Raw genomic sequence first — 143,318 nt, forward strand, 5'->3', positions numbered from 1 at the left:
TGGATTAGGGCGGATTTGTGTTAGATGTTTCTACCATGAGATCAGCATCTAAAGCCCGAGCGAATTCCCCTTTGTGAGTTCCGGTTTCTCCTGTGTACTGTGCAGCCCCCACAGGGGTCCGGCCCCGGTTCCCACCACCACGCTTTCTATTCAGATGACATCTGGTTACAGTTCCCATCAAGGGCGACCGCGATCCCGGGCCCTGTGGCGGTGGGGGTGGAGGGAAACACTGGCGAGAGTCGAGTTCCTGCCCCAGCTGCGGTCGCTGTGGCCTGTCTCCCTCAAGACCGCCGAGGCCGGGAGGAGTGGGGCCTTGAAGCCCCCTTCAGGGGGCTGTACCCCAGAGCGGGATGTGCCTTGCGCAGGGGAGGGGCAGCCCTGGACAGAGCCAGTGTGGTGAGAAGCCAGCGGGTGCAGGAACTGGATGGGGGCAGAGAGTCCCAGCGTACTCTGTCCCAGGAACAGAACAGCTGGCCCTCAGGAGCGTGGGAGAAGGGGACGCCCCACACGAGGCTCCAGCTGGTCTGGCCGCTCCGAGTCCTGGCTCCCCCACTGCCCGGTCAGCAAACAAGGACTGCGGCCCGGGTGCAGGTACCCGCGGCTGTGGGCGAGCAGGCTCCCAGCTGACCCTCAGGCCCCAGCTGACCCTCAGGCTCAGGCTGGCACTTCATGGCCAAGGGGTTGAGGCCTGGCTTATCTCCCCAGCTGCCCTGTTCCCTGCCACTTTATCAGGGAGGGCGAGAAGGTATCAGAGATCGGGGCCCTCATCCTCCCTCCCCGTGGGACAGGGCCCAGGTGTAAGGCGGGGCGGGGCGGGGGGGGGGGGGGGGGAGGGGACCAGCTCTCGGGCACGGTCGGAAGGACCTGGGAGACCTGGGAGAGTTTAAAAGGCCCCGGGACCTTCTCTCGGCCTCAGTTGATGTTCCCAGCTGGCCGCAGCATGAGGGGGCTGCTGATTTGGAGTGTGCTGCTAGGGGCTGTCCTCGGCAAAGAGGACTTTGTGGGGTAAGGGTATGGAGGGAAGGGGGTGCTCAGACAGGAGACGGGAGGACTCCGCCCCCAGCCAGCGTCTGGAGGAGAGAGACTGACTTATGGGATGACTCCAGAGAGGAGCAGACTAGCGCGCCCTAGGAGGCAGACTGACCGGGCACCAGGGCTGAGAAGGAAGGGGTCTGGTCCCTCTGGGCAGCTTCCCGAGCCCCCGAGAAATCTGAGCTTGAAGGAGGAGTTTTCAGGAGAGGAGGTGGGAGGAGGCCTGATGGGCTTTGGAGAGAGAGAGAAATAGTCTAAACTGGGACGGGGTAGCAGCTGTGTCCAGAAGGCTCCAAGGAGCCTGGGCCTCCCCTTGCGAAGACCCCTCGTGCTTCCCCCTGCTCAGCCCCGGGGGCTCGAGCCCAGCCTGGGGCTTCCAGGCCACTGGATGCCACGGTCCTCCCACCTGGGGAGTGTGGAGGGCCAATCAGAGCTGCTCAGGCCCCCAGTGTCCCCTCCCTCTCTGCCCAGGCACCAGGTGCTCCGAATCTCTGCTGCCGATGAAGCCCAGGTCCAGAAGGTGAAGGAGCTGGAGGACCTCGAACACCTGCAGGTCGGAAGAAGTGGGGAGTCCTCCAGGAGGCCCCAGGGCTCCTCCCAGGCCAGCTGGGCCCACCCCAGGACCCCATCATCCCCTGGGGCCACCTGGGGCCTGGCCCTGCTCTCCTCAGCCACCCAGAAAGGACCCGTGGGACTGCTTCCTGTCGGGAAATGATTTAACCTCCTAGTTCCAGACTCTTCCTGCCCTTGAGCATCCGAGCAAAGGGAGGGCCTTCTCTCTAGCGCTTCTCTTTGCTTGCCGTCTTGAAGCTCCTCCGCGATGCTTCCCGGGCCATTTCCCTGACCGCGGTGGACGCCGTCCAGGGCCCACGGTTTCCCCTCGGTCCCCGGCCCCTAACGCCCACGCCGCAGCCCCAGGTGTACGTGACCCCCTGGCGCCGGCACCCCCTCCCGGCTGGCCCTTGCCCAGCTCACCGTGACGGTGCCCGCTCTCGTCCTCTCCAGCTGGACTTCTGGCGGGGCCCTGGCCAGCCCGGCTCTCCCATCGACGTCCGAGTGCCCTTCCCCAGCATCCAGGCTGTCAAGGCCTTCCTGGAGGCCCACGGCCTCGGGTACACGATCATGATTGAGGACGTGCAGTCGTTGCTGGACGAGGAGCAGGAGCAGATGTTCGCCTTCCAGGCCCGGTCCCGCTCCACGGACACCTTCAACTACGCCACCTACCACACCCTGGAGGAGGTGAGGGGCCCCCGGGACCACTCCGCACCGGCACGGAGCTCCGCATCAGGCTGGCAGAGTGCGGCCAGAGTCAGGGCTGACCTGGGCGTGCGCGGCACCCGCCCCGTCTCCGGGGGGCCCGGGGCGGGGGTGGGGTGGGGGGGGAGGAGGTCTGGGCTGCGGCTCCGCTACGTTGCAGGGCCTGTGGCAGGCTGGCTGACGCTGCTGCAGGGGGGAGGCGTCCGGGTGACAGCCGGCGTCCCCTTCTCTCCCTTCTCAGATCTACGGCTTCATGGATATGCTGGTGGCGGAGCACCCACAGCTTGTGAGCAAGCTCCAGATCGGCAACACCTACGAGGGGCGTCCCATCTATGTGCTGAAGGTAACGGGCACCTAGGCAAAAATGGGCACCCACATCTGTGCGTGGGGGCCCGTGGGTGAGCCCAGGGTCACCGAGAACGCTCTGCTAAATGAACTCCCCGTGCTGACATTTGGGAAGGTCGCAATTTCTATGCTGGTCTAGCCGTAGGCATACCCGGGCACACACGGTTCTTAAACTTTTCAGCGACCGAGTGTTTTCAAGCAAGCGTCCCGTTGCGGAAAGTATCCGAGAGTCCGGGTAGGCCAGATAAAATGGTTTATTTGTGACACCCCACAGAGAACTGTGTCTGGGCAGAGGAAAAGAGTAGGGCCCGGAGTTCTGGCTGAGTCATATTTGCCCCAAGGCCAGGGTGAAGGCTGGAGGCCAAGTTCTGCGGGATTCCTGCGCGGGCCCCACCCCCACCCCTCACCTGAGTGATGGCCCCACAAGGAAAGCCTTAACCTGAGATACCCAGGGAGCCGATGGCCTCTGGCCTGGCGTGTGCTCCCCTTCAAGGAGGCAAGATAAGACCCGAGCTGGATCTCTTTGCTTTTCTTGTTCAGTTCAGCACCGGGGGAAACAACCGTCCCGCCATCTGGATCGACACGGGGATCCATTCCCGGGAGTGGGTTACCCAGGCCAGCGGGGTCTGGTTTGCCAAGAAGGTAAGCCGGGGGAGGTGAGGAGGGTTCTCACCTGGTGGGCTGGTGGTCAAGGCCCACGGGAGCCCGGGCCTCCCCTTTGCATCCAGAAGCAGGGATGCAGAGGCGCAGATGTCCGTTGCTCTAGGGTGGCCGATGCCTGGCCTGACCCGCTCTGCCTGCGTGTCCCCCCCACCAGATCACACAAGACTATGGCCAGGACTTCACTCTCACTGCCATTCTTGATTCCATGGACATCTTCCTGGAGATTGTCACTAACCCTGATGGTTTTGCCTTCACCCACAGCAAGGTACAGACTTCCTCTCGTTCTTGGGGAAAACACGGCGGGCCCCTGGCCTCTGAGCCCCGCAGGCTACTCACCCCGAATCTCAACCCCCAGAAGTTGAGGGAGGGGCAAACAGACCTGTTCTGCTGGACCAGGGTTCTCATCCTAGGCCTTCTTGATGAGGCCCCTCAACTCTCAACCCCTCCGTTGAGAGAGCCAAACATGTCTTCAGACATTGCCGTATATCTGGGGATGGGGAGGGGGGACAAAATCCCCCAGACCCGCTGCCCTGGACCTTATTTCCTAACTTTATTTTACTTTTATGGCAGGTACAGCCTGCTACCAATCCCGCGTGTACGGGCAGGGGGCGGGGGGGGGGGAGGGCCACCTTCGTTTCCGCCGGTAGAAACCTCTGGCCAAGCGCCGTCCACTGTTGCCTCTGTTCTCCTTCAACCAAGAGCCCCCTTTGCAGACAGACCTTCCCGACAACCAGTTGAACGTGGCTTCTGATCCGTGCTGTGTCCACGCCCATGCTCCTGATCGGAGCGCCTCGTGTCGGTTGTGGCCGCTCACGACCCGCACTGCTCTCCGCGGGCTCTGGCCCCCGGCCCAGCACGGTGACCGACAGGTGTCTGGTTCCTTCCTCAGAATCGCATGTGGCGCAAGACTCGATCCCTCACACCGGGCTCCTTCTGTGTTGGGGTGGACCCCAACCGGAACTGGGACGCTGGCTTTGGGAGTAAGGCCCAGTGTGATTTGGGGGCGGGGACGGGAAACCCAGATGGCTTCTTCCCCGCCTGTGTCCTGTTGCCCCCCCCCCCCCACCCCTTTCCTGCCCCAGCAGGGAGGGCAGAGATGTCAGCCTCTCCGCCGAGGCTCCCAGGGAGGGAGGAGGGCCTCTGAGATTTTCTTGCGCCTCGTCCGTAGAAACAAATCTCCCCCCGTTGGAACTTAGGTCTGAAACCTATGTAGGGGGCTTCTAGAGTAACTTCAGCTCCTTCTCTCTGTGGTCCCTTCACTGCAAGAATGGGTCTTGCTTGGGGAGCCCTCCTTCCCTCTCTGGGCACGTCCACCTGGCTGGGGAGGGAGGCAGGCCCCCCAGGTTATAAGAGGCCTTGGCCTTTCCTTAATTCCAGGGTGGGGGTGAGCCCTCCCGCATCCCACCCTTATTTCCACGCAAAGAACTTGAGGGTGTGGAAGCCACGCTGCTTGGCTGTTAAGGAATGCTACCCCCCTCTCCTCCCACAGTGGCCGGAGCCAGCAGCAACCCCTGCACGGACACTTACCGGGGCAAGTTTGCAAGTTCCGAAGCGGAGGTCAAGTCCATCGTGGACTTTGTGAAGAGCCACGGGAACATCAAGGCCTTCATCTCCATCCACAGCTACTCCCAGCTCCTCCTGTATCCCTACGGCTACAAGGCAGAGCCAGCCCCCGACCGGGACGAGCTGGTATGTGCTGAGCCCTCGCTTGCCCTGCCGTGCCCAGCACCCCTTTCCACGGACCCCTGATGCCTTGGGAAGACCGGCAAGGCGGACTTGTCTCGCTTTCTGTCTGGGAAACTGAGCTACAGAGTGGCTGAGTCACTTCTGTCCCATGACACTGCAAGGGGAAGGGCTAGACTTTGAGCTCGTACCGCAAGTTCAGTCTGGAGCCGCGGTGTGATCAACGGGCAGCCAGACGTCCTGCGGGGTTCGGGGATCGCGGGGCTGCTGAGCTCCCGCTGTGCGCGGGGCCCCGTGCTCTCTGCTGGGCTACTTCCCAGCTAGACGCTGGGCTACCCTGGCCCTGGCGTTGCTGGCCGTAACAGGTGGTATCGCTTGGCGTTTTCTCCAGGATCAGCTGGCCAAGTCTGCTGTGACGGCCCTGGCCTCTCTGTATGGGACCAAGTTCAAGTACGGCAGCATCATCAAAACGATTTGTAAGTGGGTGCACGGTCTCTGGGGTGGCACCGGGAGGAAGCTTAGCCGGCTTTTCCCGCCTGACGCGGTGTCCCTCCTGGAGGAAGCAGCCAGGGGTGTGCCTAGATCTGGGAGCATGGGCGAGGACAACAGCCCTTGGCGGTGCCTCGGGGAGCAGTGGGGCCCTTTCCTGAAGTGAACTCTGCCTTCGTCGATACCTTCAGACAAGCCTATCAGTTCCTCTGAGAACTTTTGTCCCCTTGTCTGGGGTGAAGTCCAGCTTTAGGAGGGGATGGAGAGTTCCGCCGGCGTTTGTAGATCACCAAGAAACTTGCCTTAAAAAAATACTCTTCCTCCTTACTTGTACGTGCACTTACTTGTACGTGCAATGCCCCTGCGAGGAGCACTGTTATGTCAGAATGGAATTAAGTCAGCAAATGTTTATTGAGCACCTACTCTGTACCAGGCCTTGTTTTCTGTGCTTGGGAAATAGTTGGAAATAAGCGAAGATCAGGAAACGTACGTTCTAGTCAGGGAGAGTGACAATAAACACGAATGAGTAGACGATACAGTGTGTTAGGCCATGAATGCTAGGGAGAAAAAGAAAAGCTAGAACCTGGTGAGGGGAGTCAGGAATATCGGGCATGGAAGTTGGGTGGGTGGGTTGAAGGGTAGGCCTCATTGAGACAGGAAAATTTGGGCCAGTGTTGAAGGACACGAGGAAGGGCGCCAAGAGGCTATCTATCTGGGGGAAGAGCCTCCCAGGCAGAGGAACCTTCTAGAACAAAGGCCCTGCCATGTGATCTGGACTGGCGCGTTGGGGGGATAGCAGGGACAACATGGAGCCCTAGGTGATGGCCGCAGGGCGAGAGCACACGGGGGTCGTCGGGGACAGGTGGGGGGCGGGGGGGCAGATCCCGTAGGGCCCTGAGGAATGCAGTAAGTTTGCTGGCCGACGACAGGCAGAAGTACTGAGTCAGAGGCCGAGGACAGAGGTGAGAGGGCTTGCAGGCACCCTTCACGTACCTCCGCCCCCGCGCGCCCAGGGCTTGGTAGATGAGCGGGCCACGGTCTTACTGAGGGCTGGCCTTGCTTTTGGACTTCAGGCCTCGTTTGGAAATGGGTTTCAAACCGCACCAGAGGTTGTCGGTTCAGTCGGCGTTGCCAGGTTAAGTCCGGATACGCAGCCCACCTCCCACACCCCTGCCCAATTCAAAACCAACCTCGTTACCCGCTGTTAACCGCAAATCTGGGCAAAATTCCCTCCAGAAAGACAGACGAGGGGCCTGTGCTTTGCCTCTGGCCTTCTGCACTCTCTCCTGCAGACCAGAGCCCCAGGGGACAGATCCTGGTTACTCAAGCGGGTAACTCTGGTATATTTGGAGGTTTGACCAAAGCAGCTGTTGGAGGGAGGTGGTTTTCAGCGGGGCTTTTGCAACGGCAAGAACTTTCTCGCATTCCCCCGTGATAGGAGATCCACTGCCGGTCCTCCTGTCTGGGCCTCTGGAGCTCAGACCCCTTGGGGGACTTCCTGGGAGGGAGCCAGGCTGCTTGGTCAACAGCAGGCACTTAGTAGACGCTGACTCCAGTCAACCCTGCATGAGGCTCCGGGTTTAGGACCGTTGGCCCAGCCCGTACCAGTGTTTCTAAGTGATTGACCTTTGCTCTCCGGCATCTGCTCCTGCCCCAGACCAAGCCAGCGGAAGCACCATTGACTGGACCTACAGCCAGGGCATCAAGTACTCCTTCACCTTCGAGCTCCGGGACACGGGGCGCTATGGCTTCCTGCTGCCGGCCTCCCAGATCGTCCCCACGGCCCAGGAGACGTGGCTGGCGCTTCGGACCATCATGGAATACACCCTGAATCACCCCTACTGAACTGGTCCTGCGGCCCTCTCTTCTTCCTCCTCTCTGGCCCCACCCGGGCGACCAAATAAAGTCTGAGTGTACGTGGAACAGAATCTTGGGGCTTACATGTGGGAACGTACGTGGCACGTCCGCCTTTTCAAGCTAGGGCAGAAGTGATTTAGTTTTTGCAGGCCTCGCCGGAAATGTGCGGGTGGTTGGACTAGATGACCCCTCGGTTGCCCCTGCCTTCCGAGGTCCTCTGAATTTGGATCCAAGTGGTGTCTGTTTTAATTAGACCACCCTGGGCTTAGCTCATGGGTGGGATGATGTGTTCATACCTTAGTAGCAAGCAGCAGCCACAGCTGCTGACCGAATGCCTGGGACCCTGCAGCGGTCAGGAATTCAGCTCGTACAAGAGTGTAGCCAGTTGGATCCATGTATCTACAAGAGCCATAACTCTATGAGATAGAATAATCCTGGTGGCCACCGCTGTCCCAAATAGACATTGCAACCGGTCCCGGCCCATTTCTGTAAAGCCAGATACGGTCTCCCACTCCTGGATTAAATCGGAAGAAAACGATTAGGTCGAATGAAATAATTTACTGAAGATAAAGAAACACCAATCCCAGGATCTTTTATTAATTGTGCATCATGGGGCGCCTGGGTGGCGCAGTCGGTTAAGCGTCCGACTTCAGCCAGGTCACGATCTCGCGGTCCGTGGGTTCGAGCCCCGCGTCAGGCTCTGGGCTGATGGCTCAGAGCCTGGAGCCTGTTTCCGATTCTGTGTCTCCCTCTCTCTCTGCCCCTCCCCCGTTCATGCTCTGCCTCTCTCTGTCCCAAAAATAAATAAACGTTGAAAAAAAAAAATTTAATTGTGCATCATGACGACTTTGCCTTTAGGGACAGAAGTAGCTTTCTTCTCATACGTCACATCCTTTCTAGCATCCTTCGGGTCTCCGCTTCCTTTTCTATTTGACCACCACTACTCCTTATCATTTGCAAAGTTTCTCACATATAAGGCTCTCCTCTTGACACTCTTCAGAGCTCCTAAAACTCGTTGGGTTTCCTCCTTTGGCTTGGTGATTCTGCTGGCTATGAGATCACACTCGGCGGCTAGTACAATGCATAGGGCATCCCGACTCTTGTCAGAGCAAGAGTCTAACTTCTGTTCCTTCCAAGTCTCTTCGGACGTGAATGCGGAGCAGGGGTTACTCCCACGGGAGTCACTGGGGAGTGGGTGAGGGTGGATTGGTAGCTCCCCAAAGATGGAAACTGGGGGCGAAGGTGGCGGTCTTGCCCTGTATCAGCCATTTGAGGTGTTATAGGGCATCCGGCTCCAAGATCTTAAAAGTCTTGTCTTTTCCACAGAACATGGTCTGTAGGTCAAATTCTTTCTTTCTTTCTTTCTTTCTTTCTTTCTTTCTTTCTTTCACTACCATTCTAAAAAGCAAAATGTACAAGGCTGGATATATACCTATCTCTCATACATAAACTTAGACACATGTAAGCGTATGAGGCAAGGAAAAATGGTGTTTTAGTCTTTACGGAAAAATGACCTAAAGATTTTTATAACACTCCCTTCAAGTTATCTTTCGGGAAACATTTCCATTCAACCTACGCAGATGAGCTGAAACCCATTTTAATGGCTCAGTTTGGGCCAGTGAAAAGCCAATTGTATTTTTTGCTTAATAAAAATGGATAGGCAAAAAAATGTTAAGTTAGCAAGGACAGTAAATCTTACAAAATTGGATTACTTAGACTTCCAGGATAGAATTGCTTAATTTAAGGTTAATTGTGCTTCCTGAGAGCAGGCACCACTTTGGCATTCAATCCCCAAAACCACCAACAATAGTTGACGTACGGATGCCCAATAAATGTTTGTTGAGTGAATGTTCTCTACTTTTACTAATGAATGAACTTAAGAATTTTATAATCTGTAGAGTGTAGGCTCGTGAGTTATTTTGAATTCCCCGAGTTGTAGTTTAGAAAGTAAGGCTCTGAGCAAGAGTCGTTTTCCTTTTTTTAAATTGTTTTAATGTTTATTATTTATTTTTTAAAAAAATTTTTTTAACGTTTATTTATTTTTGAGACAGAGAGAGACAGAGCATGAACAGGGGAGGGGCAGAGAGAGAGACACGGAATCGGAAGCAGGCTCCAGGCTCTGAGCCATCAGCCCAGAGCCCGACGTGGGGCTCGAGCTCATGGACCGTGAGATCGTGACCTGAGCTGAAGTCGGACCCTTAACTGACTGAGCCACCCAGGCGCCCCTACTATTTATTCTTGAGAGAGAGAGACAGAGCACGAGTGGAGGAGGGGCAGAGAGAGAGAGAGGGAGACATGGAATCCAAGGCAGGCTCTAGGCTCTGAGCTGGCAGCACAGAGCCCGACACGGGGCTGGAACTCGTGAACCACGAGACATGACCTGAGCCAAAGTCGGACGCTCAACCGACTGAGCCACCCAGGCGCCCCTGAGCAAGAGTCTTAAGAAACCTGGTAAGACAAGGAATGAAGCACCAGAAAATTCCCTGAGGGGAGAGACTGCACTGTTTTGTTCAACACGTAATCCCTACTGGTCTGCCAAATACACGGCACAGAGTAGGCACTTAATAAATACTTGTTAAATGGACATACGGAATTTGTTAATACCTTTTTTTTTCTATTTTCAAGTATAGGAAGAGGTTTACATTTTGTTTGCAGATACATAGTTTTACAAATCTGTGGGTAAGAAAAATTTATACATAAAAGCATGAAGCTAAAAGAGAAATAATACTTTTAGAAAATATCACAGCATATATGAAAAAGTATTAATGTTCTTGAAGGGAAAAGAGTTCTTATAAGTAAAAGGGGTTTAAAATTTTTTTAACGTTTATTTATTTTTGAGACAGAGACAGAGCATGAATGGGGGAGGGTCAGAGAGAGAGGGAGACACAGAATCTGAAACAGGTTCCAGGCTCTGAGCCATCAGCACAGAGCCCGATGCGGGGCTCGATCTCCCGGACTGTGAGATCATGACCTGAGCCGAAGTTGGACGCTTAACGGACTCAGCCACCCAGGTGCCCCAGTAAAAGGGGTTTTAAATAAAAAAGGACTAAAATTTCCAAAGACAAATAAGCAATTCCCCAAAGAAGAAACACAAGAGGCCAATAAACGTATGAGAGATACTGATCCTCCGAGTGATTTTTTTGTACATTAAAGAAAGGCAAATAAATCATTTTTCTTCCATCAGATTGACAAAGAATAAAAAGACTGACAACTCAGTGCTATCAAGGGTATGAAGAAATGGGACCTGTCATGTACCATTGGTGTCAAGATAGATTTCCACCTTCCTGGGGGGCAGAAGGTGGGGTGCCACATAAATCAAAATTTCACATGTATTGTTGCCTTAACCCAGAAAGTCCACTTGGAGAAATTTAGTTTATAAAAATATTCAGACCAATTCAAATGCATGTATGTACAAGGCTGTAATAGTAAAAAATGAAATATCAAGGAAAGAGCCTAAACAGATACCAGTTTTGATACCCCTATGACATGTTTAAACGATGGAGTCTCGTGAAGCCATTGCAGCCCGTGTAGACGTGGGGAAATGGGTCACGCAATACTGAAAGAAGCCAGCCACATGATGGAGATGTTCTAAAATAGGATTGTGGTAATGGCTGCACAACTCCGTAAATTTGCTGAACACTGAATTGTATACTTAAAGTGCACGGATTTTATAGTATATGATTTATACAGTTGCTTACAGAAAAGTAGTTACAAAGTAGCATGTTGAGTATGAATTTCATTTTTGTTTGAAACACACACACACACACACACACACACAATGCCTGGAAGGATATACTCTCCAATGATAATTGAGGTTGCCCTGGATAGTGGTGATGGTTTTCCTCCTTGTACCTTTTTGGATTTGTTGCAGTAAGCTTTTATAATCAGGAAAAAAACAAACTAGTTCACACACACCAACTAACCCTGTGGCTAAAGTTATCTAAAATCAACTTAATATCAACATCTAACATCTAAGCGGTCATCTTCATTTGCGCCCAGATTCTTTTTTTACAATCTGCCTCAACTCATTTCTTCTGCTCTGGCATTCCATTTTACCACCTTGCCCAGAACAATGTATCTTATCACTGGAAAAATTTGCACTCCCGATAGAGCTGGAAGCAACCGCATTTCTACCAAGGGAAGGGTTTTCTCCCGCTCCCAGTTGGGAGCTGTTCCCTAAGCACTCTGCCATAGCTCAGACGAAAATCCCCAAGAGGCCTTTCTGCTCACATTCAGTTCCTGTAGCAATCCGGGGAATTGATTACGCTAATGCCTATTCTCCAGGGCTTTTCAAAAATCTTTATTTTTAAAGGAACTCATTTGACTTTTTTCTGAGACCCTTATATATGGTTCTCCGTGTGGCCTGTGAGCCATCGGAGGTCCGTGAGAATCCTTCGGGTGGTCTCTTGAATTAACCCTCCGATACGCGTGTGTAGCTTTCTGGTTTTGGCTTGAAGTTAAAATTGAAATGTCATTGAATACAATCCAGGTATGACCTCACTGGTCCTTCATCCAGTGCATGGCCATTCATCATCTCAGCAAGTGCTTTGCAAGGGCAAGTGGGGCTAGGTGGGTTTGAGGATGCAGAAGGGCTCTCGCTCTAAGGACTCTAAGGACAGAAACATCATTCTGAGAACATACTTGGACCCAGATGCTACTTACAGGAAACTGATATGACCAACCATAACATTCAAATTGGCCACACGAAGGAAGAGCTCTGAGAAAAAAGGCACGGGGTGCCCGTCAAATCTGAAAAACTGTCAAAGGGTAATGGATTTTCCCCAAAGCTTTCAAGATCTGCATTAATTTGGCAACCCAGATCGCGAGCATCATCTAAGAGCCCCAGAGACCGAGACTGCCAAATGCTTATTGCCAAACGCAAAGAAGAAAATTGAAAGTCTCCTGCTCAACCACGGCAGCGGGTTTCAAAACAGCACAGTGGAAAACAGCGCTCTGGGAACGGGGGCCGAGGCAGAGGCTTGCGGCTTGCCACGGCTTCCTCCGGGAGGCCCAGGCCTGTGGCCGTGAGCCAATTCACGCACCTTGGGTCCCCGCCTAAATCAGAGACATCACCGCAAAGCAAAGCAAAGATCAGACACGAAGTCCTAGCAGTATGGTTTATTAAGTGAATGGTTCAAGTTACGAGAACAAGCCCACTTCTTTTCCAACGGTCTAGGTAAAAGTTTTTAAGTCCCATTCCTTAAGTGAGACCTCATTAGGGTTCACTCAGGAACGAAACCAATCTCAGAAACCCTGGTCATCGGTCATTCGATGCAGACAGTGGATACGGGGAAACACGTATTCCCAGGAGATGTGCCGCCTCTGAATTCCTGTTGCCTTTTGTGTAGACGGGGTGTGTGTGGGGGGGGCGGTGGAGGCGGCTTTTGGAGGGGCGGGGGGATCTCTGGTGACCAGGAGGGAAGGGAGGCCAACAGCCAGGGGAAAGTTGCATTGGCGTGCGTAAATTGGAGGCATCGCCGAGGGAGCGCGTGGCCGCACCTACGCAGAGTGAGCACAGAGCTGAGCGGCTGAGCGAGGACTTGATCTGAAGCCCCAATCCTCAGGCTGGCTCCTGGCGTCTCCACCTTTAGCTCAGTGAGTCAGGGCCTCACGATGAGTTGCTTAATTTCCACCTGTTCCTCAGTCTCCTCCCCTGACACTGGGGCACCCATCTCACGGGACCGTCGCCAGAGCTGAGGGTCAGAACGCCTAGGAGGAGTCTGGCCACACTGCCTGACACAGAGGGAGCACTCCACGCGTGTGTGCTGGGGTTATTCTCCCGCGAGCTTCAAGGTGTGAAACAAAAGAGAAAAAGAGCCCACTCTCGGATGGGGACGGTGTGCACGTGTGCGTGATGAATTCTAGAGGCTACTTTGAGCCCGAGGAGACCCTGCAAACAGGCCTGGCAGACTGCAGACGGCCAGGGTAATAACCACACCCCTAACGGCTCCCAGGGTGCCTCCTGCAGTAGGTAATCCAAAAATCTCAGGGTTGTGAACGGCTCTCCTACAAAAGCAGGATGTATACAGGGAGACAAAAGATAACGAGCTTTCCGGGTTTCCAGAACGGCAGACCAGCACGGAGTGGCAACCACCATGGGCATTGCCTCCCGGATTTCCGTCTTGACAGGTCCGATTGTTCACGGACGCTCACTAAAGGTCACTGTCATATCATTGGCCATTTTCACCCTCTGGGAGCTTATAGTCAAAATGATCTCGAACAGAAGACCTATTTGCGTCCTTTAAAAAAATGCAGTCCATCAGTCAAGAGCACTTAATAAGCGGCCTCTGTCTGTCACACGTTTTTACCAAGTGTCTCAAGATGTCACGCGGGCGGAGAGAATCTGCTTCCGCGTTCACAACAAAGGAGGATCAGCTGGAGAGGGAGACCATAAGGGGATCGCGGCGTGACAAATATTGTTTTGTAAACACACATAAAATCAGGCACTGAATCCTGTTTTGTCAGAGTTCAGTGCGGAAAAATTTCCACCGTTATTTTTTTTATGCTGTAACTGACCTATGGATCAGTGTGAGGGGACCGCAATAACACTTTTATTAAAAATGACTGCAATTTTAGGAGAGTAGAGTATTAATAACCAAATGTATTCTGAATGCTCTGGAAGCACAGTGTGTTTTATTTCCTGGCTTCACAGGAGAAGCGTGTTTGTTAATAAAAAAATTAATTGAACTGCGTATCAGCCGAGCATCGTGCCCACGTAATTGAACTGATGAATTATAATCTATGTTTCTGACACTTCTTGCGAAGAAAGAAAAGTATCATGGGAGTAATATCTTTGAAAGAATTGTGAAGAAAATAAATGCATATGAAAGACACGGGGAACATTTCGCAGGTGGGGAAAGAAAGTTTCTCAGTGATAACCATCAGTCAGGCAAGAAGGGGAGTTATGAATGTAAAACCAGGAGGACAGGAATTCATTACTGCCCCCGCCAAAACGTTGGATAACATAAAGACGGAATCTATGACCAATATGTAACATGACAGAAATCAAAACCAACACAAGAAAAATGACCTACATCTTTCTTCCTAGCCTCGGACTCTGATTTCACTGATATGCCACCAGGGAATTAGGGAAAAGAAGGTTTTTGTTTTGTTCTGTTTTCTTGGTGAGTAGCCTAGAGTCTTAAGAATTTTTGTATAACCTTGATAGCAGCACAGGAAAAATCCCCTCAGCAGCTAATGAACGCTATTTGTTCTCTTAACGATTCTGATTCACACTGAGTCCAATGTGACTGTGCCGATTCCGGTTTTCTACTAAAGGTAAAAAGATAAAATGACTTTTAGGCCATTGGCATCATTCTATACCTTTCAGTGGATTAGACCTGACATATTTACAGCCCGAGACGTTCTTTTTGTTTTCAAATGAGTTATATAGCTTTCCTTTTCAGTCTTCCCTCCTCCTTTTTCTTGCTTCCTCGCTTCTCTCCTTTCTCCTTAAATATACACCCCTATAAAGCACTGAGCGTATCATCTAGACTTTGGCCATCACCACTGCTGAGGCAAAGCTGAAGTTATATATCAACAAAGCACCCACCATCATGTGGGGGGGGGGTCACAAGTTCCCAGGCCTTGTCACCCTTGACACACTGACAAGGAAGTCCTGCTGTGATGTGTTTAAGGGACAGTCGGCCCCTGCTTGAGCAAGAGCAGAAACCCAGGCCTTCTGTCCAGAGAGCTAAGTTCGGTCCCTTACCCTAATTGGAAGGGCGTCCTGATTTTTTTACGCGGAGACTGTGTGCCTTCTTGGGAGATGCAGTGAAGAGAGGTATGCTTTCAAATCCCCTCCGTCTCATGTGGCTCCCCCAAATCGTCTCAACAGAGAGTGCGAGAGAAGTGGGCAGATCTCAGCATAGTAATAGCAAACAACAAGTTAATAACTATGTACTTTAATCTTCAGCATTCATAATTGCACAGAGTGTCACGGATCACTTAAATAATACATGTCCGTTAATCTAATGAAGAAACCAGTAAAGTAGAACGTTTGGGACGGTCACTTGAGCATGTAAAAACTGTCTGCGAGTGACACTTAACACACAAAGAGCAGAAACAGAACAGGTCTTTGAGGGGTAGTTATTTAAAATCCTTACCAACAGGCAAAGCACCATGGAGAAACACACATAAATATATTCAACCTGCCAGACGCCTCAGCTAAACGCGCAGCGATTCTAATAGGTTTGGCTACAGCGACTTTCCACATATATACAGTAGGTTCTAAAACACTAGGGGGGTTTGGTGATTGGAATGCAGTGTAGGAACAAAGGGGGCCTATCGTCACTTTCAGAACAGAATCGAGTGGGGAAATCTAAACTCCTGACCAGTCAACTTTAAAATGGCATAAACAGAACTTTGTTACAGAGAGAGATGGGGTTTTTTTTTTTTTTTTCCCTTGAAAATGTATATGTGTCATAAATGGCTGAAAATCTTGTCCATGCTAGGGGAAAGTTGAGGGTGGAAAATTGGCATTTTTAAAAAATCTATGCTGTAAAGAAAATAAAAAGCCAGAGCATTCTGGCATTAGCAAAAGGCTGAACTAAGTTCTCAGGCAATAAATTTATGGGGAAACATGACAGGCTCCTCATTAAAGCTATGTGTACGTTGGCTGAATTTTATACAAGATTCTTGAATCTTGTGGAAAATTGGGTACGGCTTGACATCTGAACAATGTCCCTGGTTTGTTTGATTTCTAAAGCATCGGAATATGTTGCACTTTGGAAATCAAGTAGAGAAGAATAAACACACTAAAACAGAACTGGGCTGAATCTTAAAGTTATTTTTCCATATGTCTCTATGAGATATTTATTACCTTTGTTTCTCTTACAAACTACGCACCCCCCCCCCCCCCCCGCCATGCTAGAAATACTGCGGTGCCTTCTCTTTTTCCCGTTTTTTTTTTTTTTTTTTTTTTTTTTTGGTGGCGAGAAAATAGTCCCGTTAAGGCAAATCTTACCCAGCAGCGGTAACCACCTAAGGACAGGCAATTTTCAGTTGGCTTTTCAGAAGCTGGTTGCCATGACAAAGAGGACAATTTATTCCTTGGTCCCTTATCACAGCTACAGATCACAGACCATAAAAATTAACAAGGCTCTTTCCCTTTTCCTGATGATTTCGGAGTTCCTCATCCTTACCTGAGGTCTTTTGTTCCCCCAATTAAATGGAATGAATGTCAGTCATCTAGCAATTCAATTAATGCTGATTCAAAATTCTGGCCCAAACCAGAATCTATAATCACAACCTCCTAATCACAGCTCAGTCGTGAGAATGAAAAGTAAGCAGGAAATTGCACTAATTACTCAATTAGACTAATACTGTATTTTTAAGCCAGGGCTTAAAGGGGCTGTCGGCTCTGACAAAGGACCTCGGAGTCGTCCTCACCATGTGTGCCTGCAGTGGCCCGATTGAGGCTGATGTTTTCAAGTGGCCGTAATTTCTATCCATCTAAGACGGATGGATCTGAGCTGGGGAATGGAAATTTACAACCGATAAGCCAACCATGAATGAGGGGCAGGTCGGGGAGGGCAGGGGGGCTTCACCGGCTCTTAACACAGGCCCGTATAACGGACAGGGCTCTTCTGGAGGAAGCCGGTGGCCCATGTGAAGGTGGCTGAGCACACGTCAGCACAGTGCTGGTTCCAGGAATCTAGCAAACCTCAAGATTGAGCAATGCTCAAGGTGCCAGCCTCCAAACTCACCACGGAGCCTGCGGCGTGTGCCGGGCAGAGAGCTCCTCAGCCAGGGGGCCCGCCCCTAGGGGTGGCTGAAAGCTGAGGATCATTCACCCCCAGGGACAGCTTCTGGGGCTGCAAAGCCCACCTGGACAACCTCCACGAAGCCAAGAACAGCGAGTGAAAAAGAACTGGCTGGGAAGAACGTACCAGATGTGCCCGAAGAACTTACAAAACAATGCAGGATATGAACCAATATAAGCTGGACCTAAGTAGAAAGAAAGAAAAAAAAAAGCCCCAAAAATTAGACTCTTTTTTCTTACTCAGGTTCAGAAACTTAAATATTCTGTAAACAACAGGGAAGACACTAGAGCCTGCCATGCCTCTGGTTTTTGTAACACTCCCCCCGAGTTGGATGCAGGAAGGGAGGCGGACACAGAGGAAGGAGGGCCCATCGCACATGGCGTCCTCTTTCCTCTGCAGCAGTTGCTGAAAATGACCAACTTGGGAACTGCTCAGGGGTTCCGAAAGGAGACAAAGTATTTATTTGACTAAGACAGGCAAAGTCTTTACTTCCAGGGTTTGCCTTGCAGGTGGCCACTGCTGAGCGAGCGGGGATTCGGGGGGCCACCAGGGCCCCTGGCGGGCGGGTTCTGACCGCTGCGGGTGCCTGGAACCTTGGAGTCTCTTCTGGAGGCATTAGCTTGGCTCAGCCGGCCTGCAGGAGGCAAGAAAGCAGGGAGCAGAGCTGCAAGAATGACTCCAGGGACGATCTGCCAAGTATACTTTTAAGCTAATGAAGTCGTACGGTATAACCACTTGCAAGCTAATGAAGCCCTATTCAGCATCTACTCTAGGCTAAACCCTACTCTTCATCCTTGGAGGTAGGGAAGGGGCAGGGACGAAAGGAAGCCCAGAGAGCTTTTTTCCGCCCCCCCTTCCTCTCCGTTATCCCAACCAACTTAGTCTGGCCTTCATTTCTTCTTGGTAGAGACGGGTACAGGAGTGATTAGGGGAAAGACAAGAGAAAGTAATGTGCTCAAGGGAAGGTTGGACGTGCTTTCAAGGTGCCCAGAAGCTGCAGAGGGAAACAAAACCTGCGGGAGAGGAAATCTAAGCGCCTCAGCTTAGCCTCTCAACTCAGCCTGAAATGCATACCTTATCTGAATGATAAGTCCTTTCTCTCTATTGGCAATGCCTAATTCTCCCCACAACCTGGGATCACCTCCCCTTGCCCCCGCCCCTCCCCGCACGGCACCCGCACACTCCCCATGCCCTGCAAATAACGTAAGAATCTGAATATAAGAGATCAAGCTTTTCATATGACGATATTCCAAGCTGCAAACCTCAAAACGTTCTACACAAAACGTTCTCTACCCAAAACGTTATCTCTACAGGTCAAAATATCTTACTAGGATGGTCCGTAGGACCCTGCTCCTCTTCCAGGTAATATTCTATCTTTTTCAAGTCTTCTGGGGTAAATCTCCATTTATTCTCAGCTGGTGGAGGCGGCACCTTGGGGCTGGATCGTTTCCGGGCAGAGCCAGAAGGAAGGGGCTGCTGGCAAGATGCTGGCAGGGAACCCGTAATCAGTCCTTCTGGGAATTTCTGAGCTAAGACTTTTAGACCTAGGTGTGGGAGAGCATCAGAAAAAGCGGCATTAACACGGTGAGGCTACGGTGAAACCTGGAAAGCTGGAAAGGAGCCTGCGTGTCTCCTGGTCTTTGGTCTGCTGGCCCAAGCCAACACAAGGACGTGAAATCTTAACTGCTTCGCCATTAAGTAAATTACACGAGAAACATGGTGGTTAGGTGGGATTCTGTGAATTCCACCAGAAATCCTTCTGCTCCAGTCTTCAGCCTTAAGGCTTGCTTACAGAGCCCTAAAGCAACAGCATTATTTCTGGAATTAAAAACATGTGCTGATGGAGCTAACGGAAGTTTCACATAACTCCTGACCCCTTGCAGCCAGCCAGCACGGTTGTCTCTCTTTCCAGAATTCTTAATTCTGTGCGTGGAGAGGAAAAGGGTGACGGGGGAGGGGTTGAAGGACTCTGAGTCCAACTCTCTGTCTTTTCAGTCCTAAGCAGAATACAGCCCACTCACCTCCGGAAAGCATGAAGAGGTTCTCAAATCCCCGCTCACACATGGTGGTGGCCGCCTGGCTGGCCAGCCTCTCGTCGTCGTCGTACAGAATGATGATCTTGCCGTGAGCATTTTTCTAAGAGTCACATGAGTTAAGGTCCCCCCCACACTGAGCTCAGGCTCCTAGACTCTAAAGAAACCCCCAGGGAACAAAGAACCGTCAAGGCTCCCCTTTCTGAGTTCAGAGAACGTTGGACAACCCCATCACCCCAGCAGTTACTGGATTTTTTCCTCTCGTGGAAACCACACAGGCTGGTAGTCTTATCTTTTAGAAACTAGTATTACCACGGTCCAAGACAAAACTAGCTCCCTGCTTGATGCCTTTTGATTCTTGTAGCTTCACAACCTTGAAAAGTTAAGTATTAACAACCTCCATTCCACAGGTGAGGAAATAGAAAAAAAGCCTGTGTGCCCCACGTATCTACCGTGGCCTTATTTATAATAGTAAAAAAAAAAATGGGAACCACCCAAAAGCCCACTAGAGAGGAACAGTTTAGTAAATCATAGTAGAGTATATAAGATGAGATAATGTAGTGCAACCAAAAAGGAGTTGATAAAGAGCATGGGGAAATACACTGTACTACGGCAAGAGGAAGAGTCAAAATACTAAATTATACATACAGTATGATTTCTACTCTGGTTTTCAAAAGAATACATAGAGGACAATCTGAAATAAAGTATGCAAAAAACATAATCGGAGTTGTTCAATGGTGATTATCAGTCTTCCTTTTTAGATCTTCCCGAATTGAAATTATTTTCTATTTGTGTAATTTTTGTAGGCAAAAAAAAAAAAAAAAAAAAAAAAGTAAAATTTTAAGAAGGGAAAAATTTAAAACAGAGGGAAAAAATTTCCTTAAGTTTTACTTGGGAAAGCTTTCTGGGGGGAAAAAAACAAAAGTCTTAGGACTAACTCTCAATAGATCACAGCCTTTAACCTAATGTGTTTTGGCCCACTGCAGGATGGCTTAGAAACATCTGCAAGGATAGTGAGGATACTCAGCAAGAGCTAAGAACCCAAATTCTAAAATATGCTAAGTAAGCCAATTAATATCAAAGGTCCTTCACAGAGGTTTTTTCCCTAGGAGCATGATTCGTGGCAAGTTCAACTCGTACAGTCCTCAAACCACCCAACTCCATAAAATGCAACAAAGGATACGTATTCAAGAATGTCATTTGAATAAGGGTTCATTGTCCTAGACAGAGTTGCGATGGGGTAACTGTAAGCTGCAGAGAGAAGAAAAAGCTTAGGACGTTTGTTGCTTTCTGTACAGTTTTGCCCCAAATTCCTGCCTGGTTTAAACTCTAAGAGTTCAGGGGCGCCTGGGTGGCTCAGTTAGTTAAGCGTCTGACTTCGGCTCAGGCCATGATCTCGCGGTTTGTGGGTTCGAGCCCCGCGTCGGGCTCTGTGCTGCCAGCTCAGAGCCTGGAGCCTGCTTCGGATTCTGTGTCTCCCCCGCCTCTCTGCCCCTCCCCTGCTCACGCTGTCTCTGTCTCTTTCTCAAAAATAAAGAAACATTAAAAAAAATTTTTTTTCAAGTCTAAGAGTTCAAAGAAATACAGTTTCAAAATCAATAAGCCATAAACGTGGACACGTTTTCGAGAGAAAAGAAACAGGACACTATGAACAAAACATGAAGCTTCGTGTCACCGTTTCTGACAATTAGCACCAGGCCCCAGGGCCATCTGAGAATGTCCCAAGCCTCTCTCAGAGCATTACGGTACAGCCAACGTACAGGTTCCCATGGTGGATTTGGTTAACACGTCACTTCCGGAATTGCTGACCCTGGGATGAGGCTCAAGCTGGCCTGGACTAAAGAATGGGCTCTGTTTGGGGCGCCTGGGTGGCGCAGTCGGTTAAGCGTCCGACTTCAGCCAGGTCACGATCTCGCGGTCCGTGAGTTCGAGCCCCGCGTCGGGCTCTGGGCTGATGGCTCAGAGCCTGGAGCCTGTTTCCGATTCTGTGTCTCCCTCTCTCTCTGCCCCTCCCCCGTTCATGCTCTGTCTCTCTCTGTCCCAAAAATAAATAAACGTTAAAAAAAAAAAATTAAAAAAAAAAAAAAAAAAAAAAAAGAATGGGCTCTGTTCTTGGGACTGAGATGCTAGAACGTCCCCTCTCTCTTACCTCCAACGATGTGGCACTGTTGGTAGGAATCTCTGTCTCGCACATCTAGCAGCAGGAAGGGGCAGTCGGGATAAGGTCGGTCTTTGGTGTTGGGCTCGGCTTTCTTCACTAGCCCTTTGTCTAGATCCAGTTCCCCAACACCACTGATGACGCTGCAAGTGAAAAGCAGGTCGTCAGAAACCACTCAGGGGTGAGTGGCTTCAAGGTCAAATGCGTTTCTTCAGAATAGCCAGAGTGCTCAATGTCTTTCAAAGGGCACGTCAAAGAAAAAGGAAAATGGATATGGTGTCTCAGTTCTGTCTCTGAATGCACGACCCTATGGATTCCTATTCTATCACACTGGACCCCGAGGAAGGGACCCATGTGTCCGTATCACCTTCAGAGAATGCATGTTAGGTCATTAGCATGGCTGAGGGGACAGAGACTGTAGGGCACATGCTGCCTCCAGCAACAAGAGCAGCATTCAGAGAAAAGAAAGAGGCCAACAGTTGATCTGATGGAATGTGAGGAGTGTAAGAAAGCAGAGCGAAAGGGAAAGAATAAGGTTGATAGGACAGGAAACGCGGAGGCCTTCTATGTCCGTCATACGTAATACAAACCAACAGCAACGTTTTAATGTATTCCATCTACTTATAGGGTGACCTAGCCGATACGTATTTTGAACCTTAATATCGTCAATAGTTATCTGTACTTATTCCCAGGTTATAGGTCACAGCGTTGAGGTTGAAGAGGCTTCCAGATTTGGTGGCATTCGTATAATGAGACAGAGGAAAAACGAGGATCGAAGTGAGTGAGTTCACCATTGACAGTTCTGTTTCTAAGGTCGTAAGATTGGTCGCCGTATTCAGATTGGAGGCGAAATGTAGTAAAAACACGAATCAAAGGAATAAGAGGAGTAGGAGTTATGAATAAGACGGCAGGTAGTGAAATATCTGTATTGGAATGAAAAGGGGACTCCTTTCCCAGGCAACTGTGAAGGCTTGTGTGCCGGACCACACGCCAGCACGCACTGATGTCTCCTCTCCCGGCACGGCAAATCAAATTCTGCGTCTAAACCTCGATGTCACTCGATGCCACAGAGCGCATATTTCGTTGAACCAAAGGAGAAGAAAATCTGTCTCATGTGAAACCGCGTCCTCAACGGAAGTCCCGTTGGTCCATCTCGTAAATGCAATTTTCAAGTTCTTGCGAAAAGTAGTCACAGAAAAGTAACAGCGGTACCGATGATGGCAATTCTTTCTCTGGTAGACCTGGTTTCTCGACTACAGTTGTTTTCGCCATTGTAGAAGGGATGGTTATGTGCGGAAAATCAGCACCGTCTTATAATCAATGCCTAGTGTTTGTGAGAAAAGGGTTGCATCACAGCAAGAAGGACCCATCACATGCGGTTTGCAAATCGACACCGAGGGCTGCTTCCCCGCTCCTTTGCACCTGTGTAATAGCAGAGTATGGTGTAGGGCACTCTATTTTTCTTCTGATCTCAGACAGGGTAATTATAAGCTGCAGCAGACAGAAAAGGGGGTGGGAGTGGGAATCAAAAGATGGGAGATGTAAAGCTGAGTCCTAATAGCAAACCTGCACACAGGAAGGCTGAGAAGAATGGAATTAAGGAGCGAAAATTAATGCTCTCCTATCAATATATTCTTACCTAAATGCACCGAGATGCTGTGAAAAGATTCAGGCGATGGCGTTTATATCAAGAGAAAATAGAGGGGCTGGGATGAAAATGTGGGATTTGACTACTGCCAGTCTGCTTCTAAGGCGATTATATCACTGAAACTGGTACCCAGGTTAGTATGAAGTAAAATACAGTGAAAACATGAATCTGATTAGCATACCTCTGCAGAGTCGAGCGACTGGAATCCCCGGCTCCCGCGCTGTTTGTGGACTGGAGAGGGCTTGGCGACTGCTCCCCGGGGCTCCCCTTCCCGTTGGTCCTGGCACTGACTTCCCCATCGGGCTCTGAAGTCGCAGAATCATTGTCTAAAATTTGCAAATGAACAGGTATATTGGACCTCAGAGTTGATTTCACTTGTCGGGCAGTCCCACTGAAGTGAGGTCAAGGCAAGGAAATCCTATCACGGTGATTAAATTGTCCCCTAAGTTCTAACACGTAAGTTCTCAAAACGTAGTCGCGGATCCCAGGAGTCCCCAAGACCCTTTCAGGGGGACCTGCGAGGTCTCTTTTACCGGGGTGATATTTGCCCTCAGGGTGCCAAAGGAACAGTGGCTAAAACTGTGAGCGCCTTAGTAACACTCAGGGCAGAGGCACCAAGTTTGATTAGGAATTATCGTATTTTTTTCACCAACACGAACGCACTCAGTTAATAAATACAGCGGTCACATTTTAGCCAGTCCCTGGTGGAGCTGCGATAATAATTCTATTAAGTCTCATCTTTTTTTTTTTTTAAACGTTTATTTACTTTTGAGACAGAGAGAGACAGAGGATGAACGGGGGAGGGTCAGAGAGAGAGAGGGAGACACAGAATCTGAAACAGGCTCCGGGCTCTGAGCTGTCAGCACAGAGCCCGACGCGGGGCTCGAACTCACGAGCCGTGAGATCATGACCTGAGCCGAAGTCGGACGCTTAACCGACTGAGCCACCCAGGCGCCCCTATTAAGTCTCATCTTTAAGTATACGCCTTTTTAACATTCTGTGTAATGACATCGGGGGCCCACATACGGTAAGTCTGCTCCATACCGAGATAACCAAGATACCACTGGGGTCTCAAGGGAAAGTGTTAGTGTGATTGTTGCTGCTTTTGCCCTGCACACCATTTTTACCCGGAAGAAAAACTGACAGGAAAATTATAGTTACTTAGACTCGTGCACGTGGCAGACATTCTCTCAAAAAATGATCTAAGTGAACTTGTCGTTTCAAGGAAAAAAACAACTGATGGGCTCTGTTGTAGCGACTAAATCCTACCCCAAAATCAGAGTTTTGGAAACTAGCTGCCCTCAGGAGCTTGGGTGCCTCCCCGTACTTAATGACTTTTCTGCTACAACAGGCGATGACGTTAATAAGTGTGATTTTTTTTTTAAATTTCTTTAACGTTTATTTATTTTTGAGACAGAGAGAGACAGAGCACGAACGGGGGAGGGACAGAGAGAGAGGGAGACACAGAATCGGAAGCAGGCTCCAGGCTCTGAGCCATCAGCCCAGAGCCTGACGCGGGGCTCGAACTCACGGACCGTGAGATGGTGACCTGAGCTGAAGTCGGAGGCTTAACCGACTGAGCCACCCAGGCGCCCCAATAAGTGTGAGTTTTAAGATGTTGTGTAACGAACAAAATTTGTCAGTATTTGGAAGATCTTCCTAACTCGGCGAATCAATATTTTCCAAGTGGCCAAAGAGTGAAGTTATAAAATTATGCGTGGGTAAAAAGCTTCATTCAAAGTACAGGACAGACCAATGAGCTTAAGGTAATGGAATCCAAACCATGCACTGATCCGGTTTCAGATTCCACATTACAACTAACCTTTAAGAAGCTACCGGTTGTCAAATTTCAGTACAGCCTCAAAGATGTATATCCATAATTATCTGAAAGAGCTATTAAAAGATTCTCTCTTTTCTTTTTTTTTTTTAATTTTTTTTTTAACGTTTATTTATTTTTGAGACAGAGAGAGACAGAGCATGAACAGGGGAGGGTCAGAGAGAGGGAGACACAGAATCTGAAACAGGCTCCAGGCCCTGGGCTGTCAGCACAGAGCCCGACACGGGGCTCGAACTCACGGACCGCGAGATCATGACCTGAGCTGAAGTCGGCCGACTAACTGACTGAGCCACCCAGGAGCCCCAGATTCTCTCTTTTCAACTACAGGTCCGTGTGAGGCCAGATTTCCTTCGTATACGTCAATCCAAAGAGCATATTGCCACAGAGTGAACGCAGAAGATCTGAGAATCGGCTGTCCACTCTTAAGTCAGACGCAGAGGTTTACAAGAAGATGGGAAACAAGGCCATGCTCAATAAACTTTTTGTTTGTTTTGGCAACACAGCTATTTTGCATTAAAATGCCAGTTATGCGTGTCATGGGCTTAATATCACTATTTGTAAGTGAAATAGTGAATACATATTTTTAAGCTCTCAGTTAAAATTTTTTAATGCCTTAAATATCGAGAGAGGGGTGCCTGGCTGGCTCAGTCGGTTGAGCGTCCGACTTCGGCTCAAGTCATGATCTCATGGTCCGTGAGTTCGAGCCCTGCGACGGGCTCTGTGCTGACAGCTCAGAGCCTGGAGCCTGCTTTCGATTCTGTGTCTCCCTCTCTCTCTGCCCCTCCCCCGTTCATGCTCTGTATCTCTCTGTCTCAAAAATAAATAAACATTAAAAAAATTAAAAAAAAATATCGAGAGATATAATCACCCACACCAAAACTATTTGAGGTCCTCGATAATTCTGAAGCGTGCGGAGGGAGACCGTACCAAAACGTTCGAGAATTTGCAGTTTCTTTTTTTAAATTTTTTTTTTTTCAACGTTTATTTATTTTTGGGACAGAGAGAGACAGAGCATGAAGGGCGGAGGGGCAGAGAGAGAGGGAGACACAGAATCGGAAACAGGCTCCAGGCTCTGAGCCATCAGCCCAGAGCCCGACGCGGGGCTCGAACTCACGGACCGCGAGATCGTGACCTGGCTGAAGTCGGACGCTTAACCGACTGCGCCACCCAGGCGCCCCGAGAATTTGCAGTTTCAATTGGTATGATGAGCGAAGAAAGAAAGATAAGAGGCCTCGTTATTAAAGAGGACACTAAAATTTATTTTTCATATGATATAATCTACCTAGAAATTTCAGGAGAATCCTCTGAGAATAAGGGAAATAAGCATGCACATAGATAAAGAAAAGAAACACTAACAGGCAAACAGTTTTTCCCACATGCCAATTAGAAAGGAACATGGAGAGCATCTCATTCCCAGTAACAACAGCAGATATAAGATATGTTCTCCTAGAAAACAGGACTATTAAGAAATGCAAAGGGCCCGTACAAACTTACATCCTTTATAGGTCTTAGACATATTTTACTTGAGAGACATTACAGAAAACCTGAATGAAGAGAGTGATGTATCTTCACATTCCTGACTGGGTGACAAAAGTGAAATGATGTTAATCCTTTCCAAATTTCATTTTTAGTCCTAAAACAATCCCAATGGGGTTTTTGAAAAGCTTAAAGGGATTGTACAAATGAGAAGGAAAAAAAAAATACACACACACACACACACACACACACACGTACATACGGGTAATTTGGAGAACATGCCTTACCAAATAGTAACATATGTGGCAAAGATAAATGATCAAAACAACGCAGAACCACAAACCAGAACGACGGGATATAAGAGAGAACACAGAAACAAATCCCAGAATATACATAAAAGCTAACATATATTAAAGGTAACATCGCAAACGAGTGGGTAAAGGGAGAACACTTGCATAAATGGTGGTGGGATAACGTGTCACCTCTCTAGAAAAATCAAATTTAGATAACCCCCTCACATCATATGCCACAATACGTAACAAGTGGATTGATGTAGGGAGAAAACCCAAACCACCAAGCAAGGTAACAGAAGAAAATATAGGTGAATAATTTATCTTAGCTTGGATGTTACGAGTCTAAGGCAATAAAAGAAAGCACAATGCGAAAGGCTAATAGATTTAATCACATAAAAATGCAAACCTTGTGGATGTCAAAAATGAACACCAAGAAAATTAAAAGGTGAGTAACAAATTAGGAAAAACATCTATGACATATATGCATTAGAAAAGCTTAATATAGTGAATTTACAGAATTAAAAAAAAATTAACTAGTGCTTTAATTGGAAAAAGATCATGTGCACCAGGTAAAAATGCAAACAAGATAAATTTGTTAATATGGAAAGGAAGTCCCTTCCCACTCCTGACCTCTAGGCCCTCAGGCCCCCTCTTCCAAGGGAAACACCTGCACGTATTTATGCCTCCCTCCAGAAATAAAACAACTACGTACTTTTGCACATATTTTATTTCCTCCCCTTTTTACATATCAGGAGAACACTATCCATACTGCTCTACACTTAGGTTCTTGGTTTGGTCGTTGTTTTATTTTTACTTAACGATGGAGATTTGGATTTGCAAACTTCACATTGTCAAGTGAAGCCTTTTCTCGTTTTCAAGGCTGTACTTGTTTCCAATGTTTAACGAGACCCTAATGCACGGAGCTTTTCCAAATCAGTAAAAGATGAGCGTTCCGTGAGAAAAAAAGAATGGGGAAGGACAGGTAATGTTCTCAGAAGAAGAAATGTGTGTGGCCAATAATCGCACACATACACAAGGCTCAGTTTCATGCCCGGAGAGATTCAAAAGAAAATGATCAGATACTACTTTTGACCCATCAAGTTGGCAAGCACGTGCAAAAATGATAATTCTTCAGCACTGCCTGGGATGGGGAGGAACAGGTCTTCTCATTTATTTGCTGGGAACGCAAACGGGGAGAACCATTCCGGAGACAGTGCGGAATCAGTGCTTGAGCGTCTGAAAATGGTTCCGCCCTTTGACCATCTGCAGCAAAATTTATCTACAGGGAATAATCAGAACCACACTCATGTTTACGTATTTACACAGCAGCATTATTTTAGAAAAGTGAAAAATCAGGAAAGCTGTCAAGTCTGGTAGGAGAATAGTTAAATCAGTTATGGTATGTCCAAAGGACAGACATTATATGACGACACAACCTTTACGATCAAGCTTTTGAGGTCTATTCAATGACACAGGACAGCAGGCATGATGAAATGCTAATCTGGAACAGCATAATTCAAAAGTATGCACAAAGAATATGGATTCGGGTGCGCAGTTAGGGGGAAAAGTAGAGCAAAATGTTAACAGGGATTATTATTTTAATTTTCTTCCTTACATGTTTTTTGCAATTTTCTAATTTTCTAGAAATATACTTTGAAGTCAGGAAAAAACAATAAACATCACAAAAGGAGGTTTTTTCCTCCTTCAAAAATAGCCAATATGCATACAATCTGTTCTACAGGCATTCCTGAGTGAGTTATTATTCTGTGTAGAGCACTAGAAAAACACTAATATTACTCACACATTATGGTGTCCTACTTTACAAGAGCCTATTTTGCTGTGCAAATTTATCTCAGAAGAGAAAATTGCATGTGCCCATATGTTCTGGTGCTGTAATCTCCATGAATTCAAGGACCAAATCCAGGTACTTATATAACCAGGTTAAAATTGGGAGTACTTGTATGAGGAGACTCAATTATCTCTGTTACAAAGAACCCTTATTTCTCTGCCGTGTGAGAGGCATCTGTCAAAGATAAATTCCTGTCTTTGTCAGATGCTCTTTATCCTCCCTAACAAAAACAAGCCCAGGGAAATGACAGTTAAGTTGCACAAAGCCAGTGTTCGAACTTCCTGAGAAACTGGTCTTGAAATCCGAAGTCAAATTCCTGGCCTGCATCAACCTTAACAAAACATATTCCCCTTCAATAAACAGCCACACGTTGATGGTTGAGGGCCTGAGGATAGAATAAAGACCTTAACTCTGGGTATTCTTTTCACGACAGTGCCACTGAGAGGTTTTATTTTCGACTTGGCATTTAAGAAAGGAAACCTGGAGCTGGAAAGCTATCTTCCCAGCCCTGTCTCCAACCTAGCACCTACGCCTCCCCAGGTCATCGCCAGGCTAGATGACGCAATTCTCCAAACCCGCTCTCCGTGCCTTTGCTCAGGTTGCAAGACTCTCGCCCGTCACTTGCACCTGTTCAGATCCTACCCTCTGTTATGGTCCAGCTCACAGGCTTTAAGAAAGCCTCCCTGGGTTTTCTAACTGGAAAGTACCCTTCCTTCTTCAGAACTCCCAGAGCAAAGACCCTGGTTATGAGCGGAGACTCGCAGATTTGTATCCTACGCCCCTCCCTTACTGGCTGTATCCCCTTGAGCAAGTCGTTTAACCTCTGGGCTTCTCATCTCTAAGCATTTGTTTCTTCCAGAGTCTCTGGTAAGGTGAAGTAAGAAAGCTGCGTGAAGTGCTTAGCAATGTATATTTAACGAATGATGACTTCTTTCTAATCCTTCATTATGAATTTCTGCCACGTTAGCAATTTTGCGCTTCTGTTCTCATTTTCCTCGCCCAACACGCACACATGCGCGGACGTGTGCACACGCGACTACCCACTCCATGTGAGCAGGGCTGTGTCGTCTCTGTAGTCTCCTAGCACCTAATTCTGTGACCTGTACGTAGGTAGAAGGCACTAAAAATATCCGTTGAGAAAAAGTAATTGGTATATTAAACACACACAGAACGTTTCAAACCACGAAAACACACCAGCCAACCCACCACACAAAAAAACATTAACAACTACAAATGTTAGCGCTGGAAAACCAGATGGCTTTTTAAAAGACAGAAGAATGAACAATTAAAGCACCAGAGAGCATGTCTCGGACGGTAACAATCTAATTACAAATAGATATATCGAAGTCCCAATTCCCCGTGGACACAAGAGCAAAGGCGGACAGGGCGAGAACTTCGGTCACACGGTCAATCGGTTATTTCCCCCACGTCCACAATTCTCATTACCTTCTAGCCTTTGAATCTCTTCAGCTGTCACTTCCAGTGTTTGATCAGATAGGGAAGCAACCTGGATGACCTGATAGAAAAAAAGAATGAAATATGTAGATGTGTTTATGTTTGTTAGTCTTTAAACAGAGGCAATTCTGTCTTTAACAAAAGACGAGGAAACATCAAAGATCTCTTGTTTCAAGAAACTGTCAGGGTCCTCCACTGGAGACTAAATCTCAGGCCTCCTTACTTTTGAGGAGCGGGAATTACACCGCAGATGATCATTCCAGAAACACAGATTCGTTTAAAACATCACACAATAAACTTAAAAGTCCAAAAGGATAATTTAGGACAAGAAACATGCGTAAATGGTCATACACATTCCAGTCCCAACATAACACACAATACTTAACCGTGACAGAATTGAATCAGCAATTTGACATTCAATGAAGAAATCAATGTCTCATGAATATATATATATATATTTTTTAATGTTTACTTACTTTTGAGAAAGAGAAAGAGAGAGCGGGGGTGAGGGGGGAGGGACAGAGAAGGAGAGGGAGACACAGAATCTGAAGCAGGCTCCAGGCTCCATGCTGTCAGCACAGGGTCCCAATGTGGGGCTCGAACTCACAAACTGCAAGATCATGACCTGAGCCGAAGTCAGACGCCCAACTGACTGAGCCACCCGGGTGCCCCTGAATGTATTTAGCACAACACGGTATACCCCCCCCCCCCCACGGTTTTTAAAGCACTTTTCACAGCTCGGCTCATAAGACCCATGATCCACCACGTCAATGAAACTCTAGAGACCAGAATTCTAGATTCGAAACATGAAATTAAAGCGTGCAAGGAAAAATACAACCTAAACCATAAATGCGACGATTTAAAAGTAGAATGCACATTTTACTTTATCAAATTCTTATCAAAGAAGATAGCTCACACCATCCTTGAATGAGCACACACAGCACACCTCTTAATCCTCCCATGGGTGAAATGTACAGACAGAAGAAACCCTTCTGCAAATATTACCTAGAGTGGAATTTAGAAATACACTCACATAAACCGGCACTCATTAGAGTCTTTACCCCAATGGGAAGATCGCTGAACTTACCAGCTGGGCAAAAGTTGTAACTTTCAGTCTCTTGAAAAGCTCATCTTTTTTGTATCTGTAATCTGAAAAGCAGGATAGGACAAATAATTTTGCAGGTATATTTTTCTTTCTTAGAGGTACTCGTTCTGTCTAGTCGTCGAGTTACATGGTATGATTTTCAAGTTATTTATATGCTTTTACATATATTATCTAATATTTGATCCTCATGACATCCTCGGAATTAAGTGTGGCAGGTATGATTATCATCTCTTCATTTTTTTTTCCCCTCTGCTTCAGCTGGTAGGAGGCCTAGAGTTGAGTTTATAAGCCACCCTTTTGTGTCTAGTGACTTTACCCCTCATGTCATTTCATCCATTTGCCATTTTCCTTTTACTCGGCTATCTCTCTTTGGACCGTGTTGTCTTGCATGCATGTTGTAAGCCACTTTCAATCCTTTGCAGAACAGAGCAAGGAATAAACGTCTGCAACTTACAGATGAGGACAGAGACCCAGAGAAGCTGAGTTGCCCCAGGTCAAACAGTTGGTGAGACATTTACACCCTACTATTCTAACCCTGCCTCAAAGAGAGAACAATTCTGTTCCTGAGGTTACAAATTACACTGGAGACACTGGGACAACCTTTTTTTCTCCCCGGGGTACAATGCTGGGCACAGAGTTCTTATGCCTGGTCCTGATAATCTTGTCTATCAGTTTCTCTGCATTTCCACCTTCAGTAAAAATCCACACGCTCAGTTGTACGAGATGAAAAAGTTCCCGAGATCTATCATGCAGCTGTGTGAATGTACTTAACACTACTGAGCCGAACACTTAAAAACGGTGAAGACGGTAAATTTTATGTTATGTGTGTGTGTGTGTGTGTGTGTGTGTGTGTGTGTGTGTTTTACCTCAGTTAATAAAAAAAAAAAAAATCATCCTAAAACATCCATATTTATTCTGCGCTATCTTTCTGGTTCTGACTCATAACTCAAAAGGGGGTACTTCTGCGCTTGTTAACATTTCTTCATATCACATCTGAATGGTCGTTTTAAAATTTTAGCCAATCTCACTTGATCTAATACCTGTCCCGTGGAGGCATGCTAAAAGTTAGCTTCCATGCAATTTTCTGAAGATGACTGCCGATTCTAAAGAATTTTTGGCATTGAACTTCCCCCCCAACCCCCTACACTCCACTACTCTTCTCCATTTTCATATTGGTGGTCACGACTCCTCAAGTATTGCCACATTATTTCAGAATCATTAAAGGTTAGATGGATAATTACTATGGCCTTCACAGCAAAAAAAGTCTCCTAAACCAAGACTCCTAGCAACAAAGGAAAGGATTAGAAGTATTTAAAACAATTTACCTGGTGTCACTAATCATTTCCGTGAATTTTCTAAAAACGAACACACAATGAACACTTTGGAGGATGATGTTAGCTTGGTTTACCAAACACTTTACGAACCACGGTCAGGAAATAACAGTACGTTAAAAACTAGCCTTCTGTAAATATATCAAGACTGACTGTTACAACGAATTAAAGCTTCTCTGTTCTGAGACGCCTCAAAGAGAGCGGTGTGGCTCACAACGAACCACTACTTCTAGAAAATTCTCAGGGTAGCTTCCTCTGGACACAACAAGGTAACAAACCTAGATGCAAAGGACCTTCCAAGACTCACCAGGATGCAGCCCCAGCAAGTTGGGCAGAAGCTTGCAAAAAAATCCAACTGAATAGCTACAGCATTCCTCTCAGTCACCACCGATTTGCCCACCAAAAGCCACTCACGTAAGTCAGAATGGTGATAAGTCAGCCAAGAAAGAGAGGCAACAGCTCTCGAGGGGTTTGCACTGCGGCATTCGTCCACTGATCTCCTTTTGGTACAAAGTTTGAAATACTTCCCCAATTCTTCACATGCGCAGTACAAAAGGTACACGTGCAAATCCCCTTTGACTACGTACAGACGATCTCAAACCCAAACCAGGCTCTACCACATTCTACCCATTGGCATTTCTAGTACCCTCTAGGCACAAGACGCCCCACCGTGCATTTGAGCCTGCACTCTACATACCTGGTTCTTGTTTAGAAGGACAGCCATCACTGGGACTTTCTGACATTATTACTCAGAGATAAAAGATCAAACTAGACGTCTGACAGTAAGTTTTAAATGTTATGGCAACGGACGACTGGGAACACTCTGTCAGCCCGTCCTTGCAAGGGCGAACAGAGCTTTAAGAATGGAGCCTCTGCTCCCATCGTCGCTCCCCAACTCGGGGATGGAGACAAAAAATCCGAGTTGCAGATCCGTTATCAAGGTCTTCTTCTCCAGTAAGTCTGGAGTCTAAGTCTGACTCTCTCGAGTTACTGGAAGGACAGAGACCTGACTATCTAGGATGCTTCACGCTGGTGTCATCTAACCACCAGAAGCCAAGAATAGGCTTTGTGCGCGGTCAATAGGCACAGGGTGTCTGTTTTCTCGAGAGAGAGTTGAAAGAAGATTCAGATTACAAAGGAATTCTGCGTTTTCAGGGTTCTGTTAAAACACGTTATTAGCGAAGGGAAGCTGGGCTCACAGGGGAAGACAAATCAAAGGAAGTAACAGAACGAGGTTTGTGATTTCACAGAAAGACACGGCATCTAAGGTAACCCGAGAAAAGTGATGGATCTAGGGTGTCATGAAACAAGGCAATAGTCTCCTCCCTTTCGGCCCAAAAGAACATCTACAACAGAAAATGGGAAAAGAGAAGGAAATAGCTTCCAAAACGTAGATCTCAAACCAGAATCTGAAGTAATTCTAGTCGGGGAATCAGCACAAACTGTGTGTGAAACAAGGTGAGAGGGGCCTCCTGTCTTACTAAAAGGAAGTCCGAAACTTCTAAAGAGGGAAGCAAACATTTTCAAGGACTCTATTCTAGAGGTATTTGGGGGGCGGGGGTGGGGTGGGGGAAAAGAAGCTCCATTTAAAGTTTAGATATTAAAGAAATCACATTGCGCTTTTAAGAAATGTTTTCAACAGGGCTTGGCAATCTGGGCGGAACGGGGCGTTTTCAGGGGACAAATTTTGGTGTGGATGTGAGAACTTACGCTAAGCTACGAATGGACAGAGGAGGCAAAAGGGGACCTCAAACCCAAACAGAAGCAGGCCGGCTGAACTTTACCTGCTGTGGATGAATTACGGGCGACGACAACGAAGCATGGGTGAGTAAATGAGACTTTTTTCCTAGTTGAAAACGTGACTGCATACTTAAAATATATACACTTGTGTCATGTATAATGGAATAAAGCGATAGCATCTAATATAAAGGACCCGAGAAGAAAAGGATACTGTGACGTGACACATTAAAAACCAAATGTCTAGAACATTAGCCCTCATAGCGAGACGTGGCAAATAACAGAGTCGGCATAAAGCTGTTCCTGAGTCCACACTGATGGCTGCGGTTTCTCGATACCCCAGCAATTCAAAAGAAGCAGAAACATTATCATTTAAATGAAAAGGTCTGCTGTGTAATAACAGAAGTTCTGGTGAATTCTGGATTTGTAGTATTCTCTTCCCAAAATATGTCTATTACCAGAGGGAAGTCCTGAACTGTTAACCATCAGAGTGCCTCTTTACTACCGTCGGCTAAAGATTCCCCTGTCACTGGGCTCTTCTGCTGAGGATATGAACAAATCCATCTAAGAAAACAGATGTTCCTACTTCTTTAATTCTCGCCTTGATGTGTACACTTTACATCTATTTTGGACACAGGATGAAAAATTATGCTTTTGTGCAAGGGTAATGCACAAAATGACTAGTAGCATATCTTTGCAGATGAGTAGTTTTTAAGAAGGAACGCATGAAATATGATTTTTAATTAAAGGAAAGCAGAGACTGCAATGAATTTATAAGGCATAGCACCGCTTTAAGCTTTCTCCCTCACTCCTCTGTGTCTTTCATGGATACTGACTAATTTATACACACAAGGATGTTACAAAATAAGAGATAATATTATTCCCATCTCAGGAATAGAGAAAACTAAGAAAATGGGAAAGACCATGACCTTGGAAAAGGTCGTGGAGACTGCAGTACAATGAAACCAGAAGCTTGGACTCTCGCTGCTTAAGTAGAGCTCATTCTACATTCCAACACTAACATCTCCCATGGGATGGAAGTCGGGCAGAACTTGGCCCTCAAGCAACAACCTTAGCAGCTGGCTGGGACGGTACACGGCGTTTCCCACATCCTTCTAGGCACCTGCCAGGCTCACCCGCCTCCCACAGCTCTCTGCGCGTGTCAGCTGTAGGGAAGGGTTAAGGTTGTTAATAACCGACTTCTAGATGGGCTCCATTATCCCAAACCTTCAATAGGGTTACTCACTTTTTTTGATCTCTTCTAGCTTCTCAGTGTATTTAGTCATGCTGTTACCTAAAAAGAGAATAAGATAGGCTTTTTAACGGAAGAAAATGAGTAACTCTGTAAAAGCAGAATGGAGTACAAGTGTTCCCTGAGCCTCCCTATCCTGTTCTTACAGAACTACAGTAGGCAAATGGGCCACACATACTTAAGAGTCTTTTGGATTATACAGCATCATTAAGTGATGAGGAATCAAGGAAAAAGTTTTGGCCAAATAAACACGAGGCAGTACGGATGATCACTTTATATTTAAAAAAATTTTATTTTATTTTATTTTATTTTATTTTATTTTTTTTATTTAAAAAATTTTTAAACACTTATTTTTATTATTATTTCTAATGTTTATATATTTTTGAGAGAGAGAGAGAGGGAGAGAGAGAGAGAGAGAGAGACAAAGCACAAGCGGGGGAGGGGCAGAGAGAGAGAGGGAGACACAGAATCTGAAGCAGGCTCCAGGCTCTGAGCTGTCAGCACAGAGCCCGCCGTGGGGCTCGAACTCACCAACCTTGAGATCATGACCTGAGCTGAAGTCAGATGCCTAACCGACTGAGCCACCCAGGCGCCCCTGTAATTTTTTTTTTTCAAGTCAAGGCTTTCCTCCTTTTTTTTTTTTTTAAATTCCCCCATAACCTTTTCGTGGGGAAGATGTGCAGAAGAGAAGGAAAGAAGCAATGATCTCTGAATGTCTAAAATGTGCCGCTGTGGCTACCCAAGCAATCCCTTGCGCTGCACTTAGTCTTTGTGGTTTCCCTCGCTTTCCTGAACTTGGTCTTCAACTATTCATGCTGATGTTGCAGCCTGAACTAGACCACACAGTCTGTGCAGTAGTATTCATCACGGATTTGCTCTGCTGAGAAGTAAGAGCAGATTCCCACCACTGCGGAGAGCACCCAGCCTTCGTGTTCTACAGCCTGCTTCTACAATACCAGGCTCTCGCCAAGGTGGTTTGGAGAGTTTCCACACCCTAAAACTGGGCCAGGATCGTTTTGGTTTCCGAAAGAACGGAGGTCTAGTTCCCAAGCGAGGGGCTATTATTTTTTACTGGGCACGCTTCAGTTTGATTCAGTTCAGCACAGCAAGCTCTGCCTGGCATTTGAAAGGTACAGCAAAAAGGGAAAACCTGTCAAAAAGAATTTCTCGTTTCTACAATCGCGCTCCTAACTTTCAAGCCTTGAGAGGGGCTCGTCAGATTCAGTCCCAACTTCAGATAAAAGAAACGCATCCAGTTAATGGTGTGGACTGATGTTGTTAAGGACCATCCTGAACTTTTCTGCACGGCTGAGGTCAGAAGTAGAGAAAGAAAATTCTTGCTCTGAAACCCAAAATACCTTTTCAAAAAACAACTTACATCACGTTAGTATTAAATCTTCACTTATGAATCCATCCGGGAATAAAATTCTGCTGGGTTAAAAAAAATTTTTTTTTTTTTCCCGTCTGAAGACACAACTCTCCGAATCAGGACAGAACAGCAGGACTCAGTGTAGTCCTGAAGTCAGGCTGTTGCGGCCTTCTGAAAGCTCAGAGAGACAGGACGGTAGTCAGGGCCGCGGGAAGGCCTGAGCCTTCTCAAGAGAGGCACTAAAAACGCCTAAGAGGTCCAAATAGCACCACAAACCAAGATTGGCATCAAATATGATCTTTTCTAGGTTCTTCAGACTGGAATGGATCTGAGACGGGACCAGATCTCCGGAGGGAACCAGGAATTCCTCCGGAACCTACTTCCCTCTCCCCCGCAATTTTGACCTGAGGCGGGAACCCCCCCCCCAGTCAGCAGGGTAAGGGAAGAAGTGAGCTCTTCAGCGACCCGCCATCTTACTCGTCAGCTATTGTACATCACAGCTTTTGGTTCCGCGCTCCCGAGATCCTACATTTGCGTGTTTTTGGCGTGGCAGTTGGTTTCTTTTGGCTGGGGCAGCTTCAGGCAGTCTCCTCACAGGAGGCTGAGGTGCAGAAGAGATGACTGATTCGCTCAGTGACACAGCAAATTAGAAGCTAAGCCAGGATTAATATTCCCCACCTCCTTGTTTGTAACACGGCTCACAAGAACAACACCGCTTCTCTAGTTGTGTTGGTTCAAAAACACGGTTTCACCGTGAGGTCAATACGGAGGGAGTGTTACTTCCCTAACAGGGGCAGGTGGGAACCATTTTATGCTCCGAATTCCCCAAGGCATACCACGCATGGAAAACAACAGCCAGCCTTATTATATGGTCTTTATTATCAAAACATTACATTTCCAATCTACAGTGGAGTCCACTTCTCCATCAATTATCAACATTTTCGGACTCTTCCCTCCCCCCCCCCCCACCCCCGCACTTCATCTTTGTAGCAACAGAGCCTCACAACAACCTAGTGAGGTAAGGCTGTCACTCCTCCTGTTTGTTTTTCCCACCGAAGGAGAAGGCAGGGAAAACAGTCTTTTGCAGAGGTGTACAAATACTTGGCACAATTAAGAACAGATCTGAGAGGGCTACCGAGAAGAAGGTCTTTTCATGACAGACATTCATTCTGTCCAAGTAGAGGGGGGGAAAAAGAAAATGGAGGATGTCTGCATTGTTTTAGCTGGAGGAAGACCCGGGGATGGCCGACTCATCGAGGCAAAAGGAAAAAAAAAAGAAAATCCTTCAAAACGATGGTAGAAAGTACGAGATCTAGTATTTTACCCTCCTTCATACGCTGCTTGTATCTTAACTACATAGCTTATCTTACTGGATCTAATTGCATCTGAAAGCAGGTTTCTGACTACCTCTTAAAAAGGCTAGAAGTGAGTCAATTCCATAATTGGCTTATTTATAAATGCAGCTTTGTTTTATACAAGAGGAGTCTAAAAGACTATCGGCAAACCAGTTCTTTTTTAACTGAAATTACACGTTGCTGCCAGATAAATTTTCCTAGACAAGACTTTGATTAAAAAAACAAAACAAAACAAAAAAAAAAAAAAAATGTCAGCGGCTCCCCGCTGCTTCGTGACTGAAGTTTAAACTCCTTGCTCCAGAGCTGAAGGCGCCGACGTCTCACCTGCCTCTTCAATCTTGCCTTAATTACTAAACTTGACAAAGTCTGCGTTGGTCTTCTGTTCTCTAACAGGTCATCTTGTCCATGTAATCATAATAGCTCACCCAGCTGGAAGTGACCTTTCCCTTCTCTGAACTTCTCCAGCACTCAGCTCCCCACTCACAAGGCATTTATCATCGCGCCGCCTTATTTGTGTGCAAGCCTTATCTACCTTCTGATACGGAGAGCCAAAGGCTGTTTACGCTCGTGCGAGCGCGCACGCGCGCGCGCGCACACACACACACACACACACACACACACACACACACACACACAGAATCTCTATCTCTTCCGCTGTCTAGCACGAAAGGCACTCGGAGTCACTGGCTAAGTGAAATTTACTATGAAGACGTATTGTCTGAAGAATCCTTATAATAAATTCTTTTACAACACAAATAATCACATCCCAATTTGGCTTGGGTTTTTGTCCACCTGATTTGCTTTAAGCTCTGCACGACCTGATCTATTACCATCCATGTATGTACGATCTGTGTGACATCCGTATTGTTTCAAGACTCAGGTAGCCTCGAAATGCTTAAGGTGCTATTTAGCTTCTACTTAGCTTATAAACCCAACTCTATCAATAGTGTTACGCAAAGACAGAGTACAATCGATAAACTGGGTGACTCATTCATTAGACTTTTTCCCTTTGTTTCCTTATTATTTAATAACATTATTTGTACTGAGCCAGTACGAAAAGCAAGTGATTTTTGAGCAGCAGTAATCTAAAGTGGGCAAGATTTATAAGGCACGAACTCAGTTGCTAAGAGACAACTCCATTGCTTTATTTTTCTTCAATATTTCCCTCCTCTCCGGAGAAGTTCTTTTGGCTCAGAAGGAGCAGAGAGCGTGAAAAGAGGCACAGTGGTCCTTTGTTAATCTCAGTAAGTTATATGAGTATATAGTGCTTTCTGCTTTGTAAGAGGCTTTCACATACATTTCTTCCTTTGACATAAAAAAAAGGACAGAATTAAATACCAAATAAAAATGAAGAGTACCTAGTCCGTAATGAGTTTGAGTGCTAAAGACCAAGGCTATTAGCAAATATTCAGGAAAAGTAAAGACTAAAGAAGAAAACAGGAAACGACTAGCTTGTGGGGAGAGAACAAGAGTAATGTGAATTTACAAAAAAATTAACAACAAGGCTAGAAAAGACTAAGTGGAGGAAATCTAGAGAATTTTAGGAAACTGAAGACATTTCAAATATGAGACTGCGTCTAGACTGAAATGAGGGGATAAACGCAGGCGATAAAAGAGTGTGGGACACTGACAAAGGGAGAGCCCTGTGGTTTGGCAAGTGTCCCTGAATCGGCCTGCAGTGCTGCAGAACGGAAACCCACAGAGGGTGCTTGAGAATACACAAGAGCCCTGCGGTGGAGACTGAACAAAACGCCGTCAGGGATTTCATCGGAAGCGTAATCCATTCATGGCACAGTCTGGCAATGCTGGGGAGCGGGTAAGACACACCCAGGCACCTATGGAACAAAAGAAATATTTGAAGTTCAAAACAATTCTGCTATTTCCCGCCATGGCTATACATCAGTTTTTGGGTTTAGAGGAGAAGTGGAGTCAGAAGCATAGAAATCAAAAATAATCTTTACCCAGGAGGAAGATAGCAGTCTTTGAAGAACTCAGGAGGTGATGTGGGTGAAGACTGGAGATACCACGCAATTCTTGATTTCTTGTGATTAACTCTGAATTGCTCACTGTTTGGTAAGAAAAGATTAAAGACCCATCTATTTAGCCTAGAAATGAGGAATGTTCACTCATACCTGTGCCTATTTCTACTGCTGTGACTGTGGACCTTAAAAACCTACCACTCGGGCTGTAAGGTTATTCTTGGGCTCCCTTAACCAGGACTCCTCACCCTTCGCACCTCTTGGCACCCATACAAGTGGTAACATTTGAGTAGAATGCTGGCATAGACGCTGGCTGTCCCAGGCTGATGGGTACCCAGAGAGCTAAAGGGACATAGATCGTGGCACGTAATAGGCCACGGCACATCAGGTGGATGCTTTCTCTGAATACGCAGGGAGGTGAGTCATAAGAATGCACAGAAAAAACATGAAAATAAAATCCTCCCCTGAAATTGACTTTAAAATAATTTCTAAATTTGAAACAACAAAAAAATCGAACACTAGAATAAGATTTCTCTCCCACACTGACTTTAAAATACTTTTGAGTTTTAAGCAACGAAGTACACTTTGGCCCTTCCAAAAGCTATTATAAAACTGGTTTGGGAGACTTCTGCCTCCAGGAAGATGAGTAGGTGTACTTTTCTCTACTCCCCCAGCTAAGCACAACAAAAATACTAGACCACTCAGTAGATGGGAGGAAGTATTGGTAAATCATCCTTCTGATAAGGGCCTAGTACCCAGAATACACCAAAGAACTCCTATAACACAGCAATTAAAAAAAAAAAAATTAAAAACCGGGCCAATGATTTGAACAGATAGTCCTCTATGGGAGATACACAAATGCCGGTAAGCACATAAAAAGGTGCTCCACATCATTAGTCATTAGGAAAATGCAAATCAAAACCACAATGCGATACCCCTTCACATCCGCAAAGATGACTATAATCAAAATGACGGACAGTAACAAGCATCGTCGAGGACGTGGAGAAAATAGAGCCCTCCTACATCACTAGTGGGAATGCAAAGTGGTGCAGCTGCTTTGGAAAATGGTTTGGCAGTTCCTCAGAAAATTAAACACAGAGTTACCACGTATGGTCATCCGTGACTCCTAGGTATAGAACCAAGAGAATTAAAAACATATGTTCACGCAAAAATTTGCACATTAATGTGTATAGCCGCGTTACGGCCAAAAAGTATAAACAATCCACATGTCCCTCAACTGATGACTGGCTAACCAAAACGGGGAAGATCTATACAACAGAATATTATTTGGCGGTAAAAAAGACCGAAGTGTTGATAGATGTTGCAACAGAGACGGACCTCGAAAACATCATGCTGAGTGAAGCCAGACACAAAAGGCCACATATTACAGGATTCCATTGATATGAAATGCTCAGAATAGACAAACTCGTAGCTACAGAAAGTAGGTTAGTGGTCACCAGGGACAGGAAAAAGTAAGGAATGAGAAGTGATTGCTATTGGATATGGGCTTTCTTTTGGGGGTGACAAAAATGTCCTGCAGTTAGACAGTGATGATGGTGTCACAACCTTGTGAATGTACTAAAAACCTCTGAATTGCTTAAAAGGTTAAAAGGGTGAATTTTATGGTAGGTAAATTATACCTCAATTTAAGAAAATAACGTATCAGTGCGCCTGGGTGCCTCAGTCGGTTAAGCATCTGGCTTTTGATTTCAGCTCAGGTCATGATCTCACGGTTGTGAGAGGGAGCCCCGGGTCAGGCTCTGCACTCAGCGTGGAGCCCGCTTAAGATTCTCTCTCTCCCGCTCCCTCTGCCCTTTCCCTGCTCTAAAAAAAAGTTAAAACAAAAAGAAAAGAAAAGAAAAGGAAAAGAAAAGAAAAGAAAAGAAAAGAAAAGAAAAGAAAAGAAAAGAAAAGAACGTATCAATTATAAAAAAGATTGAATAAAAAAAAAACCCCAAACCCTGGACATTATGTATAAAATATAAGAGAAGACTGATAGGTTGGAAAGAGGAAGGCAGACTGGCTAGAGACCTCGGGACCCAAGAATGGCATAATGGTTGAGTTACTTAGCTTTTTGTTTTGTCTGTTTGTCTGTCTGTCTGTCTGCTTGCCTCATATATCTTAGAGTTATATCTATATAAGTCTATATCTATATCTATAGATATAGACTATATATCTATAGTTATATCTATAGAGTCTATATCTTAGACTTACAGCTAAAGAAGCCAGCAATCCAGAAACACCGATGGACAGACAAGAAAAAAAGAATCCCCATCAAAGCCTGCTGTCCCCGCCCAAAGGACTGGGAAAGGGGCAGCCTAGCAAGCCAGAAAACTGTCAGACAATAACTGCTTTTACTCCAGCCAAACACCACCCTCACCTGGCAGCAAAGGTCAAGTGGGGAGCCTTGATTTCCATCCTTGCTGGGCTATGATGTGGTGCCATCAAAGCGCGGAAAGAGGATCAAGACGGTGGGGCTGGAAAAGTGCTCAAAGATACAATGGCTGAAGACTCCTCAGATCTGACAAGAGACATAAACCTATAGATGTACCTAGGAGCCAAGTGAATGCCAAACAGGATAACCCAAAGAAACCCACATCACGATACATCATAATCAAACTTTTGAAAACTAAAGAAAAAAGAATCTTGAAAGCAGCAAGAGAAAAAATGGTATCTTTACCTATATAAGAAAAACAGTTCAAATGACAGCAGATTTCTCATCAGAAATCATGGCAGCCAGAAGGAAGTGGCACAGTATTTTTCAAGGGCTGAAAGAAAGGGATTGTCGACCTAGGTTCCCACAGCCAGAGAAAATACCCTTCAGGAATGAAAGGAAACCAAGACATTGGGCAGATGAAGGAAAACTAAGAGAGTTTGTCACCGAAAGACTTGCCCTAAAGAATAGCTAAAGAAAGTTCTCTAATCGGAAAGCAAAAGGAGGAACCTGGGAATTTCAGGAAAGAAGAAAGAATACAGAAAGCAAAAGTATGGGTATATACATTTTTTTTCAAGTGCCTATGGGATATACACCAAGATAGACCATATCTTGAGTAATAACATGGACAACGATGCATTAAAAAAAAAAAATCAAGGGGCGCCTGGGTGGCGCAGTCGGTTAAGCGTCCGACTTCAGCCAGGTCACGATCTCATGGTCCGTGAGTTCGAGCCCCGCGTCGGGCTCTGGGCTGATGGCTCAGAGCCTGGAGCCTGTTTCCGATTCTGTGTCTCCCTCTCTCTCTGCCCCTCCCCCGTTCATGCTCTGTCTCTCTCTGTCCCAAAAATAAATAAACGTTGAAAAAAAAAAAAATCAAAACGTACAGAGCATGTCCTCCAACCACAATGGAATCAAACTGGAAATCAAAATAACAAGAAAATCTCCAAACACTTGTAAACGAAACAACACACTTCTAAATAATCCATGAATCAAAAAAGGAAGTCTCAAAGGAAATGAAAAGGTACACTGAACTGAATGAAAATAAAAATACAACATATCAAAATTTGTGTGACACGGCTAAAGCAGTGCTGAGAAATTCATCGCACGAACTATGTGTATTAAAAAAAAGCGGGAAAGTCTTAAATCAATAAGTTAAGCTCCCACCTCAAGAATCTAGAAACAGAAGAATCTAGAAACGCAAAGCAGAAGGACAGAATAATAAATATGAGAGCGAAAAATCAATGGAATTGGAAACAGGAAAAACAATAGGGAAAACTGATGAAACCAAAGTTTGTTCTTTGAAAGGATCAGTAAAATGGACAAATGTATAGCAAAGAAAAAAGGGGGCAGATGCAAATTAGCTGTATCAGGAACAAAACGGGGGCTGGCACTTCAAGAATCAGCAGGATAATAAGTGCAGATGACAGTCCTGCTCACGTAAATATGAAAATTCGGATGAAATGTACTAATTTCTCAAAAAACACAAACTAGCACAACTCACTCAATAGGAAACAAATAATTTGAATATTCTCCGTAAGTATGAAAGAAAGTGAATTCAAAATTTAAAAACTGTCAGAAATCTCCTGGTTCCGATGGTTTTACTAGAGAATTCTACCAAATGCTTAAGAAAGGATGAACACCAATTAACCAACTGTAAAAATTAACACCGAGGTTTTGTTTTGTTTTCGATTCAATCTTTTTCCTAATGGGTATGTTATTTCCTTAAATTGAGGTGCCATGTACATACAATAAAAGGCCACCCTTTTAAAGCGTGTAATTCATAATACACAATCTCTTCCAGAAAACAGAACAAGTGGAAATACTTCCCAACATTTTATGATGCTGATGTTATGCTGATGTTTATGATGCTACTAACACTAGACAAAGACAGGAGAGCTTGGGTGGCTTAGTCGGTTAAGTGTCCAACTTTGGCTCAGGTAATGATTTCACGGTCCAGGAGTTCGAGCCCTGCATTGGGCTCTGTGATGACAGCTCAGAGCCTAGAGCCTGTTTCTGGATTCTGTGTCTCCCTCTCTCTCTGCCCCTCCCCTTCTTGCACTCTCTGACTCTCTCTCTCTCTCTCTCTCTCTCTCTCTCTCTCTCTCTCTCTCAAAAATAAATAAACGTTAAAAAAAATAGAAAAATAAAAAACTAGGCAAACACAGTCCCCTCCCAATAGAATTACAACCTAATGTACCTCATTAATATAGACACAAAAATCTTTAACAAAATAATAAAGAGAACTGAGCAATATGTAACAAGAATTATACACCTTGACTAAGTGAGGTTTAGTCCACAGATGCAGCAATAGTACAATATTTGCAAATCAAGGTAATCCATCCTATTAACAAGCTAAAGACAAAATCATATGATTCTATCAATTGATGCGGTAAAACCATTTGATGAAATTCAAGTCATACATGATGGAAAATTCTCACAAAAATAGGAATAGGAGGAAACTTCCTCAGACAAATATGGCTCACACTGTACCTGATGATGAAAGACTGAATGCTTTCCCCCTGAGATCAGGAAAAAGACAAGGATGTTCACTCTTAACATTCTTATCTGACATAATTCTGGAAGCCCTAGCCAGTGCAATAAAGCAATAAAAGGAAATAAAAGGCATGTACAGACTGGCAAGGAGAAATAAAACTATTCTTTTTTGGTAGATGACATCATCATCTACATAGGAAAGCCCAAGGAATCTACCAAAAGACCCCAAACAAACAAAACTCCTTTTGTACCTAATAAGTGAATTTAGCAAAGTCCCAGGATTCAAGAGAAACATACAAAAATTAGCTGTATTTCTGTATGTTAGCAATGAACACAGTAACACCAAAATTAGAAATACAATACCATTTACAACTGCTCAAAAAAAAAAAAAAAAAAGAATACTTAGGTGTAAATCTAACAAAACCTGTACAGGACCCTTATGCTGAAAACTACAGTATTGATGAAAGAAACCAAAGAAGATCTAAATAAATGGAGAGACATATAGTAGTCCCCCTTTATCCTCAGGGGATATGTTCCAAGACCCCTCCCCTCAGTGGACACCAGGAACCATATATAGGTACTGAACCCTATATATATACTATGTTTTTCTATACGTACATACCTATTATAAAGTTTAATTTATAAATTAGGCACAGTAAGAATTTAACAACAACAACTAATAATAAAAGAGAACGATTATAATACATACTATGATAGAAGTTATGTGAAAGTGGTCTCTCTCTGTTTCTCAAAATAGCTTATATCCTTGGGCGCCTGGGTGGCTCAGTCGGTTACGTGCCCCACTTCGGCTCAGGTCATGATCTCAAGTTTGTAAGGTTGAGCCCCCCCGTCGGGCTCTGCGCTGACAGCTTGGAGCCTGGAGCCTGCTTCAGATTCTGTGTCTCCCCATCTCTCTTCCTCTCCCCAACTTGTCCTCTCTCTCTCTCTCTCTCTCAAAAATAAAATAAAAGAAACAAAAAGAAATATCTTCTACCCTTCTTCTTATGACGACGTGAGATAATACAACGCATGATGAGACGAAGCGAGGTGAATGACACAGGGGCTGCGACGTGGCATGAAACTACTATTGACCTTCTGAGATACATCAGGAAGAGGAACACCTGCTTCCGGACTGCGGATGACTCTGGGTAACCGAAACGGTGGAAAATGAGATCTCAGAGAAGTGGGGGGACCACTGTCCCGTAGTAATGGGTTGGCAGACTCAACCTAGCAAAGGTGTCAATTCATCCTAAATTGATATACAGGTTTAACGCAACTCCTATCAAAGTCAGAGCAATGCTTTTTTGTACATGTAGATAAGATTATTCTAAAATTTACACGGGGAGGCAAAGGAATTAGAATAGCTAAAATAATTTGTAAAGAAAAATAACGTGGGGGTAATCAGTGTAACCAATTTTAAGTATCAAATTTACCATAGGGCTACAGTAATCAAGACTGAGATATTGGCAGAGGGACAGACACATAGGTCAATGGCACAGAATAAAGAACCCCAAAATAGATCCGCGTAAATAGGCCAAACTGGCTTCTGATAAAGGTGAACATACAATTCAATGGAGGAAAGGCAGCCTTTTAACAAATGGTGCTAGAGCACCTGGACATCCATAAGCAAAAAGTTAATCCTTATCTAAGTTGCACATCTTACGTAGAAATTACCTCAAGGTGAATGACGGACTTAACTGTAAAACCTAAAACTATAAAACTTTTAGGAAAAAAGCACGATAGAAAAATCTCTGGGATCTGGTCTCGGTAAAGAGTTCTTCGATTTGACAGCAAAAGCAGGATACAAAACAGGAAACATTGATAAACTGGACTTTGCCACAGTTACAAACTTCTACCCGTCAGAAGGCCCTGTAAGGAGAATGGAAAGACGAACTACAGACTGGAAGAAAATATTTGCCATGCATCCAACAAAAGGCCTGGTAGCTAGAATACACGAGGAATATTCAACACTCAAGTTAAAAAGCAAACAATCCAATCAGAACAGAGGCCAAAGACATGAACAGATATTTCACTGAAGAAGATACACAGACGGCAAATGCAAATCAAAACAGCAAGGAGCTACCACTGCTCGTCTATCAGAATGGCTAAAATTAAAAACGGCAACACCACCAAATGCTGGTGAGGATGTGGAGAAACTGGAGCATTCAGTCATCGCTGGTAAGAATGTAAACCGGTGTAGCTATTCTGGACAACGGTTTGGCAGTTTCTTAGAAACCTGCAAACGCAACTATCATCCGACCCAGGAGTTGCTCCTGTGGGCATTTATCCCAGAGAAACGAAGACTTAAATTCACCAAAAAAATCAAGACATGAATGTTTATAGCACCCTTATTTGTAACAGTCAAAAAGCTGGAAACAGTCCAGATGTCCCTCAACAGATAAATGGTTAAACTGTGGCACATCCATACCAGGGAATACTACTCAGTAATAAAAAAGTATAAGCCAATAAATGCAGCAACCTGAATGAATCTCCAGGGAATTATGCTGCGTGCAAAGCCAATTAAACAAAAAAAGTTGCATATTGTATGATTCCATATATATGGCATTTGTGAAATGACAAAACTATAGAAATGGAGAACAGATCTGTGGTTATCAGGGGTTAAGGAGGGACTGAGGGTACAAAGTGGGTGGCGAAGCCTTTAAAAGGGCAACAAGAGGGACCCTCGTGGTGAAGGAAATGTTCTGTATCTAGACTTGTATGTATCAATGTCAGTATCAGGGTTGTGATACTGCAGGATAGTTTCTGTAAGATGTTACTATGGGAAACTGGGTTAAGGGTACATGGAATCTCTCTGTATTATTTCTTAAAATTCCATCTGAATCCATAATCGCTTCAAAATAAAAGGTTTAATTAGCAAAAACACTACTTTAAAAACCCGATGATATAAAAGGATACAGGCAATTACTATGTATTATAAAAAGCAGACTTGAGTCTCTCAGTTTCAAAAAAAACTGAAATTACTATCAGGTACTTCTATTAGGTCAAATTTTGGTTATGACTTGGGGAGTTGAAGGGAAAGAAATGGGTTTTCATTTCTGTCAATTTCCAGGAGAAAAAAACCCAAAGATACAGACCAATCTGTGTATCTGAGGTAAACCTCAGGTCTTAACACCTTTAATTTTAAGAAGGGTCCAAAAGAAATGCATTCCTTTATAGCTGTCTTTGAAATATTGTTTGGACTCCTCAGAAAAAATATGGCGTCCTTCACAGAGTAGCTTATTCCAGAAGGGTGGGTCACAGCTGCAGTTAAAGGGGAGACAGGAAGACACGGAGGAGTTGAAGGAGTTGAAGTAGAAGGAATGAGGCTGGGGGGGGGGGGGGGGGGGGGGACAGCTGGCCTAAGGGACAGTGGCCAGGACTTCACACCAGATCCCCTGGTGTGCCATCGACTTCCTCACCCTGCATTCCAATCCTAGTTCTGTCTCCTTTATCGAACATCAAGCAAATCACATCATCTCCGTGCCTCAATTTTAAGCAAATCACATCATCTCCGTGCCTCAATTTCCTCCTCCTCAAAAATGGAGCTAAAAGTTTCTACCTCCTGTCAAACAGGATATTTGCAAGGATAAGTATCTGTACAGCCTGGAAATGTTTGAAAGAAAGGTCCCAAGAAATAGTATCTGCAAATGTGGTTCATTTAGAACATTCAACTGAAAGTCTCTTTTATATGGGGAAACCTGCATAATGGAAGACAGTAATTTTGAAGGAGACTGGTGAAAGGGAAAGACAAAATGAATGAACTTTAAACCAAGTCGGTAGCTCATCTATATTTCTTCAGTTGTCCTCAGGTTACTGACAGCAAATTCAGCACTGCCCAAGCCATGTGGGGCCCCAATCCACCAGCAAAACCATCTTACTAGAACGGATTGTCCATAGTAGACATTAAAGGATTGGAAAACAAAACAATTAAGAAACCAAAATCTCACAAGACTGCAAATCCACTAGGGACCTAAGCAGTGGTCTGCATCGTGCCACTGAAAAACGTTAAGAGCATGGAAATAAGCAGCGATGCGACTCTTCATTTCATTTTACCTGAAGCACTAATTGAATTTTGCCCAGTAGTTTAGTGACTCACTCAGGTCTGTCTGCCTGCACTTGAATCTAAGCTCTCTGATTGCAAAAGTCACAAGTCGCACTCATCTATGTCCCACGGTCCATAACTTTGCGTGTAGTTGGCGCTCAGCGACTACTGAATTGAACACATGCTCACAAATATTATCTACCACTCCTAGCTTGAAGGAATATACTTAAGTTGTTCCAAAGCAGAGGCCGACCCCCTGGTATTTAGCTTCAGCCTTGTTAACTTATTGAACAATGTTTTTTATCAGTTTCTCAATTTATCACAAGCTAAGGTCTGTAAGTGGAAATTTTTACTGATGATCTGGGGCGGGGGGGGGAAGGTTTTAAAGAAAAATTCTGAGCCCAGAAGGACATGGGGCAAGACAATGAGAAACTTTGCGCTTTGACTGATATCGGGCGTAACAGCCTGCTTCTTATCAATAATTATCGGATTTTTAAAAAAAGTTTTAATTTTCTAGTATTTACTCACCAGTATCCAGTCTTGACTTGATATGCTGATACCTTGGGTTTTGTGGTATTCTTTTGGTTAGATACTAAAAAATAAGAAAATTCACAAATTAATCAGGTTAATGTAAAAATAAGGGTGACAAAGGTGGGAAAGAGTCAGATACTTAAAAAACAGAACAGGTGATAAAATTTCACCAAATTTAATGATTTTTTAAACATTTACTTATTTATTTTGAGAGAGAGAGAAACAGGAGGGGCAGAGAGAGAGAGAGAGAGAGAGAGAGAGAGAATCCCAAGTAGAGTCCGCACCGTCAGCCCAGAGCCCAACGTGGGGCTCGAACTCATGAACTGTGAGATTGTGACCTAAGCCGAACCAAGAGTCGGATGCTTAACTGACTGAGCCACCCAGGCACCCCAAATTTTATCAAATTTAAAGAAGGAAAGAGCCCTAGAGGTCCAACTGTCCATTCAATCTAGGACTCTTCGCCACAGCATTTCCATAGGTGAGAATGGTTATCTTGTTTCCGTCAAAATATTTTCATTTTTTGTCAAAATAATCTCATGGCCCTATATAATTAGGAAGAAAAAAAAAAAAACCTCGTAAAAATTATTTCTGACATTGAGCCCAAACTAGTCTCCCTTTAGTTCCATCCAGTCCACTGTCACAACCCTGAACGAGACACCCTCCACCCCCGCCTCAAGAAATCTGTTCAAATAACTAAAGGCAGCTCTCTGGTCCTTCTTTTTTAGTTTTACTCTTGGTATGATGAGGCCATCTCCTCTGGACACCCTTTAGATTTTCTCCACATCTCCCCTAAAAAGTAGCTTTTGGACCCAGACCTGAGCACGGCGCCCAGATGCTACTAGGCGGGGACCCTGCTTGGCAGTCCTCCCCTGCTGCTTGCCTGGAGTCTGAGGCTCCACAGATGGCATTGCGATGGCATCTGCTCTCGGGGCCACTAAGGCTCATCATGGGCCCAGGGTAAGTTTGTGGTCATCAGAGAATGCCTAGGTCAGGTCTCCCTTGTCCTGTACTCTGGGAGGGACCTCTAAATCCAAGCACAAGACCTTTACCCATATTAAGTTTCACTGGCATTTGCGAAAGCCATCCAAGCGAGGGAAGGCTAGTGAATCGACATTTCAAGATCTAGATTTCTTGGGACGCCTGGGTGGCTCAGTAGGTAAAGCATCTGACTCTTGGTTTCGCTCAGGTCATGATCTCACAGATTGTGGGTTCGGGCCCCACATCAGGCTCTGTGCTGACAGCATGGAGCCTGCTTGGGATTCTCTCCCTCTCCCTCTCTCTGCACCTCCCCTGCTCGCTTGCTCGCTCTCTCTCAAAATAAATAAATAAACATAAAAAAAAAAAAAAGATCTAGCTTTCTCGCTCAGGCTTTTTTCTGGTCTACAAGTATGAAAATCGTATGTTCAGTCACAGGTAGCTGTGGAATACGAAATTAAAACTGGTTAATACTTTTCTGGCTTCGTCTTCTGCCACTCTCACACATGACCCCATGTTAGTGTTGCCCGAGTGCTCCCTTAATTTGCTGCACTCCCTCAGATCCTCAGGCTTAGCAAATGTCTGCCTAGAATGCCTTTCCTCGACTTGTCCTCGGGCAAAACCTTACTTCCTCTGTAAGGTGTCCAAGGTGGAGTTGCGCATTTCCTCTCCCAGGCTCCCAGAGTACCCTGTACCATTGTTCACACCCCCCCCTTCTCTATATGCCCTTGGAGGCAGGGACAAAGACGTACTCATATCTGTGCACACCCAGGACCTAGTACGTGGTAGGCACATTTATTGAGATGCAGTCAACAAATGAATATCTAGAATGCAAAGTATATTACAGTAACTACCTGGTTCCTTGGAAGGGAACACCAAACTTTATTATTATTTCTTGAGATTATTTTTATGTATTTATTTTTTTTAAGTAATCTCTACACCCAGTGTGGGGCTTGAACTCATGATCCCAAGATTAAGAGTTGTGTGCTTTACCGACCAAAGAAAAAAAAAATCAGGTGGAGAACTAAAATTTAAAACCCCTATCATATGCTCTTGAAAACACAGTTAACTACAGCATGTCCGGTTGGCCAGAGTTTTGAATTTCAGAGACTAGGAAGAATTTCTAAGAACTGGGGGCACCCATAGAGAATTATCAACTTCTAATTTTGCCAAGAATGGTCTTTTATTGTTATTAAAAAAAAACTCATGACATTGTCTCTGGTTTTCATTTCACTCTAGGGAAGTAAAACCTTTGTTCTGAATGCTTAGCATTGGGCCTCAGATGTGTGCGTGGAACCCCTAAGCTTTTTCATCCTTAGAGAAAGCCTGGAGAGCCCCCGTTTCCATCTGACCAGTAATCTACTGTCTTTAAGACAAACTGACTCTAACACCAATTCCAACTCCGGAATTCCTAGATGAAGACGGAGAAGATTCTTATGCGAGAGAAGGGAAATATTTAAAGACTAAAAGGGGGAACTTTAGGGCAAGATATCCCAGAAGAAGACAATATCATAGCAAAACAAAACGAAACATCAAAAAAAAAAAAACAACCCAGAAAACCAGGGAAAACATGTGTCTGGTAAATTGAGTCAAGAAAAGCTAATAGTAGAATTCAGTTATCTTAGGCTAAGGGATTTTTTTTTCATTTTTTTCTGTACTCTGTATTTTTATAATTTCTATATGCTATTTCCTGTTTTTACTTTTGTTTTGTTTTGTTTTCTGCTAGTTTCCTAGCAAAGTGTCTTTTGAAAAACTCCAGGCTAGTCTCTGCTGAACCAAGGGGATTTGTCCATACCTAAGCCAACATAGCTAAGAAGTGAGGGTGTCTCTGGGGACCAGGTGTGGTGGCAGCAGAATGATGGGGGGGGAGTGTGGACAGCTGCAGTCGCTGGGCCCCTCCCGCCCCCGGTTTTCCCTTACATAGACTAATGAGAAATCCATATGCTGCAGTAGAAAAATGTAGTGTCTCTTTTCCATTTTCCCAATTTGGTCCAACTTCTCGTTCCTGGCTTTCGAGTGCCAACCACAACGTAAAACTCTAAGGAGACCATCACAGATTTTATGGAACTTTCATACTTTTTTCCTTAAAATTCTTGTTTTGGGGGTGACTGTTTCTTGACCTACTGACCAACTGGCTTTTTTTTTTTTTTTCCAATTACATAAACAGGATGGAATGGTGGAAAGTGAAAGAGCTGAGAAAAGTTCTTTCAAGAAGGACCATTCATTCATTCATTCAACAAAGCCTTATTGAGCACCAACCCTTCAGCAGACATTTACTGGGTGTCTACTAGGAGCGAGCCGCCATGCTAAGCACACAGAGCCCTCCAGCTCTCAGTGGTGCTGGGAAGAAAGACAAGTGAACAAAGAGTGAACAAAGACAAGTGACTAAAAGAGTCAAGAACTGTGTCCTGAGCCATGACTTCCAGGCTGAAATCTGAGGGCTAAGAAAATGAATCAAGCTAAAGGAGCGGTAGGTGGAAGGTAGGGTTTCTGGCAACTGGTAGACCTGGAGCATAGGGGGCAACATGGGGTCAGATGAGACTGAAGAAGCGGGTGGGGGGTGGGGGGTGGCGTTCATAAAGGGCCTTGTATCCACCCATGCTAAGGAACCTGGATTTTTTTTCCTGTAGATGACTATCCTTAAACGGGCAATTTTGCTGCCCCCCTGCTCCCGGGGACAACAGTCAATGTCTGAACACCTTTTGGGTGGGTGGTGGCTGTGGTGGGGCTGCTACTGGTATCCAGTGAGTAGAAGCCAGAGATGCTGCGAAACACCCTACGATGACAGTCCCCCACAGCAAAGAATTAGCTGGCCCAAAACGTCAATAGTGCTAAAGTTGAGAAACCTTAGTGTAGACGATTGGGGAGTTACTGAAGAAAGTAAGAAGAAGTGATGGGATTATATTTCCGTTTTAGAAAGCTCATTCTGGCAGCATTCTGGAGAGCTAATGGGATCATAGTCAAGGCTGGAGGCACAAAGATCAATTAAGAGGTAGGTGTGCTAAGAAGATCTATGATGCTGAGAAAGTGGCAGAAGAGATGAGGAAGAGGAGACAGCTTCAAGATGTAAAATCAGTAAGACTGAAAACTGACTGGTATAACAGGGTGAGGACAGTGTTACCATTCTCCAAAAAAGGGAATTAAGGAGGAAGCATACATTGAAAAACAGGAGGTTTTTCATGTTGAGGCATGTTCAGTGTGACGTATCTGTGGGTTATCCAAGACGGAAATGGTGAGCTGGCTATTTGGGTCTGGAGATCAGGAGGTCTGGGGTTGCAGAAGGAAGGTTTGGTGATTGTCAGCATAAAGGCAGCAGGGGAAGCCATAGGAATGGACAAAATCACCATCAGGGACCGTTTAAGATGAAATAGCCCAGCACTTAAGGTCTGGTAGAGAAAAGCACCATGTTTGAGGCTCACGAGAGGCCAGAAGAAAGCGGGTCATGAAAATTAAAGAAGAGTTTCAGGAAGAAGGGAGTGGTCAACAGTGATCAATGCTGTCAAGTCCGAGAACAAGAGGTCAAACACGAACAAGTGAGCAAGAATGAAGGCCAAGTAAGAGACTAACAGAGTAAATGTGGATTGAACAAACCAGAACGTTGTTGACGGCCCTGGTGGATGAGGTTACAGTAAATTGACAGAAGCAGAAGCAAAACTGCGGGTTGTATGAGATGGGGAGGGAGGAAAGCACAGGATAGTAGCCAGATGGCCTTTTTTTCCCCCCTTGAGAGTTGCTAAGGAATAAGTTTTTGTTGTTGATTTGTTTTGTTTTGGAAGAAAGGAGAGATGTGAGGATGTTTAGAGGCTAGATAATAGAAGCTGGAAATGGAGCAAGAAGGTATGGAAATGAGGGAGTGGGAGAGGATGAGGCCCGGAGCCCAGGCAGAAGGCTCAGCTCTGGATACTGGCTATGTATTCAAGATAAAGATACCAGATAGGCGATCACAATGAAGTTCCTCGGGAGGAGGGGGGAAGCTAAGAAAGTTCATGGTTGTGATATGATCAGGGGCTCTTGGAGAGCAATCAAAAATGTCAAAGACTCTTTGAGGGCTTACATCTCTAGAAAGGTCCAAAGATAATGTCCTCCCCGTGGGGCCATGCCTCCCCAGCTACTTCACTTCCACTCTGCTTTCAAGACCCAGCACAAACATGTCTTCCAAGAAGACTCCTCTGAAGGCCCCAGTCAGATGGACATCTATTCCCTACCTGGACTGTCACGGCTCTTTGTACTAATCATGATTACTCCTTGCTTCCGGCACTTGGGACATGGCTCTACCTTCCAGATCTCTGCACCTGCTGTGAGGCCTCACACCAGCAAGAGCAGTCAGGACTGCCTAATGGATGGAGATGGTTCTCACACCTGAGCAACACACAGCATGCGTGTCAGCACCATGCGACGGCCCTGGGAGTCTGAGGCAAAGGGAGCACTCACACACGGCTGGGAGATGTGGGAGACTTTGCGGGAGAAATGGCACTGGAGCTGTGTCTCAAGGGTTGAACTTCTATGGATACGATGAGAGGAAACAGGTGGGAAAAGCATTCTGAGTGGAGGCAATTCTAATAGCAAAGCCACTTTAAAAGCAAGTGTAAAGAACAGCATGTTTTCGATTTGCGAAAGAAGGTACAACAACCGTAATGAAGGCAGCCGATGCTAACATTTATTGAACACTTAACCATGTTGTCAGGCACTCGACTAAGCATTTTACCTACATTATCTCATTTAATCCTCACAACAGCCTGTGAAGTAGATACCAGCATTATCTTCATCATACATAGTAGGAAAACGGGCACAAAGTGGAGTGACCTCTCGAGGTTACTCAGCGGGTGAGAAGGATGGAACCTGGATCGAAACTGGGTTGTCTGGCTCCAGAACCTCCACTCTTCCACATTCATTCCAGGGTTCTGAAAATCAGATCCTCTGATGGATTTTTGATAGTCCACGAGTCCTGTGAAACTACGCAAAATTTTGTGTGTGTGCATTTTTATGGGGAAGGGGGTCCTTGTTTTCACCAACTTTGCAAAGAGATTTGTGACCTAAAAGGGATTAAGAACCAGGGGTATATGAAATCCTGTGCTGTATGGTGGGACACGGACAGGCAGCAGGCTCCAAGTAGAGAACCCTGAATGTAGACGAAGGGCCTGGAGTAGGCCCTGAAGACAATGGAAGGTACCAAAAATACTGAGCTGTGAGCCACATAATTGCAAGAGTATTTTCGCAGATTACTAACACACAATTTATGAATCCATGGATGTTGGAGAGGAAGGGAGAAGTATGAGAATCAACAGTGGGATTTTTCTGAAGGAAAATCACTAGAAAACGAGTGGCATTGTCCGAATCTCAAATCATTCAAACACGAATGAGATTTTTTGACTTCCCACCTCTCTCAAAAGGGAAATCACAAGGTTGGTTGTATTTCAATGGCAACATATGTAATAAGATTTGCCTTTAAAGGATTTTTGAAAATACCATTATACATTTTGTTCAGAATTTCCCTATTTATCTCCTTTGTATAGACAGGAGGTCCATCAAATGAAGGAAATGAATTCAATCTTGAAAAGAGCCTCATTTAAGGCAATCTCACACTTAACATAGGTCTTTTAAAGAGCTTTTTTTTTTTTAAATGGGAGTTTTGATCTGGCCCAGTTCTACTGATCTCAAACACTAACCCGGACCCTGTATGCACATGCAGCAGCCCCTACTTTGCCAGCAGCTACTACCTATGGCTGATTGTATTTCTCAAGATGTTTGCAACAGAATTTCCCATCTCACTTACACTGTGATGTTGAAACTCCTCCCATGGTGGGGTGGGGCCAAAGTCTCCATCCCCAGCCCCACTGGAATCTGGATGGGCTAGTGAGTGTGATGGAAGTGCTGCCTTATGACTTCTGAGGCTAGATCCTAAAAGGCAATACAGCTTCCACCTACCTGTCCTGGGACATTTGTTCTTGGAATCCAGCTACCATGTTGTGAGAAAGGCCAAGCCACACGGAAAAGGCCATGTGTAGGTAGTATGGCTGACAGCCTCAACTGAGGGCCTAGACAACAGACTGTATCAATGGCCTTGAAGAAGCTTCAAGCTAGCTCTAGCCCTAGCTTCTGTCTGCCTGAAAAACCACAAGAGATCCCAAATGAGAAGTGCCTAGTCGAGCCTGGTCAGCCTCCAGGACCATAAGAGATCATAATAAAATGACTATTATTTCAAGCCACTAAACATGGGGTGATTCATGAGGAATCGATCTATAATCAGAACATATATTCCGATATATAATTGGAACACCCTCCCCTCCCCGCTTCCTTTCTAGCTAAGCAACTTGGGTGGGGCAGGGGGGGGGACCCCTACACTGGGTATCTGCACTTTACTCCTCTATCTATTGCATTGCAACATGGCTACCGTCCCCACTATTCTACTATGGTTCCTATGGCAGCTGGCCAACATCAGAGATCCCCCTAATTGCTGAAAAATGGCTCCTTTTCATTCTTTAACTCACTTGACCTTTCTGTACCATTTGACACTGCTATACAGCCCTACCTTCTTCAGTTTCCACTCCCTTGGCTTCAGTGACACCTCTCTCCCCTGATTCTCCGATGACACATAGATCATTTCTGTCAGCCATTTAAGCACCATGTTCGCCAGGATTCCATCTTCTCAATCTATAGCTTCTCTGTGGGCCAAACACTTAGGTTGAATTCCATTTGTATGCTTCTGATATCCAAACAGGGAACTGTAGCCTGACTTCTCCTCCCAGCTCAGCCATATATTCATGTACTCATTCAACAAATAAATGTTTATTTGCATGCCAGGCAGTGCGACAATGCATACAAGTTTATGTTCTTGTAAGTATGCCAGAAATAAACAAATAAATAATTACAGATTACAAATAAAATAATTACAGATCATGATCTACTGAATGAAGATAGCATATTGAACACAGGCCTTTAATTTCACTTCCTTCCAAAACCTCAATTTTGTCTTCTATTTTAAGGACATAAAGCTCAAAAAACCAGAGAGAGTGGGAGAAGGTACAGCAATAGATTTTTGAAGTCTAGAAAGCAGATCAACAAAGGAAAATGACTTGACTGATTCAAGAAAATCAAAAGGAAGGCCAAGAACAATTCTTAAAAGGCTTAGGAAGTGACAGCTCCAGGCACCTCCAGAAGTGGGGAGTAAAAGGAGGGGCTGAAATAAGGAAGATTATTTGAAGGCTGATTGAAAAACAACTGGATCTCCAAATCCCTGTCCCCTGTGTGCCCCGGAGTGACCTCCCCTCCTCCACCATGGCAGATCTCTATAGATTTATTCCCTGAAAAGAGTTTCTGGACTGGGAGGTATCCAGACAGAGAAAGGCAGAGATATCATTACTGAAAATAGGGGCATTAAGTGAATGATGCATACTAATGTTGAAATTTAGCTCCTAGCTCTAATTCCTCCAGGAATTCAGTTAGGCTTTTATTTTCAGGAGACTGGAGGAATTCTCTGAGCAAAATAACCAGCCTAAGAGGAAAGAGCTGAACCTACAGATTTGGGAGGATAGTTCCCCAAATCATGGCCCAGTGAGATCTTCCTGTAGTTAGGCTCACCATCAGCAAGTCCCTCTCAAATATACAGATTCAAATCACCTGTTTAAGTTTCCTTCTCAAAACATAAATTAATAATTTAGGATTATTTATTAAATTATGTATTAAATTAAAGAAGCCTGAGAACATTGCTGTGAAGTGAATTGTGTCTCCCCCCCCCCACACCCCCAAATTCATCGCAATGTTCTCAGGCTTCTTTTAATTCTAAATTATTAATTTATGTTTGGGGGTTATATCGAAGCCCTAATCCCCAATGTAACTGTATTTGGAGACGGGGCCTTTTGGAGGTAATTAAGGCTAAATGAGGTCATAAGGGTGGGGCACAAGTGTAATAGGATTAGTGTCCTTATAAACAAAGACACCAAAAGAGCTCTCTCCCCTCTGCACAGGGCACACAGAAAGAAATCTAGTGAACACAGTGAGAAGGCAGTCATCTACAAGGCAGGAGAGACCTCTCACCAGAAACTAAACTGGCCAGCACCTTGATCCTGAACTTCCCAGCACTCCAAAACTGCCAGAAGTAAATTTCTGTTGTTTAAGCAACCCAGTCTGTGACATTTTGTTCTGGTGGCCTGAGTTGACTAGTACAAACATCTCCAACAAACCAAAAAGAAAAATTGCAATAGGGAGGAAATACACTATGCAGGGAAAAAAATAGTTCAAAAAACTATCATTAGAGAAATGAAAACATACATCCACACAAAAACTTGTACATGAATATTCATAGTAACATCATTCATACTACCTCCAAAAGTAAAAACAACCCAAATGTCTATCAAAAAGAATAAAAGAAGTATGTCTACGCAAAGACTATTATCCAGTAATAAAAAGGAATGAAGTACTAATACATGATATAACACGGATGAACCTTTAAAACATTATGCTAAGTGAAAGAAACCAGTCACAAAAGGCATTTTGCATGACTCCATTTATATGAAATGTAGACAATAGGCAGATCTACACGGAGAAGATTAGTGATTGTCAAGACTGGATGGGGAAGACAACGGGAAAATTGGGGAGTGATAGTTAAAGGTTACAGGATTTCTTTTTGGTGAAATGAAAATGTTCTGATCAATGATGATTGCACAACTCTGTGAATATATTAAAACCACTGAATTGTATACTTTAAATAGGTGAATTATATCTCATAATGCTGTTACTAAAAAATGAAAACTTGACAAATTAAAAAAATTTTAAAAACTTTAGCTCTACAACCATACCAAGTACTCATGTAAGCGTTAAAAGAAAATAATTGAGTTGGGCTGTATTTGTCTGACATGGAAAGATCCCCAAGACTTATTGTTAAGTGCAAAAAGCAAGTCAAAAAGCCATATATCAAATGTCATAACATTTGGGTAAAACAAAACCACAAAATAAAATTCTCTCTCTTTACACACACAAGTGTGTGCTCACACACACAGACACAAATGCAGAGCAAAAGTTTTGGCAAAGATAACTGGAAAAAAAGTATAAATAGTGATGTAGGAAAATTTTCCTACATATTTACAAAACCTTATAAATAGTACAGAATAAAATACAGGCAGATAGAAACTCCAGGAAAAACAAAAAGTGGTAAGAAAGAAAATGTAACCGTAATGATTACTGCTTTGGCAATAATCAACATTTACACAGTAACTTAAAAAACAAACACACAAACAAAACAACAGTAAAAAAAAAAATCCAATTAGAAATCAGGCAAAAGACAAAAACAGATATTTTGTTGAAGAAGATATATAAATGGGAAATAAGCACGTGAGAAAAATGTAAGATGTTCAACCTCAGTATCCATTGGGGAAATGCAAATTGAGACCACTATGAGATGTCACAGTGCACCTATTAAAACCACTAAAATAAAAAATACCGACAATACCAGATGTTGCCAAGAATGTGCAAAAACCGAATCTCTCATACACTGGTGAGAATGTAAAACGGTACAGTCACTCTGGAAAATAGTTTCTAAAAAACTGATATATGCTCACATACGACCCAGCAACTACACTCCCAGGCCTCTATCCCAGAGAAATGAAAATGAACATCCACACAAACAGCTGTACCCAAGAGTTCGTCTCTTTATTTATAATAGCCTCAAACTGAAAACAAGCAAAATATCCTATAATAAGTGAATGGGTAAACAAACCGTTATACATCCATGCCCCAGAATCCTAACCAGCAACAAAAAGGAACAAACTATTGCCATAAGCCACAACTTGGATGTGTCTCAAGGACATTAGTCTGACTGAAAAAAAGCCAATCTCAAAAGGTCACATATGGTGTGATCCCACTTATGGAACATTCTCAAATAACAAAATTACAGAAATGGAGGACACATTAGTGATTGCCAGCGGTTAGGATGAGGAGGAGGAAAGTGGATGGGACTAGGAAGGGATAGAACGAGGGAGATACCTGTGGTGATAGAATAGTTCTGTATTTTGATTACAAATATAAACCTGTGTAAATCTGGATTAAATCGACACAAGTGAAAAAACAGCCTAGCCTAGAACTATACATGTATTATATAACCGTCAATTTTATGGCTTTGATAGTATACTATACTTACATAAAATATCATCAGTGGGGCAAAGTGGGTAAAAGTACATGGGACTGTACTGTTTTTGCAACTTCCTGTGAACCTATAGTTATTTCAAAATAAAAAGGTTTTTTTTTTCAGATTTTATTAATTTTTTTTTTTAGTGTTTATTTTATTTTTTTTTTTAATTTTTTTTTTCAACGTTTATTTACTTTTGGGACAGAGAGAGACAGAGCATGAACGGGGGAGGGGCAGAGAGAGAGGGAGACACAGAATCGGAAACAGGCTCCAGGCTCTGAGCCATCAGCCCAGAGCCTGACGCGGAGCTCGAACTCCCGGACCGCGAGATCGTGACCTGGCTGAAGTCGGACGCTTAACCGACTGCGCCACCCAGGCGCCCCTAGTGTTTATTTTTGAGAGTGAGAGAGAGAGAGAGAGCACACGCACATGCATGAACGACCAGGGAGCAGAGGAGGGACAGAGAGATAGGGAGACAGAGGATCTAAAGTAGGCTCTGCACTGACAGCGAAGAGTCCAACACGGGGCTTGAACCCACAAACCGTGAGATCGTGACCTGAGCCAAAATCATGAGTCGGATGCTAAACCAACTGAGCCACCCAGGCACCCACAATAAAGTCTTTTATAAGGACACATCAGAGTCCAAAACAGAGCTCTTAAGAATTAAAAACATGATGGCAGAAATTAAATAGAAGGATTACAAGATAAAGTTAAATAAACAATCTCCAAAAGAGGAAAAAGACCAAGAAGTGGAAAACAGGAGATAAAACTTAAGCAAATTAGAGAATCAGTCTTACAGAAGCAACATGAGAATAATGAATTCAAGCAAGAGAGAATGGAGAAAGTGGGAAGGAGAAGTCAACAACAAAATAATTCAACAAAATTTTACAGAATAGACATGAATTTCTGGTTCCCACCAAAATGAGTGAAAACAGACCCATAGCAAGGCATATCTTTGTGAGACATAACACTGGAAACACAGAGAAGATTCTACAAGCTTCCAGAAAGGAAAAAAATCAAGTCACATACAAAGGAACACGTGGCTTTGGACTTCTCCACAGCCAACACTGGATGCTAGAAGACCACAATGTAATGTTTTCAAAACACTGATGGTCTCCCACCAAGAATTCTATACTCAACCAAACTTGCAGGCAGGTAAATGTGAAGGCAGAATAACAACATTTTCAGACATGCGTAACATTTTAGACAGAAATAAAAAATATTTATTCCGCATGCACTCTTTTTCAAGAAACTACTGGAAATTGTGCTCCACTAAAACAAGGAAATTGGACATCTTCCTCTAGGACACAAATGTATGACCACACAGGGCATCCGTGCTTCTCTCCCCTACACTCCTCTAATCTCATCAAGGGTGTCAGCACCGACGGGTAGCCCCAGCTGGGAAACTAAGTCATCCATTCCACTCTCATTTCTCAAAGCTAAGCATGAAGTCTTAACGACTTAATTCCCTAAATATTTTTCATTTCCGTCCCTAGTTCGATGGCCTTACTTTAAGTCTGTATCATAAATACCACCTAACTAATCTGCCTATCTCCAGTCCTGGCCTCCTCAAATCCTTTCTCCACCAAGCAGCTATAGCCATCGGCCTAAAATGCAAATCTGACCACATCACCCAGTTACTTACAACTTCTCAAAAGTTTCTCCAATTCAGACCAGCAAGCAAGATAAGGATGTGGCAAACTGCTGGTCTCCACACCTACCTCCCTCGCCTCCGTGGTAGAGATTATATTCGATCCTGGCATTCTCCTGCAGAGCCCAAACTTAGCCTCACAACTTTCTCAACCTAGCTCACAGATATCCACCGCGAAATGAAATGAATTGCGACTCCTGTTCCGTATAAAGGCCAAGTACTTTAACGAGGCACAGGGGGCCCTTCCAGAATTTACTCCTGCTTCTCTACAGGGAACTGTCCACTCCCCCCGTTTCACACCTCCTCATCTTTGCTTTTGCTATTCTATCTGGGACGCTCCCTCACCTGGCTCATCACCTTGCCATTTCATACCGTCTCCAGGACCTTCTCTCACTTCCTTAAGTGAGCCCAATCTTTCCTCTGCGCTCTTTTAACTTGTTCCCAAACCACACTGTACTCAAATTCTGTTTACAAGTCTCCCTCACTAGGCTGCACTTACTAAAGGACAAATGCCTTGTCTTACTCTCTGTATTTCTAGCACCCACGGCAGTGTACGAGTCCCATAAACATTTGTTGAAATTAAATGCGCACAAATGCAGCAGGGTACCAGGGGTGCAACAGACAAGAAAGTAAAAGGTCCCATCGGGAAGAGGGTAAACTAACGTCATAGTTTGCTTCCTTTACACAAGGCTTGATCTGCTTGTTCCTGCTCATCCTGTATCCCCAGAATCAGAAACGATGGCTCCTTTTGACTTTGCTCCTTTTAGGGTTCAGGGCGTTCATCTGCATGTTCGTTATATTGTGGAACTGCCACACCTAGACTGTAAGCCCTTTGAGGGAAGGGGCTGTGTCTTCGGGCACTTCGCTTCTCTGGGCGACAAATGGCGGGGTACAGCGAACTTTCGGGAGGGTGGTCTCTCACCACCTGATGCCGGACTTGGCTCGCAATCCCCCAGGCCCGCCCCGCCTCCCTCCGCTCTCCAGACCCCTCCTCACGGCGGCCGCCTTCCGGCCGACGGAAGTCGCTAGCTGCTCTTCCCGGCCCACGTGGAGCCTTTTCCGGTGCGCCCGCCCCCTCCGGCTCTCCGATCGAGACCTGACCCTCACCTCGGGATTCCCAATGTGCCTCCGGACAGACATATCTGCTCCAACCGACCACGCCGGGATTCTAGCCTCGCCGGTAGCCTCTAACCCTAACTTCCTACCCCGACCACCTCTCTCGGCCGCCTCCTTACAACCTCTACTCCGATTGGCTTCCCTGCCCCGGCTAGCCAATGGAGGCTCTGTTTACTCTCTCTTTCCAGGGTCAAGGGGGAAGCGAGACGCCGCTCAATGGTTGCCAGGGGCAACGGGGGGACGCCGGCTGCAGAGGCCTTTTGTGCTCTGGGCAAGGCCCGGCAGGCTGCTGCCTGAGAGCGGGAAGAGGGGCGTGGGGGGAGGGGCAGGCTGGCGCCTGCGCGTGAGCGGCTATGCGGAGCCCGGGGGAGGGGGGGGGAGGGGAGGGGCCCCAGAGCAGGAATTGGTTAAGGGGGCTTTGGGAGGAAACAAGGAGCTAATGTGCAAGCACATACATGGCACGGGCACTCTCCCCTCCTAAGGCCATCTTAAGCAAACATCTGGGCTACTTCTACAATAGGGAAAAGATATGAGACAGGGCTGTTCCTCAGGAATTGGAGAACCTGTAGTTTCTTATTTCCAGGTTAGGTTAATATGCAAATCATGCGAAATATCATGCGTCAATACAGTAATTATTGTTGCCTTAAAAGCGCTTTAGCTAGCTAGAGAATGGCAGCTTTAATTGCAAAGCGCACACACCATTCTGTGATTCATCATTCACTTAACAAATATTTAATAAGCACCTTATGAGAAAAGCTCCAGTAGGTTGCGTGGAGGATGGGAGGATGACTAAGAACCAATCCCGTTGTCATGGAAACCATTGTGACTCCTGCCATCAGCTGCCACCTGTTCTTATTCCAGATCTGAAAATTAAGTCCCAGCCACCTTTACAAAACAATCACACACACAGTTTGACTTTGGCTCCAAAATGTCCCACCAAATCCATCAAAATTACTATTTACTTTTACATGGGAGAACAACACAGTAACCCTTTGTCCTTTGCTCGAAGTTGTTTTTCCAGGAATGGAGAAAGGTTACTCTGAACTGCTCAGAAAGGTTACTCTGAACTGCTCATGTTCACCGGCTGTCTCTGCTTGTGCATAATAGCATGCAGCTGAGCTCCTTCAGGGTCTGTGCAGATGACCCATTCGGCCACATGGCCTCACGTGCCCTTGTCCTCTCAGACACTTCAGCGTTGCACCCTTAAGGCCGCACCTTAAATCGTGTAGTCACTTGTGGCTGCTTGACCTCCAGGATCTTAAGCTGGCCACAGCTGTCTCTTGCCCATTCCTGCCTACTGAGTGTGTCTGAACTTTCCTAGTGTTCTCCAGTCTTTTAACCCCTCTAAAATCCCCAGTTTCTCACTTCTCCACTAGAATAAGGAAGAGTTTAGAGGCTGAAAAAAAAAAAAAAAAAAAAAAAAATGGGAAGGGGACAGTGGAGAGGATATCTTAGTATGCAGAGGCTTCTGGACACGTTGCTACTTAGAATGAATGTTTGCCAGTGCCGTGTGGAGGTGCGGTGATGATGGGGATTATGGGTAGGATAAAGAGAAGAAAGAAAAGAGAGTGATAAGGGATGAAACTAAAAGGTGGTAAGAAAGAGAGGAAAAGAGTTTTAAAGGCCTTTTTATATGGCCTTTTTAAAGGCTATTATATATGTGGGAAGTAATGAGTGCAAAGGATGGGAAGGCATCAAGGGTGGCTATAATTTTTCCAACTTGGGGGACTGAACAGATGAGTGATAATGCATTAATCAAGTTAAAGAGCAGTGGAAGTCAGTAAATCAAAAGAACAGAACAGCCTTTTTGGAGTTGGAAGCTCACCTTCCGTTCTTCAGTGTTTGGGCTCACTTTTCTGGTCATCTTCCTTTTTTCCCAGAGGGTATGGGAATATCAGGTTTATTTGCCTTGGGACTCGTTTTGGTTGTCCCATTGGGGCTGCCTTATTAAGCCTGCAGAGAGAGTGTAGAATGTGGGGTCTTGGGTCCAGCCATCAGAGATGCCGGTGTTTAGGGTGAGGGTTTAGGATTTTGTAGCTAAAAAAGAATTTTTTTTAATGTTCTTCATTTTTTTAAAGAGAGGTGAGAAAATGCAAGCCGGGGAGGAGCAGAGAGAGGGAGACAGAATCTGAAGCAGGCCGCAGGCTCCGTTCTGGCAGCACAGAGCCCAGCGCAGGGCTCAAGTTCATGAACTGCAAGATCATGACCTGAGCTGAAGTTGGACGCTTAACCAAGTAAGCCTCCCAGGCGCCCCTAGGATTTTGTAATTTAATACATGTTTCCCCACTCCTACTCCTTGATTCTGGTGCAGAGTCCATGGGCCACACCATGAGAGGCTCCGCCGTGGAGGAACTTCTCATTTTGTCTCAGTGGAATCCTTAGAAAGCTTAAAACTATAAATCAAAAAGCGTTTAACACCATAAATTTCCTTTCAGGATGCCTTTTGGACACAGAGCAAAACTGCATCATAATTCAACAAGGTGCTTACAGCTAATGTGAAAAATAGGTAAATGTCAAAACAAGATAATTCATAGAAGAAAAGCATTTAATAAACATAGGAAGAAATATCCAATTAATAATGAAAGAAATACAAAACTGTGCAGCTAGACCTCATTTTTCAAGTAACAAATGGACAAAAGTGTTTGTTTTCTCTGTTTTGTAAACAATAATGCCCAGTGCTGGCTAATGTTTCATGAAACGAGCATGCTCATGCATTGTGAGTGTGACTATAAGGAAGGGTGACCAGGGGCGCCTGGGTGGCTCAGTCGGTTGAGCGTCCGACTTCGGCTCAGGTCATGATCTCGCGGTTTGTGGGTTCGAGCCCTGTGTCGGGTGCTGTGCTGACAGCTGGGAGCCCGGAGCCTGCTTCGGATTCTGTGTCTCCCTCTCTCTCTGCTCCTCCCCCGCTCATACTCTGTCTCTCAAAGATAAATCAACGTTAAAAAAAAAAAAAAAAAAAAAAGAAGTGTGGCCGTGTTGAAAAGTAACTTGAGAGTGGGTATCATGAAGCCCTCAGATCTTCATAGTCTAAGACTTTCTTCTTTTTTTTTTTTTTTTTTTTTTTTTTTTTTTTTTTTTTTTTTTTTATTTTTATTTTTGGGACAGAGAGAGACAGAGCATGAACGGGGGAGGAGCAGAGAGAGAGGGAGACACAGAATCGGAAACAGGTTCCAGGCTCTGAGCCATCAGCCCAGAGCCCGATGCGGGGCTCGAACTCACGGACCGCGAGATCGTGACCTGGCTGAAGTCGGACGCTTAACCGACTGCGCCACCCAGGCGCCCCTAAGACTTTCTTCTAAGAAAAGAAGCAGATACACAAAGATTATACCCACAGATATTTACTGGAATCTTACGTAAAGTGATGAAAATGGAAACAACTGATCGTCAGCTAAAAAATGATCAAAATAAGTGATGCCGTATCCCTGAAAAGTAATACTATGGAGCCATTAAAAAGGATGTTTCAAGGAATAATTAAGGCAATGGAGAACTGTTCCTGATATAGGAACTTTTTCTGTTCAAAACAGTAACAAAAGAACTGTTCCTGATATAGTAACAAAGAAGAGCTGGAAACAGTTTTTTACTTAACAGAAAGAATCCTGATTCGTGTGGAGAATCATACAGGTACCCACAGAAAAAAAAAACTGAAAAGAAATCTTTTTTTAATTCGTTTGAACGTTTTTATTCACTTTTGAGAGACAGAGAGAGACAGAGCATGAGCGGGGAAGGGGCAGAGAGAGGGAGACACCGAATCTGAAGACAGACTCCAGGCTCCAAGCGGTCAGCACAGCGCCGGACGCGGGGCTCGAACCCACGAACCGCGAGATCGTGACCTGGGCCGAAGTCGGACGCTCCACCGGCTGAGCCACCCAGGCGCCCCGGAAACCATTTTTTAATGTAAGCAATCTCTGGGTTATGAAACGTGGATTTTAAAAATTCTTTACACTTCTGTGTATTTTGCAGATTTTCTTCCAATGACTATGAGTTACCTTTATACTTTAATAAAAGCCTTTTCCTTCTAAGGAACAAAAAGCCTGATTCTGATTTCAGCCAGAAAATGGTCTGTGGCCTTTGTCTGGGCCGACTTAGACCCGAGCTGAATTCTGCGTAATTCTGCTTTCTGAAATGCTGCTGCTGTGTCGTTCTTGGCAGTAAAAGACCCTCCAGGCACTTGAGCAAGAGCCTTGCAATCAGAGTCGTGATTGCTAAGAGGTTCAAGCTTTGTTTGCAAGAGAAGAAGTTCTGATTCTTTTCTTTAAAAGTTCCTACTCGCACTGATTAATCTTATTTTTCATGAAGGTTAGAAGTGCTCTTGTGAACTTCCAGTTGTGTGATGTCTTCTTTTTTAACCCCGTAGGTGTTCCAGAAAGCTTTCAGTCTCTACGGAGTTGGTGGGAGCCCCAGACAGGTTAAGGGTGGCCGTTGAGGAGTAGTTCACGTGCTAGGTGCTGCTGTGCTCGATCCAAGCACTCTTCCCCTCAGCCTCCCTTCCTGGGGAACTACTTGGGCATTTGGGTGTTGTGGTCTGATGCTCTCCTGAGCCTAAAACCCTTTGGACCCATCTTCAGCCTGAATCCGTGGAGCCTGAATCCAGCCTCGGGCCACCCAACTCTCCATCTCCCTCTCCCTCAGTCTCAGCCTTGTTTGCCGGTCAGAGCCCAGCAGGCTCCCCTCAGACATGTCCCATGACCTTGCTTCTCCGGTAGGGGCCTTAGCTCCCTTCCTCGGCCTCCTTTATCTTTATTCCCTAAATATAGGACTTCTAGGTGCTTAAGGACATAGTTCTGCCCAATCCAGCCCAGTCCTGGGCTGCTTTCTCTCTCCTCCAGAAATGGATCTGCGACCCGCGGCAGTGAACCCGCAGATCCACAGGCCCCACCCTATGGTAAAGTCCTTGAAGTTCCGGTAACAATGGAGTGTCACTCTGCCTGGTGGTAGAATGTCCCCAAGAGAGTAGCACGCCAGCCTCTGAGTGGAGGGCTGACCCTTGCCCGTGTTCAGCTTAGGCCAGACTTCAAGTGCTTGGCCTGGGCCCAGAGGCACCAGCCATCCCTGCAGCCCCTCGCCCGGGGGAGTAATACCTACCTCCCCGGATTTCTTTGGGACCACCACTGGCTACACTGTCTTCTGGTGAAACAAAATCTTGGCATCCTGGTTCCTTACATAATGGGGCTGGCATTCCCACATATGCAATTCCGTAGCCACTTCTGAGAGGCTCACAGGACGCCTAGCTGTGGTAGAAAGGATATATTGATGTCCCTTCCTGGGGAGATCCAAGACTTCCTTTACCCATTGTGATCCCACCCCAGGGCGTTCAGTTGTCACAGGCCATGTTCTGCTTCTGTCCTGGGGTTTACACAGAACGATGCTCTGCCATAGATCCAGGTCCAAGAGGACTCAGAGATGCCAACCTAAATCTCAGAATGGTCTGCCGCTGGCGAAGGAGTCACTGCCGAGAGGTACCTGTGTCAGGCTGGGCACAAGGGACAGCTAGAGACCCTGCGCCCTGCGGTAAGGTCTGTAAACGTGGATCAAGGGTGTCACATATTCACATTTTTTTCAGATTGATCTAGAAACCTAGGTTTTCATGTGAAATCTGTCGGCCACCAGCATGCAACCCCTGTGCGAGACTGCAAATGTAATTCCTATCCTTCGTGGCTTTTAAATAATCAGGATCCTACCCGCGGTAAGGACAAACAATTATTGGGAGTTCTGCTTTTATTTAAGCCGCAGAAAGCTGCTAGGGACATCACTTCTTTCCTATCAATAAGAGGGAATGAATAATCTACAAAATCATACGTTTTCTTGAACGTATGAGCTGAGATCACAAGGCGGCCACATAACCAAATGCCAAAAAGTGGCAAGCCCTACTGAGGCGAAAGGGGACACACAAACTGTTTCTCATTTGGCAGGGCCCTGGAGAAAAGGTGACTACCTAGATGTGAATATAAAGAAATCAAGCTAAAATTTTCATTAATTCCTAAAGGCTGAGTTTAGGCTATTGGATCAGTTTAGGATAAGTGGGAGCCGGTGATGATTAATTTTATGTGTCAACTTGGCTAGGCACAGTACCCAGATATTTGGTCAAGCACTCTTCTACGTGTTTCTATGGGTATTTTTTAGATGAGATTAACATTTAAATCAATAGACTTTGGGTAAAGCAGTTTACTCTCTAATCATATGGTGGGCCTTACCTAATCAGCTGAAGACGTTAAAGAAAAAGACTGAATTTCTCGGACGTAGAGGGAATTCTGCCAGCAGATTGCCTTCAGACTGTCGCTGCAGTCTTCCCCAGCCTGCTGGCCTACTCTGAAGATTTTGCACTCACCAGCCTCCATTATTGCATGAACCAATTCCTTAAAATAAATCTGTTGTCTCTTTTCCTCTCTCTTAGCTAGATGTTAGTATACACATATATCTATATATCTCTCTATATTTTTATGTTGGTTCTGTTTCTCTGGAGAACCCTGACTAACACAGAGTCACAGACACAAGGAAGGCTTATGTTCACTTGCAAGGTCTTCTTTATGGGTGTCCCTTGGGTGCTCAAAAGGAAGACGTGAGGGAAGACAGGAGACCAGAGGGCACCTCCCCCCACCCCCATGGTGGTGTAGATTTGCAGGAGCTGACTGCCTGTTGCAGGGGACAGGCACAAATCACCCACATCTTATGGCCTTTCTTTTATGAAAGCCAAAAAGTCTTAAGCCACTAGGGTAGGGAAAGTAGACCCTCCTGTCCCCAGGGCCACCAGGGGAGGGTACAAAATCTGTCTGTATCTGGGGGAGGGTAGGAAACCATCCATGTGACTCTCAGGGACCCAGAAGATGTCTATTACTTCAGGAGAAAGGGTAGAAACAAAAGCTATTTGCTTTGCAGTAGAGGTGGGGCAGAGGGGTAGGGAGAGTGAACATGAAAACCTCTTGGGTCCAAGAACCTGCACTGATATAAAGCAGAGGTAGACTACTCCCGGGAGAGAAACAGGTACCTCTCTCCTGCCCAAGGCCCACCAAAGACACAAGACAGAGTTTGGTTACCATGGGGGAGGTGAGGGGATGTGGGGAGTAACATTGAAAAGGTTCCACTCCCCAGGCCCAGGGGCACAGGACTTGCCTGAGACTGAGGCTGGACCAGGAGAGTCAAGGACCGCAACCTGCCGCCCATCACAGCCTAGCAACAAGCAGCAAGCAGTCTGTTGTTGAGGAGGAGACAAGACGGTGGAGAGAAACTCCACTCGATGGTGTGAGTACGTAGGTACGGCTGAAAGCCAGTGGTAGAGTATTAAGAAAAACCCTCCAGCAGCCCATTCCCCACACGAAGCACAAGGTGATGGCACTCGTTGGTACACCGAGGGTAAGGATACCAGTAACTAAACTCAAACCAGCTCAATTACTGACTAGATTAACTCACCCCCTGTCCCCCTGATAATAGCCTAACGGAAGAGGCAAGCCCGCTTCCAGGCATCAGTACTGTTTACTTCAGTCTTTACTGGCTTCTACATATAATGTCCAGCATTCCATAACAAACCATGACAGTGCAAAAAGAAAAATGAGAGGGAGACAGACAGACAGACAGACTTATCATCAAGCAAGAAAACAAACAGAACCAGAGCTCAGCAATACAGATCTATCAAACGGGAACTTCTAAATAACTATGATCTATGAAAGATCTAATGTAAAAAGCAGAAAACATGTATGGACATATGGGGAATTGGGGCAGAAAAATGGAAACTATAAAAAGGAAATGTGAGAGAGAGAAAAAGACAATCTCAAAGATGAAGGATTCTTGCACTGTGCTCACCAGCAGACTAGATACTTCTGATGGAAGTGTCCATAAATTTAAAGGCACGACATTAGAAATCATCCAAAATGAAACACAAAGAGAAAAAGGTGGGGGGAGAGGGTACAGAAGATAGAATTTAAAAAAAAAAAAAATTATTTTTTTTTTTTTAATTTTTTTTTTCAACGTTTATTTATTTTTGGGACAGAGAGAGACAGAGCATGAACAGGGGAGGGGCAGAGAGAGAGAGGGAGACACAGAATCGGAAACAGGCTCCAGGCTCTGAGCCATCAGCCCAGAGCCCGACGCGGGGCTCGAACTCCCGGAAGGCGAGATCGTGACCTGGCTGAAGTCGGACGCTTAACCGACTGCACCACCCAGGCGCCCCCAAATTTTTTTTTAATGTTTATTTATTTTTGAGACAGAGAGAGACAGAGCATAAATGGGGGAGGGGCAGAGAGAGAGGGAGACACAGAGTCAGAAGCAGGCTCCAGGCTCTGAGCCATCAGCCCAGAGCCCGACGTGGGGCTCGAACTCACGAACCGTGAGATCGTGACCTGAGCCGAAGTCAGACACTCAACCGACTGAGCCACCCAGGCGCCCCGAGAATTTTAAAACTGTGGGACGCTATCAAGAAGATAGACAATAGGGAAGAAGTATTTTAACATAAAATGGCCAATAATTTCTGCAAAATTAGTGAAGGACAGCACTACTGCTCCAAGAAGCTCAGAGAATCTCAAGCAACATAAATACAACCAAACCAAATCAAAATCAGTATAAAATTCCACTTATAGACGTATCCCAAACTTACAGACGTATCCCAAAGATTTTTCCTCTTTTGAGAGAAAATCTCAAAGGCAGCCAGAGAAAAAAAGGAATATTGCATACAGAAGAAGAAAAATAAGATTACGGCCAACTTCTTGTCAGTAACTATTCAAAGCAAAAAGATAATAGAGGGACATTTTTTAAGTGGCGAAAGGGAAAAAGATGTCATGTTTTTCTGGAATTCTATACTCTGCGTAAACGTCTTCTAAAAATGAAGGTGATATTGACTTTTTCACACAAAGAAAAACTGAAGGAATTTATTGCCAATAAACCTTATTACAACCTCTTTGGCAGAAAGAGTACAGGACTCTTCTGAAAGAGTACAAATTTGGACATACGCTAGCGAAGAGCAATGAAATGATCACGTGACCATATTATCAAAGAGATTTTCCTCTTTATTTTTGTTCTCTTTAAAAGAGAAATTACTAAGTACAGATAATAACAACGTATGATGAGATTTCTAACGTGCAGAATTAAAATGTATCACGATAGCACAAAGGCTGAGAACAGAAGTTGACGTTCTTAAACTGCTAAGTTTCTTAAACTGTCCGTGAAGGGGTTCATTATTTCAAGGTAGACTAATAAAGTTAAGGTGTCTATTGTAAACTCTAGAGCAACCACTTAAAAAAAAAAGAATCATAACGAAATAGTAAATAGTGGAGGTAAAATAGATAGTAAAAATACTCAGTTATTCCAAAGAAAGAAGAAGAAAAAAAGAACAAAGACTAAATGGGACAAGTAGGAAATGCATAGCAAGATGTTAGGTTTAAATCCAACCGTATCGGTACGTTAAATATAAATGGTCTGAACCAGGGGCTCAATAAACTGTGATCCTTAGCTCAAATCCAGCCTGCTGCCTGTTTTTGTAAAATAAGCTTTATGGAAACACAGTCTTATCCACTAATTTATGTCTTGTCTCTGGCTTCTTTCTGTCTACCATGGCAGAGTCAAGCAGCTGCAACGAGACTGGGTGACTTGCTAAGCCTAAAATATTCATTAACTGGCCCTTTAAAGAAAAAGTTTACTAAGCCCTGGTATGAACGCCCCAGTGAGAAGGCAAACGTTGTAAGATTAGATAAAGAAAACCAACTACTTATTATCTATAAGAAATGCACTTTAAATATAAAAATACCCATAGTTGAAAGCAAATGGATAGAAAGAACTCTACCATGCAAACACTAATCAAAACAAAGCTGGACGAAGGAAAAGAAAGTTTGTTCACTGAATGGTGCCATGAAAACTGGATATCCACATACCAAAAGAATGACAGTGAACCTTACACCATATACAAAAATGGACTCAAAATGAATCCATGACCTAAGTGTAAGGGCCAAAGCTATAAAACTCTTAGAGGAAAACATGGCGGGGGGTGGGGGTGGGGTGGCGGCGATATCTTCATGACATTGGAATTGGCAGTGATTTCTTAAACATGCCACCAAAAGCTCAGACAGCAAAATTAAAAATGGTGGCTTTGGGGCTCTTGGGTGGCTCAGTCAGTTGAGCATCTGACTCTTGATTTCAATCCAGGTCAGGATCCCAGAGTCATGGGATCAAGCCCCATGCTAGGCTGCGTGCTGGGCATGGAACCTACTTGGGATTCTCTCTCTCCCTCTCCCTCTCCCTCTGCCCCTACCCCACTCACATGTGCATTCATGCACTTGCTCGCTCTCTCTCTCTTAAAAAAAAAATGGTAAGTTGGACTGCAAAATTAAAAATGTTTGTGCCTTGAAGGACACTATTGAGAGAGTGAAATGATAACCTGCAGAATGGGAGGAAATACTTGCAAACCATACATCTCATAAGGGAGGAATATCCAGAATGTATAAAGAACCAAAACTCAACAACAAAACAAACAACGCGATTAAAAAGGGGGCAAAGACTGGAAAGGACGCTTCCCCGAAGAAGATCTACAAATGGCCAATAAGCACATGAAAAGGTGCTCGAATCATGAGTCGTTAGAGAAATGCAAATCGAAACTACGATGAGTTACCACTTCGCGCCGCCGAGTAGAATGGCTACCAACGAAAAGAAAAAGACAAAGAAAAGAAAACATCCCGGTGAGGATGTGGAGAAACCGGAATGTAAACTGCCACCCTTGCCGTGGAAAACGGATTGGTGGTTCCTCAAAAACGTAAGCATAGAGGTCCATATCACACAGCAATTCCACTCCTACATATGTGCCCCAAAGAGTTGAAAACAGGGACTCACACAGAGACTTGTTCACCCGTGTTCACAGCAACATTATTCACACTAGCCAAAAGGTGGAAACAACCTAAGTGTCCCTCAGTGAATGAATGGATAGACAAAATATGGTATATACATACTTAAAAATGTTTAAAATGGTAAGTGTCCTGTTATGCGTATTTTAGCACAGTAAGAACAGAACAAAGCAAAAGCTGGACTGGCTGTGTTAATTTTAGACTAAGCAGACTTTAGAGCCCTTCAGTGAGTCTCCATAGTTTTAGGGTTAAAGTCCCTATTCTTTTTTTTTTTTTTTTTAATTTTCTTTAATGTTTATTTATTTTGGAGACAGAGAGAGACAGAGCATGAACGGGGGAGGGTCAGAGACAGAGAGGGAGACACAGAATCCGAAACAGGCTCCAGGCTCTGAGCTGTCAGCGCAGAGCCCGACGCGGGGCTCGAACTCACGGACTGTGAGGTCACGACCTGAGCCGAGGTCGGACGCTTAACCAACTGAGCCACCCAGGTGCCCCTCAAAGTCCACGCAGACTTTGGGAGGTGCTCTTTCTAAATGCCTCCATGGCACCCTGTGTCAATCACACTGCTGTGCTGGGTGAGCTCCTTGCCTGCCTCCTTCACTACCTTGTCAGCTCCTTGAAGGTGGGGATACTATATCCTGTTCTTTAAATTCCTAGTGCCTGTTATGGTGCCTAGTATATGGTAGGCACAAGATAAGTATTTGTCAAATGAACCAAATTCTGTGACACTGCTCATGGAGCCACATGGGACACCAAAAGGAGGGAAGTCTCCTCCTTTATCACACTGGTCGTTTTAACCTTTTTTTCTGCTGTCTAGTGTATCAGTATATCGGAAGCAATTGTGCAATATCCCCCAAACTGATAATAAATATTATTCTGCGATTGTTCAGCTAGTGAAATCCACGCACAATGGATGTGAATAAATGTCTGCAAATGTCATCCTAAGAAACAGGATGTAGCAGCGCCTGGAAATTTAATCAAGGCATGACGGAATGTGGAGGAAAGCTGTAACATAATCAATGGCCTTAACAGCTGAAGAAAGAATATGTGAGCAGAAGGGGGGTGGTCTGTAGGGAGTGCTGAAAAGCAGAGCCAAGGAACAAACATTTGTCATTATGTCTCCAGCCCTGTCAAGGGAAAGAGTTGTTTTTTGACCATTAGACACAAATATGCAATCCACCCTCTATCCCTATGGATGCCACAGAGCTCATCCAATTCCCCTCGCTTTGTTCTGATTTCATGCTCGCAGACAACCTCTGGATTATAATTTGGCTTTCTATGTAGATTTTCCAACAGGAGAGAATGCGCTGACCAGTCACCATGAACATCTGGTCCATTTGGCAAGGACTGTCCTCTTTGTATATGATTGCGTTGGTGTTCTGGTTTATACATCAGTCAGTTCATATACCCCAGGGGCCGCAGGGGTGCTCATTCTCCCAGCTCTCGCTGAGGCTGCCAGTGAGGTCCTGTTCCCCTTTCTTTGCACCTTCACTCAGCACAGGCTGAGGACAAAGTATTGCACATCAGCCACAGCTCCTCCGGATTTGAGCCTATCTTGCTTCAGGCTTATGTGTTCCTCAGAGAAAAAAAAAAGTGGGGGGGGGCTTTGGACCCACAATCCATGCTGGTGTCCAGTGTCTTTCTTGAGGATTATCTCTCTTCTTGAGGAATCTGGCCCCTGATAATGATACACTTATCATCTTCCCATACCACAATTCCTAGCCCATGCATTTATTTACCTTAATAATCACTTCCAAAGGCTGAGGATTAGGAGAAATACTTCCAGAGAACATGGTTGGAGTTCAGATGAGTCTAGCAAGGGCTCACCCTGACCAGGGCTCAGGAAAACGAGAATGGAAGACAGATAAGGAGACCAGCCTCTACCTGGTCGAATTAGTCTTGCTGAAGTGCGCAGCTGCACAATTTCTGTAAACCCCAGGGCCTCAACTAATGATTCTGATTGTCCTGTGGGTGTTCTGTGGGGTGCTTTGTCTCAACGAGCTGATTTGAGCTCTAGGGAAAGTTAGGGGCTCAGTGAATGGGATTGCTGAAGGAAATGCCAAATGGATCTGTGCTGGCCTGGAGAGAGGCCTTGAATACATTTTCAGGCTGAAAGGAAAATCCACAGAAAGTAGCCGGAAGAAAATGGGATTGGTGAGCCCTACTTTAAGGGGGAAAAAAACCCCTGAAAATTTATATTTAAATGGAATGAATTAAATAGAATGAATCTATCCTTCCCCTCTGGTAGGATCTGTACCCGTTAACCCTAGCTGATGAGGAAAAGCCATACCAGAAGGATGCCAGCAAATAAATGCAGAGGAATTTTACAATAAGGAAAATAATATTTTGGAAACTCTAATGAAAATATGGATGCATGCAAGGTGCTTCAATTGGTGTTAAGAAAAAAGAAACTGGTGAACGGTTATTTGGGGAGCTGAGACATGTGTAGTGCAGAAGCAATATATCACGGAGAGCTTTCCAGTGGCAAGGTGAAAAAAAAAAAAACGTTGCAGTGAAAGAGTCTGGCTGTCATCACCCTCCTATCCTGGGATCGATCTTAGTGTTACTAACAGACAGTCAACCAGATATTATGTGTCCTCTGATGTGACTCAATACGGAGTATACGATATAACCTATGATATGCTCTAGCCAAATATCATTAACTTGGATATATAGTTTAGATATAACTTTTATTTTATATGAAACACAGGAGATGGAAAAAAAACTGAACAATGCCATGAGGAAGCAGTCAGACAAATCCAGAGAAGGAGAGTATTCTGCAAGACCACTGGCCTCTTCAACAGCCAGTGCCATGGAAAAGAGACTGTGCCTTGTTCAAAGAAACTTAAGGGACATCATAACAAGATGTAATGTATGGTCTTGGACTGGATACTGATTTGGGCAAACCAGCTGTAAAAGTACATTTTTTGCAACAAGCGGGGAAATTTATTTATTTATTTATTTATTTATTTATTTATTTATTTATTTATTTATTTATTTCTCTATCTATCTATCTATCTATCTATTTACTTATTTAATTTATTTGAATTCAAGTTAGTAAACCTAACAAATGGGGAAATTTTAATAGGGATTGAGTATTACATGAAATGAAACTTTTAGAAACAGCAAGGTGACTGAAAAGAAGGTTTCCGAGAATAGTAATAATAGTAATAATAGTAATAATAATAGTAGTAATAATAATAGTAATAATCATTTTGGCTTAAATATTACACACTACATACAAGCACAGAGAAAGATCCAAAAAGATATTAATGTGGGTATTGAAGTTTAAGACTTTTTTCCTGAGATACTGTTTCATTGCGATATAATTCACCTACCATAAAATTCGTCCGCTTAGAGTACATAGTTCAGAGGATTTTACCGTTTTCACAGGGTTGTGCCACTATCACCACTGTGTAATTCCAAAACATCTTTATCATCCCCCAAAGAAGCCCCATACCCATTAGTAATCACCCCCCCCAACCCTGCTTTCCCCACCCCGGGCAAGCAACAATCCACTTTCTGTCTCTAGGGATTTGCCCATTATGAATATTACATATACACGGAATCATACAATATGTGGCCTTCTTGTGTTTGGCTTCATTCCCTTAGCATAATGTTTTCAAAGTCCATCCATACCGTAGCGGGGGTTAGTACTTCATTCCTTTTCATGGCAATTTTGACATTTTTTTCTATTTTTATTTCCATTACGTGGATATACCACATTTTATGTATCTGTTCATCAGTGGATGGATGTTTGGACTGCGTTAACATTTTGGCTATTATGAATAATGCTGCTACGAACACGTATACAAATTTTTCATGGGAACGTGCGTTTTCAATTCTTTTGGCTATATACCTAGGAGTAGAATTGTTGGTCACACAGCTTGCATTGGGAGGAAATGCCAAACTGTTTCTCAAGGGGCTGCACCATTTTACATTCCCAGAAGCACTGTAGGAAGGTTCCAATGTCTCCACATCCCGGCCAACACCAGTGTCCATCTTTTCTATCAGAGCCACCATAATGGGCTTGGAGCGGTATCTCGTGCTTTTGCTGCTCAGTGCCCCGATAGCTAATGACGAGCAGCTTTCCGTGTGCTTATCTGCAATTTCTATATCTTTGTAGAAGTGTCTATTTAAGTTCTTAGCCGATTTGAAAATTAGGTTGTCTCTTTATTGTTGAGCCGTAAGAGTTCTTTTATACATTCTGGATACTAGACTCCTATCATTTGATTTGCAAGTGTGTTCTCACAGTCTTTGGGTTGTCTTTTCACTTTCTTTTTTTAAACAAATTTTTAATGTTTATTTATTTTTGAGAGAGAGAGAGAGAGAGAGAGAGAGAGACAGAGCACAAGCAGGGGTGGGACAGAGAGAGAGGGAGACACAATACGAAGCAGGCTCCTGGCTCTGAGCTGTCAGCCTAGAGCCCAACAGGGGGCTTGAACTCATAGACTGTCAGACCATGACCTGAGCCGAAGTTAGTCGCTTAACCGCCCAGGCACCCCTGTGTTTTCACTTTCTTGATGGTGGCTTTGAAGCACAAAAGTTTTAAATTTTATTTTAATTTTAATTTTATTTTTTCTTTTGTTGGTTATGCCTTTGGTGTCATATCTTAAAAACCATGCCTATAGGGGCGCCTGGGTGGCTCAGTGGGTTGGGCATCCGACTTGGGCTCAGGTCATGACCTTGCAGTCTGTGAGTTCGAGCCCCGCAACTCAGAGCCTCTGACAACTCAGAGCCTGGAACCTGTTTCGGATTCTGTGTCTCCCTCTCTCTCTGACCCTCCTCTGCTCATGCTCTGTCTCTCTCTGTCTCAAAAATAGATAAATGTTAAAAAAAAAAACCATGCCTATAAAAATTCACGAGATTTACTCCTCTATTTTCTCCTAGGAGTCTTATAGTTTTTACACTTGGTCTCTAATCTATTTTGAATTAGTTTTTGTGTGTAGTATGAAGTAGGTGTCCGGCTTCATTCTTTTACATGTGGGTATCCAGTTTCCCCAGAAACATTTGTTAAAAGGACGATTTTTCCCCCATCGAATTGTCTTGGCACCCTTGTCAAAAATCAATTGACCATAAATGTATGAGTTTTTTTCTTTTTTTTTAATGTTTATTTATTTTTTAGAGAGAGGGAGAGAGACAGAGCATGAGCAGGCAGAGAGAGGGAGACACAGAATCTGAAGCAGGCTCCAGGCTCTGAGCTGTCAGCACAGAGCCCGATGCAGGGCTTGAACATCGTGAACTGTGAGATCATGACCTGAGCCAAAGTTGGATGCTTAACTGACTGAGCCACCCAGGTGCCACTGTATGAGTTTATTTCTGAACTCTCAATTCGATTTTATTCACCTGTATGTCTGTCTTTATGGCAGAGCCACACAGTCTTGAATACTGTGGCTTTTTTGGTAAGTTTGGTGAGTTTTGAAATTGAGAAGTGTGAGTCGTCCAATTTTGTTCTCTTTCAAGATTGTTTGGGTCTTCTGGGCCCCTTGCATTTCCATTTGAACTTTAAGATCATCCTTAAGAGACTCTTAAAAACTGAGAACAAACTGAGGGTTGATGGGGGTTGGGAGGGAGGGGGGTGGGTGATGGGTATTGAGGAGGGCACCTATTGGGATGAGCACTGGGTGTTGTATGGAAACCAACTTGACCAATTTCATATTTAAAAAAAAAAAAAGAACTTTAAGATCATCTTGTCAATTTGTACAAAAAAAGACATTTGGGATTTTGATAGGGATTGCACTGAATCTGTAGATCAATTTGGAGGGTATCATTATCTTAATTAACACTAATAAATCTTCTAACCCATGAACACAGGATGCCTTTCCTTTTATTTGGGTCTTCTTTAATTTGTCTCAACAATATTTTTTGTGGATTTCACTGTAAAAGTCTTGCACCTTTTTTATTAAATTCATTCCTGAATATTTTTGATATATTATAAATGGAATGATTTCCTTAGTTTTATTTTTTGCCAGTGTATAGAAATACACCTGAATTTTTAATCTTGTATCCTATAATCTTCCTGGACTCATTCATTAGTGCTACGTGTGTGTGTGTGTGTGTGTGTGTGTGTGTGTGTGTGTGTGTATTCTTTAGGATTTACTGTACACAAGATCATATCGTCTACGAAGAGAGATAGTTTTAAACATTTTCTCATGTCTAACCTGGATGTCTTTTCTTTTTCATGCTTAATTGCCCTGGCTGGAACCTTCAGTACAATATTGAATAGAAGTCTCAAGAGCAGACACCCTTGTGTGGTTCCTGATCTTAGGGGAAAAAAACATTCAGTCTTTCACTATTAAGTGTAATGTCAGTTGTGGGTTTCTTGTAGATGGCCTTTATCAGGTTGAGGAAGTTCCCTTCCATTTTATTCTTTGTTGAGTGTTTTTATCATGAAAGGGTGTTGAAGTTTGTCAAATGCTTGTTTCCGTGTCTATTGAAATGATCAGATGATATGGTGCTTTATTAGTATAGTATGTTGCATTGATTTTCAAATGTTGAACCAACCTTACATTCTGTCATAGTGTACGATCCTTCTTCTATGTTGCTAGACTCCGCTGTCGGATATTTTTGTATCTAAACTCATAACGGATATTGGTCTTTAATTTTCTTTCCTTGTCTTGCTTTGGTATCAGAGTAGTTATGGCTTCCTAGAATGAGTTGTGAAGTGTGCCTTCCTCTTCTATTTTTTGCAACAGTTTGTGAAGGATTAGTGTTGGTTCTTCTTTAACCATTTATAGGATTCACTGGCGAAGCCGTCTGGGTCTGGGCTTTTGCTTGTGGGAAGTTGTTGGTCACCATTTCAATTTCTTTACTTGTTACAGGTCTTTTCAAAATTTCTGTTTCTTCTTGAGTCAGTATTGATAGTTTGTGTGAATTCCTAGGAATTCATGCATTTCATCTCGATTATCTAATTTGTTGGCATACAGCTGTTCATAGAATTTCCCTATAATTATTATTATTTCTGTAAGGTCACTAGTATTGTCCTCTCTTTCATTCTTGATTTTAGTAACTTGAATCTTCTGTCTTTATTCCCTTGGTCAGTCTAGCCAACATTTTTTCTATGCTCTATTTCATTTATTTCAGCTGTAATTTTTATTATTTCTGTCTTTCTGTTTGCTTCAACTTTAGATTGCTCTTCTTTGCTACTTTCTTAACATGGGAGGTTCGATTATTGACATGAAAACTTCTTTTTAAATATAGCTATTTACAGCTATATATGTCCATATGAACACTGCTTTCGCTGCATCCCATAAAGTTTAGTATGTTGTATTTTCCTTTCCATTCATCTCAAAGTATTTTATAGTTTCCTTTGTGACATTTTCTTTTACCTGGTGGTTATTTATGAGTGTGTTGTTTAATTTCCAAGTATTTGTGAATTTCTCAGATGTCCTTCCGTTAGTGGTTTCTAATTGCAGTCCATTTTGGTCGGAGAACATACTTGGTATTGTTTCAGTCCTTTTAAATTTATTAAGACTTGGGGCGCCTGGGTGGCGCAGTCGGTTAAGCGTCCGACTTCAGCCAGGTCACGATCTCGCGGTCCGTGAGTTCGAGCCCCGCGTCAGGCTCTGGGCTGATGGCTCAGAGCCTGGAGCCTGCTTCCATTCTGTGTCTCCCCCTCTCTCTGCCCCTCCCCCGTTCATGCTCTGTCTCTCTCTGTCTCAAAAATAAATAAAAAACGTTAAAAAAAATTAAAAAAAAATTTATTAAGACTTGATTTATGGTCTAACATATGGTCTATCCTGGAGAATGTTCCAGGTGCATTTGAGAAGGATGTATAGTCTGATGTTGTTCGGTAGAGTGTTCCGTAGATGTCTATTACATCTTGCTGGTTTATAGTGTTTAAGTCTTCTATTTCCTTGCTAATCTGTCCAGTTGTTTTACCCATGATTGAAAGTGGGTTTTGGAAGTTTCCAACTTTTGTTGAATTGTTGATGGTATCCCACAGGTCTCGAAGATTCTTTTCATTTTTCTTTGTTCTTTTTTCTTTCTGGTCTTCAGACTGGATAAGCTAACAACTATTTTCAAGTTTGCAAATTCTTTGGTATGCCTGCTCAACTCTATTTTACAGCCCCGTTAGTGTTTTCATTTCCATTCGTCTTCTTCAGTTACAGAATTTTTATTTGATTCCTTTTTTTAAAAATATATCTACCTCTTTATTGATATTTTCTATCTGATGAGACATTGTTCTCATACTTACTTAGTTTTTAAAATTGTTTCCTTTCATTCTTTGAAAATAGTTATGATAGCTGTCTTAAATCTTTATCCTTCCAGTACAGTATCTGGGCTTCCTCGGGGACTTTCTATTGATTGCTTTTCCTGCCTGTGTATTCATCTATGTTCTTATTTATTTTACTGTCTCATAAGTTTTTAGTAAAAACTGGGCACTTCATTTATCTTTATTTTTTTTGAAAACTGGGCATTTCAAATAATATCACATTATCTGGTAATCTGGAATTCAGATTGGCAATCTGGAATATAATCCATAAATCAGATCCTCTCCCCTCCTCAGGGTTTCTTATTGCTAGTGCTGTTTGTTATTACTTGTGTAGTGACTTTTCTGAACAAGTTCTGCAAAATCTGTATTCTTTGTTATATATGACCATTGAAATCTCTGATCTGGTAGTGGTCAGCTAATAATAAAATAGAGATTTCCTTGGAACCAATAAGTCTTCCAGTCTTTGCAGAAGAGCTCAGTGTTTATGTTGGGGCATGCCTTCAACACTCAGTTACTAACAGGCAGCTGAAAATTCTTACTTTGCCTTCACTTTCTGCTTGCACCAAGCCGCAGATCAGTAAAAGTGAGCTTTTAAGGTCACTGTTGATCCTGTGCACAGTCCCGACCATGAGCACAACCCCACCTATGTATGTGGCCATCTAGATTCCCAGGAGTATACAGATCTTTTTACATCCCCTATGCACATTTTATTCCCATATTTTCCTTTTTAAGCTTTTTAGTTAGTCTATTATTTGTCCCAACCATTATCCAATAACTCAGGCGGCTGTGAAGTTAAACAGTTACCTCTTATTGTTTTAAACAAATGTCGCGGGGAGAAGGGTTTTTTGCACCGGATGAACCTTGAGTTAGTAAATAAAGCCAGCTTGCAAGTTGGGGTCTCAGGGAACCACCAAGATAGGTCAAATGATGACAATTCTTTATAAATGAGGCTTTAAAGAAGCTCCAATTCCATTCTGTCTCTCTGGTGGCTGCCAGACTGCTGGTTTTCACTGTAATTGTGGGCTATTGGTTTTCAAGGCTACTATGAAGCTGGAAAGAGGTGCATTGGAATAGGGCAAGTTAAATGATCACAAACTCATAGTTCTACTGAGTTTCAGCTGTTTTTCTTGAATAAATGCTCTTTGGATTGCTGTGAGGCTTTGTTTAACTTCCAGAGTTCTGAAAAATTGATTCTAACGATTTTTGCTAGTGTTTTCATTGTTTTTGTGGAGGAGAAGATTTTGAGCTTCTCAGGACACTATTGTTGCTAATGTCACTCAGCAGGGATATTCTCTTGATGATGGGCATGTAGTGTCTTATTTTGCAGTTTTGGTTTGTCTAGGTTTTCCAATTTTCCACAATACACATGTGATGTGTTTGTGATAGTAAGTGGTCATTTATATAAAGAAAAAAAGATAAAATCTAAAACAAAATCCATGAACTTGCCATTTCAGTAAATTTGGCTATTCAGACCAGGGCCCATAAGTTTAAAACGTTATATTCTTTTAATTTTCCCTTATTAGTTGTTTTTTTTTTTTTTTTCAGTTACCATTGTCAGTTTACCTCTAGTGACTAGAAATAAAGACTTTAAAATTACAAGTGTGTCTGTTTTTTGTTTGTTTGTGTTTTTTTGTTTTTGTGGGGGCAGCAAAGAAAATGATATGGTTGGTGACTCTGACTTTCCCAGTTAGTTTTGAGAGAGAGAACTCCTTGGGGTGGAGGGATCACTGTTAAGAGTGACCATATGTCCTGATTTTCCTAGAACAAAACCAGTTTATACCTGTTGTTACAGTATAATTATTAATAGCACCCGCTTTACATTCTCAAAAGCGTCTCAGTTTAAATGATAAATATTATGGTCAGCACTAGTTATCGACAGCAGCAGGAGGAGAGGAAGCCAGCCGATGACTCAGGGACTACCGCAAAAGCGGAAAACATGGGGAATGAACAGTTGAAAGGCTTGAGCATGGCTCCCCAACAAAGGCATAGAGGTTACCACTTCAGTTTCTCCGGTATCTCTTAAATTGGGTGAGTTCTTGGTTCAAGCTGATTCTTCCTGAGTTACTACAAAACAATCGCTAGATCCTTCTCCCACCTGCTTTGGCTAACAGGGGAATTCAGACCCACCTCCAGGCTCTTGCAGACATTTCCCATTTATCACTGGTAAGAGCAGCCACGTGATAGTCCCTCTCTGAGCTCCCTGGGCCAGAGTATGGTTTGGGATTTGTGGTGGTGAGTTACCTGGTGGAGGAAATACTGCGTTAATGGCCTTTGTGCTGTCAGTGGCTTGGTTGAAACTTCCTTTGGACGTGCAGGGAAGGAGACTCACATTGGCTGCAGGGGCCCAGGTAAGTGACCAGGTTTAGAAGCACAGAAGCTCAGTCCTCTCGCAGATTAGCGAGACCAGGTTCCCAGGATTCAGGGTGGCTGTTAAATGCAAAATCTGGCTGCGGTGGTTTCCTTTTTGGATGCCTCTGGTTTGTGGGCAGGCTGCATCTTTGACCATATTTTTAAGTTTGGGGAGGAGAAGAGCACCAGATAGGAATTCTCCTAGTCTGGATATCTGGATGTTGCTGACCGGCAAAATAAAATACAACAAATGCCAGAATCCAATTTCATTTCCATGGCAATGAAAACCCTTTCTACAGAAGAAATCTCTCAATAAGCTTGTAATGAAGAAAGGGCGATGTCATTGCCTGAATGCCTGTCCTGACCCTCTCCTGTAATCATGCAGGCGTGGGTCTGGGACGTCGATAATGCAAAGTCTGTTCAAGAAAGAGCTGGTGATTAGATGTGAGGCAAATTAGCAGGTGGGGTCAAACTACTTATGCAATATTAACTCATATTGAACAAGAATCAGCCGGAGGGAGAATGTTTAGAAGGTATTCTTAGAGTACCTACAAAATCGCCTCATTTGTGGTTTTTTGCACTCTTTTATTCAGTTCATACATTGAATTACATCAATCGATTTTCAAGTGTTAAGCCAATCTTTCGTTCTTGGAATAAACTCCCCTTGGTTATAATATATTATCATCTTTATGTATTGCTGCATTCAATTCATTGATATTTTGTTTATGCATCTATGTTCATGAGGGATATTGGTCTGGAGTTTCATTTTCTTGTAATGTGTTTGGTTTCAGTATTGAGGTATGGCTTGTCTCATAAAATGAGTTGAAAAGCGTTCCCTCCTATATTTTCTTAAAGCATTTGTGTCACATTGGTATGATGTCTTCCTTAAATATTTAATAAAAAACAAATGAAGTCATCTGGGCCTGGAGTTTTCCTTGTGGGAAGATTTTTGCACTCAAATGTATTGCGTTATAATTTACATGCAATAAATCACTAATTTTAAGTATACAAGCGGGTGAATTTTGACAGATGTGTATATCCATCCATAACTGTATGTGCAATCAGTTCTGTCTCTCTTTAAGTTCCCCTGTGCCCGGGGCCAGGCAATACACCTTCCCTTTGTCCTAGGCTACCACTGATCTGCTCTCCGTCACTATATATACTAGGTTTGCGTTTTCTAGAACTTCATTTAAATGGAATCATATGGCATGGTTGTTCTCATTGTTCCTCATATTTTTTTGAGATTTATCCGTGTTGCTTCGGGTATTGGTACTCAGTTTTTTTTGATTGCTGACTATGGTTATAACACAGTTTGTGTATCCATTTACCTGTTAATTGACATTTGGGTTGTTTTTAGATTTTAGCTATGATGCATGAAGCTGCTGTGAATATTCATGTACAAGTTTTTGCGTAGACCTATGTTTTAATTACTCTTTGGTAAATTGGAGTAAAATTACTGAATGGTATGGTTAGTGTAGGTTTGAAAGGAATTACCAAACTGTTTTCTAAAGTGTTTTGAGCCATTTGATGTTCCCACCAACAATATATGAGAGTTTCAGTCTCTCCATATCTTCTCCAACACTTTTAAAAATTGTAATCATTCTAGGGGCGCCTGGGTGGCGCAGTCGGTTAAGCGTCCGACTTCAGCCAGGTCACGATCTGGCGGTCCGTGGGTTCGAGCCCCGCGTCAGGCTCTGGGCTGACGGCTCAGAGCCTGGAGCCTGTTTCCGATTCTGTGTCTCCCTCTCTCTCTGCCCCTCCCCTGTTCATGCTCTGTCTCTCTCTGTCCCAAAAATAAATAAAAAACGTTGAAAAAAAATTTAAAAATTGTAATCATTCTAGTGGATATCCAGTAGTAAATTATTGTAGTTTTAGTTTGCATTTCCCTTATGACTAATTAAATACCTTTTCATGTGTGGATTGACTAATTATAGATTTTATTTTGTGAAGGTCTGTTCAAATACTTTGCCCATTTTTAAATTGGATAGTTTTCTTATTAATGAGTTGTAAGATATGTGTCTTGTATTTATTATATATTACTATTTATTATATTATTTTATATTATTATATCATAATTATATTACTATTATATATCATATATATATATATATTCTGGATACAAGTCCTTTGTCTGAAAAATGTGTGCTGAATAGTTGCTTTTAAAAAAAAAATTTTTTTTAATGTTTATTTTTGAGAGAGAGAAAGAGTGTGTGAGGAGGGGAGGGGCAGAGAGAGAGGGAGACACAGAATCCGAAGCAGGCTCCAGGCTCTGAGTTGTCCGCACAGAGCCTGATGTGGGTCTTGAACTCAAGAACTACAAGACCATGACCTGAGCCAAATCAGACGCTTAACCAACTGAGCCACCCAGGCGCCCTGTCTTTTTAAAGTATCAGTTATCAGGACGCCTGGATGGCTCAGTTGGTTGAGTGACTCTTGATTTTGGCTCTGGTCATGATCTCCCAGTTTTGTGTGTTTGAACCCCGCATTGGGCTCTGCGATGGCAGCATGGGACCTGCTTGAGATTCTCCCTCTCTCTCTGCCTCTCCCCCACTCACTCAATAAACTTGATTTTCTTTTAAATAATAAAGTATCAATTATTATTACAAATTGTATTTTTCAAGGATTTTTTTTCCATTTCATCTAGGTTAAATATATTGGCATAAAATTATTTAAAATATGGTTTATTGTCCCTTTGATGTCTATAGGATCTGTGCTGATAATATCTTTCCTTCTTGATATTGATGATTTGTGCATTCTATCCTGAATCAGTCTAGCTAAAGGTTTGTCAGTTTTGTCGATCCTTTCACAGAGGCACTTGTTTACCTTAATTTTTCCATTGTCTCTTTTTTGTTAATTTCTACTCTTTATTTCCTTTTATGGATTATGGGCTTACTTTGCTTTTCTTGTTCTAGTTTTTTTTTTTTTTTTTTTTTAGTTTCTTTTTTTAAGGTTTATTTAGTTTGAGAGAGAGAGTGTGCGTGCACGCACGCATGCAGGGGAGGGGAAAGAGGGAGGGAGAGAGAGAATCCCAAGAAAGCCCCATGCTGGCAGCAGGGACCCCCACACAGGGCTTGATCTCACTAACCATGAGATCATGACCTGAGCTGAAATCAAGAGGCAGATGCTTAACTGACTGAACCACCCAGGTGCCCCTTCTTATTGTAGTTTTTTTGTTTTTAATGTTTATTTCTTTTTGACAGAGAGAGAAAAAGAGAGACAGAGCATGAGTGGGGGAGGGGCAGAGAGAGAGGGAGACTCAGAATCCAAAGCAGCTCCAGGCTCCGAGCTGTCAGCACGGAGCCCGACGTGGGGCTTGAATTCACGAACCGCGAGATCTTGACCTGAGCCGAAGTCGGTTGCTTAACCGACCGAGCCGCCCAGGCGCCCCTTATTCTAGTTTTTAAGGTGGAAGCTTAGGTCGTTCATTGAGTCTGATCTTCCTCTTTTCAATAAAGTTTCAGTCTTCCCGTAAGCCCCGAATTAGCTGCATTGCAGAAATTTTAATACAATGTATTCTCCTTGTAATTCAGTTTAAAGTATTTTTTCATTTCCCTTGTAATTTCGTCTTTAATTTATAGATTATTTAGTTTTGTTGTTTAATTTCCTCCTATGTGGGGTTATGATGAAGATATGAAAGAAAGTTAAACTGCTATTGACATCTGATTTGGTGATAGAAACCTGTCAGCCTAATTGCCTGCCTGTGTTTGTTGCATCTTGCAGCATCCCAGTCTAGCCCACTCATTCCCAGGCCCCACAAGCACGTGCGCCCTTTTATTGCCTCTTTGAAATTTCATGCTGGGTGAAAGATTATTTCAAATTCTTATGCTGTTAGAACTTTCCCTTTATAAACTGTTGGACACTCTCTCTATTCTGGACTTTCTCGTGGAGACAGCAATCCTCCCCACCAGTTACCTTGGGACTTCTACTCCTTGTGATTAATTAATATCTCTTCGATCATAACATAGGATTACTGTCATGTTGATATTTAAACACGAAGTTGGAGTGTCTCCATGTCGTGATGGAGTTGCTGTAATGGGGATTTTATTGAGGTCCAATCGAAGGGCTTTGTGGTTAGAGAGTACGCTCTGTGTGATTTCCATCCATCCTTTTACATTTGTTGAAACTTATTCTATACTAGTTTATATATGTTTGTTTTTGTTTTGTAGTGGTGACTCTACCATATGAACTTGAAAAGAGTGGGCCTTCTAAAATCATTGGGGATAGTGCTCTACAAATGTCAGTTAGGTCAGTTTGGTTAAGTATGGTTCAAGTCTTCCAAACCTTAACTAATTTTCTATTTGTCCTGTCAATTACCGAGAAAGGAAGGCTGAAATCTCCAACTACAGTTGTGAATTTTTGTAATTCCTCTCGTAGTTCCATTAGTTTTTACCTCATATATTTTGAAACTTTGTTATTAGATCCAAACACACTTAGTTTTCCTACGTCTTGATGAACCGATTATTTTACCATTATGAAATGACCTGGTGGCAGGAAGAATTCTAAGATGATCCACAAAATTTCCTTCCTCTTTGGTATATGTGACCTGAATAATCTCCAGGATTGTTAATGTGATAGATTTTAGTCCCGGGATCAATGTATGTTATCCTGGCACTATTGTCCTTTAATCTCCTGGAGAGATTATCTATATAGTCTTGACCTGATCACGTGAAAGCAGAGTTTTCTCCAGCTAGTCACAGAAGAGGAGTTGGACATTTGAAGCACGAGGGGGATTCAGTTCCATGTTGTTGGCTTTGGGATAGAGGGTACCATATGTCAAGGGATGAGGTAACTTCAAGGAACCAAGAGTGACCCCTGGCTTATAGCTGGCAAACAAATGGGGAACTCACTTATACAACCACAAGGAATTGAATTCTTCCAACAAAAGTGATCTTTAAAGCAGATTCCCCTCCCCCTCCCCCAAGATCTTCCAGATTAAAACTCAACCTGGCTGATACCTATTCAGCCTTGTGATACCCTGACCTGACAACTCAGTCATGCCATGCTGGACTCCTACTATACAGCATGTGAACTAATACATGGGTGTTACTTTAAGCTGCTAGGCTTATGTTAATTTGTTATGCAACAATAGAAAACTGATACCGACCTTCTTTATCTCTGGCCATACTCCTTATTCTGAAGTTTGCTTTCTCTGATATTTATATAGTCACTCCAGATTTTGTTATGATTATGTTTGCACGCTATTTATATCTCTTTCCATCCCTTTATTTTGGTTGTTTTCATATATCAAGTGTTTCTTATAGTCATCATATTATTGGGTTTTGTTTTTTAATTCACTCTGACAATCTCTGCCTTGTAATTCTGTGTTTTCATTCATTTACATTTAGCTTAATTACACACATGGTCTGGCTTCTGTCTACCATCTTGCTATTACCTTTCTATTTGTTTCATCTGAGTTTTCTCTTTTTATCCTTTTCTTTTTAAAAAAAATTTTTTTTAACATTTATTTATTTTTGAGACAGAGAGAGACAGAGCATGAACGGGGGAGGGTCAGAGAGAGAGGGAGACACAGAATCTGAAGCAGGCTCCAGGCTCTGAGCAGTCAGCCCAGAGCCCGACGTGGGGCTCGAACTCACGGACCGCGAGATCGTGACCTGAGCCAAAGTCGGATGCTTAACCGACTGAGCCACCCAGGCGCCCCTCTTTTTCTCCTTTTCTACCTTCTTTTGCTTTATTTGTGTTTTTTTTTCATATATCATTTTGTTTCCTTTATTGCATTACTAGTTGTGGCTCTTTAATTATTTTTCTGTGGTTGTTCTATGTCTTATAATATCCATCTTTAACTTAGTACATTATACCTCCAAAGAATATTATATTTAATATTGCACTATAAAACTGTCATTTGTGCTTTGTCATACATTTTACTCCTGCAAACGTAAATCCTACAATACATTGTTAGTATTTTAAATAGGTAAGTATGCTTTAAAGAAATTATAAAAAAATGAGAAAATTTATTTAAGTCACATATTTGCCATTTCTGGTGTGTGTGTGTGTGTGTGTGTGTGTGTGTGTGTGTGTAGGTCCTTCAAGAAGGAACCATTTTTTTCAGATTGAAAACTTTCATTAATATTTCTTGTAGTATAGTAGTGCTGGAGACAAATAATTTCACCTTTGCGTTTGTCTGAAAATGTCTTTATTTCATCTCCATTTAAAAAATGACCTTTTTATTTTGGGATAAACTTAGATTTACGGAACAGTTGCAAAGATAATACAGAAAATTCTCATAAGCCCCTCGCCATTTCCTCAGTTATTAACATCTTACTTTACCATGGTACATTTGCCGAAATTAGGACCAACATTGATACATTTCTATTAATTGAACTCCAGAACTTTCCCCATGAACATCCTCTTTCTGTTTCAGGATCCTGTCTAGGATACTACACTGCACTTAGGAATCATGTATCCTTGGTCTCCTCCGGTCTGTGATAGTTTCTTAGTCTTTCCTTGTTTTTCATGACCTTTGAGGTATTGAAGAGTATTGGTCATGGGGCGCCTGGGTGGCGCAGTCGGTTAAGCGTCCGACTTCACCCAGGTCACGATCTCGCGGTCGGAGAGTTCGAGCCCCGCGTCAGGCTCTGGGCGGATGGCTCGGAGCCTGGAGCCTGTTTCCGATTCTGTGTCTCCCTCTCTCTCTGCCCCTCCCCCGTTCATGCTCTGTCTCTCTGTCCCAAAAATAAATAAAAACATTGAAAAAAAAAATTAAAAAAAAAAAAGAAAAAAAAAGAGTATTGGTCAGGTATTTTATACAATGGTCTTCAATTTGGGTTTTTTTTCCTCTTTTTTTAATTGAAAAAAAATTTTTAATGTTTACTTATATTTTGAGAGAGAGAGAGAGAGAGAGTATGAGCAGAGGAGGGGCAGAGACAAATAGAGACAGAATCTGAAGCAGGCTACAGGCTCTGAGTTGTCGGGTTCAAACTCATGAGCTGTGAGATCAGGACCAGAGCTGAAGTCGGACGCCTAACTGACTGAGCCACCCAGGCGCTGCGCCCCTCCCTAACCTTGTTTTATTAAAGTTTATTTACTTTTGCGAGAGACAGAGAGAGCATGAGTGGGAGAGGAGCAGACAGAGAGGGAGGGAGAGAGAATCCCAAGCAGGCTCTGCACCGCCAGCACCGAGCCCGATGTAGGGCTTGATCTCATGAAACCATGAGATCGTGACCTGAGCCAAAACCAAGAGTCGGATGCCCAACCGATTGAGTGTCCTAATTTTTTAAAGTTTATTTGTTTAAGCAATCTCTACACCCAACATGGGACTCAAACTCATGACCTGGAGATCAAGAGCTACATGCTCTGCTGACTGAACCAGCCAGGCACCCAGAATTTGGGCTTTTCTGATGTTTTTCTCATAGTTAGATTGGAGTTATGGGTTTTTTAGAAGGAAAACCAGAGATGAGGTGCCCTTCTCATCATCTCCTACAAGGAGGTACATAATGTCCTGGTGGTGTTAGCCTTGATCACTTGGTTAGGGTGATATTTGCTAGGTGTCTTCATGGTATAGTTAATATTTCTCCCCTTCCATAGTTTATTCTTTAGAAACGATTCACTAAACCAAGGGAGACAGAAATAAATTCCACCTGTTGGTGTGAAGGAAAAAAGAAAAATGTATATGTATGAATTATTGTGTAAAGAATATTTGGGGGCGCCTGGGTGGCTCAGTCAGTTGAGCGTCCGACTTCGGCTCAGGTCATGATCTCGCAGTCCGTGAGTTCGAGCCCCGCGTCGGGCTCTGGGCTGACAGCTCAGAGCCTGAGCCACCTTCGGATTCTGTGTCTCCCTCTCTCTCTGACCCTCCCCCATTTATGCTGTCTCTCCCTGTCTCAAAAATAAAATAAACATTAAAAAAAAAAAAAAGAATATTTGTTTCTTCCCATTTGTTTATATATTTATCAATCATTTATTTATATCAGTATGGACTCATGTATATTTGCTTTGTATTTTGGGTTATAATCCAATACTGTTACTTATTTTGTTGCTCAAATTGTTCCAGAGTTTGGCAGCTGGGGACTCTTTCAGGGTGGTTCCTACATCCCTTTGATATGCCCCCATCCTTTTTGTTTTTTGAGCATTTTCTTACTTTCTGGTATACAAGATGCTCCTTTCTTTTATTTTTTTCCACCCCGGTCCTAGAACCAGCCATTTCTCCAAGATGCCTGCTTTGTTTTATTTCAATCTGAAAATGTTATATGAAACCAACACCTGGGCACTGGGTTTGTTCATTACTACTGGGATGTCATTGGTTTTAGGTCCTCTCAGCAGACAGAACTATATATATATATATAATATATATATATATATAATATATATATATAATATAATATATAATATATATATATATCATAAATACAAATATATCTACACCTGTTTCTGCATCTATGTATGTATGTGTGTGTATATACATGTATGTGTACATGTATATATGTGTATATACATGTATGTATATATGTATATATGTATATATGTGTATATACATATGTATATACGTAACACAGCCATGAGTTCAAATACATAATACATACATGAGTTCATATTGATGTCGCTGATTCCGGATCAGTACTACGGGTTTCATTTTAGCCACCTTTTCTTTCTTTTCTGTCACTTCCCTCTCCAATACTGAGAAACCTGGCTCCCACCATTCCTTTACTTAATTATTCATCTTCCATATACGTATAAGGCAATTTCAGAATTGTGAAGCTGTACTCCAACAAGAAACAAATTTACCAACTAGAATGCCGTTTAAATGTACAGTTTCTTTTGTCGTTAGCCTTAATACTTCCAGTCAGATTGCAGTTTCCAAAGTTATTTAGGTCAGCTCCTTTTCTACCCATACCCTCAAGTGTGGTTATATCACCCATTTGTAATGCAATTGGATTTATTTGTCATGCTTTACATTCCATCCTGGGATTCCCCCAACATCCTCATTAATCTAAATCTATCATCACTATCATGATTACTGTAGTGTTACAGTAATAGTAAGCCTTGAAATCAGATAGCTTTTTTTCCTGAAATTGTTTGGCTCTTCTAATTGCTTTGTCTTTTCATGTGAATTTTAGAGTAAGCTTAAAACCTACGAAAATTTGGCTGGGATTTTGATTGGGACTGCATGGAATCTATAGACCGTGTTTGGTAGAATTGACATCTTAACAATATTGAGTCTTCCAAAACAGGAGCATGGTATATCTCTCTATTTATTCGGATCTTTTATTTCTTTCATCAATATTTTTTTAGTTTTCCACGTACAGATCTTGCACATATTTTGCTAGATTTAATACCTCAGTCCTTTTGGGGGGTATTGTGAATGGTATTGTTTTGTTTTAATTTCAGGTTCCAGGTGTTTATCACTTGGATATAGGAATACCGTTGACTCCTGTATGTTAACCTTGTGCCTTGTAACATTACTAAACTCATTTCTTGGTTCTAGGAATGTTTTTGTAGATTCTATGGGATTTTCTGCATACATAACCACGTTGCCTATGAATAAAGACCATTTTAGTTATTCCTTTTTAACCTGCATACCATTTATTTGTTTGTTTGTTTGCCTTTGCACTAGCTAGGAATTCAAGCACAGCGTTGAAAAGGTGTGATAAAAACGACATTCTTGCCTTGTGCCAGATCTCAAAGGAAAGCATTCAATCTCTTGCCATTAAGTATGATGTTAGATGTAGGGGTTTTGTAGATACTGTTTATTAGGTTCAAGAAGTTTTCTTCTATTTCCACTTTGAGTCTTTTTAACGTGAATCAATTTTGAATTTTGTCAAAATATTTTTCTGCATCTACAAATATGGTCATATGATTCTTCTCATTTACCCTATTAATATAGTGAGCTATATTGATTTTTGAATATTGATTCAGCTTCACATTCCTAATATGAACCCTACTTAGTCATATGTAATATGTATTGATTATATATTTGTATATTGATGGATCCAATTTGCTAATATTTTGTTAAAGATTCGTGTCTAATTCATGAGAGATGTTAGTCTATAATTGTTTGTTTGTTTGTTTGTTTGTTTTTGGTAATGTCTTCATCTGATTTTTGTACTTAGGGTAATGCAGGTCTTATAAAATAAGTTGGGAAGTTCTTTTCTTTTGTATTTTGAAAAGAGTGTACAAAGTTAGTGTTATTTCTTCCTTAAGTATTTAGTGGAATTCATAGTAAAACCATCTTGTCATGGAATTTTGCAGAGGAGGAGGAGTTTTTAACTACAAACTTATTCTCTTTAATAGGGTTATGAGAACTATTATCTATTCCTTCTGTAGTGAGTTTTGGTAATTTGTGTCTTTCAAGTAAATGATCCATTATATAAAAGCTTTTGAATTTAGGGGCATAGAGTTGTTTGTAACATTGCCTTATTAGCCTTCAAGTATGAATGGTGTCTCTCTTCCTTTATTCCTAACATTGGTAATTTTAATCTTCTCTCTTTTTTTTCATGGTTAACCATGCTAATGTATGGTTCTTTTTTTTTTTTTTAATATTAGCACATAGGATGGAAGGGACATATTTCTTCACATCTACTTTTTAAAAAATTTATTCATTTTGAAAGAGACAGAGAGAGAGCATGAGCAGGGGAAGGGCAGAGAGAGGACAGAGAGAATCCCAAGCAGGCTCTGCACAGAGCCTGACTCAGGGCTTGAACTCATGAACTGTGAGACCATGACTTGAGCTGAAATCAAAAGTCAGAAGCTTAACCAACTGAGCCACCCAAGCTCCCCTAATATTTGGTTCTTAATAGAGAGGAGGGCATGTAGGTACTACCAACATGCCTAGAAAATGATGGTATGCAGTGAATTGAAGCACTGACCTAAGAACACCTATAGATTTTTGACTCTCAGTGAAAAATTGGATTTCTTGGTATCAGGCGGTGTGGGCCTATTAAAATGGGAACCCCTATCTCCAGATGGACGATGAGTTAATGTTCAAGTATAATTCCTTCAAACCTGAGTTACTATAGTTGCATCGATAGGTGGGTCCCCTTAGACATGGATCTTGTGATAAGGGATTAATTAATGGTTTGAAGTCCTAGAAACTTGCTTAAGAGCTCTTTCTTTGAGATAGTTGAAAGCTGTTTTGGGGGGAACATCAATGGAGTAAATAAGTCTGTGGCCATACTGATCAGGAAGAAAAGAAAGACACAAATTAACAATATCAGGAATGAATGAGGGCTATCACTTAGCTCCTATTAAAAGGATATGACATTTATGAGAAAATGTATGCCAATAAATTTGCCAATGATACAAACTACCAAAGCCCATTCAAGAAGAAATAGGTAACTTGAATGGTCCTATATCTATTAAAGAAATTGAATTTGTAGATTAAACATCTACCCTTCCTACAAATAAATCCACCAACCAATTAACTCTCCAGGCCAAGATAACTTTACTGATGAATTCTACCAACAATTTAAGGGAGAAAATACCAATTCTATACTTTTTTTTTTTTTTTTTTCAGAAAACAGAAGGAAGAAACATTTCCTAACTCATGTTGTTAGGCCATCATTACCTTGATAACAGAACTGGACAAAGACATTACAAGAAAAGAAAACTAAATGCCAATAGCTTTCGTGAAGATAGTCACAAACATTCTTAACGTAAGTTTAGCAAATCAAGCCCAAATGAAATGATACATCATCAGCATTTATTTAAGAAAAATATGTCCACACGAAGCCTACTCCCAAATGGAAAGAACCTAAATGTCCAGATGATTGGATAAATGAATAAATGAACAGATACTTTGATGGCTATGTAATTGATTCCACAAAATGGAATACTATTCAGCTCTAAAAGGAACAAATTATCAATACACACAACAACATGGATGGATCTCAGAATCATGCTGAGTGAAAGAAATCATGCAAAAAAATCATGTACATACTACACAGTTCCACTTATATAAAATTCGAGAAAAGTTTATATAAAATTAAACTAAAATTAGAATTCTAGAACTTTTCCGTCAACCTGTAGTGTTAGAAATTGGGTCAGTGATTGCCTGGGGATGGGGGGGGCAGATAGGAGATGGTGGAAGGGAAATAAATGGATTACAAATGAGCAGGAGGAAATTTTCAGGATGATGGTGATTTCAGGGGTCTATATGTATGTCAAACTTCATGAAATTATATGCTTTAAATATTTGTGGTTTGATGTACATTGGTTGTATTTCAATAAAGTGGTGAAAAACTCATCCCCTTCCCACCCCCCCCCAAAAAAAAAAAAGAAAATAGGAGGGATGACTGAAGAAAGCTTTGAAATACACTCAGTCTCTGGTAGCCTCCAATCCTTGGGCTACTCACTTGCCTAGTTCTCATTCTTGGATTTCCTAGAGCCTTGATCCTCTTTCTAATTTTAACTCTATATCTTAGCTTTTATTTCCTATTGCTGTATCAGCAGTTTATGGGGTTAAAACTTGGAAAGGGCACTTCTTTTCCTTAAGCCCCTGTTGTGTCCCTGGTTGTCCCTCTGCCATTTCTAAAGCCAAGATCACTCCCAGAGTCAGCTTTTGTTTTCTCTATACATCCTGCATGTAGTCACTACCCCCATAGGCTGAGGCCCTTCCGCTGCCTCTCTTACAAAGCCGAAAATCCAGGGGGAGCAAGCACTGGCAATCTGTTTACTTTTTTCGTGTCTCTAAGTTTTTAGCCTTGAAATTCCATCCTTGGATTGCAGAAGTGTGAAGACAGTCTCACCTCTGAAGATGGTCCAGGCCCCTTATATCCAGGGTTTTGGGCCCCGTCTCTTTTGAGGGGTTGGCAGAAGACCTCTTATCCTACATAGTCAATTTTCTTTTTCTTTTTCTTTCTTTTTTTTTTTTTTCCAGGAATCACTTTAACCAATTCCACAGCCTCCAGCTGTTTCATCTTGAGAGCAGAGAGTGCTACACTCATAGCAGGCAGTCCTGCCGGGTGCAATTTGTGGCTTCACAGCTCTGAAAATTACAGTCATTTACAGTCCTCTCCATTAGTGCCCTGACCCCATCCAGTTATGTCTGCATGTTTTTGGTTCCCGATGCCTAAAGCTTCTTGCTGCTTTACTACCTGATCTCTCCAAGCTGCAAGTTTTCCTTTCCCATTTCCAGGAGGCCTTCTGATCTGTAGACCCGCTCAATATTGAGACCATAGGGGTCACCTTTGTTTGTTTTCTATTATTGGGTTCGCTAATTCGTCTATTACAAACCTGTAGTTTTCTAGAGTTAGTTTCCTGATAGGAAGAGGTTACCAGTGAATTTTGATCCTTCCCGAAGTCCTGGTACTTAAACTAGTCCTGTCTACTTCTCTTCCACAGGCTGGGTGGTTCTGCTTCCGACCTCTCCCACCACCAGTCTGACATCAGTGTGAAACTGGTGTGGCTTGGTGTAGCTCCCCTTCTGTGAGTCTCACTATTTATCCACCTGTCCAGGCTGGCCCAGGGGTCTAAGGGAGGACTGCGGCCTCGCAAGCTGATCTCAGCAGCCACTCAAGGCGAGCCAGGGATGCTTTAGTAGGGTTGTTCTGGAACATCAGTGTGAGGTGCTGTCACTTGGAGGGTCTGTTGACACATAGATTGCTGGGCCCCATCCCCAGAGTTGCTGATTTACGGGGACAAAGTATTTGCATTACACCAAGTCCCAGCTGGTGCTGATTCCTGCCGGTCATACGCTGAGAATGACTGCTTTAGTCCATTCTTACAATTGCCCAGAGCCCTCCTTGACAGGACACCCAAGTGTCCCTATTCATCGTCCCTTTGTTATTGGCTGCTGGTTTTAGCCCCACACCTGTCCTTTCTGCTCATCCCTGGGCTTAGTTCTCCCGGTCGTCTTCTATTCTAAGCCCTTTGACCTGTCTTGGGGGCTCTTTTTGCTCCAGGTCATCCAGATAGGATCCCTTCTCTTGCCCAGCCTCTCAGCATTCCAAATCCAACACCAAAACCTTTAGCCACCTTGCAGGCGGTGTCCAGACCAACTTTTACCTAGTCCCAACCCCAAAACCTCCTGGCCGTATTTGCCCAAACGATTTCCCCAGTCATTGCCTGGCCTTGAAAGTAACCAGTTGGTATCTGTGGATTTCATGCTGATAGCTCTGGACTTCTCCCTCTTAAATGACTTCAAGTCATTATTGTGGGCAACAAGAAGGAGGCTCCCTGAATTTTTTTTTTGCCATTATTTCTCTATCTATCTATCTATCTATCTATCTAAAGGCACATTTCAAATGCACCTTTTGAGAGGCTAGGGGATAGGCAAGCGTATCCCAGTTTCTGCTCCTAACAAATTTCTCTCATCCTCTCTATTTAAATCCAGTGCGCGTCTCATCACCTATCCTAACCCAGAAACAACGAAAATACCTTCCTTCTTCCTATTTTCATTTTTGAAAGCAGTTAAATCTTTATTTGTCCTTGTAAGTACATTTCTTTCATGTAGTCTAGTCTGGTTTCTAAGATTTCAACCATCCTAAGTAGTGCCTTTTTTTTTTTTTTTTCTTTCTCCCTTAAGCCCCTGTTATTTTTCTATTTGCCATTTCTACGCTAAGACTGTCTCCAGGGCAACGGTCCTCTGCTTACTAGCAGGTCCTCTCAGCTCCTGCCCCCCTTTGCAAAGGCCCCTTCACTCTTTATGTGCAAATTGGATTTCCAGAACCTAATGCTCCAGGTGCAGGCTGATTGTGTTTCTTCCTTTTTTTTTTTTTTTTGCCTTTGGATTTGTAATTACTTAATTTCTTCATCCGCCTCAGTCCAAGAATCTATATATCCGATTTAATTCTCCCACTCGACCCCACCCCTTCTCATTTCCTGTACTTTATAAGATCCACCGTGATAGTCAAGATTTATTGATTAGGATTTCCAAAGGGCCCCCACCCAGAAGAGACGGGCGTTAGCCAGTGCTCAAACTGTAGAAGTCCAGCTGATTGCCATGAGCTGGTCTTTCCCTGTCTCTCTTTCTTTCTTTTTTCGTTGAAATATAATTGATACATACGATCGTGTGAGGTGTAAAACACGTAGGTCTGATACATTTATACATGGCAATACGATTACTACCATAGTGTTAGCTAATCCCTCTGTCTTTTAAGAACGTCCTCCTAGGGGTAATTTTCATTTCATCCAAGAATGCATGAAAGGAGGGACCCACCTTGTTGCTTCACCAGTTCCCACTTTCTCGGAATGATGTGATCTGTGTTAAAGTTGTTTTTTTTTTTTTCCTGCCTTGTGATGATGGATAAGGGTGGGGGGGGGGAGGGGAGAGGGAAAAGACCAGGTGCCAACTAACGGTCCTTTTCTAGGGAAGGAATGTCATTTCCATTGTGTCCTTACTTTCCTGGTGTGAAAACGTCCTTATTTTGATGACCCTTTGTTGCCCTCCCATATTTCATGAAACCTGTGAATTCAAAACCTCTGGGTTCCATCTCTTTCCTCCACCGATTCTGAAGCCGAAAGCTGGCTCACTGGAGCTCGTTGTTTGGAGGCGAACTTCCCCTGACCCCAGAAATGAATCTGCTTCTCCAAGAACACTAGATTCCTGTTCCACCAAGAGACGCTAATCTAGACCCTGAGCCAGGGCAGGATCCCATACTTTCCGCGTGAGATGTTGCCCAGGAATGCAGCTGTTTCAGGGTTTGCATGAGCAGTGCTGAACCTCAGTCCCTAATGCTCAGCCTCGCATCGGTTCTGCCAGCCCCTCCAGATGGTAGTCCTGTCCTCAAACTCCCAGAGTTTTGAATTCTGAATCCTTGCCTGGTTTCCTCTTCTGGAAAGTGTCTGGACACTGTAAAAAAAAAAAAAACCCCAGAACATCCCTTATCCCCAGCCCTCATGCCTTAAAGAAGTATTTTTCAAAATTTTCCACTAAAGCTTTCCTAACAGCAGGAAAGATTGAATTCACGCAAAGCAGAGAATGAGCGGCAGCCCAAAGGGTTTCTTGCAAGCAAGACATCTTTATTTTATTTTCGTGCAATTCTTGCGCTCCGCTTCATAATGCATCTGAATTTGTATTAATAACGAAGTGTTTAAAATGATTTACCATCAAGTGAAATTGGCCTGATACTTTAGAAGCACAGCGTCTTCATCGTGGAGCTCGAATGCTGGTGGTGGCACATAGGGGCCACCCCCCAAGGGTTTCAGCCATCCCTGTCCCCCAGAATGGTCACATGGTCCAATTTAACCCACCCTCAGCTTGACTCAGAAATCCTTTTTTCGTCCCTAGTCAACTTCCTATACCATTTCCTTCAAGGGACCACACCAGTACCCCTTTCCACAAATTACTTTCTGTTTTGGCAAGGAAAGTGGTCCTCTTGGATGGCATCTTCCTTCGCTCCTCTCTAGTCCAGCTCAGAGAAACATGCTACTATCTTAGCTGAGGCTGCTGTAACAAATACCATAGCAGACATTTATTTCTCACAGTTCTGGAGGCTGGGAAGTCCAAGATCAAGGTCCTGGGAGACTCGGTGTCCGGTGAGGGCCCACTTCTTGCCTTGCAGATGGCCACCTTCTCGCTGTATTCTTACATGGTGGAGGGGGAGAGAGGGAGAGGAAGAGGGAGAGAGAGGGAGAGAGAGGGATCTAATCTCTTTGTCTTCTTCTGAGGAAACTAATCCCACTATGGAAGCTCCACCCTCGTGATCTCATCTAAACCGAATTACCTCCCCAAGGCCCCACCTTCTAATATCATCACATTGTGGGTTAATGTTTCAACATATGACTTTTGGGTAGGCACATTCAGTTCATACCAGCGGGCCAAGGAATGCCTCTCTCCTCCTTTATACTGTGCTCTGTTAGGAGAGCACCAAAGAAGATTGCCTTGGGTTCAGTTATTCTAAAGATTAGAAACAAAATAACTCCCCCCCCCCACCTGCTAATTCCAAAAGCAGCACACTGTAGCAGTCATCTGGGGCTTTTGTTCGCCAAGCCAGTTTTATTCTGATGTCGGATCCCCTTTTTTCTTTCTTCTCCTACTGGGAACTGATCCTCAATGTAGGGCTGAGCTAAGACCACCCTGCCCTTACTCAACTCCATGCATGGTCCCATGACCCAGGTTTCGCTGTCATGGTCCCAGTGTTCAGGGAAGGACATGTGTCCTAAACTGGATCATTAAGACTTGGCCCAGGACTTTTCCTGGTGTGTCTTTTCCTCCGGAGTTGCTAAGCCAGTAGGCTGCTCTGTCATCATAAAGGGGGGAAGGCAGTCTCAGAATGAAGCCAACACTGAGAAAAGAAGGGCCGATAGTTGAGGAAAGCCTCATTCTCAACAAATTCGTTGGAGTACCTGGATTCCGCTCTGACTCTACCCCGGACCACATAGACACGTGAACCAATAAATCCCTCCTTTTCTTAAGTTAGCTTGAGTTGGGTTTCTATCACCAGCAATCACAAGACTCCTAATATAGAAGTCTCTTTGTTAAAAAAATAAAACCTTATGGAAGTGTATAGCAAAATGAAATCGAAAGTGAAAGTCTTTTGTGATCTCATCCCTATTATTAAGAACCGGGGACAGCCTGGGTAGCTCAGTCGGTTGAGCGTCGGAATTCGGCTCAAGTCATGATCTCATAGTTCATGGGTTCGAGCCCCGCATGAGGCTCTGTGCTGACAGCTCAGAGCCTGGAGCCTGCTTCGGATTCTGTGTCTCCCTCTCTCCTTGCCCCTCCCCTGCTTACGCTCTGTCTCTCTCTCTTCCAAAAATAAAATAAAACATTTAAAAAAAAATTATAAGAGGGGCGCCTGGGCGGCTCAGCCGGTTGAGCGTTTGACTTCGGCTCAAGTCATGATTTCACAGTTTGTGAGTTCGAGCCGCGCATCGGGCTGTGTGCTGACAGCCCAGAGCTGGAGCCTGCTTCAGATTCTGTGTCCCTCTCTCTCTCTGCCCCTCCCCACTCATGCTCTGTCTATCTGTCTCTCTCTCTCTCTCTCAAGAATAAACATTAAAAAAATTATAAGACAATTTGATGTACATTCTTCCAGACTTGTTCTAAACTTATGCAAAGTATTATCTTTCTATCATTTCAAAAATCAGCTTTATTGAGGTATAGCTTATATACAATAATATTCAGTAAGTTTAAGTGTATATTGTATACACCTATTCACTATCATCACAACCAAGACGCAGACCATTTCCAACATCCCAAGAAGTTTTCTGGGCCACCTCTGCAATTAATTCCCTCTCCTGATCCCCTGGTCTCTGACCCCAACTGATTTGCTTTCTATCTGTAGATACTATAGTTTTTCCCTTTTTGAATTTTATGTAAATGGAATCACATGGGTTGTAGTCTTTTGTATCTGGCTTCTTTCATTTAGCATGTTTTTTTTTTTTTAATTTTTTTTTTCAACGTTTATTTATTTTTGGGACAGAGAGAGACAGAGCATGAATGGGGGAGGCGCAGAGAGAGAGGGAGACACAGAATCGGAAGCAGGCTCCAGGCTCTGAGCCATCAGCCCAGAGCCCGACGTGGGGCTCGAACTCCCGGACCGCGAGATCGTGACCTGGCTGAAGTCGGACGCTTAACCGACTGCGCCACCCAGGCGCCCCTAGCATGTGTTTTTTAAGAAACATCTACATTGTTGCACATATCAGTAATTCATTCCTTTTTATTGTGGAGTATTCAATTGAATGGATATTCCATAATTTATCTATTTACAAGTTGAAGGACACTTCTAGATTTGACTGTTACAAATAAAATTGCTCTGAACATTCAACAAGACTTTGTGTGAACATACACTTCCATTTCTCTTGGGTAGACACCCAGTATGAGTTATTGTGTCCTATTTTAAGTATATGCTTAGTGTTACGTGAATCATTCAGTTTTGCAAAGAGGTTATACCATTTTGCATTCTGGCCGGCCATGTATGAGAGTTTTGGTTGTTCCACATCCTTGTCAACATTTGGTATTGTCCATCTTTTTAATTTTAGTCACTTTGCTGGGCCTGAAGTAGTATTTCATTGTAATTTTAGTTTGTGTTTCCCTAATGATGCATGATGTTAGGCATCTTTTCATGTGCCCATTGGCCATTCATATATCTTCTTTGGTGAAGTGTCTGTTCATATCTTTTGCTCATTTTTAAATCAAGTTGTTTTCTTATCGAGTTGCAGAATTCTTTAGGTAAGTTGGATACAAATCCTTTATAAGTCATATGTATTGTAAATACTTTCAATCTGTGACTTTTCATTTTCATCACAGTGTCTTTTGAGAACAAGTTTTTAATTTTGATGAAATCTGATTTATCATTTTTTGTTATATTTTATATTTTTATGTCCTAGTTAAGAATATTCTGATAAGGGGCGCCTGGGTGGCACAGTCAGTTAAGCGTCCGACTTCAGCCAGGTCACGATCTTGCGGTCCGTGAGTTCGAGCCCCGCGTCGGGCTCTGGGCTGATGGCTCAGAGCCTGGAGCCTGTTTCCGATTCTGTGTCTCCCTCTCTCTCTGCCCCTCCCCCGTTCATGCTCTGTCTCTCTCTGTCCCAAAAATAAATAAATGTTAAAAAAAAAATTAAAAAAAAAAAAAAGAATATTCTGATTAACCAAAGTCCACTAAGAGTTTTTTCTTATGTTTTCTTCCAGAACTATTATAGTTATAGTTCTTATAATATTTAGATCTGTGGTCCATTTTAAATATGTTTTTAGGGGCGCCTGGGTGGCGCAGTCGGTTGGGCGTCCGACTTCAGCCAGGTCACGATCTCGCGGTCCGTGAGTTCGAGCCCTGCGTCAGGCTCTGGGCTGATGGCTCAGAGCCTGGAGCCTGTTTCCGATTCTGTGTCTCCCTCTCTCTCTGCCCCTCCCCTGTTCATGCTCTGTCTCTCTCTGTCCCAAAAATAAATAAACGTTGAAAAAAAAATTTAAAAAAAAAATATGTTTTTAATATGGCCTGTTGTTCATTTTCAATTAAATTTCCTAAGTAATGTAAAGTAAGAGTCCAGGTGTTTTTTTCTCCCCCCCCCCTCATGTGTGTGTGTTTTGTATGTGGATAGCCAATAGAATTCTGTTCTCTTACAGTACTATTTTCTGAAAATATTATCCTTTCACTATTGAATTGCCCTAGCAACTTCATTGAAAATTAAATAATCATACACATGTGGGTCTATTTCTTGACTCTGTATTCTGTTACAATCCCGCACATGTCTATTTTTATACCTACCTCACCTTGATTAATATAGCTTTAGAGTAAGTCTTGAAATAAGATAATGTAAGTGCCCTAACTTTGTTCTTTATTTTAAACATTGTTTCAGCTATCCTAAATCCTACCAAAATGAGCATTCCACATAAACTTTAGAATCAGCTTGTTATTTTCTCTAAAAAAGTCTGCTTAGATTTTTATTGTGATTGTGTCAGATATATGGATCACTTTAGGGAGAACTGATATTTTAACAATATTGAGTTTTCTAATCTATGAACATCATATAACTCTTCACTTATTTAGATCTTCCTTAATTTTTCTCAGTAACGATTTCAGTATAGAGATATTGTGATATTTTATTTATTTTATACCCAAGTACTTCATATTTTTGGATGTTATTGTAAATGGTATTTACTGTAAATAGTATGTTTCTAATTGTTCGTTGCTAGTAAATAGACATAAAGATAATTTCATATATTAACCTTGTATTCTACAATCTTAATACATTCACTTCTTGATTCTGGTAGCTTTTTATTTTATTTTATATTTTTAACTTTTTTAAAGTTTATTTATGTATTTTGAGAGAGAGAGAATGCATGTGTGCAAGTTGTGGGGGGAGAGAGAGAGAGAGGAAGACAGAGAAAATCCCAAGCAGGCTCCACACTGTCAGCACATAGCCCAACACGGGGCTTGAACTCACAAACTAGGAGGTCATGACCTGTGCCAAAATCAAGAGTCGAATGCTTAACCAACTGAGCCACCCAGGCACCCTGGTTCTGGTAGCTTTTAAATAGTTTCTTTACTACTTTCAAAGTATACAATCATGTTGTATATAAATAGAGGCAGTTTTACTTATTCCTTTTCAATGTGTGTGACTTTATTTATTTTTTCTTGCATCATTTCACTGCCTAGGGCCTCCAGTGCAATGCTGAATGGAAATGCGAAGAGTAGACATCCTAGCCTCGTTCTCTATATTAGTAGGGAAGGCATTGAAAATAATGGTAGAGACGGGTTTTTCTTTTTTGGCGTTGAGGAAGTTCCCTTCCATCCTCATTTGCTAAGATTTTTTTTTAATCAAGAATGGAGTTTGAATTTTGTCAAATGCTTTCTACATTAATTGAGACAATTTTTCTTTTTCAGTCTGTTATTGTGGTGAGTTACACTGATTGATTTTGTTTTTAATGCTTATTTATTTCTGAGAGAGAGAGAGAGAGAGAGAGAGAGAGAGCGCGCATAAGCAGGGGAGGGGCAGAGAGAGAGAGGGAGACACAGAATCTGAATTAGGCTCCAGGCTCCCAGCTATCAGCATAGAGCCTGATGAGGGGTCGAACCCATGAAATGTGAGATCATGACCCGAGCCAAAGTCAGACACTCAACCGACTGAGCCACCCAGGTGCCCCTACACTGATTGATTTTTGAATATTAAAACAATTTTATATTCCTGAGATAAACCCCATTTAGTCATGATGTGTTATTCATTTTATGTGCTGTTAGATTCAGCTTGCCAAAGATTTGTTAAGGTTTTCTGCATCTGTGTTCACGAGGATATAGGTATGTAGTTTTCTTGAAATGCCTTCATCTGGTTTTGGTAGCAGAATAATGCTGGCCTTGTAAAATGAATTGGGAATGTCCCTGACTCTTTTATTTCTAGAATACTTTGTATAAAATTGGGATTATTTCTTCCTGAAATATTTGGTAGCATTTGCCAGTGAAGTCACCCAGGCTTGGAGTTTTCTTTGTGGGAAGGTTTTTAATCACGAGTCCAACTTATTTGGTAGATAAAAGGATATTCAGTTGATCTCTTTCTTCCTGAATGATCTTTGGTATTTTTCGTGGAATTTGTCTATTTCATTGAAGTGGTTGGATTTATCATCATAAAGTTGTTTATAATATTTCCTTTTCATCTTTCTAATGTCTGAGGATTTGTATTCTGTCCTCTTTTATTCCTGATATTGGTAAGTTTGGCTTCTTGTTCTTTCCCCTGATTAGTCTAGCTAGAGTTTCATTAATTGTATTGATCTTTTCAAAGAATTAGGTTTTATTTTCATTGATTTTCTCTATTGTTTTCTGGTTTCTATTTCATTGATTTTGCTCTTCATTATTTCCCTCTTGCTATTTAGTTGGTTTTACTTTGCTCTTCTTCGTATAGTTTCTTAAGGTAAAAGATTAGATTTTTGATTTGAGACATTTCTGCTTGTTAAATATAATCATTCATTGCTATAAATTTCCTTCTTAGCACAGCTTTAGCTGTATCCCACAAATTTTGATATGTTGTGTTTTCATTTCTATTTAGTTCAAATATTTAATACTTTCTCTTGTGATTTATTATTTAACCCACGAATTATTGAGAAGTCTAGTGTTTAATAGCCAAATATTTAAGGATTTCCATATATTTTTCCAGGATTGATTTATAATTTAGTTCCATTGTGGTCAGAGAACTAAATGTCATATGAATTCAATCCTTCTAAATTTATTGAGACCTGTTTTATGGTCCAGAATATGATCTATCTTGGTGAATATTTCATGTTCAGTTAAAAAGACTATGTGTTCTACTTTTGTTGGATGGAGATTTCTTTTTTTAAAAAAAATTTTTTTTTTCAACGTTTATTTATTTTTGGGACAGAGAGAGACAGAGCATGAACGGGGGAGGGGCAGGGAGAGAGGGAGACACAGAATCGGAAACAGGCTCCAGGCTCCGAGCCATCAGCCCAGAGCCCGACGCGGGGCTCAAACTCACGGACCGCGAGATCGTGACCTGGCTGAAGTCGGACGCTTAACCGACTGCGCCACCCAGGCGCCCCAAGGATGGAGATTTCTTTAAATGGCACTTAGTTCAAGTTGATTGATAGTGTTGTTCAAATGTTCTATGCTCTCAATTCTCGATTTCCTCTATAAATTATTGAGAGAGGAATATGCAAATTTCCAGTTATAATTGTGGATTTGTCTATTTCTCCTCTAAGTTCCATAAGTTTTTGCTTCAGTTATTTTGAAGCTCTGTGACCATATGCACACACATTTAGAATTTTTTTTGATGAATCAATCCCCTTTCATTATTATGAAATTCTTCTTAACCTCCAGTAATATTCCTTCTTCCGAAGTATTTTTTAATATACATATATTGTTAGCTACTTCAGATTTTTAAATGATTTTTTTTTGGTATACATCTTTTCTTCTTTTCAGTTTTTAGTAACAACTTGATTGAGATATAACTACTTACCATACACTTTGCTTATTTAAAATATACAATTCAAGGGCACCTAGGTGAGTCAGTTGGTTAAGTATCTGACTCTTGATTTGGTTTTAGGTCATGATTTCACCATTGTGGGATCAAGCCAAGCCCTGCATTGGGCTCAGCACTGGCCATGGAGCCTGCTTGAGATTCTCTCTCTCCTCCAACTTGGGTGCGCTCTCTCTCTCTCTCTCTCAAAAAAAAAAAAAAATTAAAATATCCAGTTCAGTGGTTTTTTGCTTATTCAAAGAGTTGTGTAACCATCACCACTATCAATTTTAGAATATATTCACTACCTCCCCGAAAAACTCTTTACCCATTGGCAATCATTCCTATTCCCCCACTCCTTCCCAACCCTAGGCGATCGTTAATCTACCTTCTGTCTCAACAGATTTGCCTATCCTGGACATTTTATAGAAATGGAATCATAGAATATGTGGTCTTTTATGTCTGGCATCTTTCACTTAACATGAAGATTCATCCATGTTGTATCAAGTGTTTGTACTTTAATCATTTTTATTGCTAGATATTGTTCCATTGTGTCATATACCACATCTTATTTATCCATGAATCAGTTGATGGACATTTGAGTTACTTGTATGAACTCAGTGGCTTTGCCTTGAAGGACTTGAACATCTATGACAAGCATACTGTTGTGGGACAGACACAGTGGGAACGGGGGTTACCAATGGGCAGTAAACCCTTCTACAGTTGTAAAACCTCTGTGTTCTGCCCCCCTCTCCATCCCCCTTTCTCTCCCTTCCCTCTCTCGCTTTTTGAGAAATGAACCAGCCAGAGATGAGTAAGTCATGGATCTGACTTTATTCATGCCTAATCTCTCCAACTTCCTTACCATGCTACATTCCCTACTGTTGAAACACAGAAGAGAAAGTCTCTGAAATACCAGCCCAAATTCAACGAAAACCTTTTCAAATAAATAATTTCATTCAACTGAAGGATTTCCAGTAGATGAAAGAGCATAGTATGGCATCCAGGACTCTCACACCAGGCTGTCTTTTAGCTACTGCCAAAAACAAGGGAATGTTTCATTTGGAAGTTTTCCTTGTTCTCATTTTAAGGTAAAGCTTTACCCTTCCTTGCAGGCTGTGGGGTTTCTAATATTATCTCAAAGTGAACTGTGGAAACCAGTGATCCTCCAAGGTAGGCAACAGGGGCCAGGACAATACTATCCGCTTGACTCTGTCCAGGGACAATCCGCGTTTGATTTCTGCTGTAACCATTGGTGGTGAAGACTCCTGCTTTCTATACAGCTGGTACCAACATGGTGAAGAGAAAGAAGGAACTCGCAGGCATGGGAGAATGAGACTCCCCAGGAGTGCTCTGAGCAGACCTGGATTCCCACAGAGCACAGCAGAGCCCTGCCCAGTGGCCCATGGGATAAACCACAGGCTGCGATTTTTCATGATGGGGAAAGAAGGAAGAAGAAAGAAAAGTCTGTGCATTCTTTTAACTGCTGTGGCTGATAAGGGATTTTAAAAGAAGTTTCATATCTGGGTTTCACAATTTATCCTTGCATTTACTGCTTGTTCAGATGCTCTCTGCTCCTTATCTGGACTATAGAGATAGCTTCCAAGTCAGTGTCTCTTTTTTCAGGATCCTTATTTTCCTCCAGTCCTTCTCGTGACAGTGAAAGACTTCAGTCCTGACCCCACCCTTCCTTAAGTCATAAAAGTCATGTTTGTTGACACGATGGAAGTGGAAAGTAAAAACTTAGAGCACCCCTCTAGCTACCCCCACACATACCCATTTCTCTCTTCACTTGCATTTAGGGGTCAGGCAGGAAACAATTTAGAGAATCAAAGGGTGGAAGAGAATCGAGAGTTAAGAGGACTGTATGGGAGCCCTTCCTAAGGCATTCAAGTTGAAATTTTAAACAAAAAAACCCAATAAACAAATCTCCCTGTGGACCAAATTTGTCCCTAATCTGCCAGTTTGTCACATCTAGATCTTTCCAGGCATTTCTAATCCATATATACAAATATATCCATATTGTAAATATATATATATATATATATATATATATATATACACACACACACATATTTAGATATATAATACATGGATGTTTTTATATAAGTAGCATTATAATAGACATACGGTTTGAAACTTGCTTTTCATGTACATCGAGAAGCTTTAGGTATTAGATAGCCTCGTAAGTAGCACCTATAGATGGACATTTAGCTTGTTTTCAGTTGAAAAAAATTTTCCCAAATAATGCACCATTGTTCATCCTTGAACACATGTCAAGGAATATACACATAGGATAAATTTGGCAAAGTGGAATTGCTGGGTCAATTTCGATAGCTGTTGCCAAAGTGTCCTCCAGAAAAAGTTGTATATATTTAATTCTACCAACAGTGTTCCTCTGTTTAATGTTTAGCTTTTTCTTCTGTACATGTCTCATTAGTTATTCCCATCAGAATAGCTGCCCTCATTTCACTGGTCCAGAGTGAACTACCCACAGAAAGTTTCTTTACTCTGTTTATTGAAGAAAAGGAGGAACATAAATATGTTTTGCCTACGTATAAAGTTAATGGCCTGTGGTAAAGAATGTAGACTTTTAAGCAGCCTTCCATGTTGTTTGGCTTAGGAAACACTGGGTTAGTGTGCTAGACCCCTGGCATGGGTTTGGAGGAAAGAGGTGGGCCTTCTGGGGCAATGCCTGCCAAGCTGGATGACGGCCCCTGCTGCCTAGCCCTTCCTTCTAGCTCAGGGCATGCATCACCATGTCTGTGCCCAACTGTCTCTCCTCTGCTAGGGAGGGACTGGAGCCTGGGGGATGGGAATGTACTTTTCCCTCATGGAGCCTTGATCATCCCAGTTGGACTTCCAGGTGGGGTTGGAACCTCCTTGGAGTACAGGGCCACACCATCATCAGCTTCAGTCACCTCTTTCTCCCTCCTGCGTACTCTCATGTCAACTTGGTGAAAGCCTTGTTCTTTTGCCCAGTGGTTAAGGCTCCATTCCTGTGCCAGTGGCAAAAGGATGCTCAGAATAGTGAGCAAACTTCGAATATTAGAGATTTGGAGAAATAGAACCTTTAGTCGTACAAGATTTGCTGACAAAATGTTTCTGCAGAAGTCAGGTGGTGGTGCTCCAGTTCTAGCAACTCGCGCCTTCCTCGGTCATGTGATCTCCGGGTGCCATCTTGTTTTCCTGCCCCTCCCCCTATTCCCTGGCAGATACTTGCCCCCTTCCCTCTGGGGATGCCCTTGGACTTTTGCTCATAGCTGTATTATTCATTCAGCACCTTGCTCGTTATCAGCTTATGTGCTTATCTGTAACACTGGATTGAGAGCTATTGAAGATTTTAACAGTAACAATCTTAATAGCAATAATGTAGTGCTTCCTGTGTGCCAGGCACTCTTTGAAGTGCTTTACAAATGTGAACTTATTTAGACCTCATGCATCCCTCACAATATCTTGCTATCCTCATCTCCAGTAACTTCTTGAGCGTTCAGATGGTGACCCTTTCAATTTAGATCCCTCCTTTCCCACTTGTCCGAAAGGGGTTTTGAAAAAATGTACTTATTAGTGTATAATCAGTCCCCTGCAAAAATATATTCATAACATTCATATCATAAGAACAGATTATACAGAATAACGGCAGGGTTGTTTTCTCATTTCGCCTGACATCCAAGGGTATTTATTTTGCCTTCCACCCCATTCGTTTAAATTAGGACAATGTATTTCCATCCAGTAGAGTAGAATAGTTGTGTGTTTTCCCTTTACAAAGTAAATTAACTCTGTACGCATGAATACTTTAAAAAAACGATTTGAGATTTTTCAAATATCAGTTCCACAAACTTTTTGACGAGTAAACATAAGCGAGCATATCTGGATTCAAATTCTGGCTCCACAACCTACCAGCTCAGCCACCTTGGGCAAGCTCCTTCATCGTTCGAAGCCTCGGTTTTCTTATTGGTAACATTAGGACGATAACAGTTCTTATATGTTAGATTTAAATAATATAATGTATATAAGGAGTTTGGCACAGACTTTGGCACATAGTGATCAACAAATGTGTGCTTTATACATTCTTATCATTATTCTAAGATGCTGGGTCGGCACAAGGGAGTCAGAAATAAACAAGATGCTGTCCCTGTCCTCAAGGAGCTCAGCAATGTGGTAGGAGAGACAAGACAGCTATGGAAGTGTCATTACAATAGTGTGATGAGTGCCACTGTGGAAGGGTGTGCAAGGGACAACAGATGTCATAAAGGGGAGAGTGATTGTGTCTGTGGGAAGGTTTAAGGAAAGGCTTGCTAGAGGGTATGGCAACGAAGTTGAGCCGTGAGGGATGAATTTTTCAGGTAGTAAAGTGGGGAAATTATATTTGGTAGGGGGAAAGAACATGTGTACCTGGAGAACACGGAGAAAGGAAACCTACGGGGTTTGGAGGAACTACAATTAGTAATTTTGGTTCGATGACGGAGTTTCGGGTGGTGGGAAAGGTGGGAAGGGCAAGAGAGAAGATTCTAGAGGAGGGACCAGATTTTGAGGTGTTTTGCATGCCAAGCTAAAGAGTTTGCATTTAGCGTTGGCAACAGGGAGTGAGGAAAGGGTTTTAAGAAAAATCCCTGGCCGGTGTGAGAATGATGGATTGGAAAGGTGTGATGGTGGAGGCCTAGAAACTAATTAGGAGGCAGTGGTCCAGGTGAGAGATAATAAGGCCTGAATAAGGGCAAACGGTAGTGGGAACGGAGGGGAGCCGGATGAAGTCAAGAGACCCTTGGGAGGTAAGATGGAAAGGAGGGGGAAGGGAGGAACTCACTGGCATCTATACCCAGAGGTGCTGGGCTCTTTACCCTCATTCCATTATGCCACAGGTATTGGCGACTGTGTGTGAGAGACTGGGGTAGATGGTAATGCCATTCACCAAGACGGAGAATGTAGGAGGAAGCACAGGCTCCGGGGAGTCAGTTTGTAGTGTGGGAAAAAGGAAATGGAGAAAGGGTCGCGAACGCAGCCCCTTTTCCGTATCCGATGTTTGTGCACCGTTCATGTGAAGATGAACGCGAGGCAGGCAAATATAGGCATCTAGGGTTGGGGGTGGAGGACGGGGCCGGAGATGTCGACCGGGGAGCCTTTAGGTACGACGAACGGCTGAGATGTGGAAGTCTCACCAAAGATCTCTACCTCGTTAATAACTCCCCAAATATCTCTTCTTTGGCCTTCAGTTTATCATGTGAAAATACTGAGATTAGGCCGTATACAATTTTATCCTCATTGATCCAGTCCATGAGAAGCCTTCTAGAAGGCACAGTCTGCCATTTCATACCCTTTGCCATAGGTGGCGCTGACGCCCGGCAGGGAGAAGGCGGCAGCACATGCTGGGTTGGGGGCGATGGGCCGGTGCGCGGAGGTGGCGACGCTCTAGCCCAGAGCCGGGTATTCGGTGGCTTGGCCGGGTCTTCCCTGGGGGCCTGGGGTGAGGCCCAGAACCTCTGGCCTCAGGAAGCGCATGCGCAACCGTTTCCCCCAAACATGGAGTCTTGTAGCCCAGGTCTTACCTGAATCAGGTAAGAGACGGGGCGGGCGATCAGTGACCCTCCATCCTCACCCTCCCGGCCCCCCGAAGAGTGGGTGTGGCCACACCTGGGGTCTGTGGATAGTGTGCGTGGAGCACACGCCCATCCTGGGGGCCAGGCTTTGAGTGACAATGGCCCAGGACGGGGTGAGAATACGCTGGGGCGTGCAGGACCACGCTGGGGTTCGTGGGTGGCTGCCCGAGGCGTGCGCGCCACCCAAGTGCCACGTGCGCGAGGTCCTTGGCCGTCATCTCCCAGAGCCTCGGGGTCAGACGAGAACGCACAAAAGTCCCCCAACCCTCGCCCCCAGGCGTGACTCCCCTTACAACATTAGTCGGCTTGACCGCCCCTCCAGGGAACCCGGACTCGAATTTTTTCGGAGCGGGGGGGGGGGGGGTGCTGTACCTTCCCACTCGGGGGACAGCCGTAGTGGTCGTGGTCGGGAAGGTGGCAGCCACACGGGCCTGAGCGAGTGTGGGGTGCGGGGACGCGGCCACCGGGCGCCGTGAGGGGGGTTTGCCCCGGGAGTTGGAGCCACCGCCTGGGCGGTGCCAGGCGAGTGTGGTGGTCGTAAAGGGCCTCAGGGACTCGGGACTCGGGAGGAAGCGCTGCAGGAGTGGTGTGGGTGGGGGGCACTGGAGGGCCTGGTGGGGGAGGACAGCTGAGGAAGGTGTGAGGTGCTGATAGCAATGGAGGAAAAGCGAAACACCTGCCTCTGGGTTGACTCATCCAGGCTGGGGGAATAATCTAATGCGGAAAGTGGTTTAAAAAAAAGAAAAAAAGAAAAAAGTGACGTGTGGCAGTCCCCTCTTCCCCAGGCAGCTAGGAAATTGCTTGTCTGTATGAAAGAAGGTAGCTGTTTTCCTTAGAGGGCTGTGGTGAGCATCCGATGAGATAATAATATACGTGGAAGGCAAAGAGCTGTAAAAATGCAAGAGACAATTTTATTTGGAATCCTGCAACCTACGTATCCGTGTGAGTGTGGGAGATGGACTGTAGATACGGACGAGTGGAACAGCGCCAGGTGTGGGATTATGGGAGTAATACAGAGGTGTGTAAAGATACTTTAGGGGTGCCCAGTGACATTGTAATCTATAGAAACAGCTATCTGTCGCTTAGGTCCGTTTTATCTGGCTAACGGATTATTCACCTTGATGCTTCTCTACCACATCTTTTGAACTTTCTGCAGCCAAAGGCTTTTACCCAGACATGAGCCTGAAGAGGAAAAAAAAAAACCGGTCACTCTGGGGATGTATTGATTAAGTTTGGCTGAGAGGGCGGTTGATGTAACTGTGTTGATAATTTCTTCAATTTGTCTTGCCCTCTGCTTGAAACATCACGTTGTACAAAGAGTGGTGGCCTGAGGGACAGCTAGGGAAGACCTAGTTGTGGATTTGACCCTTCCGGAGAAGGGTCACCCTGGCCAGGTTCCAATACCTCTCTGATCCTTAGTTTCCTGTTAGGTGGGAGAAAACCTTAAAGGGCATTCGTGGATTCTTCCAGAGCTTGCATACCTGCCACAGAATTACCCAGCCCCTAGTGATGAGGGACCTGTCACGTCCCCAAATGGCTGAGCCCCTCAGTCTCCCTAGACAGACCTGACTGTTGGAAAATTCTTTATGTTGAATCGACATCTGTTTCTCTACAATTTGCACTCGTTGGAGCCATACAGAATAAAATGTCTAATGCTGCTTCCACAAATATTTGAGGACTGCTAACACATTTCCTTCTTCCACTCACTCCACAAGGCTTCTTTTCTTCCAACTGAACATGCCCAGTTATTTTAAACAGGGAGGCAGTGTGGGGTGGTGGAAAGAACGCCAGCTTTGGAGCCAGACACATCTGTGTTCAGTTCCCAGTCCTTTACATACTAACACTCAGTGCTCTGAGCCGCTGTATCTTTCTCTGCGAGATGTGGACGAAAATAGTCATCTCACTGAGTTATTGTAAGGATTAGGGATAAATTGGTGAAGATCCATGCTTAAAATATGAGAGCGGCTATGCCTTCAGTGACATAATTTGTAATGCATTTTAGGTGATCCTCTCTGAACGCACTCCTGTTTATGGGCCTCTTTTTTTTTTTTTTTTTTTTAAATTTTTTTTTTTTCAACGTTTATTTATTTTTGGGACAGAGAGAGACAGAGCATGAACAGGGGAGGGGCAGAGAGAGAGGGAGACACAGAATCGGAAACAGGCTCCAGGCTCCGAGCCATCAGCCCAGAGCCCGACGCGGGGCTCGAACTCCCGGACCGCGAGATCGTGACCTGGCTGAAGTCGGACGCTTAACCGACTGCGCCACCCAGGCGCCCCATGTTTATGGGCCTCTTAAATTGCTTTGTAAAACAGAATGAAATACTTTCTGTGAAGTCTAACTAGCAAAATAGAGTAGGATTAGTTCATCCTGGGTACTTCTCTCATTACATTCTGCAATCTACAGTGGCATTTTTTGAGCCGTATCACATTGACTGACTGTCACCTAAAGCCCTAAGTCTCTAATATGTGCTGCTGTTCGACCAAATTTCTCCCATGTTGAACTTCCTCCATTTATTTGAATCGATAATTATAGGTGGCTCTTCAAAGTGGCAGTCCCAGTTCTGTCTCGTTGTCTGCAGAAATAGCCTTGTGCCTGTCATAGTATAGGTCTCAGACTGGGGTTAGAAAAATACGAGTATTGAACTTTCGGTGCCAGCCCTGCTGATCTCACACCGCTGTTGCACAATGAATGCTGAGTGTTCCGCACTATTTTTTGCACAAACCGAGGACTTATTATGGGGGACCATCTTAGGGTTGGAATGTGACAGGAGTGCATGATAAGCTACTGGTCAAGGGAGCGCGCTGCATGGGATGTCGGTCGAGTGTGTTGTCTGCATCCAAGAACGGAAAGGGTGTACCGAGAGCAAGCCGGAGGCAGACTTTGGATTTATGTACGGTTACATGTTTTCTCAGACGCTTGGACTGTTTTTTACCTTGAGCCAGATTCTCCCTGGTGGAGGAAGCTTCTTTCTGGAAGTAAGTCAGGCACATTTAGGAAATTCATTAACCCTTTGGCTCCTGGGGCATTATCGCTAGCATTCATTTTCTCCCTCAACTTTGGAAAGCCAGTTCCCAGCTCGAGCCAAGCCGATCTCTCATAGTACCCTCTGCGTGTTCAGATTCCTTGTCTCTGCACTGGAGGGTCTTCCGAATGGGAATGTTTTCTTCGCCTAAGCCAAGTTCCGGGTTTGAAGTCCTCAACCCTCGATTCCTCCTTCCCCGTGGAAGCTTTTCCTAGCCACTCTGTCCAGGAGCGTTTCCCTTGAGTGCCCGATTTAGAATTCCTGTTGCCTTCGAGAGCATCTTTGGTCCCCTCTTCACCCCTCCCCCCAACAGTTTCTCCTATCTGCCCACTTGTTCTGTGGCTTTCAGAATAAGATCCTTTGTGAGCATTCAGTTCATTAAATACAAAACCGCCTTCTTCTTGGGTGCTGGTGCTTCTGGTGTGGTGAGAGCGAAAGTGTGGAATCTGTGGGGCTCCACGGTTCTATGGACGACAAATACGAAAAGAAAATAATGCAAAGGTTGTTACTGTTGTCTTCATTAAAATGGGAAAACCTTTACTCCGTTGACTGATTTAGATTTTGCTAAGTAATTAATTCAGTCCTTAAAAGGTGGTAGTTAAAATAGGTAATCCTCTACTTTTCAAGAGAGTAATTTATATTTTGGTGAGTAACCAATTAAAGCCATAAAGGGTTTACAGCCATCTGTGGCTTCTCATTTTCTTTTGGACAAATTCCGAACTCCTCAGGATGAAATACTCTTTGTAGCCTAATTTTTTGCCTGTCGGCACCAGGCCTAAAGGACTCGCAGCTTTCCCCCAAAGGTTGTGCGGTCCTGCGCCTCCGGTGCTTTGCAAATGCCGTCCCCTCTGGTTGGAATGCTCTTTGTCTCTCTGGTAAATGTCTATTCATCATTCAAGCCTACCCGCCCCCCTCCCCTTAATTACTTCCTCCCCTGTGCGCCCTCAAATTCTTGCACTTATTCATGCAGTATTTATTAGGGGCCTGCTTTGTGGCTGGCACCGTGGCGGGCTCTGGGGATACAAAAGGTGAATAATACTTGGGCTTGGCCTTTAAGGGCCTTCCATGTTAGGGGGAGGGGGCCAACCTGTCAAAAAATGTTGCCAGGAACTGAAAGGGAAGATTTAAGCGGCATCAGTTCTTGTCTGTCTTCCCCACCGGATGGTCAGCATCTTGTGGCAGGGGCCATTTCGCATTCATCTCCGTATTTCCGGCGCTTAGCGCGCATTGTAGGTCCCTTTCACGACCCTGTTAATCGGACCCCACTAGAAATGTACCCTGGGTTGCGCCACGTGTTTCGATGATAGCCCCCATACGTGGTGGTCCCTCCTATGGCTGGCTGGCGGCCCCTGGCTCCCTGTGCAATGTTAGGTGCCGGGTGGGCTTGGCCGGGCTCGGCGGCACTGGCCTTTTGCGATTCGTGTGCTCGCCTGCGCTGTCTGCCGCGGAACGGCCTGCGCGGGCGGGTGCGAGTGGGAAGAGAGGCCTGCAGCGCCCCCGCTGGAGGGAGCCGGCACTGCTTGGGCTGCCTGGCTCGCTCGCAGCCCGCGTGCGTTCGTCAGAGTTTAAGTTTACAGCCAGAAAATGAACACAGACACTGTGATTCTCTACACTTTTCTTTTCAAAGGCATAATATATGCCTTTTAAAGGATTATCGATGAAGAAAAAAATTCCTTCCTTCTCTCCCGTACCACTGGCGCCCTTGCGTTGTGATTCAGTCGGCATTCTAAAAAAGGGGAGTTTTAGTCGCATAAATGCGAAGATCATTATTTCTGGTGCTGTACCGGCCCTTGGCTGGGAGCGGGTGCCGAGAGAGGGCTGCGGCGGGGCTCTGGCATGCCGACCACGTAGCGCTGCTGCAAAGGAAACGTGCCTGGCGCCGCGGCCATGGCCGTGGTTGAGCGAGAGAACCCAGACTTTCCCCCAAGTTTTGCCCTTTTTGCTTCCTAGCCACCACCCCCCCCCGAATTAGCTGATGAGATTGGTAGGAGGTCCAGCAGAGCTTATTGTTTCCTAGACATTCGGTTGTGTCCTTGGTGGTTACCCACAGCTCGGGACCTGCGAGGTGTGGGGCACTCGAAGACCACTGCTTTGGACGGAACCCACGCCTCGGGCGTGGTATAGACCGAGAGCAGGCACCACGGCTGGCCACCCTGAGCCCCACCACACCTGAGGTCGAGTGGCCACCTCTGGGGTTGGGGAACCTGTGGGTGGTGGTCCACGGGTGGGGGTGTATGTTCGGGTTTCAGAGTCTGCCTTTTCCTGTGGCGTTAACTCGCCAGAGGAGAATTTCTGCTGCGGAACCTGGAGCTCAGAGTTGGGGGTGGGGGGCGCCTTGTGAAGGAGCAGCGGAGCGCTGGCGGGGTCGACAACCCTAAAGGTGCCCCCTAGAGGAGCTGCCGTGAGAAGAAAGTTCCATCCCTGCGGCGGCGGCAGGGCTGCGGGGAGGGCTGGTGGGGAGAGGCGTTGGCTGCGGCGGGAGGGGCACTGCGGCGCGGTGGGCGGACCAGGGGCGGGGCGCGGGTGGGCTCTAAAAGTCGGTGCCCACTCGCTCGGCACTGCCGCGGCAACCAGCGCCTCTCCGTCCTTTCTCTGCGGCAGCCGCGCCTCGGGCAGTGCCGCAGCGCACTCCCGGGTGGCCGCTCGCTGCTTGCCGCGGCCGGCGCCGCCCTCGCGGGCTGTAGGCTGCGCCTTGCTGCCGGCCGGCCCTGGCCAGCCGCGGGTGCTGCGGCGCCCGGTGCTCCAATCCCGTGTGCCGGGCGGCATGGGATAAGACGCGGCCATGGTGCGCCGAGATCGCCTCCGCAGGTGGGTGCGCGCGGCCGGCGCGAGGGGGTGTGGCTGGCTCAAAGCCGCCGTCCCGGAGAGGGTGCGGGCCAGCTGGTGGGGATGTGCGTGTCCGTGCCGGGGTTGCCGGACCTCGACTCCCGCGAGGGAAGACCCCACCCGGGCTGGTGGCGGGGGGCGGGGTGGCGCGCCTGCCTGTCCTCTGAGCCCTGTCTGCCTACTTGGGAGGGGATGTCACTCCTGCACGCAGTAGAATGTGCAGGGCTGGAGATCTCCCAGATTTGGTATTTCTAGACCCTGGTATCGCTCGGATGCGATTTAGGATTTCTAGACCCCAGCGTTGCCATGGCGTCATTTAGGATTTGGGGACCCCGGCGTCACCCTGGCGCGATTTAAGACTTCTAGACCTCAGCGTCACCCTGGCGCAATTTAAGATTTCTAGACCGCGGCATCGCCCTAGGGCGATTCAGGGTTTTTAGACCCCGGCTTTACCCTAAGACTCTGGGATTTTTAGACCCCGGCATCGCTCTGGCGCGATTGGCGCTCTAGGTCTTGGTATGGCTCAGATGCGATTTAGGATTTTGAAACCGGGCATTGCTCTGGCGCGATTTAGAACGTCTAGACCCTGGTGTCGCCTTGGCGTGATTTAGGATTTTTAGACCCCGGCGTCGCCCTGGCGCGATTTAAGATTTCTAGACCCCCGCATCATCTCGGCGCGATTTAGAATTTCGAGACTCTGGTATTGCTGTGGCGCAATTTGGGATTTCTAGACCCCGGTATCGTTGTGGCGCGACTTAGGATTTGAAGACCCTGGTATCGCTGTGGCGTGAGTTACTGCGTAGGTGTGACTAGAACTTGCAGTACCGTATCACCGAGGCGTAAGTATTTTTCGGATTTCAGTAATGAGAAGCCAAGCGAAAATGATTACTTGACCAAACTGTCCTAATGTTACACGTGAATTGTTTGCATTGGTTTACACAGTAGTTCACAGTCTCAGCGCGATGCCGTAAGGTGGCACATTTGGTGGTTTTAAATGTATTTTTTCCTCTTTATGAGACGAAGAATTCAAGGCTTGTAGAGGTTATTAATTTCCAGAAGGTTTGCTCCTGGGGTTTGCAGGATTTATACTTTTGACTCGTGGCTCATTAAGTAATGGGGATTTTGGTCAAAAAATGTTTAACCCGTTTTGGCTACTGACTGCCAGATTGTTTCCCTGCTAAAAATCCTAAAATGTTGTTAGAGGCATTTTTACGGAGGTATGAAACCAGAAAACGGCTTCCTGAAAGGTTGCCTCTTTCCTTTCTTGGAGTAAAAGAGGAGGTGTAGAGGGTGGAGGTGTCCGGGAGTGGAAAGTATACAGTCGTTGTCTCCCCCCCCCCCCCCCCCCGCAGCCTTCTGCTTGCTCCTCTAGTAGCCCCTCCCTGGCTCTGTGCTGAGTCATTGCAGATATGCGTCTGCTGAAACCCCTGAATGAATGAGATGAAGAAGCCCAGGTTGGGGCGGCTGGTGGGGGGGGGGGGTGATGAAATGTATGAGCTGAAGTACAGGACAGATGATAGCTAATGATAGCTAAACCTGATGCCTTTTGTCATCTCATTTTTCAAGGAGGTACTGGGTTGTAGCCTGCCACAATTAGGGGGTGAAAATTGTGATAATAATTATCATGTTTGCGGGCACTTTTTGGAATCATAATATTAACTTGAAAGGTGCAACCAAATCATCGGGTCTGTTTTATGGACAGCTACTTTGGAGGAAGAAAAAAAAAAAAAAAAGACTGCCCTAAGTGATGCCTAAAAAAGAGAGATGCTGCTCAGGTTTTTTGAGGGATTTTTTTTTTTTTTAACCACTGTGGAACCACAGTCTTATTTATTTGTTTTAGAGTTAAAAAAAAAAAGTATTTTGTGAGTTGGATCAGTTTGTGATGGGTAGGGGTTGTGTCCAGTCTACAGGTAATATTGGTGGAAGGGTGTGTGTACTCGCACAAAGCTGTCTCTAGCGGGGCTTTAACAATTGGGTTCCCTAATTTGTAAGCTCTGCTTTCTTGACAACTCTTACTTTAGTTTTAGAAAGTATTTCCAATCTGGTTATTTTGAGAGCCCTTCCATTCTACTGCTAATTCTTTCCCTGGTGACTGTTCGAAGTCATAAGCTAGAAACAGAACTATTTCTAATTCCCGTTTAGCACTCATCATTGTGGATAGACTGACCTGGACCTTTGAAGTCCTGGGCATGAGAAGGTTGGGTATGCAAGCCAGCCCTTTCTTTCCAGAGACCAAAGCAATTTCCAGATGTTGGGTATGAGCTCTGCCTTTTTTTTCTTTTTTTTTTTGAGGTGTGTGCAGGGTGGGAGGTAGCAGTCCTAAAAAATTAAATAAATGGGAGCTTCCTCAAGAGTCTGCCCAGTAGAGCAGAAATATAATCTCCTGCCCTGAGCTCTCAGGAGATTAGATACTGTGGGTCATGACAAAGCTGCTTATGTTGGAATACGTAGTGCACCGAGGGTCCTACGTTCACAGACGGTTTACCTGGAGCCGTTTCTCAGCACAGATCGAGAGAGCAGTACCAAGTGGGGCTTCACTGGGGTCAGAGAATTGATAAATATTAAAAAAATTAAAAACGGCTCTCTGCTTTAAGGACAGAGGATACTACGACATGCTTTTTAAAAAATCATTAGTAAAAAACTACATCTGTGTATCTGTAACACTTTACTCATTGGGGGGGGGTAGAGCTTAATATGAAGGAAATCATTACTGTTTTCTGGGGAACCTTTGATAAAAGCCAGTGAAAAGGGGCACAATACTTCTTTTGACTTCACATAAAAAAAACCCTCTTCTCGTCTGGGGAAAAGCACAATGGGAGGAAGGAGAAGCGCACTGAGGGATTAAAGTGGGAAGGAGAGGGGGAAGATTACGTATTAAAATAATATATTTTTTCCTAGAATGGTGAGCAGTTATGGTGACTGCGTAGCAGGCAGAGGTGTGCTTACGTTCTTCTGGGTAAACTTTCTGCCGTGCGTCATATGGAGGGCCAGGCAGTCGCTGCACGGTACAGAGTTTTCCCACCCCATCTTACCGATTTGGGGCTTGTTGAAGCATGTGCGGTTCGTCCCGACTGCTTACCTCGGGTCTCTGGTTTTCCTACAGGATGAGGGAGTGGTGGGTGCAGGTGGGTCTGCTGGCTGTGCCCCTGCTTGCGGCCTACCTGCATATCCCACCCCCCCAGCTTTCCCCTGCCCTTCACTCCTGGAAGTCGTCAGGCAAATTTTTCACCTACAAGGGACTGCGCATCTTCTACCAAGGTAAGGCGAGGGCCGTTGGAGCCCCCCGCATGTACAGATCCCATAGGTCCCACTGAGGTACTCATTTTGTGTCCATTGGTCTCTGTTGCCCTTCAGTGATGGCGGGGAAAAGCCCCATTTTCTGGGCAGTGTGCTTGAAGGAATGAACTAATTCCCCTCATTAACTCCATAGCAGGGAAGCTCAAAGAAAACTGCTGGGGGGGGGCGGTGGAATTAATTTCAATTTCTGTAGAACTGACTTTTCAGTATAATTTTTCTTCATAGCCTCATTTGTATTGATAGATATTGGTTTTCTCTTTTGAGCGCCCCTAGTGTCGGGTAATATAAACGGTATTCAGCAGACCTACCGTTGGTTGTTTCCCTCCGTCCCTGATTTCATTTTATTGTGTTCTATAAAGATGATTTGTTGCATGCATAACTAAATGCGATTTAAGCCTTATACCCTTGTATAAATTAATTTGCTGATGATAATTATTATGACTGCTACTTGTCAAGTAATTATCATATGCTAGTCATTGGATTAGGTTTTCAATCTCCATTATTTCGTTTAATCTTTACAACAGTACTTGGATATAGGCGCTATTAACCCCTTTTATAGGTAAAGAAATTGTGAAACAAGATTGGGAAAGATTTCTTTTGGGCGGGGGTCAAGAGCAATAACGAAAAATGTTTGTCATAAACCGTTTTTCATTATTGCTCCTGACCTCCTCTCATTTGCTGTATTCAATTAAGTAAGTATATAATTTCCTCTATACCGGTCATTTAATTGTTTCTAGTTTTTTAATGTCTCACATAGTCAGTGTTGAAGGGAAATCTTCATGTATATGTTTAACATATTTATTTTTTCCATATATTTTCACACTATACTACTTGTAAACGGAATGATTTTATTTGCATGGATTCTCAAGAATTTTTCTTTAATTCTCAAGAATATTTTTAATTGCTTTTGATTAAATTACTTTTGCAAACCTTCTCAGATCTCATGCCACTGGCAGTATGTATGAATGGTCCGTTTTAAATCTAATACTTTTAACAAGACCTTTCACTGTTTAAATGTTTGACTAATTTAAAAGATGCCTGTGCATTAAAAAATGTTCATGTCTGTATTAATATTTTTTTATACTTGTTAGAACTTTTAATAGTTTGAGCAGTATGCTTTTGATACTGGATTGGGTCTCCCCTGGGGGAAATAAAAGTGCTGGACAAATAGAATAAACTAAGGTGTTCACCAGGTTGAGGAAGAGTTGCTATATTTCAGAGAATTTTTGTGAGGCCATTAATAAGGTACAAAAAACCTGTAGTGTTTATGTTGTGATGGTATACTTCTAACTGTGCAAGTTTACTTTTTACTGTGAAAAACAATTTACATATTGGTAATATAAAGAAATGGGGAAATACTCTAAAAAATCTAAGTGAAATTAAGCAGATTGCCTTCAAGTATTTTCATATAAAGTGTGCTATTTACAAGTTTTTAATATACAGATGAAAAGAAAATCATCAAATGCCTGTTTTTACGTAAAGCAGTAAGCTTGCATTTTAAAAATGAATTTATTTTTATTTCATTAATTTAGGGCAGGGTGTCTTGTCCTTTATACCAGATTATGTAGCTTTTAATATTTTCAAGATTATTTTTTAAGGGAGCCAGCCTAACTGATTTCTTTCCTTTTTCCCAGACTCTGTGGGTGTGGTTGGAAGTCCTGAGATAGTTGTGCTTTTGCATGGCTTTCCAACATCCAGCTATGATTGGTACAAGGTAATGAAATCAGATTTCTAGATCCTACTATATCTTTAAAAATCCAAAATCAAGGACTGTGTTATCAGGACTGCAAGGTTCTTAGCTATTTGAATTGCTTAATAAAACAGGATTAAATGTAGAACTGTTTCTCATTTACTGTAAGAGAGTAAAAAACCCTTGGGTGATCTGGAAAGGATCATTGACAAGTTAAAAATGCTCAAGTTTTTCCCTGAATGGAGATTACGAGTAAACCAAGAGGATCATCTGTGGGCCTGTGGTGGTTTCATGAGATTTTTTATCAAAGTCTGTTTGTTAAGTCAAGATGGGGATGAAACTCTTGTACTGTAGGTTGGAGGAGCGCAGGATTACAAAATCCAGATCCTCTTTTTCGTTCTTGTAGATTTGGGAAGGTCTGACCCTAAGGTTTCATCGAGTGATCGCCCTTGATTTCTTGGGCTTTGGCTTCAGTGACAAACCGGTAAGCGGCATCTAGATGGGACCAGTGTTTTTTTTGGTGGAGGGGTGGTGTTGGATGACAACAGAGGGTCAGGCTGGCAGACAGATCAGCACTCATGACGTCATCCTGTATATCTGGGCTTTCTTCTCCTTAGAGACCACATCACTATTCCATATTTGAGCAGGCCAGCATTGTGGAGGCACTTTTGCGGCACCTGGGGCTCCAGAACCGCAGGATCAACCTTTTGTCTCATGACTATGGAGATATCGTTGCTCAGGAGCTGCTCTATAGGTCAGTGAGGTCATAGACTTCAGTACTGCTCACAGGTATCACTGGTTTAAAATGCTGGGAAAAATAAATTGTTCCTGGGTTCTTTCTAGTCCTTTTCCCTCTTGGGAGTTTGTCTTCAGCTGCTGCATTGGTGTGTGTCCACTGAGTTAGATGTGTGTTTCCCTCACCCATTTCTAGGTTCAAGCAGAATCGATCTGGTCGGCTTACCATAAAGAGTCTCTGTCTGTCAAATGGAGGTAACTGCCGTGGTGGTGGGTGGAAAGTGAGGTGTAGCCTCAAAGGGCCACATGTAGATACCATGTCGACATCTAAACAGTAATCTCATGATATTGCAGGCAGACATAATTACACCAGAGGATCTTGACCTTTCTTATGCCATGAACTACGAAATCTCTAATGAGATTTATCGACTCTTTCTCAGAATGTTTTTAAACATAGAAAATAAAACAAATAGGATCACGAAAGAAACTGCTCGTATCGACAAACAGCTAATAAAAAGCTGTGGTGCAGTAACACGTGTTTCTTTGTAAATGCATCGCGCAGCAAGATCTGTGGGTAGGTCTAGCAACAACCACGGTTGGTCGTGAGGAGAGCACTCGCTGCGGCAACTGCAGTGGGTTATGCAGATAGTTGTGATGAAACCACAGGCGCTTCTGATACCCTGTGGTTTGTTCCAGAAACTCTTAATCTTTCAAAAAATGTTTATTTTTATTTATTTTGGAAAGAGAACCCCAAGCAGGCTCCGTGGTTGACAATGCAGAGCTCCATCTCACAAACAGTGAGATCATGACCTGAGCTGAAATCCAGAGTCAGATGCTCAACTGACTGAGCCACCCTAGCGCCCCCCCAAAAACTCTTAATCGATGGTAATGCCAGGTTTCACTTAGAAATTATTGAACCTTTGCTTCAATCTTTTGGAGAGGGTTCTTTTTCCTTGTGTGCCATTGAGCCTGACTTGTAAGTCCATGAATATCCAGATGTCCCCTGAATACCATAAGGGCAGATTCGGACGGGAGTCTCTCCCTTTATCAGTGATGCTCATGGCTTTCTCTCATTGACTCTGGAGAAAAGTGGAAAAGGAAACTCTAGGTTTTTTGGGCCCCCCCCCCCCCCCGCCGCCCTGGGACCTACAGTTCCTGAAAAAACCACTGGTTTCTTTTGTAGCCCAAATCACTAACAATACTAGGTACTGTGAAGAGTGGAAAGAAAGGCCAAGGGAAGTCAGGCTCAGTCAGCATTATGGATGATCACATACATTAGCTTTCCCCTGTTTCTCTACTCTTACAAATGGGGAAAGTATTCCCAGCAGGACAGAATCTGACCTGTTAAACAGAGAATTCCCTGGAGAAATAATTAGATGAAAGAACTAAGTTTTGTTTATTGTATCATTTCTGGCAATAAAGGCCCCAAATGTGACAGTAAATCGGGAGATAGTCTCCGATAATGAGCCTGTGTTTGACTTAAAATTGTTGGGGGGCGCCTGGGTGGCGCAGTCGTTTAAGCGTCCGACTTCAGCCAGGTCACGATCTCGCGGTCCGTGAGTTCGAGCCCCGCGTCGGGCTCTGGGCTGATGGCTCGGAGCCTGGAGCCTGTTTCCGATTCTGTGTCTCCCTCTCTCTCTCTGCCCCTCCCCTGTTCATGCTCTGTCTCTCTCTCTGTCCCAAAAATAAATAAACGTTGAAAAAAAAATTAAAAAAAAAATTGTTGGTAAATAACTAACATGAGTCTCTTCTTCTCCTATAGGTATATTTCCTGAGACTCACCGTCCTCTCCTACTCCAAAAGGTTGGCTACTCCAGTGACAAAATTTTGAGTGTTTTTTTTTTTTTTAACGTTTATTTATTTTTGAGACAGAGAGAGACAGAGCATGAACGGGGGAGGGTCAGAGAGAGGGAGACACAGAATCCGAAACAGGCTCCAGGCTCTGAGCTGTCAGCACAGAGCCCGACGCGGGGCTCAAACTCACGGACCGCGAGATTATGACCTGAGCCAAAGTCGGCCGCTTAACCGACTGAGCCACCCAGGCGCCCCCAAAATCTTGAGTTTTCAAGATTTATACCAACATAAATAATGCTAGGACCTTGTAAGGGCCATACCTGCTGTAATGGGCTGTAGTTAAAATGCTCTCCTCAGGAATTTACATTAATAAAGTTAGTTTTTTCCTTCTGTATCCGCAGATACAGCAATGGAAGCAGTTTCTAGGTAAAGCCTCCTTTCTGAGAAGAAGAGATCAACAAATACTTGGGAGAAATACAGCTATCTAGAGATTTGTGTCATTAGCATGTTGTCTGAACAGATCAGATCCTAAAGTTGAATACATCAGTTAGAAATCTTAGGGATTTAGTGAAGCGTAGAAAGGTAATCTTAAAGGGAACCACAAATAGGTCTGCCTTCCGTGAGAGAGCAGGTAGGCAAAACAAGAAGCGAAAAGCCAGTAAGGAAATGTTTCAGTCGAAGGACATTTGGCTTAAGTCCTTTTTAAATTCCTAATATGAAACTTCTGTCCTGGTTAGTGGTTTTCTTTCTCTAAATTCCTGATTTTTACCTCTTTACCTACAGCTCCTCAAAGATGGAGGCGTGCTGTCACCCATCCTGACACGATTGATGAACTTCTTTGTATTCTCCCGAGGGTAAGTCATTACTGATTCGCTATAGCCCGGGAACAATGTAGTGAAAAGTTGCCATTAAAATTCCGGGCCAGGGTTTGATATTTTAAGACACAGATGTTGGCCATTTGCCAGGGAAGTGGTAGAAGGAATTCACAAATCAGTTAAGGGTCAGACTCTGTGACCTGTGAGGTTCCAGTCATATTTAACATTCTGGATTCTTTAACATTCACCTGTGTCTTTCTGCTCTTTCGGGCTCTTTCAGTCTCACCCCAGTCTTTGGGCCGTACACCCGCCCCTCTGAGAGTGAGCTGTGGGACATGTGGGCAGGGATCCGCAACAATGACGGAAACTTAGTCATCGACAGGTAAGAAATAACACTTTCTTTTGGTTTCCAGAGAAGCTCTGTTTTTGGAAAGTGGGGAAAGCTGTAGGATTCCTCGTTCTGTTCCTTGCTAGCTTGTTCCCTCTCACGAGGGGGTCCGTTATGGTCTGTGAGGCAAACGAGGAAGTCCTGCGCTGAGAAGAAAGAAGTGGAGAATAGTGAGCCCTGAGCAGAAGCCATGTGGTACAGAGTTTAGGTAAACAGCTAATCAGTAACCGCTAATGCTAACTCAGTAACTGGCCAATTGAGTTTAGCAAATCCTACTTTGGGCTTTTTGTTAATATTAAAATGCTTCAAAATGTCTAATCACAGTTGTGAAAGGAGCCTAGTACCTCTCAAAGTACAAGTCTCTTCCTTTTTCGTGTCTTTCCCATTGCAGCAGGGACTGAGAGGGAGAGCTCTCTGTCTTGTACAAAGCATCCTCAGGCCGCGGTTCAAGTGAGAATGTAGCGGCTTTCATTTTAGGATGCCTTTGCATTCCTGTAACAGTAAAGATTTCTTGTCCTACTCTTGCTGACTTATCTGTCCTGTAGTCTCTTACAGTACATCAACCAGAGGAAGAAGTTTAGAAGACGCTGGGTGGGAGCTCTTGCTTCTGTAACTATTCCCAGTGAGTATTTCTGTATTACGTTTTGATAGGAATACTGAGGGACTATGGAGCTAAAATAATTGCCAGATTTAGCAAATACAAATACAAGACACCCAGCTAAATTTGAATTTCATATAAACGGCAAGTACTTTTTTAGAATAAGTATGTGCTTTGCAGTATTTTGACATCTTTATACCCCCCCCCCCCCAAAATCATTTCTTACCTGAAATTACATTTAACTGGGCATCTCTTATTTAATCTGGCAGGCCCTACTCCCAGCATCTGGACACCAGTGACACGAGTTGTAGAGTGAAGTGTGGAAAACAGGGAGATGCCACTGCAGAGGTAGTTGGGGTCACTGTCAGGAGTGGGAGTTGGGCCAGCTCTCGTGCTGGGCCTTGTCAGCGGCTGCCACGTTAAATGCTGAGGTGCCGCAACAGAAGGCGGTTTAGATACTAATTGAGAGGCTGGAGGTGTTTTGTGCTCACGTGTCTGTTCGTTCTTATAGATTTAAAAAGAAAAAACTCAGTGCAGTGTCTCATCCATAGTAGCTGGTGCCCAAGATTTAAAACGTCAGCGGTCAGTTATAACTGAAGAGAGACCTAAATAATGATGGTATCCTGGATTCATAGGAGGAGAACATGCACAGTGTGGCTTAGTCCCCTTGGTCCAGGCACAGAAGAGCTGGAGGAGGGACTGAATGGCTGTGTACAGGAGAACTGTCCCAAATGGACTAAGTGTTAGGCTTATTCCCAGGAGCTCCTTATAACCTACTCATTAAAAGAAGCTAGATTTTCTAAGCATAAAATTAAAACAAAAATTTGTTTTAACATTTATTTTTGAGAGAGAGGGAGGGAGAGCCTGTGCGGGAGAGGGCCAGAAAGAGGGTTGGAAGCAGGCTCTACGCGGTGAGCACAGAGCCCGACACGGGGCTCAAACTCACAAACCAAGCCGAAGTCAAGAGTCGGCCGCTTAACTGACTGAGCCACCCAGGCACCCCTAAGCATAAAAAATTTTTTAAAAAGATATTTAGAAACAAAAAATAAACTAGTGGGACCTTCATCAAACTAAAAAAGCTCTGTATAGGTAAAGAAACCATCAACAAATGGGAAAAATGTTTGCAAACCATGTATCTGACAAGAGGTTAACATCCAAAATGGATGAAGAATGTGTATACTCAATAGCAAAGAAACAAATAAGCCAATTAAAAACTGGGCAAAGGACGCGAATAGATACTTCTGCAAAGAAGGTATAGGAAAGGCCAACAGGTACATGAAAAGAGTTCAACATCACTAGTCATTAGGAAAATGCAAATCAAAACCAGAATGAGCTATCACCTCACACCTGTTAGAATGGCCATCAGCGAAAAGACAAGAGACAGTAAGTGTTGGTGTGGATTTGGAAGCAAGGGAGCCCTTGTGCAGTGGTGGTGGGATTGTAAATGGGGACGGCCACGGTGGAAAATAGTATGGAGGCTCCTCAAAAAAATGAAAATAGAACCACCCTATGATCTGGCAACTCCACTCCTGGGAATACATCCAGAGGAAATGAAAACACTTAACTTGAAAAGGTTTCTGCACCCCTGTGTTCATAGCTGCGTTGTTTATGATAGCCAAGACGTGGAAACAGCCTGCATGTCCACCTATCAATGAATGGATAAAAAAGTTGTGATGTGTATGTATGTATACAGTGGGCACTATTCAGCCATAAGGCAGTCTTCCTATTTGTGACAACGTGGATGAACCTACAAGGCATTATGCTAAATGAGAGAAGTCAGACAGAAAGACAGACACTGTATGATCTCACTGACGGAGATCATCCTGTGGAATTTAAAAAAACTCCCCCAAACTCAGAGGACAAGAGATTGGATCCGTGGTTACCAGAGGTGGGGTGAGGGAGAAGCTGGAGGAAAGTAGTCAAAATGTACAGACTTCCACTTACGAGTAAGTACTAGGGATGTAACGTACAACATAATGACTATAGCCAACCAGAAAGTTGTTGAGAGAGTAGATCCTAAGAGTTCTCATCACAAGAATTTTTTTTTCTTTTCCATCGTATCTATATGAGGTAGATGTTAACTTGTTTCAGTAATCATTTCACAAAGTGCACACACCAAACCGTCTTGCTGTGTGCTTTAAACTTAGATAGTGACGTATGTCCATTATTTCTCAATGAAGACTGGAAAAACAATTTTTTTGAAGGGGTAGGAGAATACATTTGAGACCTTTAGTAATTCACTCCTCTTCTCTTTCCTAGTTCATTTCATCTATGGGCCACTGGATCCCGTAAACCCCTATCCAGAGTTTTTGGAGCTGTACAGGTGAGTCTCCCTCAGGGGTCTTTGTTTTGTTCCTGGTGACAGTGGTGAACAGGATAGCCACTGTCTCTGCCCTCACTGGCTGTTCATCTAGGAAACACATAAAAAGATGAATTGGGGAATCTTATTTTCGTAAATGGAAAGATGAAAAAATTCAGGTTTACGTTGTCTTGATTTACATGGCCTGTTTTCACTGTCATGGCTGCCACATACTCCTAGGTGTACAGGTAAGAAAAAGCTGTCATGTGAACCAAGGAACGGAAGTAGATCTGTTTTAAATGTTTGCTTTAGTCTGACTGTAAAACTAACTCCTCGACCTCAGCTTAGCAGGCTGTAAGGAGAGCTTGAGAAGAGTTCACTGTGGAAAAGTGCCTTCTCCTTGGTTGTTATTTTCTCTAGGTGCTTAACTTACTCAGAAGGTGTTGGAATACGAAATCTTGATTATGTCACGTGAGACTGTCCCATACCTTCACACGGCCTAGCAGAAACAACCCAGTAGTAAATAGTGTACATTTAATTCTAAACAGAACCCCCCCCCCCCCCCCCCCCCCCCCCGCCCCGCCCCATCTCCTGCCAGGGTTAAGGAAGGCCTTTTGTTATCTTTACTTGGACGGTTAGTTTCTGAATGGCCCACTCGTTTGATGCCTCATGCTTCTCTAAGGAGCTGGAAGTCCTCCTGCCTGGGCAGGTGTTGCAAAGTGTTATATTTTCAAGTTGTTGTCTGTTGGGTTATGAACAGTTAAGAACTAGTCTGCTTATGTCCTAAATGGAATTGGCAGGTTTACCCGCCTAAGATACAATTCCAAAGTAGAAGGTGAATAAGCTCTTTGTTGGTTCCTTCCAGTGTGGTATGTCCGTAAGGGCATTTACTGGGGCTGCCCACTGGCTTGCATCCCTCCCCTCCCTCCAGCCTCAAGTTCACCTACATGCTGTTCTCTTCCACTAGGAAAACGCTGCCGCGGTCCACAGTGTCGATTCTGGATGACCACATTAGCCACTATCCACAGCTAGAGGATCCCATGGGCTTCTTGAATGCATATATGGGCTTCATCAACTCCTTCTGAGCTGGAAAGAGTAGCTTCCCTGTATTACCTCCCCTACTCCCTTACCTGTTGTGTATTCCACTTAGAAAGAAATGCCCAAAAGAGGTCCTGGCCACCAAACGCTATTCTCTCACAAAAGTCCACCTGACTCACTTGTGATCAGCATATAGTAAAAAGCCCACGGAAGCTCTGGCTAAGGATGGCCCGAACAGTCCACCTCCCATTCTTCTGACATCTGAGCGAGTGTATGGATTTGCCTTTGTCTTTGTGCTATCAGAAAATTCTGATGAGCATGACTACTCACAGATTCAGAAAGACAGACGTTTTGAAAGTCTTTCTGACAATTCTGTGGACTTTTCTGGAATATTTAGAAATGCTAATTTCTGGCCCATCCTCGATTGGAATCCTATGGTAAAGAATGAGGAGAGGGGGGTCTCCTTACCTGTCCTCACATGGCCGTAAGGGCACACGCTTTCATAACTTCTCTAAGCAACACGGCTTAGCGAGAGTGAGTCTCCCTTGTCATAACTTTGGATTTTGTTCCATCAGCTGCTTTTAATTATAGGCATTTTGTTGACCTAGGTTTTGGTTTGAATATGCAGTATTCTAAGTATACTTTAATACTATGATTTACCTGCACGTATTATATGTATTTTATAAGGATACTAAACCAGCAGATACTCTGGCAGAGTAGTGAACCTTATTCAACAGGTTTCATTTCTGAGTAAATTGAATTAAACCCAGACTATTTACAGAATTTCCTAAAATCACAGGATGTTAAGGACCAGTAGCATCCTTGCCAGAGATTTACTGTTATTAGCTAATTCTAACAGCAAATAACAGTCTGACTCTTCATACCTCAGTGCTTAGAAGCATGTCCCTCCTGAGCTGGAGGGGAGGGGATCGTTGTATAGTCCAAGTTACCGTGCTGAATGTACATGGATTCCTTTTATGACGATTACTTAACTTCTCGTTGGTTGTCCTAGAGAAGCTTCCTCTCGTAGCTCAGTAATTCCTGTACTTTGTAGACAGGAAAGTTCTGAAACTTTAAGAACAAATTCTGAAAGGCCTATGCGCAAATGGTGCTGAATACGTTTTTTTTAAGCCACAGCTTCACTGTCTTAGTCAAAACAGGATGATTGAGTGATTATTTTAAATTTTTTTTTTTATTAGCAACTTGAAGTATAACGACTGAAACTGGAATAAGTGTTTATTTTCTATTAATAAAAACGAATTTTGACAAAAGTGGACTCCGGCTTCCCCTCCCCCACCACCCCTCTGGGATAAAAGCTTTCCAACATTGTCAGGAGCTTTCAGACACACATTAGATTAAAGAATGTGATGAAGTTAAGCAGCTGGGGCACAGGATAGTATTTGATTTGCAACATCACCCAAAGCTGTACTATCATACCAAAGTTGACCAAGTGTTAATTAAAAAAAAAAAAAAAAAAAAAGAAAAGAAAAAAGAAATTTACATGCACAAGAACAGATATTTGCTTGATCTGCTGGCTCAGGGCCAAATGTTTAATTTGCTTCTCCAAAGAACATTAATCCTTAAAAGTCAAATTCCGGGAAATTCATGCCACTAGTCTAAAAGCCCACTGACAGTGAACTGTGCCATCAACTTCATCTTGCCCAGTGACAATTTATCCAACAGAAGCCAAGATAACATCTACAGGTGTTCCCTCTTTGCTTCTGACAGTCACCTGCATGGTCACTCCGTCTGCTAAGGCCAGCCTGGACCTCACCAATAAATCATAGCCACCTCTGTATACACCTGAGAGAAAAAAGCAAGGAAAACTGACTTAAGACCTCACAAGAAGCTCTGAATAATGAACTATATCGTGCTCTGCTTGCATTTCCTATTAGTTTAGTTTAGCTTTTCTAGAGATTTGTGTTTACGGTGAGAATTGAATCTTGTGGACAAATTCTAAGCAATCTTTTATATTTCCGTGATACCAGGCACATAGGAGGTACTCAATAATACGGATTTGGAGTACTCAAAGGTGGGGAAGTGGTAGCATTGGTATGTGCGGGAGAGGTTTAAGTGTTTTAGGCCAAATTTACTTCTTCAGAGAACAACGTTAAGGATACGCAAATAATTAAACAGCTAAAACAAATTATTCATATGAACAGGCCTTCAAATTATAACTCATAATGGGATAATGGAACCGGAGCAGGGCACGAGATGCCCCTGCACACCCCCTCCTATTTTGCAACCATACAAAGGGAGACTCTGATGGAGGTTTCTTACCTGCCAGATAGAGGGAATGGGAGTTCTTGTTCTCAGGCACTTTGTCTGACCTCTCACATGGCTGCATGCCCAGAAACGTGATGATGTTGTTGACGGCTTCTGTGTTGAGAACATACAAGAGGGTCAGGAAGGCTCAGCCTGGGGGTCTGCCCCTGCACGTGCTGGGGATGGAAGGGGTGCCCCGTGGAGGGAGGCTACCAGACTAGAACCCGGTTGATTCCATTAGATGATGCAGACGGGATCCTGGCCTTGGCAGTGAAACAGGTTATGAGATATTTAAAGAGTTACTGTGGAATAATAAGTAAGCCTATTAGGTCTTATACTGCAATGCACCGAGAGCAAAATTGTTCCCACCTTGGAGAGTTTTGGTAGAACTGAGGGCAAAGGTCTCCTCTTTCTCAAAGGTGTCTCCCACCTCTTCCCAGGCAGCAGCAAAGTTAGGCTTCAGGACTTTCTGAATATGGTCAGACACAGTCACTTCGAGATCTTCCAGCTAGTAGGTAACAAGCAGGGGTCAGTAAATGCAGGCCCTCCGGTACACAGCCCAGACCGAAGGGACTAATTAGCATGCTTTTATCATTCCGCGTTATATCCTTTGCAGGAGCCTAGGATAAACTCTACCACTAAAGTAGTTTAAGTTCCGTGGTCTGGATAAATCTACCCGCATATGCCTTGGCAAAGGAAAGCAAGAAAACCGGTCACCTGGCGGGAGCTGTATTCCGAGCCACGCCTATAGCCCCGGGGTACAAAGAAGTCAGATTGCCACACGGACCTTCTGAACTTCACGTTCGCCAGCAGGTTGATACTTTTTAAATTTTTCCCTACATTCTCTGAGGGCTTTTCATTTCATGCTGTGGCTACATTATAAGCAAACTAAAAGCTGCCGAACAAAAACAGAAAAACCCAATCCTTCCCGTAAAACTCCTTGATCTCCAGGCAAATCGCGTAAGCGTTTTCATCTCTTAATCGCCCCTATTTTTAAAGACCTAACAAAGTGAGTTTTGTTTTAATCAGTCACTAAGGGGTAAATCGGAATTCTCTTTGGCAAGATACACTCCTGTCACAGAGGAGGACTGGCCCAGGTCCTCCTCGGTTGTGACGTGTTTGAGAATAAAAGCCCGTAGGTTCATGTCAGGTGCCGCCCGCAAAATGTTCTCTGCAGGCAGAGGTCACTGGGTGGTGCGAGGGTGTCAGAGTGAATCTCTGTGCCGGGAAGACTCACCACGTACTCATCATCATACCCCTCCTCAGCTGGAACCCCAGTGTCAGGGTCGCAGTCCCGGACGGTAAACTTCATGGTGCAGCTAAAGGTGCCTGCAGCTGGGGTGAAAGAGAAGGCAAGCCTGTGTCAGGGGCAGTGCAAGCCCAGGGCCTCCGTCTGTAACTCCGCACCGTCCTCACGCAGCGCCGTGTTCTGTATCGTGACGGGTGGTGGCCCCCAAAGCAGCCTGCGGCCTGGGCAAAAGGCAGTCTCACAAAATGACTTTAAAAACCATTCCCCGCCATACATAGACCACACCTTTCCTGTCGAAAAGTACAGAAAAGACGACCTGGGCAAAAAATGTTTTCGTGTCTGTATAAAGAAAGCGGCAGGGGGGATAACTGGGGATTTTTTTTGCCAGGCCTGTCAAAAGGGTCTACAAGTTGAAAAATGTGAGAACCGTTACTTTTAGGAGCTGACAAAGCAAAAAAAAAAAGCAAAAAGCACACAGGTCATTAAATTAACACTAAGTACACCAGAGTCTCTCAATATTGTATCTTTAGACTGTGGACCAACAGGGGGTCCGTAGGACACCAGAATGAACTTGCTTTAGGTCAACTTTCAACCTACGGTATAGGTCAGTAATGAGGTTCCAGTACTGGCAAAGTCAGTGTCTTAAAATGGAAAAGCAAGTGGGCCATTATATGTTTGGGGATGACTCGTAAATTCAGAAAGAAATGGAGGTAGGGGGACACAATTTTTGGAAAGGGAAGTCTTCGTGAAGAAGATGGGACTTTCTGAACTGTTGGAAGAGGGGGTGATTTATTAAGTATGGATGAAAAGGCATTTGAGGATTTAATCCATGGTTTGAAAAAGGCTTACAGGTACAAAAAATACTAGAAATTGGGGAGTGAGAGTTATTTGGGGGATAGGAAGGGCAGGAAAGAACAGACTCAGATGGAAAGACCATCTGTGACAATCTGGGTAATGGGACTTTGACCTCTCTGCTCAGTCTTTAAACTCCCTCTTTCCCGCCACGTATGTAGTAAATGCCAATACATGTTGACATTCCACATAAAGGTGTAAACAAACATGTCAGATTGGAGTCATGACCTCTTTCTCCAAGAGTGGATTGGCTAGGAGTTAACTAGATGTGTGTGTGTGTGTGTGTGTGTGTGTGTGTGTGAGAGAGAGAGACAGAGAGAGAGAGAGAGAGAGGTCTCCTTACATGCCTGTGATGCTGCAACTCAGTGCCCGTAGGTTCTTTGAGTTTTAACGGGGCTGTGTGGGAGTGCAGGATTAACAGCTTGGGGAAATCAAAAATTTGAAGGGATGTGACAGTTTTAATAGGATCTCCAAGGCTGCAAAAGAGTTGGGCAAGCAAAGGAAGACACAGACAAAAGGCCAGAAAGGCCATGGGGCAGTTGGCAATGGTAAGAGATACGCTAATGCCTAGGTGCTGGAGGAGAATTTGTTTAGGAACTTGTTTGAAATACCACGTATTTCAAATGAAGGAGACCAGATATTTTCCAACAGGCTCTGGTGAGCTGAGGCAGTCAAGAGATTGGAACGTTAGAAGTAACTAAAGCCAGTGGTGGGAATCCTGTGAAGAACAGGTCTGAATTCAGAGAGCGTGCTGAAAACAGATGATGGCAGCGGGCTGACCCATAGAGAAGAGTGTACCTATCAAGACCACAGAATTATTTCAGTGCAATAGGGGATTGATCAAAGAATGATCGTGGTTAAATCAAGGTAGGGTTTTCTGCAGGAGAAAGGGAAGGAGGAAGAAAGTGGAAGCTAACACAGAGCTAGAATGGGTCAGTTGAAGTATTTAGAAAAAAAGAAAGGAGAGATGGGATTGTGGTAGGGACAAAGGTCGTGATCAAATAAGAATGGAGAGGCAGGGTGGACATTGAGTAACACAGGATTATATGAACCCCAGTTTGGTTCTGCTTAAGCAGGGAGGCTACAGGCAAATGAACAGAAGTAAGGAAACCATCAGGAACAAGGGTATAATCACAGCCTGGGGCAAACTGGTTGGATTTTATGTACAAGTAAAGACCTAAGACACTTAAGTAAGAGACACAGAGAAACAGATTAAGGAAGCAAATAAGAATGGTATTAGTAGAATGTTTCTGAAACTTCTGTGACAAAATTTTAATTAAATAATTTGGCTGACAACAAGGAGAGGTTATAGGGCATCCAAGGTGAACTCCATCCAGTAAAACCACTGGTAGCAATCTATTAATGTTAGCAGAAAGGACGAGTAACACTGGGTGATGAGGAGAGGGAGTGAGGGGGGCCTTTCATGGCCAGAGAACAATATTGAGTCCGTTGCCGTAACATAAAGATGAGAGCTTCATGAACGAAGCCAGGCAAATAACCAAAGACAGTAAGAGCAGCATGCCCTGGAGATCTATGTTACAATTCTTCTCAGAAATGAAGCTTGTCCTAGGACTGACTGAAAGGACAGACAGCTTCTGAGGAGGCCTGTGTGAAAGAACACAGAATAAGAGAAAAGGTAGATGCTGGAAACTATGTTGGGAGAGACATGTGAGTCGGGCTGGAGGGCAGGACCTCTAGGGTAGCAAAGGGCAGAGTGGAAAATTCGGGGCCGGGGGGAGTTGTCAGGTCTCAACCACAGAGGAGACCGTGATTAAATAAGACATGGGGTTAAGAGGACATTCCAGAAAGCTTCGCTGAAATAATTTAAAGGCTGTGATCAATGGGGCAGAAAGTAGAGGTGGAAGGGACAGAGGTAAAACAGGCTGGCTGTAGCGGCCCATGCAGGCGGGTCTGGACTGAACTGGAAAGGAATGGGTGCAGCACGACATGTAGGAAATCCGGGAAGATGGAGGTGAGTCGAGCAGTGACTGCCAAAAATGAGGAGCAAATATGCACCAGGGAAGGTGGTGAATCCACGGAATGCTGTCTGTACAGATGGCAGGAGGGGTGCTGAAGAGACGGTTCTACTCTAGAACAAAAGTAGGGGGAAAAGGAGGAAAAGTGCAGAAAAGCTGCATTAAGTTGCCCTCAGATGGAGTCAGTAAGGAGTGACACGCTGGCTGGAAGGATGGGCAGCATTCCTGGGCCACAAGTCACGATGCAGTGAGAAGGAAAGGAGAGACTCGAAGCAGAGAAAAGGAAACGCTGTCGTGGAGGGCCTACAAGGCAGGGCACGTGAGGGACGAAGAAGGTCTAGACTGGGGCATCTTGTCAGAGCTCGAAACGGGTCATTGGTCGCATTTTGGGTATTGTGAGTAGAAGTATGAACAAAGCGTGAGAAGCAAGGACTTGGGTAGGAGGCAGGAGCGGACTAGCTCTTGGAGCACCCATTTGGAGGGAAATTGGGACTTGAAGGACGTGGGTGACAGGAAAGTTGATGAGAAGCTACCGCTGGCGACGTTCGAGAGAACCAGGCTTGACTTGGTTGAGCGGTTTGTGCTCTGGGGACCGCGTGAAGAGGATGAGGGAGCACATCTGGAGAGAAGTGTCCTGCACCCATTCCTTCCGTGGAGAGATGGCCAGTGAAAGGATGACGGCCCGGCCAGGTATCATGGTTTCTCGTGCGCCGTGCCATTCAAGTTGGTTGCTCTTTGAAGCTACGTGCCGTGTGAGGAGTGGCTAAAAGCGAGGGACACTCCTGGGCACACCTGTGGGAAAACAGCACGGAGGAGGAAGGGCAGAGAAGCTATAGTCTAGACGCCAAGAAGGGAGGGGATTGAAGGTGTGGAGTGGAGTAAAAGGCGTGAAGAGGGAACGACACCAGAGGGCCACTGCGAGGGCACCGGGAGACAGCAGAGGTGCGTACGAAGCACAGAGCTGTGAGCCAAGCTAGGTGACGACCCATGGAGATGCGCCTTGGAGATGGAGTGTAGGAACTGGGGTCGTGAGGGAGTGCCACGTGGGACTCTTCCTCGAAGCAACAGTGTGACCAACAGAGTGGAAGGTTAAAGACGGACGGATGGATGTCAGCCGTGGCCAGCGGCAGGGGTCCTGGGAAGGTCTGGGCTGAACAGAGGGTACCAGGGGAACAGCACGGGCGAAACAAGGGGGATCGAAGAGAAGACAGACACCCGAATCCATGGGAAACGATACAAAGATGGGAGCTAAAAAAGCCAGCGGCTGTGTAGGTAACGGAGGTGCTCCCGGAGGGCCAGGGGGAGGAGTCGGAGAGCCTGCAGAAGAGACGGGGGCATCTGAAGACCCGCAGGTTTGGGCAGGAAGCGTAGGGTACCATGCTGACTCAAAGAGGAGAGAGACGGAGACGATGTCAGGGGACAGCTGCTGGAGGGGCAGTGGGGGGCAGTGGAGTGGCAGGGGCAGAGATGGTGAGGAACAGAGTTCCCCAGAAGGGGAAATCCTGTAAGGTCTCCTAACGGGTCTGTTTGGTCAAGTGGGGGGGGGGGGGCCTTGAAGCCAGACCGAAAGTAGTACGTGTGACGACAGGAGAACAGGGCCTGAGAAGCGGCGGGAAGCTTTAGTGAGGAAGACTGGAGGGAGACGGAGGGAGACGCCCCTGGTGTAGAGCGAGGGCAGCACACGGACACCAGGATCGCTGTGTGAGTCGTTTGTCTGTCGCAGGGATGACGAGTATCGGGAGCTGAGCGGCTAGGGGTCCTGGTGGGAACGCAACTTGGTAGAACTTGAAATGACACCGTGTGGAATTAAGATGGGGGGGGGGGCGGCAAACAACTGAAGGGAGATACAAGTAAATATGCGAGCGCCACACTGAAGTTACTCTAGAAGTTACTCTGTCACGTGGAGATGTTCCGCAAGCGACAGACCGCTAGTGGGGAGAAAACCTGGTGGGGGAGAGCTGCTCGGCAGGACACGTGTCTGCTGAATGAAGTGGAAAGGGGGCGGGGGCTCAAGAGAAGGTGGCCTATTTCTTTAGGGTAGGATAGGTAATAAGGAGACAGTAATGGGAGAACAGTGTCCTAGCTGCCCCCAGATTAAAAGGTCACTTGAGGATTGGCAGGTACTGACTGGAGGGAGAAGGCCCCACGCTTGGGCCAAAGGCGCAGGGGTGGCGGGGGTTGGGGGGAGGAGAGGGGTTAAGGCTAAGAGGGGCATTTATAGAGAACAGCTCTCACTAGGTGGCGTGTAATAAGAAAAACCACACGTGCCACGAAGATCCCCAGAACGGGGGATCCTGTCGGCTCTGGAACAGGCCTAGCTGGCCTAACGTGTTAGGCATAAGGCCACCCTGCTGCGACTCGTGTGTATACTGGGAGAGAAAGAAAGGTCTGCACAGCAATGAAAGTCAGAGGTAGACTCACTCTTGATGCATCGGTGGCAAGTTTTTAACTGAAGGACTTGGCGGAGGGGCATGTTTACAGCGATGCCTAAGACGTGCCCTGCAGCCCCGTCTGAGCTGATGAGTCTGCGCTTTAACGAGCCGCGGTTTGAGAACCACTGCTTTAGATGAAGGCAGAGGAAGAGCCGTTCTGATAAGTCTTCGTAGCAACCTGTCATACTAGGATTAGCCGACAGAGAAGCAACTGGGGAGACCTGTAAGGAAGGACAGCAGGTCTGGAGAGGACGGAGGCTAAAATAAGGAAGGGGGCCACCGTGACTCAGGCTAGGGCGGGGAACATCCAGAAGAGTAACCTGGCCAAGGGGAAGGTCACTGAAGAGGGCTGGAGGGAGGGACACTGAGATGTAGAGAGTAGGGACTTGGTAGCGTGGTTTTATGTTAATTCCGACCCAAGCACTGAGGCAGAGAAAGGAAGGGGGGTGTGTGGCTACAAACAGAGATTAGGAAGGGAGCTGTTGGAAAGCTTTGTGGAAGAGGAGGGTAGAGAGGGGCCACGGGGATGGGCCCGGAATCCAGTCCACAGTCTGAATGGTGAGGGCTGAATATGAGATGTTGGTTTATCCAGAAGCCAGTCTGAATCTATGGGAATGCTATGTATAAACGTAATCTCCGAATGGAGGAGGGATACAGAACATAAGTTTTTATGAGGCAGATATCAAGAAAAAGGAGTAAAATAGCAAAGTTGAAATTGCTGTCCGATGAGAAGAGATCATAATACTGACATGGAAATTGTCACTGGCAATGACCGGACGTATATGGCACCATACTTGGGCCGAAGATCATGACAGAAAAGGAAGGAGACCAGTTGGTTGCTCTCTAAGGGAAGGGCTTGTCTAAAAAGGAGACAGTTGGTTTTGGGTGAGGGAGTGGGGATCAGAGGGGAGGGAACCTCAAAAAGAATACGCACTCGTCACTCTGAAAGGTTAGAAGAGGGGAGATTGGAAAGAATGTACTATAAGAGAGACGTTAAAGGCACACTTGGAAATTAAGGAAACATGTTAGGATTTGCAGAAAGTGAGATGAAGCCACTGAAGAGACTTGAGACTTGTATGAACAAACAGCAAGGGAGAGAACAAAAGATGGGGCTGGGAGCCAAACAGGGAGAGGGGATGTGTGGATGCGGCTAGGGTGCAGAACAGGCAGGTGGGAAAATACACGCGGAAGGGCATTAAAGAGGGCTAAGTGGGAACATTAGGAAATGGGAGTTGGAAATGTGTCAGACTTGTGTATTAACAAGGAGAGAGAGTGAGGTTAAGAGTGTGGCAGAGCGAGAACTGGGGTATGAAGTTTTGCCGTCCAGGTCGCTTTGTTGGAAGGTAACGTGTCTGGTCAGTAGAGTGAAAGGTCAGAGATAGGCTAACTGGGATGGACATAAAAGGCAAACCGGCGGCAGGCATCCTATGGAAGTTTATGCTGAACTAAGAGCACAAAAGGATGCAGTAAAGAATAGGACACAAGGGGAGATGGCAGTGGGTTGAGCAGTGAGTGCCCAACATCCGTCTGTCCAGAGAGGCAACTGAGATCTGTAAGAACAGCAGGTGGCAGCTGGAAGGAGGGACACAGAAGACAAGGGAGCATGTTTCCCAGGGTAAAATCACGTCCAAGGAGGAAAGGAACGGGAGAGTCAAGTGAAGATTCCTACAGATGTGAAAGGATGATTTTAAGAATGGCAGATAACTGACTGCTGGCTGAGGCACGAACTTAGTCCAAGGTTATGATGGGATAAGAAGGGGGAGAGAGTTTGTGAGCTGAGGAAAGGACCGCTGTAGGAATGAGAGAAGACTTAAAAGAATAAATGGAGTGGCGAAAATGCAGGTCGGGATTAAGGCGGTTTTGTTAAGATGAATTCTCCTAAAAAGATGTTGCTAGCAACCTTAAAATACATCAGGATTGACCAGTCACGCAGTGTGGGTGAGTGGTTTGTCTGTAGACAAGGGTATTTGTATCTCTTGAGGAGTGGTTGGGAATCATGACGGAAGTAAGGCTCAGGAGGAAAGTACTGTACCCACTGTTAGGATAGACTGTGGGGTGATGAGATGTGTGGTGTGGTATAGTATATAGTGTAGTATCGATGATGTGATAGCTGAAGTGGGTAGTTAAGATAGAGCAGAGCATAACTATGAAAGAAGAGGGGGTTTTAATCTAAGTAATGGGAGCATGCATGAATTTGAGGGGGGTTCTCAGTAGTCAGTGTAGCAAAAAAGGCAAATAAGATGTGGATTAAAGAAACCCAGAATGGAGAAATCTGTCAGGTCTTAGGAGAGGTCTACTTGGTTAAAATGTTTGGTGTTAAAGGTCGCAATGAGTGATATATATAATGAGAGAAGTAAAAACCTGCATATGGTTAGGAGTCAGAAAGTCGACTAGCTCCTGAAGTCTTGATGGGAAAAAATTTTTAAAGAATGTATATAT

The 143,318-nt window shown here is 44.1% G+C and overlaps 4 protein-coding genes across 7 annotated transcripts in view; 2 read left to right on the plus strand and 2 right to left on the minus strand.

Annotated features, from left to right (window-relative positions):
• The first annotated feature begins 894 nt into the window (after positions 1-894).
• Positions 895-7,397, plus strand: LOC115509183 (carboxypeptidase A1). Of its 2 annotated transcripts, none has more exons than XM_030308448.1 (10): positions 895-1,005; positions 1,504-1,585; positions 2,038-2,271; positions 2,531-2,632; positions 3,175-3,276; positions 3,452-3,562; positions 4,187-4,277; positions 4,787-4,990; positions 5,551-5,552; positions 7,133-7,397. In XM_030308448.1, exons 1-10 carry the CDS (start codon positions 920-922, stop codon positions 7,298-7,300), a joined length of 1,182 nt encoding a protein of 393 aa, XP_030164308.1. In that variant the 5' UTR covers positions 895-919; the 3' UTR covers positions 7,301-7,397. The 2 variants fall into 2 exon arrangements, with proteins under 2 accessions (XP_030164308.1, XP_030164307.1); XM_030308447.1 differs by lacking the exon at positions 5,551-5,552 and adding an exon at positions 5,372-5,456 and having other exon boundaries at positions 4,787-4,986; positions 7,127-7,397.
• An 8,442-nt stretch (positions 7,398-15,839) lies between these two features.
• On the minus strand, positions 15,840-63,444 carry CEP41 (centrosomal protein 41). Its single transcript, XM_030308450.2, has 11 exons — positions 63,321-63,444; positions 49,465-49,528; positions 35,259-35,306; positions 30,927-30,988; positions 29,831-29,900; positions 23,111-23,255; positions 21,273-21,424; positions 20,307-20,374; positions 19,112-19,226; positions 18,419-18,634; positions 15,840-17,724 (listed from the first exon to the last, which is right to left on the minus strand). Exons 1-11 carry the CDS (start codon positions 63,351-63,353, stop codon positions 17,576-17,578), a joined length of 1,122 nt encoding a protein of 373 aa, XP_030164310.1. The 5' UTR covers positions 63,354-63,444; the 3' UTR covers positions 15,840-17,575.
• A 55,909-nt stretch (positions 63,445-119,353) lies between these two features.
• Positions 119,354-132,204, plus strand: MEST. 3 transcript variants are annotated; one of them, XM_030308451.1, is made up of 12 exons: positions 119,354-119,433; positions 122,555-122,709; positions 124,383-124,462; positions 124,845-124,922; positions 125,056-125,192; positions 125,370-125,428; positions 126,936-126,976; positions 127,751-127,821; positions 128,063-128,164; positions 128,716-128,792; positions 131,028-131,091; positions 132,035-132,204. In XM_030308451.1, exons 1-12 carry the CDS (start codon positions 119,408-119,410, stop codon positions 132,150-132,152), a joined length of 1,008 nt encoding a protein of 335 aa, XP_030164311.1. In that variant the 5' UTR covers positions 119,354-119,407; the 3' UTR covers positions 132,153-132,204. The 3 variants fall into 3 exon arrangements, with proteins under 3 accessions (XP_030164311.1, XP_030164314.1, XP_032448341.1); XM_030308454.1 differs by lacking the exon at positions 132,035-132,204 and adding an exon at positions 129,038-129,116 and having other exon boundaries at positions 131,028-131,090; XM_032592450.1 differs by lacking the exon at positions 119,354-119,433 and adding an exon at positions 122,310-122,456.
• Positions 132,205-133,323: 1,119 nt separating this feature from the next.
• The window catches only part of COPG2 (COPI coat complex subunit gamma 2), a gene marked incomplete at its 5' end in the record, with an annotated part of 109,915 nt that continues 99,920 nt past the window's right edge, over positions 133,324-143,318 (minus strand). Inside the window, 4 exons of the mRNA XM_030297109.1 lie at positions 133,324-133,908; positions 134,386-134,484; positions 134,740-134,878; positions 135,608-135,705. Coding sequence (XP_030152969.1) covers positions 133,778-133,908; positions 134,386-134,484; positions 134,740-134,878; positions 135,608-135,705 — 467 coding nt within the window. The remainder of the gene's footprint in view (positions 133,909-134,385; positions 134,485-134,739; positions 134,879-135,607; positions 135,706-143,318) is intronic.

The sequence above is a fragment of the Lynx canadensis genome, chromosome A2 (assembly GCF_007474595.2).
Source record: "Lynx canadensis isolate LIC74 chromosome A2, mLynCan4.pri.v2, whole genome shotgun sequence".
Classification (NCBI taxonomy): domain Eukaryota; kingdom Metazoa; phylum Chordata; class Mammalia; order Carnivora; family Felidae; genus Lynx; species Lynx canadensis.

Coding starts and splice junctions, on each gene's coding strand:
- CEP41 (XM_030308450.2), bottom strand. CDS start 63,353: ATGTCTGTCCGGAGGCACATTGGGAATCCCGAG. Junction 35,307..49,464: donor CAAGTCAAGACTGGATACTG/GTGAGTAAATAC, acceptor TTCTCTTTTTAG/GTAACAGCATGACTAAATAC. Junction 30,989..35,258: donor GCTAGAAGAGATCAAAAAAA/GTGAGTAACCCT, acceptor CCTGCTTTTCAG/ATTACAGATACAAAAAAGAT.
- LOC115509183 (XM_030308447.1), top strand. CDS start 920: ATGTTCCCAGCTGGCCGCAGCATGAGGGGGCTGCTGATTTGGAGTGTG. Junction 1,006..1,503: donor GGCAAAGAGGACTTTGTGGG/GTAAGGGTATGG, acceptor CTCTCTGCCCAG/GCACCAGGTGCTCCGAATCT. Junction 4,278..4,786: donor CTGGGACGCTGGCTTTGGGA/GTAAGGCCCAGT, acceptor CTCCTCCCACAG/TGGCCGGAGCCAGCAGCAAC.
- MEST (XM_030308451.1), top strand. CDS start 119,408: ATGGTGCGCCGAGATCGCCTCCGCAG. Junction 125,193..125,369: donor GCTCAGGAGCTGCTCTATAG/GTCAGTGAGGTC, acceptor ACCCATTTCTAG/GTTCAAGCAGAATCGATCTG. Junction 128,793..131,027: donor TGCTTCTGTAACTATTCCCA/GTGAGTATTTCT, acceptor TCTCTTTCCTAG/TTCATTTCATCTATGGGCCA.